Here is a 144179-nt window from a genome sequence, read left to right on the forward strand (position 1 = left end):
ACATATTTCGAGATATTTCTTCTTCTTGTTGTTCTTCCTCTGCACAGCTAAGCTGGAAGTGGCATTTACAGCTCGCAATAGTGCAGAGTTATCTCAAAGAAAGGGGCCACGGTGTTTCTGTACCTCTATTATGTTGGTGCAGCTTCGGAACTTTTAAATATCTTGATATATCTCGAGAACTACGCATCTGATCAAAAAATATCATCGAACATAAAAAGTAGGAAACTTAATTCTCTACAAAAAAGGTCTCTTAACATTTTGCCATAGCTCGCTTCGTTTCCGAGATATTTGCAGATTTATCTCAAGGGAAGTGGCCTGACGGACATATTTCGAGATATTTCTTCTTCTTGTTGTTCTTCTTCTGCACAGCTAAACTGGAAGTGGCATTTCCAGCTCGCAATAGTGCAGAGTTATCCCAAAGAAAGGGGCCACGATGTTTCTGTATCTCTATTATGTTGGTGCGGCTTCGGAACTTTTAAATATCTCGATATATCTCGAAAACTACGCTTCTGATCAAAAAATATCATAGAACATAAATTGTAGGAAACATAATTCTCTACAAAAAACGTCTCTTAACATTTTGCCATAGCTCGCTTCGTTTCCGAGATATTTGCAGATGTATCTCAAGGGAAGTGGCCTGACGGACATATTTCGAGATATTTCTTCTTCTTGTTGTTCTTCTTCTGCACAGCTAAGCTGGAAGTGGCATTTGCGGCTCGCACTAGTGCAGAGTTATCTCAACGAAAGGGGCCACGGTGTTTCTGTATCCCTATTATGTTGGTGCGGCTTCGGAACTTTTAAATATCTCGATATATCTCGAAAACTACGCTTCTGATCAAAAAATATCATAGAACATAAATTGTAGGAAACATAATTCTCTACAAAAAACGTCTCTTAACATTTTGCCATAGCTCGCTTCGTTTCCGAGATATTTGCAGATTCAGCTCAAAGGAACTGGCCTGACGGACATATTTCGAGATATTTCTTCTTCTTGTTGTTCTTCCTCTGCACAGCTAAGCTGGAAGTGGCATTTGCAGCTCGCAATAGTGCAGAGTTATCTCAAAGAAAGGGGCCACGGTGTTTCTGTATCTCTATTATGTTGGTGCGGCTTCGGAACTTTTAAATATCTTGATATATCTCGAGAACTACGCATCTGATCAAAAAATATCATAGAACATGAAAAGTAGAAAACTTAATTCTCTACAAAAAAGGTCTCTTAACATTTTGCCATAGCTCGCTTCGTTTTCGAGATATTTGTATATTTATCTCAAGGGAAGGGGCTTGATGGACATATTTCGAGATATTTCTTCTTCTTGTTGTTCTTCTTCTGCACAGCTAAGCTGGAAGTGGCATTTGCGGCTCGCACTAGTGCAGAGTTATCTCAAAGAAAGGGGCCACGGTGTTTCTGTATCTCTATTATGTTGGTGCGGCTTCGGAACTTTTAAATATCTTGATATATCTCGAGAACTACGCATCTGATCAAAAAATATCATAGAACATCAAAAGTAGGGAACTTAATTCTCTACAAAAAAGGTCTCTTAACATTTTGCCATAGCTCGCTTCGTTTCCGAGATATTTGCAGATTTATCTCAAGGGAAGGGGCCTGACGGACATATTTCGAGATATTTCTTCTTCTTGTTGTTCTTCTTCTGCACAGCTGAGCTGGAAGTGGCATTTGCAGCTCGCACTAGTGCAGAGTTATCTCAAAGAAAGGGGCCACGGTGTTTCTGTATCTCTATTATGTTGGTGCGGCTTCGGAACTTTTAAATATCTTGATATATCTCGAGAACTACGCTTCTGATCAAAAAATATCATCGAACATAAAAAGTAGGAAAGTTAATTCTCTACAAAAAAGGTCTCTTAACGTTTTGCAATAGCTCGCTTCGTTTCCGAGATATTTGCAGATATATCTCAAGGGAAGGGTCCTGACGGACATATTTCGTGATATTTCTTCTTCTTGTTGTTCTTCTTCTGCACAGCTAAACTGGAAGTGGCATTTCCAGCTCGCAATAGTGCAGAGTTATCCCAAAGAAAGGGGCCACGATGTTTCTGTATCTCTATTATGTTGGTGCGGCTTCGGAACTTTTAAATATCTCGATATATCTCGAAAACTACGCTTCTGATCAAAAAATATCATAGAACATAAATTGTAGGAAACATAATTCTCTACAAAAAAGGTCTCTTAACATTTTGCCATAGCTCGCTTCGTTTCCGAGATATTTGCAGATATATCTCAACGGAAGGGGCCTGACGGACATACTTCGAGATATTTCTTCTTCTTGTTGTTCTTCTTCTGCACAGCTAAGCTGGAAGTGGCATTTACAGCTCGCAATAGTGCAGAGTTATCTCAAAGAAAGGGGCCACGGTGTTTCTGTATCTCTATTATGTTGGTGCGGCTTCGGAACTTTTAAATATCTCGATATATCTCGAAAACTACGCTTCTGATCAAAAAATATCATAGAACGTAAATTGTAGGAAACTTAATTCTGTACAAAAAAGGTCTCTTAACATTTTGCCATAGTTCACTTCGTTTCCGAGATATTTGCAGATTCATCTCAAGGGAAGGGGTCTGACGGACATATTTCGAGATACTTCTTCTTCTTGTTGTTCTTCTTCTGCACAGCTAAGCTCGAAGTGGCATTTGCAGCTCGCAATAGTGCAGAGTTATCTCAAAGAAAGAGGCCACGGTGTTTCTGTACCTCTATTATGTTGGTGCAGCTTCGGAACTTTTAAATATCTTGATATATCTCGAGAACTACGCATCTGATCAAAAAATATCATCGAACATAAAAAGTAGGAAAGTTAATTCTCTACAAAAAAGGTCTCTTAACATTTTGCCATAGCTCGCTTCGTTTCCGAGATATTTGCAGATTTATCTCAAGGGAAGTGGCCTGACGGACATATTTCGAGATATTTCTTCTTCTTGTTGTTCTTCTTCTGCACAGCTAAGCTGGAAGTGGCATTTGCAGCTCGCAATAGTGCAGAGTTATCCCAAAGAAAGGGGCCACGGTGTTTCTGTATCTCTATTATGTTGGTGCGGCTTCGGAACTTTTAAATATCTCGATATATCTCGAAAACTACGCTTCTGATAAAAAATATCATAGAACATAAAAAGTAGGAAACTTAATTCTCTACAAAAAAGGTATCTTAACGTTTTGCAATAGCTCGCTTCGTTTCCGAGATATTTGCAGATATATCTCAAGGGAAGGGTCCTGACGGACATATTTCGAGATATTTCTTCTTCTTGTTGTTCTTCTTCTGCACAGCTAAACTGGAAGTGGCATTTCCAGCTCGCAATAGTGCAGAGTTATCCCAAAGAAAGGGGCCACGATGTTTCTGTATCTCTATTATGTTGGTGCGGCTTCGGAACTTTTAAATATCTTGATATATCTCGAAAACTACGCTTCTGATCAAAAAATATCATAGAACATAAATTGTAGGAAACATAATTCTCTACAAAAAAGGTCTCTTACCATTTTGCGATAGCTCGCTTCGTTTCCGAGATATTTGCAGATTTATCTCAAGGGAAGGGCCTGACGGACATATTTCGAGATATTTCTTCTTCTTGTTGTTCTTCTTCTGCACAGCTAAGCTGGAAGTGGCATTTGCATCTCGCAATAGTGCAGAGTTATCTCAAAGAAAGGGGCCACGGTGTTTCTGTATCTCTATTATGTTGGTGCGGCTTCGGAACTTTTAAATATCTTGATATATCTCGAGAACTACGCATCTGATCAAAAAATATCATAGAACATAAAAAGTAGGAAACTTAATTCTCTACAAGAAAGGTCTCTTAACATTTTGCCATAGCTCGCTTCGTTTCCGAGATATTTGCAGATTTATCTCAAGGGAAGGGGCCTGACGGACATATTTCGAGATATTTCTTCTTCTTGTTGTTCTTCTTCTGCACAGCTATGCTGGAAGTGGCATTTGCAGCTCGCACTAGTGCAGAGTTATCTCAAAGAAAGGGGCCACGGTGTTTCTGTATCTCTATTATGTTGGTGCGGCTTCGGAACTTTTAAATATGTTGATATATCTCGAGAACTACGCTTCTGATCAAAAAATATCATAGAACGTAAATTGTAGGAAACTTAATTCTGTACAAAAAAGGTCTCTTAACATTTTGCCATAGTTCACTTCGTTTCCGAGATATTTGCAGATTCATCTCAAGGGAAGGGGTCTGACGGACATATTTCGAGATATTTCTTCTTCTTGTTGTTCTTCTTCTGCACAGCTAAGCTCGAAGTGGCATTTGCAGCTCGCAATAGTGCAGAGTTATCTCAAAGAAAGAGGCCACGGTGTTTCTGTACCTCTATTATGTTGGTGCAGCTTCGGAACTTTTAAATATCTTGATATATCTCGAGAACTACGCATCTGATCAAAAAATATCATCGAACATAAAAAGTAGGAAACTTAATTCTCTACAAAAAAGGTCTCTTAACGTTTTGCAATAGCTCGCTTCGTTTCCGAGATATTTGCAGATATATCTCAAGGGAAGGGTCCTGACGGACATATTTCGAGATATTTCTTCTTCTTGTTGTTCTTCTTCTGCACAGCTAAACTGGAAGTGGCATTTCCAGCTCGCAATAGTGCAGAGTTATCCCAAAGAAAGGGGCCACGATGTTTCTGTATCTCTATTATGTTGGTGCGGCTTCGGAACTTTTAAATATCTCGATATATCTCGAAAACTACGCTTCTGATCAAAAAATATCATAGAACATAAATTGTAGGAAACATAATTCTCTACAAAAAAGGTCTCTTAACATTTTTCCATAGCTCGCTTCGTTTCCGAGATATTTGCAGATATATCTCAAGGGAAGGGGCCTGACGGACATACTTCGAGATATTTCTTCTTCTTGTTGTTCTTCTTCTGCACAGCTAAGCTGGAAGTGGCATTTACAGCTCGCAATAGTGCAGAGTTATCTCAAAGAAAGGGGCCACGGTGTTTCTGTATCTCTATTATATTGGTGCGGCTTCGGAACCTTTAAATATCTTGATATATCTCGAGAACTACGCCTCTGATCGAAAAATATCATAGAACATAAAAAGTAGGAAACTTAATTCTCTACAAAAAAGGTCTCTTAACATTTTGCCATAGCTCGCTCGGTTTCCGAGGTATTTGCAGATTTATCTCAAGGGAAGGGGCCTGACGGACATATTTCGAGATATTTCTTCTTCTTGTTGTTCTTCTTCTGCACAGCTAAGCTGGAAGTGGCATTCGCAGCTCGCAATAGTGCAGAGTTATCTCAAAGAAAGGGGCCACGGTGTTTCTGTACCTCTATTATGTTGGTGCAGCTTCGGAGCTTTTAAATATCTTGATATATCTCGAGAACTACGCATCTGATCAAAAAATATCATACAACATAAAAAGTAGGAAACTTAATTCTCTACAAAAAAGGTCTCTTAACATTTTGCCATAGCTCGCTTCGTTTCCGAGATATTTGCAGATTTATCTCAAGGGAAGGGTCCTGATGGACATATTTCGAGATATTTCTTCTTCTTGTTGTTCTTCTTCTGCACAGCTAAACTGGAAGTGGCATTTCCAGCTCGCAATCGTGCAGAGTAATCTCAAAGAAAGGGGCCACGGTGTTTCTGTATCTCTATTATGTTGGTGCGGCTTCGGAACTTTTAAATATCTTGATATATCTCGAGAACTACGCCTCTGATCGAAAAATATCATAGAACATAAAAAGTAGGAAACTTAATTCTCTACAAAAAAGGTCTCTTAACGTTTTGCAATAGCTCGCTTCGTTTCCGAGATATTTGCAGATTTATCTTAAGGGAAGGGACCTGACGGACATATTTCGAAATATTTCTTATTCTTGTTGTTCTTCTTCTGCACAGCTAAGCTGGAAGTGGCATTTGCAGCTCGCAATAGTGCAGAGATATCTCAAAGAAAGGGGCCACGGTGTTTCTGTACCTCTATTATGTTGGTGCAGCTTCGGAGCTTTTAAATATCTTGATATATCTCGAGAACTACGCTTCTGATCAAAAAATATCATAGAAGATAAATTGTAGGAAACATAATTCTCTACAAAAAAGGTCTCTTAACATTTTGCCATAGCTCGCTTCGTTTCCGAGATATTTGCAGATATATCTCAGGGGCAGGGGCCTGACGGACATATTTCGAGATATTTCTTCTTCTTGTTGTTCTTCTTCTGCACAGCTAAGCTGGAAGTGGCATTTGCAGCTCGCAATAGTGCAGAGTTATCTCAAAGAAAGGGGCCACGGTGTTTCTGTATCTCTATTATGTTGGTGCGGCTTCGGAACTTTTAAATATCTTGATATATCTCGAGAACTACGCTTCTGATCAAAAAATATCATAGAAGATAAATTGTAGGAAACATAATTCTCTACAAAAAAGGTCTCTTAACATTTTGCCATAGCTCGCTTCGTTTCCGAGATATTTGCAGATATATCTCAGGGGCAGGGGCCTGACGGACATATTTCGAGATATTTCTTCTTCTTGTTGTTCTTCTTCTGCACAGCTAAGCTGGAAGTGGCATTTGCAGCTCGCAATAGTGCAGAGTTATCTCAAAGAAAGGGGCCACGGTGTTTCTGTATCTCTATTATGTTGGTGCGGCTTCGGAACTTTTAAATATCTTGATATATCTCGAGAACTACGCATCTGATCAAAAAATATCATCGAACATAAAAAGTAGGAAACTTAATTCTCTACAAAAAAGGTCTCTTAACATATTGCCATAGCTCGCTTCGTTTCCGAGATATTTGCAGATTCATCTCAAGGGAAGGGGTCTGACGGACATATTTCGAGATATTTCTTCTTCTTGTTGTTCTTCTTCTGCACAGCTAAGCTCGAAGCGGCATTTGCAGCTCGCAATAGTGCAGAGTTATCTCAAAGAAAGAGGCCACGGTGTTTCTGTACCTCTATTATGTTGGTGCAGCTTCGGAACTTTTAAATATCTTGATATATCTCGAGAACTACGCATCTGATCAAAAAATATCATCGAACATAAAAAGTAGGAAACTTAATTCTCTACAAAAAAGGTCTCTTAACATTTTGCCATAGCTCGCTTCGTTTCCGAGATATTTGCAGATTTATCTCAAGGGAAGTGGCCTGACGGACATATTTCGAGATATTTCTTCTTCTTGTTGTTCTTCTTCTGCACAGCTAAGCTGGAAGTGGCATTTGCAGCTCGCAATAGTGCAGAGTTATCCCAAAGAAAGGGGCCACGGTGTTTCTGTATCTCTATTATGTTGGTGCGGCTTCGGAACTTTTAAATATCTCGATATATCTCGAAAACTACGCTTCTGATAAAAAATATCATACAACATAAAAAGTAGGAAACTTAATTCTCTACAAAAAAGGTCTCTTAACGTTTTGCAATAGCTCGCTTCGTTTCCGAGATATTTGCAGATTTATCTCAAGGGAAGGGTCCTGACGGACATATTTCGAGATATTTCTTCTTCTTGTTGTTCTTCTTCTGCACAGCTAAACTGGAAGTGGCATTTCCAGCTCGCAATAGTGCAGAGTTATCCCAAAGAAAGGGGCCACGATGTTTCTGTATCTCTATTATGTTGGTGCGGCTTCGGAACTTTTAAATATCTCGATATATCTCGAAAACTACGCTTCTGATAAAAAATATCATACAACATAAAAAGTAGGAAACTTAATTCTCTACAAAAAAGGTCTCTTAACGTTTTGCAATAGCTCGCTTCGTTTCCGAGATATTTGCAGATTTATCTCAAGGGAAGGGTCCTGACGGACATATTTCGAGATATTTCTTCTTCTTGTTGTTCTTCTTCTGCACAGCTAAACTGGAAGTGGCATTTCCAGCTCGCAATAGTGCAGAGTTATCCCAAAGAAAGGGGCCACGATGTTTCTGTATCTCTATTATGTTGGTGCGGCTTCGGAACTTTTAAATATCTCGATATATCTCGAAAACTACGCTTCTGATCAAAAAATATCATACAACATAAAAAGTAGGAAACTTAATTCTCTACAAAAAAGGTCTCTTAACATTTTGCCATAGCTCGCTTCGTTTCCGAGATATTTGCAGATTTATCTCAAGGGAAGGGTCCTGATGGACATATTTCGAGATATTTCTTCTTCTTGTTGTTCTTCTTCTGCACAGCTAAACTGGAAGTGGCATTTCCAGCTCGCAATCGTGCAGAGTAATCTCAAAGAAAGGGGCCACGGTGTTTCTGTATCTCTATTATGTTGGTGCGGCTTCGGAACTTTTAAATATCTTGATATATCTCGAGAACTACGCCTCTGATCGAAAAATATCATAGAACATAAAAAGTAGGAAACTTAATTCTCTACAAAAAAGGTCTCTTAACGTTTTGCAATAGCTCGCTTCGTTTCCGAGATATTTGCAGATTTATCTTAAGGGAAGGGACCTGACGGACATATTTCGAAATATTTCTTATTCTTGTTGTTCTTCTTCTGCACAGCTAAGCTGGAAGTGGCATTTGCAGCTCGCAATAGTGCAGAGATATCTCAAAGAAAGGGGCCACGGTGTTTCTGTACCTCTATTATGTTGGTGCAGCTTCGGAGCTTTTAAATATCTTGATATATCTCGAGAACTACGCTTCTGATCAAAAAATATCATAGAAGATAAATTGTAGGAAACATAATTCTCTACAAAAAAGGTCTCTTAACATTTTGCCATAGCTCGCTTCGTTTCCGAGATATTTGCAGATATATCTCAGGGGCAGGGGCCTGACGGACATATTTCGAGATATTTCTTCTTCTTGTTGTTCTTCTTCTGCACAGCTAAGCTGGAAGTGGCATTTGCAGCTCGCAATAGTGCAGAGTTATCTCAAAGAAAGGGGCCACGGTGTTTCTGTATCTCTATTATGTTGGTGCGGCTTCGGAACTTTTAAATATCTTGATATATCTCGAGAACTGCGCATCTGATCAAAAAATATCATAGAACATAAAAAGTAGGAAACTTAATTCTCTACAAAAAAAGGTCTCTTAACGTTTTGCCATAGCTCGCTTTGTTTCCGAGATATTTGCAGATTTATCTCAAGGGAAGGGGCCTGACGGACATATTTCGAGATATTTCTTCTTCTTGTTGTTCTTCTTCTGCACAGCTAAGCTGGAAGTGGCATTTGCGGCTCGCACTAGTGCAGAGTTATCTCAAAGAAAGGGGCCACGGTGTTTCTGTATCTCTATTATGTTGGTGCGGCTTCGGAACTTTTAAATATCTTGATATATCTCGAGAACTACGCATCTGATCAAAAAATATCATAGAACATAAAAAGTAGGAAACCTAATTCTCTACAAAAAAGGTCTCTTAACATTTTGCCATAGCTCGCTTCGTTTCCGAGATATTTGCAGATATATCTCAAGGGAAGGGGCCTGACGGACATATTTCGAGATATTTCTCCTTCTTGTTGTTCTTCTTCTGCACAGCTAAGCTGGAAGTGGCATTTACAGCTCGCAATAGTGCAGAGTTATCTCAAAGAAAGGGGCCACGGTGTTTCTGTATCTCTATTATGTTGGTGCGGCTTCGGAACTTTTAAATATCTTGATATATCTCGAGAACTACGCATCTGATCAAAAAATATCATCGAACATAAAAAGTAGGAAACTTAATTCTCTACAAAAAAGGTCTCTTAACATATTGCCATAGCTCGCTTCGTTTCCGAGATATTTGCAGATTCATCTCAAGGGAAGGGGTCTGACGGACATATTTCGAGATATTTCTTCTTCTTGTTGTTCTTCTTCTGCACAGCTAAGCTCGAAGCGGCATTTGCAGCTCGCAATAGTGCAGAGTTATCTCAAAGAAAGAGGCCACGGTGTTTCTGTACCTCTATTATGTTGGTGCAGCTTCGGAACTTTTAAATATCTTGATATATCTCGAGAACTACGCATCTGATCAAAAAATATCATCGAACATAAAAAGTAGGAAACTTAATTCTCTACAAAAAAGGTCTCTTAACATTTTGCCATAGCTCGCTTCGTTTCCGAGATATTTGCAGATTTATCTCAAGGGAAGTGGCCTGACGGACATATTTCGAGATATTTCTTCTTCTTGTTGTTCTTCTTCTGCACAGCTAAGCTGGAAGTGGCATTTGCAGCTCGCAATAGTGCAGAGTTATCCCAAAGAAAGGGGCCACGGTGTTTCTGTATCTCTATTATGTTGGTGCGGCTTCGGAACTTTTAAATATCTCGATATATCTCGAAAACTACGCTTCTGATAAAAAATATCATACAACATAAAAAGTAGGAAACTTAATTCTCTACAAAAAAGGTCTCTTAACGTTTTGCAATAGCTCGCTTCGTTTCCGAGATATTTGCAGATTTATCTCAAGGGAAGGGTCCTGACGGACATATTTCGAGATATTTCTTCTTCTTGTTGTTCTTCTTCTGCACAGCTAAACTGGAAGTGGCATTTCCAGCTCGCAATAGTGCAGAGTTATCCCAAAGAAAGGGGCCACGATGTTTCTGTATCTCTATTATGTTGGTGCGGCTTCGGAACTTTTAAATATCTCGATATATCTCGAAAACTACGCTTCTGATCAAAAAATATCATAGAACATAAATTGTAGGAAACATAATTCTCTACAAAAAACGTCTCTTAACATTTTGCCATAGCTCGCTTCGTTTCCGAGATATTTGCAGATGTATCTCAAGGGAAGTGGCCTGACGGACATATTTCGAGATATTTCTTCTTCTTGTTGTTCTTCTTCTGCACAGCTAAGCTGGAAGTGGCATTTGCGGCTCGCACTAGTGCAGAGTTATCTCAAAGAAAGGGGCCACGGTGTTTCTGTATCCCTATTATGTTGGTGCGGCTTCGGAACTTTTAAATATCTCGATATATCTCGAAAACTACGCTTCTGATCAAAAAATATCATAGAACATAAATTGTAGGAAACATAATTCTCTACAAAAAACGTCTCTTAACATTTTGCCATAGCTCGCTTCGTTTCCGAGATATTTGCAGATTCAGCTCAAAGGAACTGGCCTGACGGACATATTTCGAGATATTTCTTCTTCTTGTTGTTCTTCCTCTGCACAGCTAAGCTGGAAGTGGCATTTGCAGCTCGCAATAGTGCAGAGTTATCTCAAAGAAAGGGGCCACGGTGTTTCTGTATCTCTATTATGTTGGTGCGGCTTCGGAACTTTTAAATATCTTGATATATCTCGAGAACTACGCATCTGATCAAAAAATATCATCGAACATAAAAAGTAGGAAAGTTAATTCTCTACAAAAAAGGTCTCTTAACATTTTGCCATAGCTCGCTTCGTTTCCGAGATATTTGCAGATTTATCTCAAGGGAAGTGGCCTGACGGACATATTTCGAGATATTTCTTCTTCTTGTTGTTCTTCTTCTGCACAGCTAAGCTGGAAGTGGCATTTGCAGCTCGCAATAGTGCAGAGTTATCCCAAAGAAAGGGGCCACGGTGTTTCTGTATCTCTATTATGTTGGTGCGGCTTCGGAACTTTTAAATATCTCGATATATCTCGAAAACTACGCTTCTGATCAAAAAATTTCGTAGAACATAAATTGTAGGAAACATAATTCTCTACAAAAAAGGTCTCTTAACATTTTGCGATAGCTCGCTTCGTTTCCGAGATATTTGCAGATTTATCTCAAGGGAAGGGGCCTGACGGACATATTTCGAGATATTTCTTCTTCTTGTTGTTCTTCTTCTGCACAGCTGAGCTGGAAGTGGCATTTGCGGCTCGCACTAGTGCAGAGTTATCTCAAAGAAAGGGGCCACGGTGTTTCTGTATCTCTATTATGTTGGTGCGGCTTCGGAACTTTTAAATATCTCGATATATCTCGAAAACTACGCTTCTGATCAAAAAATATCATAGAACATAAATTGTAGGAAACATAATTCTCTACAAAAAAGGTCTCTTAACATTTTGCCGTAGCTCGCTTCGTTTCCGAGATATTTGCAGATATATCTCAAGGGAAGGGGCCTGACGGACATATTTCGAGATATTTCTTCTTCTTGTTGTTCTTCTTCTGCACAGCTAAGCTGGAAGTGGCATTTACAGCTCGCACTAGTGCAGAGTTATCTCAAAGAAAGGGGCCACGGTGTTTCTGTATCTCTATTAAGTTGGTGCGGCTTCGGAACTTTTAAATATCTTGATATATCTCGAGAACTACGCTTCTGATCAAAAAATATCATCGAACATAAAAAGTAGGAAAGTTAATTCTCTACAAAAAAGGTCTCTTAACGTTTTGCAATAGCTCGCTTCGTTTCCGAGATATTTGCAGATATATCTCAAGGGAAGGGTCCTGACGGACATATTTCGAGATATTTCTTCTTCTTGTTGTTCTTCTTCTGCACAGCTAAACTGGAAGTGGCATTTCCAGCTCGCAATAGTGCAGAGTTATCCCAAAGAAAGGGGCCACGATGTTTCTGTATCTCTATTATGTTGGTGCGGCTTCGGAACTTTTAAATATCTCGATATATCTCGAAAACTACGCTTCTGATCAAAAAATATCATAGAACGTAAATTGTAGGAAACTTAATTCTGTACAAAAAAGGTCTCTTAACATTTTGCCATAGTTCACTTCGTTTCCGAGATATTTGCAGATTCATCTCAAGGGAAGGGGTCTGACGGACATATTTCGAGATATTTCTTCTTCTTGTTGTTCTTCTTCTGCACAGCTAAGCTCGAAGTGGCATTTGCAGCTCGCAATAGTGCAGAGTTATCTCAAAGAAAGAGGCCACGGTGTTTCTGTACCTCTATTATGTTGGTGCGGCTTCGGAACTTTTAAATATCTCGATATATCTCGAAAACTACGCTTCTGATAAAAAATATCATACAACATAAAAAGTAGGAAACTTAATTCTCTACAAAAAAGGTATCTTAACGTTTTGCAATAGCTCGCTTCGTTTCCGAGATATTTGCAGATATATCTCAAGGGAAGGGTCCTGACGGACATATTTCGAGATATTTCTTCTTCTTGTTGTTCTTCTTCTGCACAGCTAAACTGGAAGTGGCATTTCCAGCTCGCAATAGTGCAGAGTTATCCCAAAGAAAGGGGCCACGATGTTTCTGTATCTCTATTATGTTGGTGCGGCTTCGGAACTTTTAAATATCTTGATATATCTCGAGAACTACGCTTCTGATCAAAAAATATCATCGAACATAAAAAGTAGGAAAGTTAATTCTCTACAAAAAAGGTCTCTTAACGTTTTGCAATAGCTCGCTTCGTTTCCGAGATATTTGCAGATATATCTCAAGGGAAGGGTCCTGACGGACATATTTCGAGATATTTCTTCTTCTTGTTGTTCTTCTTCTGCACAGCTAAACTGGAAGTGGCATTTCCAGCTCGCAATAGTGCAGAGTTATCCCAAAGAAAGGGGCCACGATGTTTCTGTATCTCTATTATGTTGGTGCGGCTTCGGAACTTTTAAATATCTCGATATATCTCGAAAACTACGCTTCTGATCAAAAAATATCATAGAACATAAATTGTAGGAAACATAATTCTCTACAAAAAAGGTCTCTTAACATTTTGCCATAGCTCGCTTCGTTTCCGAGATATTTGCAGATATATCTCAAGGGAAGGGGCCTGACGGACATACTTCGAGATATTTCTTCTTCTTGTTGTTCTTCTTCTGCACAGCTAAGCTGGAAGTGGCATTTACAGCTCGCAATAGTGCAGAGTTATCTCAAAGAAAGGGGCCACGGTGTTTCTGTATCTCTATTATGTTGGTGCGGCTTCGGAACTTTTAAATATCTCGATATATCTCGAAAACTACGCTTCTGATCAAAAAATATCGTAGAACATAAATTGTAGGAAACATAATTCTCTACAAAAAAGGTCTCTTACCATTTTGCGATAGCTCGCTTCGTTTCCGAGATATTTGCAGATTTATCTCAAGGGAAGGGCCTGACGGACATATTTCGAGATATTTCTTCTTCTTGTTGTTCTTCTTCTGCACAGCTAAGCTGGAAGAGGCACTTGCAGCTCGCAATAGTGCAGAGTTATCTCAAAGAAAGGGGCCACGGTGTTTCTGTATCTCTATTATGTTGGTGCGGCTTCGGAACTTTTAAATATCTTGATATATCTCGAGAACTACGCATCTGATCAAAAAATATCATAGAACATAAAAAGTAGGAAACTTAATTCTCTACAAGAAAGGTCTCTTAACATTTTGCCATAGCTCGCTTCGTTTCCGAGATATTTGCAGATTTATCTCAAGGGAAGTGGCCTGACGGACATATTTCGAGATATTTCTTCTTCTTGTTGTTCTTCTTCTGCACAGCTAAGCTGGAAGTGGCATTTGCAGCTCGCAATAGTGCAGAGTTATCCCAAAGAAAGGGGCCACGGTGTTTCTGTATCTCTATTATGTTGGTGCGGCTCCGGAACTTTTAAATATCTCGATATATCTCGAAAACTACGCTTCTGATAAAAAATATCATACAACATAAAAAGTAGGAAACTTAATTCTCTACAAAAAAGGTCTCTTAACGTTTTGCAATAGCTCGCTTCGTTTCCGAGATATTTGCAGATATATCTCAAGGGAAGGGTCCTGACGGACATATTTCGAGATATTTCTTCTTCTTGTTGTTCTTCTTCTGCACAGCTAAACTGGAAGTGGCATTTCCAGCTCGCAATAGTGCAGAGTTATCCCAAAGAAAGGGGCCACGATGTTTCTGTATCTCTATTATGTTGGTGCGGCTTCGGAACTTTTAAATATCTCGATATATCTCGAAAACTACGCTTCTGATCAAAAAATATCATAGAACATAAATTGTAGGAAACATAATTCTCTACAAAAAAGGTCTCTTAACATTTTTCCATAGCTCGCTTCGTTTCCGAGATATTTGCAGATATATCTCAAGGGAAGGGGCCTGACGGACATACTTCGAGATATTTCTTCTTCTTGTTGTTCTTCTTCTGCACAGCTAAGCTGGAAGTGGCATTTACAGCTCGCAATAGTGCAGAGTTATCTCAAAGAAAGGGGCCACGGTGTTTCTGTATCTCTATTATATTGGTGCGGCTTCGGAACTTTTAAATATCTTGATATATCTCGAGAACTACGCCTCTGATCGAAAAATATCATAGAACATAAAAAGTAGGAAACTTAATTCTCTACAAAAAAGGTCTCTTAACATTTTGCCATAGCTCGCTTGGTTTCCGAGGTATTTGCAGATTTATCTCAAGGGAAGGGGCCTGACGGACATATTTCGAGATATTTCTTCTTCTTGTTGTTCTTCTTCTGCACAGCTAAGCTGGAAGTGGCATTCGCAGCTCGCAATAGTGCAGAGTTATCTCAAAGAAAGGGGCCACGGTGTTTCTGTACCTCTATTATGTTGGTGCAGCTTCGGAGCTTTTAAATATCTTGATATATCTCGAGAACTACGCATCTGATCAAAAAATATCATACAACACAAAAAGTAGGAAACTTAATTCTCTACAAAAAAGGTCTCTTAACATTTTGCCATAGCTCGCTTCGTTTCCGAGATATTTGCAGATTTATCTCAAGGGAAGGGTCCTGATGGACATATTTCGAGATATTTCTTCTTCTTGTTGTTCTTCTTCTGCACAGCTAAACTGGAAGTGGCATTTCCAGCTCGCAATAGTGCAGAGTTATCTCAAAGAAAGGGGCCACGGTGTTTCTGTATCTCTATTATGTTGGTGCGGCTTCGGAACCTTTAAACATCTTGATATATCTCGAGAACTACGCATCTGATCAAAAAATATCATAGAAGATAAAAAGTAGGAAACTTAATTCTCTACAAAAAAGGTCTCTTAACATTTTGCCATAGCTCGCTTCGTTTCCGAGATATTTGCAGATTTATCTCAAGGGAAGGGGCCTAACGGGCATATTTCGAGATATTTCTTCTTCTTGTTGTTCTTCTTCTGCACAGCTAAGCTGGAAGTGGCATTTGCGGCTCGCACTAGTGCAGAGTTATCTCAAAGAAAGGGGCCACGGTGTTTCTGTATCTCTATTATGTTGGTGCGGCTTCGGAACTTTTAAATATCTTGATATATCTCGAGAACTACGCGTCTGATCAAAAAATATCATAGAACATAAAAAGTAGGAAACATAATTCTGTACAAAAAAGGTCTCTTAACATTTTGCCATAGCTCGCTTCGTTTCCGAGATATTTGCATATTTATCTCAAGGGAAGGGGCCTGACGGACATATTTCGAGATATTTCTTCTTCTTGTTGTTCTTCTTCTGCACAGCTAAGCTGGAAGTGGCATTTACAGCTCGCAATAGTGCAGAGTTATCTCAAAGAAAGGGGCCACGGTGTTTCTGTATCTCTATTATGTTGGTGCGGCTTCGGAACCTTTAAATATCTTGATATATCTCGAGAACTACGCATCTGATCAAAAAATATCATAGAACATAAAAAGTAGGAAACTTAATTCTCTACAAAAAAGGTCTCTTAACATTTTGCCATAGCTCGCTTCGTTTCCGAGATATTTGCAGATTTATCTCAAGGGAAGGGGCCTAACGGGCATATTTCGAGATATTTCTTCTTCTTGTTGTTCTTCTTCTGCACAGCTAAGCTGGAAGTGGCATTTGCGGCTCGCACTAGTGCAGAGTTATCTCAAAGAAAGGGGCCACGGTGTTTCTGTATCTCTATTATGTTGGTGCGGTTTCGGAACTTTTAAATATCTTGATATATCTCGAGAACTACGCATCTGATCAAAAAATATCATAGAACATAAAAAGTAGGAAACTTAATTCTCTACAAATAAGGTCTCTTAACATTTTGCCATAGCTCGCTTCGTTTCCGAGATATTTGCAGATTTATCTCAAGGGAAGGGGCCTCACGGACATATTTCGAGATATTTCTTCTTCTTGTTGTTCTTCTTCTGCACAGCTAAGCTGGAAGTGGCATTTGCAGCTCGCAATAGTGCAGAGATATCTCAAAGAAAGGGGCCACGGTGTTTCTGTATCTCTATTATGTTGGTGCGGCTTCGGAACTTTTAAATATCTTGATATATCTCGAGAACTACGCGTCTGATCAAAAAATATCATAGAACATAAAAAGTAGGAAACATAATTCTGTACAAAAAAGGTCTCTTAACATTTTGCCATAGCTCGCTTCGTTTCCGAGATATTTGCATATTTATCTCAAGGGAAGGGGCCTGACGGACATATTTCGAGATATTTCTTCTTCTTGTTGTTCTTCTTCTGCACAGCTAAGCTGGAAGTGGCATTTGCGGCTCGCACTAGTGCAGAGTTATCTCAAAGAAAGGGGCCACGGTGTTTCTGTATCTCTATTATGTTGGTGCGGCTTCGGAACCTTTAAATATCTCGATATATCTCGAAAACTACGCTTCTGATCAAAAAATATCATAGAAGATAAATTGTAGGAAACATAATTCTCTACAAAAAAGGTCTCTTAACATTTTGCCATAGTTCACTTCGTTTCCGAGATATTTGCAGATTCATCTCAAGGGAAGGGGTCTGACGGACATATTTCGAGATATTTCTTCTTCTTGTTGTTCTTCTTCTGCACAGCTAAGCTCGAAGTGGCATTTGCAGCTCGCAATAGTGCAGAGTTATCTCAAAGAAAGAGGCCACGGTGTTTCTGTACCTCTATTATGTTGGTGCAGCTTCGGAACTTTTAAATATCTTGATATATCTCGAGAACTACGCATCTGATCAAAAAATATCATCGAACATAAAAAGTAGGAAAGTTAATTCTCTACAAAAAAGGTCTCTTAACATTTTGCCATAGCTCGCTTCGTTTCCGAGATATTTGCAGATTTATCTCAAGGGAAGTGGCCTGACGGACATATTTCGAGATATTTCTTCTTCTTGTTGTTCTTCTTCTGCACAGCTAAGCTGGAAGTGGCATTTGCAGCTCGCAATAGTGCAGAGTTATCCCAAAGAAAGGGGCCACGGTGTTTCTGTATCTCTATTATGTTGGTGCGGCTCCGGAACTTTTAAATATCTCGATATATCTCGAAAACTACGCTTCTGATAAAAAATATCATACAACATAAAAAGTAGGAAACTTAATTCTCTACAAAAAAGGTCTCTTAACGTTTTGCAATAGCTCGCTTCGTTTCCGAGATATTTGCAGATATATCTCAAGGGAAGGGTCCTGACGGACATATTTCGAGATATTTCTTCTTCTTGTTGTTCTTCTTCTGCACAGCTAAACTGGAAGTGGCATTTCCAGCTCGCAATAGTGCAGAGTTATCCCAAAGAAAGGGGCCACGATGTTTCTGTATCTCTATTATGTTGGTGCGGCTTCGGAACTTTTAAATATCTCGATATATCTCGAAAACTACGCTTCTGATCAAAAAATATCATAGAACATAAATTGTAGGAAACATAATTCTCTACAAAAAAGGTCTCTTAAGATTTTTCCATAGCTCGCTTCGTTTCCGAGATATTTGCAGATATATCTCAAGGGAAGGGGCCTGACGGACATACTTCGAGATATTTCTTCTTCTTGTTGTTCTTCTTCTGCACAGCTAAGCTGGAAGTGGCATTTACAGCTCGCAATAGTGCAGAGTTATCTCAAAGAAAGGGGCCACGGTGTTTCTGTATCTCTATTATATTGGTGCGGCTTCGGAACTTTTAAATATCTTGATATATCTCGAGAACTACGCCTCTGATCGAAAAATATCATAGAACATAAAAAGTAGGAAACTTAATTCTCTACAAAAAAGGTCTCTTAACATTTTGCCATAGCTCGCTTGGTTTCCGAGGTATTTGCAGATTTATCTCAAGGGAAGGGGCCTGACGGACATATTTCGAGATATTTCTTCTTCTTGTTGTTCTTCTTCTGCACAGCTAAGCTGGAAGTGGCATTCGCAGCTCGCAATAGTGCAGAGTTATCTCAAAGAAAGGGGCCACGGTGTTTCTGTACCTCTATTATGTTGGTGCAGCTTCGGAGCTTTTAAATATCTTGATATATCTCGAGAACTACGCATCTGATCAAAAAATATCATACAACATAAAAAGTAGGAAACTTAATTCTCTACAAAAAAGGTCTCTTAACATTTTGCCATAGCTCGCTTCGTTTCCGAGATATTTGCAGATTTATCTCAAGGGAAGGGTCCTGATGGACATATTTCGAGATATTTCTTCTTCTTGTTGTTCTTCTTCTGCACAGCTAAACTGGAAGTGGCATTTCCAGCTCGCAATAGTGCAGAGTTATCTCAAAGAAAGGGGCCACGGTGTTTCTGTATCTCTATTATGTTGGTGCGGCTTCGGAACCTTTAAATATCTTGATATATCTCGAGAACTACGCATCTGATCAAAAAATATCATAGAAGATAAAAAGTAGGAAACTTAATTCTCTACAAAAAAGGTCTCTTAACATTTTGCCATAGCTCGCTTCGTTTCCGAGATATTTGCAGATTTATCTCAAGGGAAGGGGCCTAACGGGCATATTTCGAGATATTTCTTCTTCTTGTTGTTCTTCTTCTGCACAGCTAAGCTGGAAGTGGCATTTGCGGCTCGCACTAGTGCAGAGTTATCTCAAAGAAAGGGGCCACGGTGTTTCTGTATCTCTATTATGTTGGTGCGGCTTCGGAACTTTTAAATATCTTGATATATCTCGAGAACTACGCGTCTGATCAAAAAATATCATAGAACATAAAAAGTAGGAAACATAATTCTGTACAAAAAAGGTCTCTTAACATTTTGCCATAGCTCGCTTCGTTTCCGAGATATTTGCATATTTATCTCAAGGGAAGGGGCCTGACGGACATATTTCGAGATATTTCTTCTTCTTGTTGTTCTTCTTCTGCACAGCTAAGCTGGAAGTGGCATTTACAGCTCGCAATAGTGCAGAGTTATCTCAAAGAAAGGGGCCACGGTGTTTCTGTATCTCTATTATGTTGGTGCGGCTTCGGAACCTTTAAATATCTTGATATATCTCGAGAACTACGCATCTGATCAAAAAATATCATAGAACATAAAAAGTAGGAAACTTAATTCTCTACAAAAAAGGTCTCTTAACATTTTGCCATAGCTCGCTTCGTTTCCGAGATATTTGCAGATTTATCTCAAGGGAAGGGGCCTAACGGGCATATTTCAAGATATTTCTTCTTCTTGTTGTTCTTCTTCTGCACAGCTAAGCTGGAAGTGGCATTTGCGGCTCGCACTAGTGCAGAGTTATCTCAAAGAAAGGGGCCACGGTGTTTCTGTATCTCTATTATGTTGGTGCGGTTTCGGAACTTTTAAATATCTTGATATATCTCGAGAACTACGCATCTGATCAAAAAATATCATAGAACATAAAAAGTAGGAAACTTAATTCTCTACAAATAAGGTCTCTTAACATTTTGCCATAGCTCGCTTCGTTTCCGAGATATTTGCAGATTTATCTCAAGGGAAGGGGCCTCACGGACATATTTCGAGATATTTCTTCTTCTTGTTGTTCTTCTTCTGCACAGCTAAGCTGGAAGTGGCATTTGCAGCTCGCAATAGTGCAGAGATATCTCAAAGAAAGGGGCCACGGTGTTTCTGTATCTCTATTATGTTGGTGCGGCTTCGGAACTTTTAAATATCTTGATATATCTCGAGAACTACGCGTCTGATCAAAAAATATCATAGAACATAAAAAGTAGGAAACATAATTCTGTACAAAAAAGGTCTCTTAACATTTTGCCATAGCTCGCTTCGTTTCCGAGATATTTGCATATTTATCTCAAGGGAAGGGGCCTGACGGACATATTTCGAGATATTTCTTCTTCTTGTTGTTCTTCTTCTGCACAGCTAAGCTGGAAGTGGCATTTGCGGCTCGCACTAGTGCAGAGTTATCTCAAAGAAAGGGGCCACGGTGTTTCTGTATCTCTATTATGTTGGTGCGGCTTCGGAACCTTTAAATATCTCGATATATCTCGAAAACTACGCTTCTGATCAAAAAATATCATAGAAGATAAATTGTAGGAAACATAATTCTCTACAAAAAAGGTCTCTTAACATTTTGCCATAGCTCGCTTCGTTTCCGAGATATTTGCAGATATATCTCAAGGGCAGGGGCCTGACGGACATATTTCGAGATATTTCTTCTTCTTGTTGTTCTTCTTCTGCACAGCTAAGCTGGAAGTGGCATTTACAGCTCGCAACAGTGCAGAGTTATCTCAAAGAAAGGGGCCACGGTGTTTCTGTATCTCTATTATGTTGGTGCGGCTTCGGAACTTTTAAATATCTTGATATATCTCGAGAACTACGCATCTGATCAAAAAATATCATAGAACATAAAAAGTAGGAAACTTAATTCTCTACAAAAAAGGTCTCTTAACATTTTGCCATAGCTCGCTTCGTTTCCGAGATATTTGCAGATTTATCTCAAGGGAAGGGGCCTAACGGACATATTTCGAGATATTTCTTCTTCTTGTTGTTCTTCTTCTGCACAGCTAAGCTGGAAGTGGCACTTGCGGCTCGCACTAGTGCAGAGTTATCTCAAAGAAAGGGGCCACGGTGTTTCTGTATCTCTATTATGTTGGTGCGGTTTCGGAACTTTTAAATATCTTGATATATCTCGAGAACTACGCATCTGATCAAAAAATATCATAGAACATAAAAAGTAGGAAACTTAATTCTCTACAAATAAGGTCTCTTAACATTTTGCCATAGCTCGCTTCGTTTCCGAGATATTTGCAGAGTTATCTCAAGGGAAGGGGCCTCACGGACATATTTCGAGATATTTCTTCTTCTTGTTGTTCTTCTTCTGCACAGCTAAGCTGGAAGTGGCATTTGCGGCTCGCACTAGTGCAGAGTTATCTCAAAGAAAGGGGCCACGGTGTTTCTGTATCTCTATTATGTTGGTGCGGCTTCGGAACCTTTAAATATCTCGATATATCTCGAAAACTACGCTTCTGATCAAAAAATATCATAGAAGATAAATTGTAGGAAACATAATTCTCTACAAAAAAGGTCTCTCAACATTTTGCCATAGCTCGCTTAGTTTCCGAGATATTTGCAGATATATCTCAAGGGCAGGGGCCTGACGGACATATTTCGAGATATTTCTTCTTCTTGTTGTTCTTCTTCTGCACAGCTAAGCTGGAAGTGGCATTTACAGCTCGCAACAGTGCAGAGTTATCTCAAAGAAAGGGGCCACGGTGTTTCTGTATCTCTATTATGTTGGTGCGGCTTCGGAACTTTTAAATATCTTGATATATCTCGAGAACTACGCATCTGATCAAAAAATATCATAGAACATAAAAAGTAGGAAACTTAATTCTCTACAAAAAAGGTCTCTTAACATTTTGCCATAGCTCGCTTCGTTTCCGAGATATTTGCAGATTTATCTCAAGGGAAGGGGCCTAACGGACATATTTCGAGATATTTCTTCTTCTTGTTGTTCTTCTTCTGCACAGCTAAGCTGGAAGTGGCATTTGCCGCTCGCACTAGTGCAGAGTTATCTCAAAGAAAGGGGCCACGGTGTTTCTGTATCTCTATTATGTTGGTGCGGTTTCGGAACTTTTAAATATCTTGATATATCTCGAGAACTACGCGCCTGATCAAAAAATATCATAGAACATAAAAAGTAGGAAACATAATTCTGTACAAAAAAGGTCTCTTAAGATTTTGCCATAGCTCGCTTCGTTTCCGAGATATTTGCAGATTTATCTCAAGGGAAGGGGCCTAACGGACATATTTCGAGATATTTCTTCTTCTTGTTGTTCTTCTTCTGCACAGCTAAGCTGGAAGTGGCATTTGCGGCTCGCACTAGTGCAGAGTTATCTCAAAGAAAGGGGCCACGGTGTTTCTGTATCTCTATTATGTTGGTGCGGTTTCGGAACTTTTAAATATCTTGATATATCTCGAGAACTACGCATCTGATCAAAAAATATCATAGAACATAAAAAGTAGGAAACTTAATTCTCTACAAATAAGGTCTCTTAACATTTTGCCATAGCTCGCTTCGTTTCCGAGATATTTGCAGATTTATCTCAAGGGAAGGGGCCTCACGGACATATTTCGAGATATTTCTTCTTCTTGTTGTTCTTCTTCTGCACAGCTAAGCTGGAAGTGGCATTTGCAGCTCGCAATAGTGCAGAGATATCTCAAAGAAAGGGGCTACGGTGTTTCTGTATCTCTATTATGTTGGTGCGGCTTCGGAACTTTTAAATATCTTGATATATCTCGAGAACTACGCATCTGATCAAAAAATACCATAGAACATAAAAAGTAGGAAACTTAATTCTCTACAAAAAAGGTCGCTTAACATTTTGCCATAGCTCGCTTCGTTTCCGAGATATTTGCATATTTATCTCAAGGGAAGGGGCCTGACGGACATATTTCGAGATATTTCTTCTTCTTGTTGTTCTTCTTCTGCACAGCTAAACTGGAAGTGGCATTTGCAGCTCGCAATAGTGCAGAGATATCTCAAAGAAAGGGGCCACGGTGTTTCTGTATCTCTATTATGTTGGTGCGGCTTCGGAACTTTTAAATATCTTGATATATCTCGAGAACTACGCGTCTGATCAAAAAATATCATAGAACATAAAAAGTAGGAAACATAATTCTGTACAAAAAAGGTCTCTTAACATTTTGCCATAGCTCGCTTCGTTTCCGAGATATTTGCAGATTTATCTCAAGGGAAGGGGCCTAACGGACATATTTCGAGATATTTCTTCTTCTTGTTGTTCTTCTTCTGCACAGCTAAGCTGGAAGTGGCATTTGCGGCTCGCACTAGTGCAGAGTTATCTCAAAGAAAGGGGCCACGGTGTTTCTGTATCTCTATTATGTTGGTGCGGTTTCGGAACTTTTAAATATCTTGATATATCTCGAGAACTACGCATCTGATCAAAAAATATCATAGAACATAAAAAGTAGGAAACTTAATTCTCTACAAATAAGGTCTCTTAACATTTTGCCATAGCTCGCTTCGTTTCCGAGATATTTGCAGATTTATCTCAAGGGAAGGGGCCTCACGGACATATTTCGAGATATTTCTTCTTCTTGTTGTTCTTCTTCTGCACAGCTAAGCTGGAAGTGGCATTTGCAGCTCGCAATAGTGCAGAGATATCTCAAAGAAAGGGGCTACGGTGTTTCTGTATCTCTATTATGTTGGTGCGGCTTCGGAACTTTTAAATATCTTGATATATCTCGAGAACTACGCATCTGATCAAAAAATACCATAGAACATAAAAAGTAGGAAACTTAATTCTCTACAAAAAAGGTCGCTTAACATTTTGCCATAGCTCGCTTCGTTTCCGAGATATTTGCATATTTATCTCAAGGGAAGGGGCCTGACGGACATATTTCGAGATATTTCTTCTTCTTGTTGTTCTTCTTCTGCACAGCTAAACTGGAAGTGGCATTTCCAGCTCGCAATAGTGCAGAGTTATCTCAAAGAAAGGAGCCACGGTGTTTCTGTATCTCTATTATGTTGGTGCGGCTTCGGAACTTTTAAATATCTTGATATATCTCGAGAACTACGCATCTGATCAAAAAATATCATAGAACATAAAATGTAGGAAACTTAATTCTCTACAAAAAAGGTCTCTTAACATTTTGCCATAGCTCGCTTCGTTTCCGAGATATTTGCAGATTTATCTCAAGGGAAGGGGCCTGACGGACATATTTCGAGATATTTCTTCTTCTCGTTGTTCTTCTTCTGCACAGCTAAGCTGTAAGTGGCATTTGCGGCTCGCGCTAGTGCAGAGTTATCTCAAAGAAAGGGGCCACGGTGTTTCTGTATCTCTATTATGTTGGTGCGGCTTCGGAACTTTTAAATATCTTGATATATCTCGAGAACTACGCATCTGATCAAAAAATATCATAGAACATAAAAAGTAGGAAACTTAATTCTCTACAAAAAAGATCTCTTAACATTTTGCCATAGCTCGCTTCGTTTCCGAGATATTTGCAGATTTATCTCAAGGGAAGGGGCCTGACGGACATATTTCGAGATACTTCTTCTTCTTGTTGTTCTTCTTCTGCACAGCTAAGCTGGAAGTGGCATTTGCAGCTCGCAATAGTGCAGAGTTATCTCAAAGAAAGGGGCCACGGTGTTTCTGTATCTCTATTATGTTGGTGCGGCTTCGGAACTTTTAAATATCTTAATATATCTCGAGAACTACGCATCTGATCAAAAAATATCATAGAACATAAAAAGTAGGAAACTTAATTCTCTACAAAAAAGGTCTCTTAACATTTTGCCATAGCTCGCTTCGATTCCGAGATATTTGCAGATTTATCTCAAGGGAAGGGGCCTCACGGACATATTTCGAGATATTTCTTCTTCTTGTTGTTCTTCTTCTGCACAGCTAAGCTGGAAGTGGCATTTGCAGCTCGCAATAGTGCAGAGATATCTCAAAGAAAGGGGCCACGGTGTTTCTGTATCTCTATTATGTTGGTGCGGCTTCGGAACTTTTAAATATCTTGATATATCTCGAGAACTACGCGTCTGATCAAAAAATATCATAGAACATAAAAAGTAGGAAACATAATTCTGTACAAAAAAGGTCTCTTAACATTTTGCCATAGCTCGCTTCGTTTCCGAGATATTTGCAGATTTATCTCAAGGGAAGGGGCCTGACGGACATATTTCGAGATATTTCTTCTTCTTGTTGTTCTTCTTCTGCACAGCTAAGCTGTAAGTGGCATTTGCGGCTCGCGCTAGTGCAGAGTTATCTCAAAGAAAGGGGCCACGGTGTTTCTGTATCTCTATTATGTTGGTGCGGCTTCGGAACTTTTAAATATCTTGATATATCTCGAGAACTACGCATCTGATCAAAAAATATCATAGAACATAAAAAGTAGGAAACTTAATTCTCTACAAAAAAGGTCTCTTAACATTTTGCCATAGCTCGCTTTGTTTCCGAGATATTTGCAGATTTATCTCAAGGTAAGGGGCCTGACGGACATATTTCGAGATATTTCTTCTTCTTGTTGTTCTTCTTCTGCACAGCTAAGCTGGAAGTGGCATTTGCGGCTCGCACTAGTGCAGAGTTATCTCAAAGAAAGGGGCCACGGTGTTTCTGTATCTCTATTATGTTGGTGCGGCTTCGGAACTTTTAAATATCTTGATATATCTCGAGAACTACGCATCTGATCAAAAAATATCATAGAACATAAAAAGTAGGAAACTTAATTCTCTACAAAAAAGGTCTCTTAACATTTTGCCATAGCTCGCTTCGATTCCGAGATATTTGCAGATTTATCTCAAGGGAAGGGGCCTCACGGACATATTTCGAGATATTTCTTCTTCTTGTTGTTCTTCTTCTGCACAGCTAAGCTGGAAGTGGCATTTGCAGCTCGCAATAGTGCAGAGATATCTCAAAGAAAGGGGCCACGGTGTTTCTGTATCTCTATTATGTTGGTGCGGCTTCGGAACTTTTAAATATCTTGATATATCTCGAGAACTACGCGTCTGATCAAAAAATATCATAGAACATAAAAAGTAGGAAACATAATTCTGTACAAAAAAGGTCTCTTAACATTTTGCCATAGCTCGCTTCGTTTCCGAGATATTTGCAGATTTATCTCAAGGGAAGGGGCCTGACGGACATATTTCGAGATATTTCTTCTTCTTGTTGTTCTTCTTCTGCACAGCTAAGCTGTAAGTGGCATTTGCGGCTCGCGCTAGTGCAGAGTTATCTCAAAGAAAGGGGCCACGGTGTTTCTGTATCTCTATTATGTTGGTGCGGCTTCGGAACTTTTAAATATCTTGATATATCTCGAGAACTACGCATCTGATCAAAAAATATCATAGAACATAAAAAGTAGGAAACTTAATTCTCTACAAAAAAGGTCTCTTAACATTTTGCCATAGCTCGCTTTGTTTCCGAGATATTTGCAGATTTATCTCAAGGTAAGGGGCCTGACGGACATATTTCGAGATACTTCTTCTTCTTGTTGTTCTTCTTCTGCACAGCTAAGCTGGAAGTGGCATTTGCGGCTCGCACTAGTGCAGAGTTATCTCAAAGAAAGGGGCCACGGTGTTTCTGTATCTCTATTATGTTGGTGCGGCTTCGGAACTTTTAAATATCTCGATATATCTCGAGAACTACGCATCTGATCAAAAAATATCATAGAACATAAAAAGTAGGAAACCTAATTCTCTACAAAAAAGGTCTCTTAACATTTTGCCATAGCTCGCTTTGTTTCCGAGATATTTGCAGATTTATCTCAAGGGAAGGGGCCTGACGGACATATTTCGAGATATTTCTTCTTCTTGTTGTTCTTCTTCTGCACAGCTAAGCTGGAAGTGGCATTTGCGGCTCGCACTAGTGCAGAGTTATCTCAAAGAAAGGGGCCACGGTGTTTCTGTATCTCTATTATGTTGGTGCGGCTTCGGAACCTTTAAATATCTCGATATATCTCGAAAACTACGCTTCTGATAAAAAAATATCATAGAAGATAAATTGTAGGAAACATAATTCTCTACAAAAAAGGTCTCTTAACATTTTGCCATAGCTCGCTTCGTTTCCGAGATATTTGCAGATATATCTCAAGGGAAGGGGCCTGACGGACATATTTCGAGATACTTCTTCTTCTTGTTGTTCTTCTTCTGCACAGCTAAGCTGGAAGTGGCATTTGCAGCTCGCAATAGTGCAGAGTTATCTCAAAGAAAGGGGCCACGGTGTTTCTGTATCTCTATTATGTTGGTGCGGCTTCGGAACTTTTAAATATCTTAATATATCTCGAGAACTACGCATCTGATCAAAAAATATCATAGAACATAAAAAGTAGGAAACTTAATTCTCTACAAAAAAGGTCTCTTAACATTTTGCCATAGCTCGCTTCGTTTCCGAGATATTTGCAGATTTATCTCAAGGGAAGGGGCCTAACGGACATATTTCGAGATATTTCTTCTTCTTGTTGTTCTTCTTCTGCACAGCTAAGCTGGAAGTGGCATTTGCAGCTCGCAATAGTGCAGAGATATCTCAAAGAAAGGGGCCACGGTGTTTCTGTATCTCTATTATGTTGGTGCGGTTTCGGAACTTTTAAATATCTTGATATATCTCGAGAACTACGCGCCTGATCAAAAAATATCATAGAACATAAAAAGTAGGAAACATAATTCTGTACAAAAAAGGTCTCTTGACATTTTGCCATAGCTCGCTTCGTTTCCGAGATATTTGCAGATTTATCTCAAGGGAAGGGGCCTAACGGACATATTTCGAGATATTTCTTCTTCTTGTTGTTCTTCTTCTGCACAGCTAAGCTGGAAGTGGCATTTGCGGCTCGCACTAGTGCAGAGTTATCTCAAAGAAAGGGGCCACGGTGTTTCTGTATCTCTATTATGTTGGTGCGGTTTCGGAACTTTTAAATATCTTGATATATCTCGAGAACTACGCATCTGATCAAAAAATATCATAGAACATAAAAAGTAGGAAACTTAATTCTCTACAAATAAGGTCTCCTAACATTTTGCCATAACTCGCTTCGTTTCCGAGATATTTGCAGATCTATCTCAAGGGAAGGGGCCTTTACGGACATATTTCGAGATATTTCTTCTTCTTGTTGTTCTTCTTCTGCACAGCTAAGCTGGAAGTGGCATTTGCAGCTCGCAATAGTGCAGAGATATCTCAAAGAAAGGGGCCACGGTGTTTCTGTATCTCTATTATGTTGGTGCGGCTTCGGAGCTTTTAAATATCTTGATATATCTCGAGAACTACGCGTCTGATCAAAAAATATCATAGAACATAAAAAGTAGGAAACATAATTCTGTACAAAAAAGGTCTCTTAACATTTTGCCATAGCTCGCTTCGTTTCCGAGATATTTGCAGATTTATCTCAAGGGAAGGGGCCTGACGGACATATTTCGAGATATTTCTTCTTCTTGTTGTTCTTCTTCTGCACAGCTAAGCTGGAAGTGGCATTTGCGGCTCGCACTAGTGCACAGTTATCTCAAAGAAAGGGGCCACGGTGTTTCTGTATCTCTATTATGTTGGTGCGGCTTCGGAACTTTTAAGTATCTCGATATATCTCGAAAACTACGCTTCTGATCAAAAAATATCATAGAACATAAATTGTAGGAAACATAATTCTGTACAAAAAAGGTCTCTTAACATTTAGCCATAGCTCGCTTCGTTTCCGAGATATTTGCAGATTCAACTCAAAGGAACTGTCCTGACGGACATATTTCGAGATATTTCTTCTTCTTGTTGTTCTTCCTCTGCACAGCTAAGCTGGAAGTGGCATTTGCAGCTCGCAATAGTGCAGAGTTATCTCAAAGAAAGGGGCCACGGTGTTTCTGTATCTCTATTATGTTGGTGGGGCTTCGGAACTTTTAAATATCTTGATATATCTCGAGAACTACGCATCTGATCAAAAAATACCATAGAACATAAAAAGTAGGAAACTTAATTCTCTACAAAAAAGGTCGCTTAACATTTTGCCATAGCTCGCTTCGTTTCCGAGATATTTGCATATTTATCTCAAGGGAAGGGGCCTGACGGACATATTTCGAGATATTTCTTCTTCTTGTTGTTCTTCTTCTGCACAGCTAAACTGGAAGTGGCATTTCCAGCTCGCAATAGTGCAGAGTTATCTCAAAGAAAGGAGCCACGGTGTTTCTGTATCTCTATTATGTTGGTGCGGCTTCGGAACTTTTAAATATCTTGATATACCTCGAGAACTACGCATCTGATCAAAAAATATCATAGAACATAAAATGTAGGAAACATAATTCTGTACAAAAAAGGTCTCTTAACATTTTGCCATAGCTCGCTTCGTTTCCGAGATATTTGCAGATTTATCTCAAGGGAAGGGGCCTGACGGACATATTTCGAGATATTTCTTCTTCTTGTTGTTCTTCTTCTGCACAGCTAAGCTGGAAGTGGCATTTGCGGCTCGCACTAGTGCACAGTTATCTCAAAGAAAGGGGCCACGGTGTTTCTGTATCTCTATTATGTTGGTGCGGCTTCGGAACTTTTAAGTATCTCGATATATCTCGAAAACTACGCTTCTGATCAAAAAATATCATAGAACATAAATTGTAGGAAACATAATTCTGTACAAAAAAGGTCTCTTAACATTTAGCCATAGCTCGCTTCGTTTCCGAGATATTTGCAGATTCAACTCAAAGGAACTGTCCTGACGGACATATTTCGAGATATTTCTTCTTCTTGTTGTTCTTCCTCTGCACAGCTAAGCTGGAAGTGGCATTTGCAGCTCGCAATAGTGCAGAGTTATCTCAAAGAAAGGGGCCACGGTGTTTCTGTATCTCTATTATGTTGGTGGGGCTTCGGAACTTTTAAATATCTTGATATATCTCGAGAACTACGCATCTGATCAAAAAATACCATAGAACATAAAAAGTAGGAAACTTAATTCTCTACAAAAAAGGTCGCTTAACATTTTGCCATAGCTCGCTTCGTTTCCGAGATATTTGCATATTTATCTCAAGGGAAGGGGCCTGACGGACATATTTCGAGATATTTCTTCTTCTTGTTGTTCTTCTTCTGCACAGCTAAACTGGAAGTGGCATTTCCAGCTCGCAATAGTGCAGAGTTATCTCAAAGAAAGGAGCCACGGTGTTTCTGTATCTCTATTATGTTGGTGCGGCTTCGGAACTTTTAAATATCTTGATATACCTCGAGAACTACGCATCTGATCAAAAAATATCATAGAACATAAAATGTAGGAAACTTAATTCTCAACAAAAAAGGTCTCTTAACATTTTGCCATAGCTCGCTTCGTTTCCGAGATATTTGCAGATTTATCTCAAGGGAAGGGGCCTGACGGACATATTTCGAGATATTTCTTCTTCTCGTTGTTCTTCTTCTGCACAGCTAAGCTGTAAGTGGCATTTGCGGCTCGCGCTAGTGCAGAGTTATCTCAAAGAAAGGGGCCACGGTGTTTCTGTATCTCTATTATGTTGGTGCGGCTTCGGAACTTTTAAATATCTTGATATATCTCGAGAACTACGCATCTGATCAAAAAATATCATAGAACATAAAAAGTAGGAAACTTAATTTTCTACAAAAAAGATCTCTTAACATTTTGCCATAGCTCGCTTCGTTTCCGAGATATTTGCAGATTTATCTCAAGGGAAGGGGCCTGACGGACATATTTCGAGATACTTCTTCTTCTTGTTGTTCTTCTTCTGCACAGCTAAGCTGGAAGTGGCATTTGCAGCTCGCAATAGTGCAGAGTTATCTCAAAGAAAGGGGCCACGGTGTTTCTGTATCTCTATTATGTTGGTGCGGCTTCGGAACTTTTAAATATCTTAATATATCTCGAGAACTACGCATCTGATCAAAAAATATCATAGAACATAAAAAGTAGGAAACTTAATTCTCTACAAAAAAGGTCTCTTAACATTTTGCCATAGCTCGCTTCGTTTCCGAGATATTTGCAGATTTATCTCAAGGGAAGGGGCCTGACGGACATATTTCGAGATATTTCTTCTTCTTGTTGTTCTTCTTCTGCACAGCTAAGCTGGAAGTGGCATTTGCGGCTCGCACTAGTGCAGAGTTATCTCAACGAAAGGGGCCACGGTGTTTCTGTATCTCTATTATGTTGGTGCGGCTTCGGAACTTTTAAATATCTTGATATATCTCGAGAACTACGCGTCTGATCAAAAAATATCATAGAACATAAAAAGTAGGAAACATAATTCAGTATAAAAAAGGTCTCTTAACATTTTGCCATAGCTCGCTTCGTTTCCGAGATATTTGCAGATTTATCTCAAGGGAAGGGGCCTGACGGACATATTTCGAGATATTTCTTCTTCTTGTTGTTCTTCTTCTGCACAGCTAAGCTGGAAGTGGCATTTGCGGCTCGCACTAGTGCACCGTTATCTCAAAGAAAGGGGCCACGGTGTTTCTGTATCTCTATTATGTTGGTGCGGCTTCGGAACTTTTAAGTATCTCGATATATCTCGAAAACTACGCTTCTGATCAAAAAATATCATAGAACATAAATTGTAGGAAACATAATTCTCTACAAAAAACGTCTCTTAACATTTTGCCATAGCTCGCTTCGTTTCCGAGATATTTGCAGATGCAGCTCAAAGGAACTGGCCTGACGGACATATTTCGAGATATTTCTTCTTCTTGTTGTTCTTCCTCTGCACAGCTAAGCTGGAAGTGGCATTTGCAGCTCGCAATAGTGCAGAGTTATCTCAAAGAAAGGGGCCACGGTGTTGCTGTATCTCTATTATGTTGGTGGGGCTTCGGAACTTTTAAATATCTTGATATATCTCGAGAACTACGCATCTGATCAAAAAATATCATAGAACATAAAAAGTAGGAAACTTAATTCTCTACAAAAAAGGACGCTTAACATTTTGCCATAGCTCGCTTCGTTTCCGAGATATTTGCATATTTATCTCAAGGGAACGGGCCTGACGGACATATTTCGAGATATTTCTTCTTCTTGTTGTTCTTCTTCTGCACAGCTAAGCTGGAAGTGGCATTTGCGGCTCGCACTAGTGCAGAGTTATCTCAAAGAAAGGGGCCACGGTGTTTCTGTATCTCTATTATGTTGGTGCGGCTTCGGAACTTTTAAATATCTCGATATATCTCGAAAACTACGCTTCTGATCAAAAAATATCATAGAACATAAATTGTAGGAAACATAATTCTCTACAAAAAAGGTCTCTTAACATTTTGCCATAGCTCGCTTCGTTTCCGAGATATTTGCAGATATATCTCAAGGGCAGGGGCCTGACGGACATATTTCGAGATATTTCTTCTTCTTGTTGTTCTTCTTCTGCACAGCTAAGCTGGAAGTGGCATTTGCGACTCGCACTAGTGCAGAGTTATCTCAAAGAAAGGGGCCACGGTGTTTCTGTATCCCTATTATGTTGGTGCGGCTTCGGAACTTTTAAATATCTCGATATATCTCGAAAACTACGCTTCTGATCAAAAAATATCATAGAACATAAATTGTAGGAAACATAATTCTCTACAAAAAATGTCTCTTAACATTTTGCCATAGCTCGCTTCGTTTCCGAGATATTTGCAGATTTATCTCAAGGGAAGGGGCCTGACGGACATATTTCGAGATATTTCTTCTTCTTGTTGTTCTTCTTCTGCACAGCTAAACAGGAAGTGGCATTTCCAGCTCGCAATAGTGCAGAGTTATCTCAAAGAAAGGAGCCACGGTGTTTCTGTATCTCTATTATGTTGGTGCGGCTTCGGAACTTTTAAATATCTTGATATATCTCGAGAGCTACGCGTCTGATCAAAAAATATCATAGAACATAAAAAGTAGGAAACATAATTCTCTACAAAAAAGGTCTCTTAACATTTTGCCATAGCTCGCTGCGTTTCCGAGATATTTGCAGATTTATCTCAAGGGAAGGGGCCTGACGGACATATTTCGAGATATTTCTTCTTCTTGTTGTTCTTCTTCTGCACAGCTAAGCTGGAAGTGGCATTTGCGGCTCGCACTAGTGCAGAGTTATCTCAAAGAGAGGGGCCACGGTGTTTCTGTATCTCTATTATGTTGGTGCGGCTTCGGAACTTTTAAATATCTTGATATATCTCGAGAACTACGCATTTGATCAAAAAATATCATAGAAGATAAAAAGTAGGAAACTTAATTCTCTACAAAAAAGGTCTCTTAACATTTTGCCATAGCTCGCTTCGTTTCCGAGATATTTGCAGATTTATCTCAAGGGAAGGGGCCTGACGGACATATTTCGAGATATTTCTTCTTCTTGTTGTTCTTCTTCTGCACAGCTATGCTGGAAGTGGCATTTGCGGCTCGCACTAGTGCAGAGTTATCTCAAAGAAAGGGGCCACGGTGTTTCTGTATCTCTATTATGTTGGTGCGGCTTCGGAACTTTTAAATATCTCGATATATCTCGAGAACTACGCATCTGATCAAAAAATATCATAGAACATAAAAAGTAGGAAACTTAATTCTCTACAAAAAAGGTCTCTTAACAATTGGCCATAGCTCGCTTCGTTTCCGAGATATTTGCAGATTTATCTCAAGGGAAGGGGCCTGACGGACATATTTCGAGATATTTCTTCTTCTTGTTGTTCTTCTTCTGCACAGCTAAGCTGGAAGTGGCATTTGCGGCTCGCACTAGTGCAGAGTTATCTCAAAGAAAGGGGCCACGGTGTTTCTGTATCTCTATTATGTTGGTGCGGCTTCGGAACTTTTAAATATCTCGATATATCTCGAAAACTACGCTTCTGATCAAAAAATATCGTAGAACATAAATTGTAGGAAACATAATTCTCTACAAAAAACGTCTCTTAACATTTTGCCATAGCTCGCTTCGTTTCCGAGATATTTGCAGATTTATCTCAAGGGAAGGGGCCTGACGGACATATTTCGAGATATTTCTTCTTCTTGTTGTTCTTCTTCTGCACAGCTAAACTGGAAGTGGCATTTCCAGCTCGCAATAGTGCAGACTTATCTCAAAGAAAGGGGCCACGGTGTTTCTGTATCTCTATTATGTTGGTGCGGCTTCTTAACTTTTAAATATCTTGATATATCTCGAGAACTACGCATCTGATCAAAAAATATCATAGAACATAAAAAGTAGGAAACTCAATTCTCTACAAAAAAGGTCTCTTAACATTTTGCAATAGCTCGCTTCGTTTCCGAGATATTTGCAGATTTATCTCAAGGGAAGGGGCCTGACGGACATATATCGAGATATTTCTTCTTCTTGTTGTTCTTCTTCTGCACAGCTAAACTGGAAGTGGCATTTCCAGCTCGGAATAGTGCAGAGTTATCTCAAAGAGAGGGGCCACGGTGTTTCTGTATCTCTATTATGTTGGTGCTGCTTCGGAACTTTTAAATATCTCGATATATCTCGAAAACTACGCTTCTGATCAAAAAATATCACAGAACGTAAATTGTAGGAAACATAATTCTCTACAAAAAACGTCTCTTAACATTTTGCCATAGCTCGCTTCGTTTCCGAGATATTTGCAGATTTATCTCAAGGGAACGGGGCCTAACGGACATATTTCGAGATATTTCTTCTTCTTGTTGTTCTTCTTCTGCACAGCTAAACTGGAAGTGGCATTTCCAGCTCGCAATAGTACAGAGTTATCTCAAAGAAAGGGGCCACGGTGTTTCTGTATCTCTATTATGTTGGTGCGGCTTCGGAACTTTTAAATATCTTGATATATCTCGAGAACTACGCATCTGATCAAAAAATATCATAGAACATAAAAAGTAGGAAACTTAATTCTCTACAAATAGGGTCTCTTAACATTTTGCCATAGCTCGCTTCGTTTCCGAGATATTTGCAGATATATCTCAAGGGAAGGGGCCTGACGGACATGTTTCGAGATATTTCTTCTTCTTGTTGTTCTTCTTCTGCACAGCTAAGCTGGAAGTGGCATTTACAGCTCGCAACAGTGCAGAGTTATCTCAAAGAAAGGGGCCACGGTGTTTCTGTATCTCTATTATGTTGGTGCGGCTTCGGAACTTTTAAATATCTTGATATATCTCGAGAACTACGCATTTGATCAAAAAATATCATAGAAGATAAAAAGTAGGAAACTTAATTCTCTACAAAAAAGGTCTCTTAACATTTTGCCATAGCTCGCTTCGTTTCCGAGATATTTGCAGATTTATCTCAAGGGAAGGGGCCTGACGGACATATTTCGAGATATTTCTTCTTCTTGTTGTTCTTCTTCTGCACAGCTAAGCTGGAAGTGGCATTTGCGGCTCGCACTAGTGCAGAGTTATCTCAAAGAAAGGGGCCACGGTGTTTCTGTATCTCTATTATGTTGGTGCGGCTTCGGAACTTTTAAATATCTCGATATATCTCGAGAACTACGCATCTGATCAAAAAATATCATAGAACATAAAAAGTAGGAAACATAATTCTGTACAAAAAAGGTCTCTTGACATTTTGCCATAGCTCGCTTCGTTTCCGAGATATTTGCAGATTTATCTCAAGGGAAGGGGCCTAACGGACATATTTCGAGATATTTCTTCTTCTTGTTGTTCTTCTTCTGCACAGCTAAGCTGGAAGTGGCATTTGCGGCTCGCACTAGTGCAGAGTTATCTCAAAGAAAGGGGCCACGGTGTTTCTATATCTCTATTATGTTGGTGCGGTTTCGGAACTTTTAAATATCTTGATATATCTCGAGAACTACGCATCTGATCAAAAAATATCATAGAACATAAAAAGTAGGAAACTTAATTCGCTACAAATAAGGTCTCCTAACATTTTGCCATAGCTCGCTTCGTTTCCGAGATATTTGCAGATTTATCTCAAGGGAAGGGGCCTCACGGACATATTTCGAGATATTTCTTCTTCTTGTTGTTCTTCTTCTGCACAGCTAAGCTGGAAGTGGCATTTGCAGCTCGCAATAGTGCAGAGATATCTCAAAGAAAGGGGCCACGGTGTTTCTGTATCTCTATTATGTTGGTGCGGCTTCGGAACTTTTAAATATCTTGATATATCTCGAGAACTACGCGTCTGATCAAAAAATATCATAGAACATAAAAAGTAGGAAACATAATTCTGTACAAAAAAGGTCTCTTAACATTTTGCCATAGCTCGCTTCGTTTCCGAGATATTTGCAGATTTATCTCAAGGGAAGGGGCCTGACGGACATATTTCGAGATATTTCTTCTTCTTGTTGTTCTTCTTCTGCACAGCTAAGCTGGAAGTGGCATTTGCGGCTCGCACTAGTGCACAGTTATCTCAAAGAAAGGGGCCACGGTGTTTCTGTATCTCTATTATGTTGGTGCGGCTTCGGAACTTTTAAGTATCTCGATATATCTCGAAAACTACGCTTCTGATCAAAAAATATCATAGAACATAAATTGTAGGAAACATAATTCTCTACAAAAAACGTCTCTTAACATTTAGCCATAGCTCGCTTCGTTTCCGAGATATTTGCAGATTCAGCTCAAAGGAACTGGCCTGACGGACATATTTCGAGATATTTCTTCTTCTCGTTGTTCTTCTTCTGCACAGCTAAGCTGTAAGTGGCATTTGCGGCTCGCGCTAGTGCAGAGTTATCTCAAAGAAAGGGGCCACGGTGTTTCTGTATCTCTATTATGTTGGTGCGGCTTCGGAACTTTTAAATATCTTGATATATCTCGAGAACTACGCATCTGATCAAAAAATATCATAGAACATAAAAAGTAGGAAACTTAATTCTCTACAAAAAAAATCTCTTAACATTTTGCCATAGCTCGCTTCGTTTCCGAGATATTTGCAGATTTATCTCAAGGGAAGGGGCCTGACAGACATATTTCGAGATACTTCTTCTTCTTGTTGTTCTTCTTCTGCACAGCTAAGCTGGAAGTGGCATTTGCAGCTCGCAATAGTGCAGAGTTATCTCAAAGAAAGGGGCCACGGTGTTTCTGTATCTCTATTATGTTGGTGCGGCTTCGGAACTTTTAAATATCTTAATATATCTCGAGAACTACGCATCTGATCAAAAAATATCATAGAACATAAAAAGTAGGAAACTTAATTCTCTACAAAAAAGGTCTCTTAACATTTTGCCATAGCTCGCTTCGTTTCCGAGATATTTGCAGATTTATCTCAAGGGAAGGGGCCTGACGGACATATTTCGAGATATTTCTTCTTCTTGTTGTTCTTCTTCTGCACAGCTAAGCTGGAAGTGGCATTTGCGGCTCGCACTAGTGCAGAGTTATCTCAACCAAAGGGGCCACGGTGTTTCTGTATCTCTATTATGTTGGTGCGGCTTCGGAACTTTTAAATATCTTGATATATCTCGAGAACTACGCGTCTGATCAAAAAATATCATAGAACATAAAAAGTAGGAAACATAATTCAGTATAAAAAAGGTCTCTTAACATTTTGCCATAGCTCGCTTCGTTTCCGAGATATTTGCAGATTTATCTCAAGGGAAGGGGCCTGACGGACATATTTCGAGATATTTCTTCTTCTTGTTGTTCTTCTTCTGCACAGCTAAGCTGGAAGTGGCATTTGCGGCTCGCACTAGTGCAGAGTTATCTCAACGAAAGGGGCCACGGTGTTTCTGTATCTCTATTATGTTGGTGCGGCTTCGGAACTTTTAAATATCTTGATATATCTCGAGAACTACGCATCTGATCAAAAAATATCATACAACATAAAACGTAGGAAACTTAATTCTCTACAAAAAAGGTCTCTTAACATTTTGCCATAGCTCGCTTCGTTTCCGAGATATTTGCAGATTTATCTCAAGGGAAGGGGCCTAACGGACATATTTCGAGATATTTCTTCTTCTTGTTGTTCTTCTTCTGCACAGCTAAACTGGAAGTGGCATTTCCAGCTCGCAATAGTGCAGACTTATCTCAAAGAAAGGGGCCACGGTGTTTCTGTATCTCTATTATGTTGGTGCGGCTTCTTAACTTTTAAATATCTTGATATATCTCGAGAACTACGCATCTGATCAAAAAATATCATAGAACATAAAAAGTAGGAAACTCAATTCTCTACAAAAAAGGTCTCTTAACATTTTGCAATAGCTCGCTTCGTTTCCGAGATATTTGCAGATTTATCTCAAGGGAAGGGGCCTGACGGACATATTTCGAGATATTTCTTCTTCTTGTTGTTCTTCTTCTGCACAGCTAAACTGGAAGTGGCATTTCCAGCTCGGAATAGTGCAGAGTTATCTCAAAGAGAGGGGCCACGGTGTTTCTGTATCTCTATTATGTTGGTGCTGCTTCGGAACTTTTAAATATCTCGATATATCTCGAAAACTACGCTTCTGATCAAAAAATATCACAGAACATAAATTGTAGGAAACATAATTCTCTACAAAAAACGTCTCTTAACATTTTGCCATAGCTCGCTTCGTTTCCGAGATATTTGCAGATTTATCTCAAGGGAACGGGGCCTAACGGACATGTTTCGAGATATTTCTTCTTCTTGTTGTTCTTCTTCTGCACAGCTAAACTGGAAGTGGCATTTCCAGCTCGCAATAGTACAGAGTTATCTCAAAGAAAGGGGCCACGGTGTTTCTGTATCTCTATTATGTTGGTGCGGCTTCGGAACTTTTAAATATCTTGATATATCTCGAGAACTACGCATCTGATCAAAAAATATCATAGAACATAAAAAGTAGGAAACTTAATTCTCTACAAATAGGGTCTCTTAACATTTTGCCATAGCTCGCTTCGTTTCCGAGATATTTGCAGATATATCTCAAGGGAAGGGGCCTGACGGACATGTTTCGAGATATTTCTTCTTCTTGTTGTTCTTCTTCTGCACAGCTAAGCTGGAAGTGGCATTTACAGCTCGCAACAGTGCAGAGTTATCTCAAAGAAAGGGGCCACGGTGTTTCTGTATCTCTATTATGTTGGTGCGGCTTCGGAACTTTTAAATATCTTGATATATCTCGAGAACTACGCATTTGATCAAAAAATATCATAGAAGATAAAAAGTAGGAAACTTAATTCTCTACAAAAAAGGTCTCTTAACATTTTGCCATAGCTCGCTTCGTTTCCGAGATATTTGCAGATTTATCTCAAGGGAAGGGGCCTGACGGACATATTTCGAGATATTTCTTCTTCTTGTTGTTCTTCTTCTGCACAGCTAAGCTGGAAGTGGCATTTGCGGCTCGCACTAGTGCAGAGTTATCTCAAAGAAAGGGGCCACGGTGTTTCTGTATCTCTATTATGTTGGTGCGGCTTCGGAACTTTTAAATATCTCGATATATCTCGAGAACTACGCATCTGATCAAAAAATATCATAGAACATAAAAAGTAGGAAACATAATTCTGTACAAAAAAGGTCTCTTGACATTTTGCCATAGCTCGCTTCGTTTCCGAGATATTTGCAGATTTATCTCAAGGGAAGGGGCCTAACGGACATATTTCGAGATATTTCTTCTTCTTGTTGTTCTTCTTCTGCACAGCTAAGCTGGAAGTGGCATTTGCGGCTCGCACTAGTGCAGAGTTATCTCAAAGAAAGGGGCCACGGTGTTTCTGTATCTCTATTATGTTGGTGCGGTTTCGGAACTTTTAAATATCTTGATATATCTCGAGAACTACGCATCTGATCAAAAAATATCATAGAACATAAAAAGTAGGAAACTTAATTCGCTACAAATAAGGTCTCCTAACATTTTGCCATAGCTCGCTTCGTTTCCGAGATATTTGCAGATTTATCTCAAGGGAAGGGGCCTCACGGACATATTTCGAGATATTTCTTCTTCTTGTTGTTCTTCTTCTGCACAGCTAAGCTGGAAGTGGCATTTGCAGCTCGCAATAGTGCAGAGATATCTCAAAGAAAGGGGCCACGGTGTTTCTGTATCTCTATTATGTTGGTGCGGCTTCGGAACTTTTAAATATCTTGATATATCTCGAGAACTACGCGTCTGATCAAAAAATATCATAGAACATAAAAAGTAGGAAACATAATTCTGTACAAAAAAGGTCTCTTAACATTTTGCCATAGCTCGCTTCGTTTCCGAGATATTTGCAGATTTATCTCAAGGGAAGGGGCCTGACGGACATATTTCGAGATATTTCTTCTTCTTGTTGTTCTTCTTCTGCACAGCTAAGCTGGAAGTGGCATTTGCGGCTCGCACTAGTGCACAGTTATCTCAAAGAAAGGGGCCACGGTGTTTCTGTATCTCTATTATGTTGGTGCGGCTTCGGAACTTTTAAGTATCTCGATATATCTCGAAAACTACGCTTCTGATCAAAAAATATCATAGAACATAAATTGTAGGAAACATAATTCTCTACAAAAAACGTCTCTTAACATTTAGCCATAGCTCTCTTCGTTTCCGAGATATTTGCAGATTCAGCTCAAAGGAACTGGCCTGACGGACATATTTCGAGATATTTCTTCTTCTCGTTGTTCTTCTTCTGCACAGCTAAGCTGTAAGTGGCATTTGCGGCTCGCACTAGTGCAGAGTTATCTCAAAGAAAGGGGCCACGGTGTTTCTGTATCTCTATTATGTTGGTGCGGCTTCGGAACTTTTAAATATCTTGATATATCTCGAGAACTACGCATCTGATCAAAAAATATCATAGAACATAAAAAGTAGGAAACTTAATTCTCTACAAAAAAAATCTCTTAACATTTTGCCATAGCTCGCTTCGTTTCCGAGATATTTGCAGATTTATCTCAAGGGAAGGGGCCTGACAGACATATTTCGAGATACTTCTTCTTCTTGTTGTTCTTCTTCTGCACAGCTAAGCTGGAAGTGGCATTTGCAGCTCGCAATAGTGCAGAGTTATCTCAAAGAAAGGGGCCACGGTGTTTCTGTATCTCTATTATGTTGGTGCGGCTTCGGAACTTTTAAATATCTTAATATATCTCGAGAACTACGCATCTGATCAAAAAATATCATAGAACATAAAAAGTAGGAAACTTAATTCTCTACAAAAAAGGTCTCTTAACATTTTGCCATAGCTCGCTTCGTTTCCGAGATATTTGCAGATTTATCTCAAGGGAAGGGGCCTGACGGACATATTTCGAGATATTTCTTCTTCTTGTTGTTCTTCTTCTGCACAGCTAAGCTGGAAGTGGCATTTGCGGCTCGCACTAGTGCAGAGTTATCTCAACGAAAGGGGCCACGGTGTTTCTGTATCTCTATTATGTTGGTGCGGCTTCGGAACTTTTAAATATCTTGATATATCTCGAGAACTACGCGTCTGATCAAAAAATATCATAGAACATAAAAAGTAGGAAACATAATTCAGTATAAAAAAGGTCTCTTAACATTTTGCCATAGCTCGCTTCGTTTCCGAGATATTTGCAGATTTATCTCAAGGGAAGGGGCCTGACGGACATATTTCGAGATATTTCTTCTTCTTGTTGTTCTTCTTCTGCACAGCTAAGCTGGAAGTGGCATTTGCGGCTCGCACTAGTGCACCGTTATCTCAAAGAAAGGGGCCACGGTGTTTCTGTATCTCTATTATGTTGGTGCGGCTTCGGAACTTTTAAGTATCTCGATATATCTCGAAAACTACGCTTCTGATCAAAAAATATCATAGAACATAAATTGTAGGAAACATAATTCTCTACAAAAAACGTCTCTTAACATTTTGCCATAGCTCGCTTCGTTTCCGAGATATTTGCAGATGCAGCTCAAAGGAACTGGCCTGACGGACATATTTCGAGATATTTCTTCTTCTTGTTGTTCTTCCTCTGCACAGCTAAGCTGGAAGTGGCATTTGCAGCTCGCAATAGTGCAGAGTTATCTCAAAGAAAGGGGCCACGGTGTTGCTGTATCTCTATTATGTTGGTGGGGCTTCGGAACTTTTAAATATCTTGATATATCTCGAGAACTACGCATCTGATCAAAAAATATCATAGAACATAAAAAGTAGGAAACTTAATTCTCTACAAAAAAGGTCGCTTAACATTTTGCCATAGCTCGCTTCGTTTCCGAGATATTTGCATATTTATCTCAAGGGAACGGGCCTGACGGACGTATTTCGAGATATTTCTTCTTCTTGTTGTTCTTCTTCTGCACAGCTAAGCTGGAAGTGGCATTTGCGGCTCGCACTAGTGCAGAGTTATCTCAAAGAAAGGGGCCACGGTGTTTCTGTATCTCTATTATGTTGGTGCGGCTTCGGAACTTTTAAATATCTCGATATATCTCGAAAACTACGCTTCTGATCAAAAAATATCATAGAACATAAATTGTAGGAAACATAATTCTCTACAAAAAAGGTCTCTTAACATTTTGCCATAGCTCGCTTCGTTTCCGAGATATTTGCAGATATATCTCAAGGGCAGGGGCCTGACGGACATATTTCGAGATATTTCTCCTTCTTGTTGTTCTTCTTCTGCACAGCTAAACTGGAAGTGGCATTTCCAGCTCGCAATAGTGCAGAGTTATCTCAAAGAAAGGAGCCACGGTGTTTCTGTATCTCTATTATGTTGGTGCGGCTTCGGAACTTTTAAATATCTTGATATATCTCGAGAGCTACGCGTCTGATCAAAAAATATCATAGAACATAAAAAGTAGGAAACATAATTCTCTACAAAAAAGGTCTCTTAACATTTTGCCATAGCTCGCTGCGTTTCCGAGATATTTGCAGATTTATCTCAAGGGAAGGGGCCTGACGGACATATTTCGAGATATTTCTTCTTCTTGTTGTTCTTCTTCTGCACAGCTAAGCTGGAAGTGGCATTTGCGGCTCGCACTAGTGCAGAGTTATCTCAAAGAGAGGGGCCACGGTGTTTCTGTATCTCTATTATGTTGGTGCGGCTTCGGAACTTTTAAATATCTTGATATATCTCGAGAACTACGCGTCTGATCAAAAAATATCATAGAACATAAAAAGTAGGAAACATAATTCAGTATAAAAAAGGTCTCTTAACATTTTGCCATAGCTCGCTTCGTTTCCGAGATATTTGCAGATTTATCTCAAGGGAAGGGGCCTGACGGACATATTTCGAGATATTTCTTCTTCTTGTTGTTCTTCTTCTGCACAGCTAAGCTGGAAGTGGCATTTGCGGCTCGCACTAGTGCAGAGTTATCTCAAAGAAAGGGGCCACGGTGTTTCTGTATCTCTATTATGTTGGTGCGGCTTCGGAACTTTTAAATATCTCGATATATCTCGAAAACTACGCTTCTGATCAAAAAATATCATAGAACATAAATTGTAGGAAACATAATTCTCTACAAAAAAGGTCTCTTAACATTTTGCCATAGCTAGCTTCGTTTCCGAGATATTTGCAGATATATCTCAAGGGAAGGGGCCTGACGGACATATTTCGAGATATTTCTTCTTCTTGTTGTTCTTCTTCTGCACAGCTAAGCTGGAAGTGGCATTTACAGCTCGCAATAGTGCAGAGTTATCTCAAAGAAAGGGGCCACGGTGTTTCTGTATCTCTATTATGTTGGTGCGGCTTCGGAACTTTTAAATATCTTGATATATCTCGAGAACTACGCATCTGATCAAAAAATATCATAGAACATAAAAAGTAGGAAACTTAATTCTCTACAAAAAAGGTCTGTTAACAATTGGCCATAGCTCGCTTCGTTTCCGAGATATTTGCAGATTTATCTCAAGGGAAGGGGCCTGACGGACATATTTCGAGATATTTCTTCTTCTTGTTGTTCTTCTTCTGCACAGCTAAGCTGGAAGTGGCATTTGCGGCTCGCACTAGTGCAGAGTTATCTCAAAGAAAGGGGCCACGGTGTTTCTGTATCTCTATTATGTTGGTGCGGCTTCGGAACTTTTAAATATCTCGATATATCTCGAAAACTACGCTTCTGATCAAAAAATATCATAGAACATAAATTGTAGGAAACATAATTCTCTACAAAAAAGGTCTCTTAACATTTTGCCATAGCTCGCTTCGTTTCCGAGATATTTGCAGATATATCTCAAGGGCAGGGGCCTGACGGACATATTTCGAGATATTTCTCCTTCTTGTTGTTCTTCTTCTGCACAGCTAAACTGGAAGTGGCATTTCCAGCTCGCAATAGTGCAGAGTTATCTCAAAGAAAGGAGCCACGGTGTTTCTGTATCTCTATTATGTTGGTGCGGCTTCGGAACTTTTAAATATCTTGATATATCTCGAGAGCTACGCGTCTGATCAAAAAATATCATAGAACATAAAAAGTAGGAAACATAATTCTCTACAAAAAAGGTCTCTTAACATTTTGCCATAGCTCGCTGCGTTTCCGAGATATTTGCAGATTTATCTCAAGGGAAGGGGCCTGACGGACATATTTCGAGATATTTCTTCTTCTTGTTGTTCTTCTTCTGCACAGCTAAGCTGGAAGTGGCATTTGCGGCTCGCACTAGTGCAGAGTTATCTCAAAGAGAGGGGCCACGGTGTTTCTGTATCTCTATTATGTTGGTGCGGCTTCGGAACTTTTAAATATCTTGATATATCTCGAGAACTACGCATTTGATCAAAAAATATCATAGAAGATAAAAAGTAGGAAACTTAATTCTCTACAAAAAAGGTCTCTTAACATTTTGCCATAGCTCGCTTCGTTTCCGAGATATTTGCAGATTTATCTCAAGGGAAGGGGCCTGACGGACATATTTCGAGATATTTCTTCTTCTTGTTGTTCTTCTTCTGCACAGCTAAGCTGGAAGTGGCATTTGCGGCTCGCACTAGTGCAGAGTTATCTCAAAGAAAGGGGCCACGGTGTTTCTGTATCTCTATTATGTTGGTGCGGCTTCGGAACTTTTAAATATCTCGATATATCTCGAAAACTACGCTTCTGATCAAAAAATATCATAGAACATAAATTGTAGGAAACATAATTCTCTACAAAAAAGGTCTCTTAACATTTTGCCATAGCTAGCTTCGTTTCCGAGATATTTGCAGATATATCTCAAGGGAAGGGGCCTGACGGACATATTTCGAGATATTTCTTCTTCTTGTTGTTCTTCTTCTGCACAGCTAAGCTGGAAGTGGCATTTACAGCTCGCAATAGTGCAGAGTTATCTCAAAGAAAGGGGCCACGGTGTTTCTGTATCTCTATTATCTTGGTGCGGCTTCGGAACTTTTAAATATCTTGATATATCTCGAGAACTACGCATCTGATCAAAAAATATCATAGAACATAAAAAGTAGGAAACTTAATTCTCTACAAAAAAGGTCTGTTAACAATTGGCCATAGCTCGCTTCGTTTCCGAGATATTTGCAGATTTATCTCAAGGGAAGGGGCCTGACGGACATATTTCGAGATATTTCTTCTTCTTGTTGTTCTTCTTCTGCACAGCTAAGCTGGAAGTGGCATTTGCGGCTCGCACTAGTGCAGAGTTATCTCAAAGAAAGGGGCCACGGTGTTTCTGTATCTCTATTATGTTGGTGCGGCTTCGGAACTTTTAAATATCTCGATATATCTCGAAAACTACGCTTCTGATCAAAAAATATCATAGAACATAAATTGTAGGAAACATAATTCTCTACAAAAAAGGTCTCTTAACATTTTGCCATAGCTCGCTTCGTTTCCGAGATATTTGCAGATATATCTCAAGGGCAGGGGCCTGACGGACATATTTCGAGATATTTCTCCTTCTTGTTGTTCTTCTTCTGCACAGCTAAACTGGAAGTGGCATTTCCAGCTCGCAATAGTGCAGAGTTATCTCAAAGAAAGGAGCCACGGTGTTTCTGTATCTCTATTATGTTGGTGCGGCTTCGGAACTTTTAAATATCTTGATATATCTCGAGAGCTACGCGTCTGATCAAAAAATATCATAGAACATAAAAAGTAGGAAACATAATTCTCTACAAAAAAGGTCTCTTAACATTTTGCCATAGCTCGCTGCGTTTCCGAGATATTTGCAGATTTATCTCAAGGGAAGGGGCCTGACGGACATATTTCGAGATATTTCTTCTTCTTGTTGTTCTTCTTCTGCACAGCTAAGCTGGAAGTGGCATTTGCGGCTCGCACTAGTGCAGAGTTATCTCAAAGAGAGGGGCCACGGTGTTTCTGTATCTCTATTATGTTGGTGCGGCTTCGGAACTTTTAAATATCTTGATATATCTCGAGAACTACGCATTTGATCAAAAAATATCATAGAAGATAAAAAGTAGGAAACTTAATTCTCTACAAAAAAGGTCTCTTAACATTTTGCCATAGCTCGCTTCGTTTCCGAGATATTTGCAGATTTATCTCAAGGGAAGGGGCCTGACGGACATATTTCGAGATATTTCTTCTTCTTGTTGTTCTTCTTCTGCACAGCTAAGCTGGAAGTGGCATTTGCGGCTCGCACTAGTGCAGAGTTATCTCAAAGAAAGGGGCCACGGTGTTTCTGTATCTCTATTATGTTGGTGCGGCTTCGGAACTTTTAAATATCTCGATATATCTCGAAAACTACGCTTCTGATCAAAAAATATCATAGAACATAAATTGTAGGAAACATAATTCTCTACAAAAAAGGTCTCTTAACATTTTGCCATAGCTAGCTTCGTTTCCGAGATATTTGCAGATATATCTCAAGGGAAGGGGCCTGACGGACATATTTCGAGATATTTCTTCTTCTTGTTGTTCTTCTTCTGCACAGCTAAGCTGGAAGTGGCATTTACAGCTCGCAATAGTGCAGAGTTATCTCAAAGAAAGGGGCCACGGTGTTTCTGTATCTCTATTATCTTGGTGCGGCTTCGGAACTTTTAAATATCTTGATATATCTCGAGAACTACGCATCTGATCAAAAAATATCATAGAACATAAAAAGTAGGAAACTTAATTCTCTACAAAAAAGGTCTGTTAACAATTGGCCATAGCTCGCTTCGTTTCCGAGATATTTGCAGATTTATCTCAAGGGAAGGGGCCTGACGGACATATTTCGAGATATTTCTTCTTCTTGTTGTTCTTCTTCTGCACAGCTAAGCTGGAAGTGGCATTTGCGGCTCGCACTAGTGCAGAGTTATCTCAAAGAAAGGGGCCACGGTGTTTCTGTATCTCTATTATGTTGGTGCGGCTTCGGAACTTTTAAATATCTCGATATATCTCGAAAACTACGCTTCTGATCAAAAAATATCATAGAACATAAAAAGTAGGAAACTTAATTCTCTACAAAAAAGGTCTGTTAACAATTGGCCATAGCTCGCTTCGTTTCCGAGATATTTGCAGATTCATCTCAAGGGAAGGGGCCTGACGGACATATTTCGAGATATTTCTTCTTCTTGTTGTTCTTCTTCTGCACAGCTAAGCTGGAAGTGGCATTTGCGGCTCGCACTAGTGCAGAGTTATCTCAAAGAAAGGGGCCACGGTGTTTCTGTATCCCTATTATGTTGGTGCGGCTTCGGAACTTTTAAATATCTCGATATATCTCGAAAACTACGCTTCTGATCAAAAAATATCATAGAACATAAAACGTAGGAAACTTAATTCTCTACAAAAAAGGTCTCTCAACATTTTGCCATAGCTCGCTTCGTTTCCGAGATATTTGCAGATTTATCTCAAGGGAAGGGGCCTGACGGACATATTTCGAGATATTTCTTCTTCTTGTTGTTCTTCTTCTGCACAGCTAAGCTGGAAGTGGCATTTGCGGCTCGCACTAGTGCAGAGTTATCTCAAAGAAAGGGGCCACGGTGTTTCTGTATCTCTATTATGTTGGTGCGGCTTCGGAACTTTTAAATATCTCGATATATCTCGAGAACTACGCATCTGATCAAAAAATATCATAGAACATAAAAAGTAGGAAACTTAATTCTCTACAAAAAAGGTCTCTTAACAATTGGCCATAGCTCGCTTCGTTTCCGAGATATTTGCAGATTTATCTCAAGGGAAGGGGCCTGACGGACATATTTCGAGATATTTCTTCTTCTTGTTGTTCTTCTTCTGCACAGCTAAGCTGGAAGTGGCATTTGCGGCTCGCACTAGTGCAGAGTTATCTCGAAGAAAGGGGCCACGGTGTTTCTGTATCTCTATTATGTTGGTGCGGCTTCGGAACTTTTAAATATCTCGATATATCTCGAAAACTACGCTTCTGATCAAAAAATATCGTAGAACATAAATTGTAGGAAACATAATTCTCTACAAAAAACGTCTCTTAACATTTTGCCATAGCTCGCTTCGTTTCCGAGATATTTGCAGATTTATCTCAAGGGAAGGGGCCTGACGGACATATTTCGAGATATTTCTTCTTCTTGTTGTTCTTCTTCTGCACAGCTAAGCTGGAAGTGGCATTTGCGGCTCGCACTAGTGCAGAGTTATCTCAACGAAAGGGGCCACGGTGTTTCTGTATCTCTATTATGTTGGTGCGGCTTCGGAACTTTTAAATATCTTGATATATCTCGAGAACTACGCATCTGATCAAAAAATATCATACAACATAAAACGTAGGAAACTTAATTCTCTACAAAAAAGGTCTCTTAACATTTTGCCATAGCTCGCTTCGTTTCCGAGATATTTGCAGATTTATCTCAAGGGAAGGGGCCTAACGGACATATTTCGAGATATTTCTTCTTCTTGTTGTTCTTCTTCTGCACAGCTAAACTGGAAGTGGCATTTCCAGCTCGCAATAGTGCAGACTTATCTCAAAGAAAGGGGCCACGGTGTTTCTGTATCTCTATTATGTTGGTGCGGCTTCTTAACTTTTAAATATCTTGATATATCTCGAGAACTACGCATCTGATCAAAAAATATCATAGAACATAAAAAGTAGGAAACTCAATTCTCTACAAAAAAGGTCTCTTAACATTTTGCAATAGCTCGCTTTGTTTCCGAGATATTTGCAGATTTATCTCAAGGGAAGGGGCCTGACGGACATATTTCGAGATATTTCTTCTTCTTGTTGTTCTTCTTCTGCACAGCTAAACTGGAAGTGGCATTTCCAGCTCGGAATAGTGCAGAGTTATCTCAAAGAGAGGGGCCACGGTGTTTCTGTATCTCTATTATGTTGGTGCTGCTTCGGAACTTTTAAATATCTCGATATATCTCGAAAACTACGCTTCTGATCAAAAAATATCACAGAACATAAATTGTAGGAAACATAATTCTCTACAAAAAATGTCTCTTAACATTTTGCCATAGCTCGCTTCGTTTCCGAGATATTTGCAGATTTATCTCAAGGGAAGGGGCCTAACGGACATATTTCGAGATATTTCTTCTTCTTGTTGTTCTTCTTCTGCACAGCTAAACTGGAAGTGGCATTTCCAGCTCGCAATAGCACAGAGTTATCTCAAAGAAAGGGGCCACGGTGTTTCTGTATCTCTATTATGTTGGTGCGGCTTCGGAACTTTTAAATATCTTGATATATCTCGAGAACTACGCATCTGATCAAAAAATATCATAGAACATAAAAAGTAGGAAACTTAATTCTCTACAAATAGGGTCTCTTAACATTTTGCCATAGCTCGCTTCGTTTCCGAGATATTTGCAGATATATCTCAAGGGAAGGGGCCTGACGGACATGTTTCGAGATATTTCTTCTTCTTGTTGTTCTTCTTCTGCACAGCTAAGCTGGAAGTGGCATTTACAGCTCGCAACAGTGCAGAGTTATCTCAAAGAAAGGGGCCACGGTGTTTCTGTATCTCTATTATGTTGGTGCGGCTTCGGAACTTTTAAATATCTTGATATATCTCGAGAACTACGCATCTGATCAAAAAATATCATAGAACATAAAAAGTAGGAAACTTAATTCTCTACAAAAAAGGTCTCTTAACAATTGGCCATAGCTCGCTTCGTTTCCGAGATATTTGCAGATTTATCTCAAGGGAAGGGGCCTGACGGACATATTTCGAGATATTTCTTCTTCTTGTTGTTCTTCTTCTGCACAGCTAAGCTGGAAGTGGCATTTGCGGCTCGCACTAGTGCAGAGTTATCTCAAAGAAAGGGGCCACGGTGTTTCTGTATCCCTATTATGTTGGTGCGGCTTCGGAACTTTTAAATATCTCGATATATCTCGAAAATTACGCTTCTGATCAAAAAATATCGTAGAACATAAATTGTAGGAAACATAATTCTCTACAAAAAACGTCTCTTAACATTTTGCGATAGCTCGCTTCGTTTCCGAGATATTTGCAGATTTATCTCAAGGGAAGGGGCCTGACGGACATATTTCGAGATATTTCTTCTTCTTGTTGTTCTTCTTCTGCACAGCTAAGCTGGAAGTGGCATTTGCAGCTCGCACTAGTGCAGAGTTATCTCAACGAAAGGGGCCACGGTGTTTCTGTATCTCTATTATGTTGGTGCGGCTTCGGAACTTTTAAATATCTTGATATATCTCGAGAACTACGCATCAGATCAAAAAATATCATAGAACATAAAAAGTAGGAAACATAATTCTCTACAAAAAAGGTCTCTTAACATTTTGCCATATCTCGCTTCGTTTCCGAGATATTTGCAGATTTATCTCAAGGGAAGTGGCCTGACGGACATATTTCGAGATATTTCTTCTTCTTGTTGTTCTTCTTCTGCACAGCTAAGCTGGAAGTGGCATTTGCGGCTCGCACTAGTGCAGAGTTATCTCAAAGAAAGGGGCCACGGTGTTTCTGTATCTCTATTATGTTGGTGCGGCTTCGGAACTTTTAAATATCTTGATATATCTCGAGAACTACGCATCTGATCAGAAAATATCATAGAAGCTAAAAAGTAGGAAACTTAATTCTCTACAAAAAACGTCTCTTAACATTTTGCCATAGCTCGCTTCGTTTCCGAGATATTTGCAGATTTATCTCAAGGTAAGGGGCCTGACGGACATATTTCGAGGTATTTCTTCTTCTTGTTGTTCTTCTTCTGCACAGCTAAGCTGGAAGTGGCATTTACAGCTCGCAATAGTGCATAGTTATCTGAAAGAAAGGGGCCACGGTGTTTCTGTATCTCTATTATGTTGGTGCGGCTTCGGAACTTTTAAATATCTTGATATATCTCGAGAACTACGCATCTGATCAAAAAATATCATAGAACATAAAAAGTAGGAAACTCAATTCTCTACAAAAAAGGTCTCTTAACATTTTGCAATAGCTCGCTTCGTTTCCGAGATATTTGCAGATTTATCTCAAGGGAAGGGGCCTGACGGACATATTTCGAGATATTTCTTCTTCTTGTTGTTCTTCTTCTGCACAGCTAAGCTGGAAGTGGCATTTGCGGCTCGCACTAGTGCAGAGTTATCTCAAAGAAAGGGGCCACGGTGTTTCTGTATCTCTATTATGTTGGTGCTGCTTCGGAACTTTTAAATATCTCGATATATCTCGAAAACTACGCTTCTGATCAAAAAATATCATAGAACATAAATTCTAGGAAACATAATTCGCTACAAAAAACGTCTCTTAACATTTTGCCATAGCTCGCTTCGTTTCCGAGATATTTGCAGATTTATCTCAAGGGAAGGGGCCTAACGGACATATTTCGAGATATTTCTTCTTCTTGTTGTTCTTCTTCTGCACAGCTAAACTGGAAGTGGCATTTCCAGCTCGCAATAGTACAGAGTTATCTCAAAGAAAGGGGCACGGTGTTTCTGTATCTCTATTATGTTGGTGCGGCTTCGGAACTTTTAAATATCTTGATATATCTCGAGAACTACGCATCTGATCAAAAAATAGCATAGAACATAAAAAGTAGGAAACTTAATTCTCTACAAAAAAGGTCTCTTAACATTTTGCCATAGCTCTCTTCGTTTCCGAGATATTTGCAGATTTATCTCAAGGGAAGGGGCCTGACGGACACATTTCGAGATATTTCTTCTTCTTGTTGTTCTTCTTCTGCACAGCTAAGCTGGAAGTGGCATTTGCAGCTCGCAATAGTGCAGAGTTATCTCAAAGAAAGGGGCCACGGTGTTTCTGTATCTCTATTATGTTGGTGCGGCTTCGGAACTTTTAAATATCTTGATATATCTCGAGAACTACGCATCTGATCAAAAAATATCATAGAACATAAAAAGTAGGAAACTTAATTCTCTACAAAAAAGTCTGTTAAGATTTTGCCATAGCTCGCTTCGTTTCCGAGATATTTGCAGATTTATCTCAAGGGAAGGGGCCTAACGGACATATTGCGAGATATTTCTTCTTCTTGTTGTTCTTCTTCTGCACAGCTAAACTGGAAGTGGCATTTCCAGCTCGCAATAGTGCAGAGTTATCTCAAAGAGAGGGGCCACGGTGTTTCTGTATCTCTATTATGTTGGTGCGGCTTCGGAACTTTTAAATATCTTGATATATCTCGAGAACTACGCATCTGATCAAAAAATATCATACAACATAAAACGTAGGAAACTTAATTCTCTACAAAAAAGGTCCCTTAACATTTTGCCATAGCTCGCTTCGTTTCCGAGATATTTGCAGATTTATCTCAAGGGAAGGGGCCTAACGGACATATTTCGAGATATTTCTTCTTCTTGTTGTTCTTCTTCTGCACAGCTAAACTGGAAGTGGCATTTCCAGCTCGCAATAGTGCAGAGTTATCTCAAAGAAAGGGGCCACGGTGTTTCTGTATCTCTATTATGTTGGTGCGGCTTCTTAACTTTTAAATATCTTGATATATCTCGAGAACTACGCATCTGATCAAAAAATATCATAGAACATAAAAAGTAGCAAACTCAATTCTCTACAAAAAAGGTCTCTTAACATTTTGCAATAGCTCGCTTCGTTTCCGAGATATTTGCATATTTATCTCAAGGGAAGGGGCCTAACGGACATATTTCGTGATATTTCTTCTTCTTGTTGTTCTTCTTCTGCACAGCTAAGCTGGAAGTGGCATTTGCGGCTCGCACTAGTACAGAGTTATCTCAAAGAAAGGGGCCACGGTGTTTCTGTATCTCTATTATGTTGGTGCGGCTTCGGAACTTTTAAATATCTTGATATATCTCGAGAACTACGCATCTGATCAAAAAATATCATACAACATAAAACGTAGGAAACTTAATTCTCTACAAAAAAGGTATCTTAACATTTTGCCATAGCTCGCTTCGTTTCCGAGATATTTGCAGATTTATCTCAAGGGAAGGGGCCTAACGGACTTATTTCGAGATATTTCTTCTTCTTGTTGTTCTTCTTCTGCACAGCTAAAGTGGAAGTGGCATTTCCAGGTCGCAATAGTGCAGAGTTATCTCAAAGAAAGGGGCCACGGTGTTTCTGTATCTCTATTATGTTGGTGCGGCTTCGGAACTTTTAAATATCTTGATATATCTCGAGATCTACGCATCTGATCAAAAAATATCATAGAACATAAAAAGTAGGAAACTTAATTCTCTACAAAAAAGGTCTCTCAACATTTTGCCATAGCTCGCTTCGTTTCCGAGATACTTGCCGATTTATCTCAAGGGAAGGGGCCTAACGGACATATTTCGAGATATTTCTTCTTCTTGTTGTTCTTCTTCTGTACAGCTAAACCGGAAGTGGCATTTGCAGCTCGCAATAGTGCAGAGTTATCTCAAAGAGAGGGGCCACGGTGTTTCTGTATCTCTATTATGTTGGTGCGGCTTCGGAACTTTTAAATATCTTGATATATCTCGAGAACTACGCGTCTGATCAAAAAATATCATACAACATAAAAAGTAGGAAACATAATTCCATACAAAGAAGGTCTCTTAACATTTTGCCATAGCTCGCTTCGTTTCCGAGATATTTGCAGATATATCTCAAGGGAAGGGGCCTGACGGACATATTTCGAGATATTTCTTCTTCTTGTTGTTCTTCTTCTGCACAGCTAAGCTGGAAGTGGCATTTGCGGCTCGCACTAGTGCAGAGTTATCTCAACGAAAGGGGCCACGGTGTTTCTGTATCTCTATTATGTTGGTGCGGCTTCGGAACTTTTAAATATCTTGATATATCTCGAGATCTACGCATCTGATCAAAAAATATCATAGAACATAAAAAGTAGGAAACTTAATTCTCTACAAAAAAGGTCTCTCAACATTTTGCCATAGCTCGCTTCGTTTCCGAGATACTTGCCGATTTATCTCAAGGGAAGGGGCCTAACGGACATATTTCGAGATATTTCTTCTTCTTGTTGTTCTTCTTCTGCACAGCTAAACCGGAAGTGGCATTTGCAGCTCGCAATAGTGCAGAGTTATCTCAAAGAGAGGGGCCACGGTGTTTCTGTATCTCTATTATGTTGGTGCGGCTTCGGAACTTTTAAATATCTTGATATATCTCGAGAACTACGCGTCTGATCAAAAAATATCATACAACATAAAAAGTAGGAAACATAATTCCATACAAAAAAGGTCTCTTAACATTTTGCCATAGCTCGCTTCGTTTCCGAGATATTTGCAGATATATCTCAAGGGAAGGGGCCTGACGGACATATTTCGAGATATTTCTTCTTCTTGTTGTTCTTCTTCTGCACAGCTAAGCTGGAAGTGGCATTTACAGCTCGCAACAGTGCAGAGTTATCTCAAAGAAAGGGGCCACGGTGTTTCTGTATCTCTATTATGTTGGTGCGGCTTCGGAACTTTTAAATATCTTGATATATCTCGAGAACTACGCATCTGATCAAAAAATATCATAGAACATAAAAAGTAGGAAACTTAATTCTCTACAAAAAAGGTCTCTTAACAATTGGCCATAGCTCGCTTCGTTTCCGAGATATTTGCAGATTTATCTCAAGGGAAGGGGCCTGACGGACATATTTCGAGATATTTCTTCTTCTTGTTGTTCTTCTTCTGCACAGCTAAGCTGGAAGTGGCATTTGCGGCTCGCACTAGTGCAGAGTTATCTCAAAGAAAGGGGCCACGGTGTTTCTGTATCCCTATTATGTTGGTGCGGCTTCGGAACTTTTAAATATCTCGATATATCTCGAAAACTACGCTTCTGATCAAAAAATATCGTAGAACATAAATTGTAGGAAACATAATTCTCTACAAAAAACGTCTCTTAACATTTTGCGATAGCTCGCTTCGTTTCCGAGATATTTGCAGATTTATCTCAAGGGAAGGGGCCTGACGGACATATTTCGAGATATTTCTTCTTCTTGTTGTTCTTCTTCTGCACAGCTAAGCTGGAAGTGGCATTTGCGGCTCGCACTAGTGCAGAGTTATCTCAACGAAAGGGGCCACGGTGTTTCTGTATCTCTATTATGTTGGTGCGGCTTCGGAACTTTTAAATATCTTGATATATCTCGAGAACTACGCATCAGATCGAAAAATATCATAGAACATAAAAAGTAGGAAACATAATTCTCTACAAAAAAGGTCTCTTAACATTTTGCCATATCTCGCTTCGTTTCCGAGATATTTGCAGATTTATCTCAAGGGAAGTGGCCTGACGGACATATTTCGAGATATTTCTTCTTCTTGTTGTTCTTCTTCTGCACAGCTAAGCTGGAAGTGGCATTTGCAGCTCGCAATAGTGCAGAGTTATCTCAAAGAAAGGGGCCACGGTGTTTCTGTATCTCTATTATGTTGGTGCGGCTTCGGAACTTTTAAATATCTTGATATATCTCGAGAACTACGCATCTGATCAAAAAATATCATAGAACATAAAAAGTAGGAAACTTAATTCTCTACAAAAAAGTCTGTTAAGATTTTGCCATAGCTCGCTTCGTTTCCGAGATATTTGCAGATTTATCTCAAGGGAAGGGGCCTAACGGACATATTGCGAGATATTTCTTCTTCTTGTTGTTCTTCTTCTGCACAGCTAAACTGGAAGTGGCATTTCCAGCTCGCAATAGTGCAGAGTTATCTCAAAGAGAGGGGCCACGGTGTTTCTGTATCTCTATTATGTTGGTGCGGCTTCGGAACTTTTAAATATCTTGATATATCTCGAGAACTACGCATCTGATCAAAAAATATCATACAACATAAAACGTAGGAAACTTAATTCTCTACAAAAAAGGTCCCTTAACATTTTGCCATAGCTCGCTTCGTTTCCGAGATATTTGCAGATTTATCTCAAGGGAAGGGGCCTAACGGACATATTTCGAGATATTTCTTCTTCTTGTTGTTCTTCTTCTGCACAGCTAAACTGGAAGTGGCATTTCCAGCTCGCAATAGTGCAGAGTTATCTCAAAGAAAGGGGCCACGGTGTTTCTGTATCTCTATTATGTTGGTGCGGCTTCTTAACTTTTAAATATCTTGATATATCTCGAGAACTACGCATCTGATCAAAAAATATCATAGAACATAAAAAGTAGCAAACTCAATTCTCTACAAAAAAGGTCTCTTAACATTTTGCAATACCTCGCTTCGTTTCCGAGATATTTGCATATTTATCTCAAGGGAAGGGGCCTAACGGACATATTTCGTGATATTTCTTCTTCTTGTTGTTCTTCTTCTGCACAGCTAAGCTGGAAGTGGCATTTGCGGCTCGCACTAGTACAGAGTTATCTCAAAGAAAGGGGCCACGGTGTTTCTGTATCTCTATTATGTTGGTGCGGCTTCGGAACTTTTAAATATCTTGATATATCTCGAGAACTACGCATCTGATCAAAAAATATCATACAACATAAAACGTAGGAAACTTAATTCTCTACAAAAAAGGTATCTTAACATTTTGCCATAGCTCGCTTCGTTTCCGAGATATTTGCAGATTTATCTCTAGGGAAGGGGCCTAACGGACATATTTCGAGATATTTCTTCTTCTTGTTGTTCTTCTTCTGTACAGCTAAACCGGAAGTGGCATTTGCAGCTCGCAATAGTGCAGAGTTATCTCAAAGAGAGGGGCCACGGTGTTTCTGTATCTCTATTATGTTGGTGCGGCTTCGGAACTTTTAAATATCTTGATATATCTCGAGAACTACGCGTCTGATCAAAAAATATCATACAACATAAAAAGTAGGAAACATAATTCCATACAAAAAAGGTCTCTTAACATTTTGCCATAGCTCGCTTCGTTTCCGAGATATTTGCAGATATATCTCAAGGGAAGGGGCCTGACGGACATATTTCGAGATATTTCTTCTTCTTGTTGTTCTTCTTCTGCACAGCTAAGCTGGAAGTGGCATTTGCGGCTCGCACTAGTGCAGAGTTATCTCAACGAAAGGGGCCACGGTGTTTCTGTATCTCTATTATGTTGGTGCGGCTTCGGAACTTTTAAATATCTTGATGTGTCTCGAGATCTACGCATCTGATCAAAAAATATCATAGAACATAAAAAGTAGGAAACTTAATTCTCTACAAAAAAGGTCTCTCAACATTTTGCCATAGCTCGCTTCGTTTCCGAGATACTTGCCGATTTATCTCAAGGGAAGGGGCCTAACGGACATATTTCGAGATATTTCTTCTTCTTGTTGTTCTTCTTCTGCACAGCTAAACCGGAAGTGGCATTTGCATCTCGCAATAGTGCAGAGTTATCTCAAAGAGAGGGGCCACGGTGTTTCTGTATCTCTATTATGTTGGTGCGGCTTCGGAACTTTTAAATATCTTGATATATCTCGAGAACTACGCGTCTGATCAAAAAATATCATACAACATAAAAAGTAGGAAACATAATTCCATACAAAAAAGGTCTCTTAACATTTTGCCATAGCTCGCTTCGTTTCCGAGATATTTGCAGATATATCTCAAGGGAAGGGGCCTGACGGACATATTTCGAGATATTTCTTCTTCTTGTTGTTCTTCTTCTGCACAGCTAAGCTGGAAGTGGCATTTACAGCTCGCAACAGTGCAGAGTTATCTCAAAGAAAGGGGCCACGGTGTTTCTGTATCTCTATTATGTTGGTGCGGCTTCGGAACTTTTAAATATCTTGATATATCTCGAGAACTACGCATCTGATCAAAAAATATCATAGAACATAAAAAGTAGGAAACTTAATTCTCTACAAAAAAGGTCTCTTAACAATTGGCCATAGCTCGCTTCGTTTCCGAGATATTTGCAGATTTATCTCAAGGGAAGGGGCCTGACGGACATATTTCGAGATATTTCTTCTTCTTGTTGTTCTTCTTCTGCACAGCTAAGCTGGAAGTGGCATTTGCGGCTCGCACTAGTGCAGAGTTATCTCAAAGAAAGGGGCCACGGTGTTTCTGTATCCCTATTATGTTGGTGCGGCTTCGGAACTTTTAAATATCTCGATATATCTCGAAAACTACGCTTCTGATCAAAAAATATCGTAGAACATAAATTGTAGGAAACATAATTCTCTACAAAAAACGTCTCTTAACATTTTGCGATAGCTCGCTTCGTTTCCGAGATATTTGCAGATTTATCTCAAGGGAAGGGGCCTGACGGACATATTTCGAGATATTTCTTCTTCTTGTTGTTCTTCTTCTGCACAGCTAAGCTGGAAGTGGCATTTGCGGCTCGCACTAGTGCAGAGTTATCTCAACGAAAGGGGCCACGGTGTTTCTGTATCTCTATTATGTTGGTGCGGCTTCGGAACTTTTAAATATCTTGATATATCTCGAGAACTACGCATCAGATCGAAAAATATCATAGAACATAAAAAGTAGGAAACATAATTCTCTACAAAAAAGGTCTCTTAACATTTTGCCATATCTCGCTTCGTTTCCGAGATATTTGCAGATTTATCTCAAGGGAAGTGGCCTGACGGACATATTTCGAGATATTTCTTCTTCTTGTTGTTCTTCTTCTGCACAGCTAAGCTGGAAGTGGCATTTGCGGCTCGCACTAGTGCAGAGTTATCTCAAAGAAAGGGGCCACGGTGTTTCTGTATCTCTATTATGTTGGTGCGGCTTCGGAACTTTTAAATATCTTGATATATCTCGAGAACTACGCATCTGATCAAAAAATATCATAGAACATAAAAAGTAGGAAACTTAATTCTCTACAAAAAAGCTCTCTTAACAATTGGCCATAGCTCGCTTCGTTTCCGAGATATTTGCAGATTTATCTCAAGGGAAGGGGCCTGACGGACATATTTCGAGATATTTCTTCTTCTTGTTGTTCTTCTTCTGCACAGCTAAGCTGGAAGTGGCATTTGCGGCTCGCACTAGTGCAGAGTTATCTCAAAGAAAGGGGCCACGGTGTTTCTGTATCCCTATTATGTTGGTGCGGCTTCGGAACTTTTAAATATCTCGATATATCTCGAAAACTACGCTTCTGATCAAAAAATATCGTAGAACATAAATTGTAGGAAACATAATTCTCTACAAAAAACGTCTCTTAACATTTTGCGATAGCTCGCTTCGTTTCCGAGATATTTGCAGATTTATCTCAAGGGAAGGGGCCTGACGGACATATTTCGAGATATTTCTTCTTCTTGTTGTTCTTCTTCTGCACAGCTAAGCTGGAAGTGGCATTTGCGGCTCGCACTAGTGCAGAGTTATCTCAACGAAAGGGGCCACGGTGTTTCTGTATCTCTATTATGTTGGTGCGGCTTCGGAACTTTTAAATATCTTGATATATCTCGAGAACTACGCATCAGATCAAAAAATATCATAGAACATAAAAAGTAGGAAACATAATTCTCTACAAAAAAGGTCTCTTAACATTTTGCCATATCTCGCTTCGTTTCCGAGATATTTGCAGATTTATCTCAAGGGAAGTGGCCTGACGGACATATTTCGAGATATTTCTTCTTCTTGTTGTTCTTCTTCTGCACAGCTAAGCTGGAAGTGGCATTTGCGGCTCGCACTAGTGCAGAGTTATCTCAAAGAAAGGGGCCACGGTGTTTCTGTATCTCTATTATGTTGGTGCGGCTTCGGAACTTTTAAATATCTTGATATATCTCGAGAACTACGCATCTGATCAGAAAATATCATAGAAGCTAAAAAGTAGGAAACTTAATTCTCTACAAAAAACGTCTCTTAACATTTTGCCATAGCTCGCTTCGTTTCCGAGATATTTGCAGATTTATCTCAAGGTAAGGGGCCTGACGGACATATTTCGAGGTATTTCTTCTTCTTGTTGTTCTTCTTCTGCACAGCTAAGCTGGAAGTGGCATTTACAGCTCGCACTAAACGCAGAGTTATCTCAAAGAAAGGGGCCACGGTGTTTCTGTATCTCTATTATGTTGGTGCGGCTTCGGAACTTTTAAATATCTTGATATATCTCGAGAACTACGCATCTGATCAAAAAATATCATGGAACATAAAAAGTAGGAAACTCAATTCTCTACAAAAAAGGTCTCTTAACATTTTGCAATAGCTCGCTTCGTTTCCGAGATATTTGCAGATTTATCTCAAGGGAAGGGGCCTGACGGACACATTTCGAGATATTTCTTCTTCTTGTTGTTCTTCTTCTGCACAGCTAAGCTGGAAGTGGCATTTGCAGCTCGCAATAGTGCAGAGTTATCTCAAAGAAAGGGGCCACGGTGTTTCTGTATCTCTATTATGTTGGTGCGGCTTCGGAACTTTTAAATATCTTGATATATCTCGAGAACTACGCATCTGATCAAAAAATATCATAGAACATAAAAAGTAGGAAACTTAATTCTCTACAAAAAAGTCTGTTAAGATTTTGCCATAGCTCGCTTCGTTTCCGAGATATTTGCAGATTTATCTCAAGGGAAGGGGCCTAACGGACATATTGCGAGATATTTCTTCTTCTTGTTGTTCTTCTTCTGCACAGCTAAACTGGAAGTGGCATTTCCAGCTCGCACTAGTACAGAGTTATCTCAAAGAAAGGGGCCACGGTGTTTCTGTATCTCTATTATGTTGGTGCGGCTTCGGAACTTTTAAATATCTTGATATATCTCGAGAACTACGCATCTGATCAAAAAATATCATACAACATAAAACGTAGGAAACTTAATTCTCTACAAAAAAGGTCTCTTAACATTTTGCCATAGCTCGCTTCGTTTCCGAGATATTTGCAGATTTATCTCAAGGGAAGGGGCCTAACGGACTTATTTCGAGATATTTCTTCTTCTTGTTGTTCTTCTTCTGCACAGCTAAACTGGAAGTGGCATTTCCAGGTCGCAATAGTGCAGAGTTATCTAAAAGAAAGGAGCCACGGTGTTTCTGTATCTCTATTATGTTGGTGCGGCTTCGGAACTTTTAAATATCTTGATATATCTCGAGAACTACGCGTCTGATCAAAAAATATCATAGAACATAAAAAGTAGGAAACATAATTCCATACAAAAAAGGTCTCTTAACATTTTGCCATAGCTCGCTTCGTTTCCGAGATATTTGCAGATTTATCTCAAGGGAAGGGGCCTGACGGACATATTTCGAGATATTTCTTCTTCTTGTTGTTCTTCTTCTGCACAGCTAAGCTGGAAGTGGCATTTGCAGCTCGCAATAGTGCAGAGTTATCTCAAAGAAAGGGGCCACGGTGTTTCTGTATCTCTATTATGTTGGTGCGGCTTCGGAACGTTTAAATATCTTGATATATCTCGAGATCTACGCATCTGATCAAAAAATATCATAGAACATAAAAAGTAGGAAACTTAATTCTCTACAAAAAAGGTCTCTCAACATTTTGCCATAGCTCGCTTCGTTTCCGAGATACTTGCCGATTTATCTCAAGGGAAGGGGCCTAACGGACATATTTCGAGATATTTCTTCTTCTTGTTGTTCTTCTTCTGCACAGCTAAACCGGAAGTGGCATTTGCAGCTCGCAATAGTGCAGAGTTATCTCAAAGAGAGGGGCCACGGTGTTTCTGTATCTCTATTATGTTGGTGCGGCTTCGGAACTTTTAAATATCTTGATATATCTCGAGAACTACGCGTCTGATCAAAAAATATCATACAACATAAAAAGTAGGAAACATAATTCCATACAAAAAAGGTCTCTTAACATTTTGCCATAGCTCGCATCGTTTCCGAGATATTTGCAGATATATCTCAAGGGAAGGGGCCTGACGGACATATTTCGAGATATTTCTTCTTCTTGTTGTTCTTCTTCTGCACAGCTAAGCTGGAAGTGGCATTTACAGCTCGCAACAGTGCAGAGTTATCTCAAAGAAAGGGGCCACGGTGTTTCTGTATCTCTATTATGTTGGTGCGGCTTCGGAACTTTTAAATATCTTGATATATCTCGAGAACTACGCATCTGATCAAAAAATATCATAGAACATAAAAAGTAGGAAACTTAATTCTCTACAAAAAAGGTCTCTTAACAATTGGCCATAGCTCGCTTCGTTTCCGAGATATTTGCAGATTTATCTCAAGGGAAGGGGCCTGACGGACATATTTCGAGATATTTCTTCTTCTTGTTGTTCTTCTTCTGCACAGCTAAGCTGGAAGTGGCATTTGCGGCTCGCACTAGTGCAGAGTTATCTCAAAGAAAGGGGCCACGGTGTTTCTGTATCCCTATTATGTTGGTGCGGCTTCGGAACTTTTAAATATCTCGATATATCTCGAAAACTACGCTTCTGATCAAAAAATATCGTAGAACATAAATTGTAGGAAACATAAATCTCTACAAAAAACGTCTCTTAACATTTTGCGATAGCTCGCTTCGTTTCCGATATATTTGCAGATTTATCTCAAGGGAAGGGGCCTAACGGACATATTTCGAGATATTTCTTCTTCTTGTTGTTCTTCTTCTGCACAGCTAAACTGGAAGTGGCATTTCCAGCTCGCAATAGTGCAGAGTTATCTCAAAGAAAGGGGCCACGGTGTTTCTGTATCTCTATTATGTTGGTGCGGCTTCTTAACTTTTAAATATCTTGATATATCTCGAGAACTACGCATCTGATCAAAAAATATCATAGAACATAAAAAGTAGGAAACTCAATTCTCTACAAAAAAGGTCTCTTAACATTTTGCAATAGCTCGCTTCGTTTCCGAGATATTTGCATATTTATCTCAAGGGAAGTGGCCTGACGGACATATTTCGAGATATTTCTTCTTCTTGTTGTTCTTCTTCCGCACAGCTAAGCTGGAAGTGGCATTTGCGGCTCGCACTAGTGCAGAGTTATCTCAAAGAAAGGGGCCACGGTGTTTCTGTATCTCTATTATGTTGGTGCGGCTTCGGAACTTTTAAATATCTTGATATATCTCGAGAACTACGCATCTGATCAAAAAATATCATGGAACATAAAAAGTAGGAAACTCAATTCTCTACAAAAAAGGTCTCTTAACATTTTGCAATAGCTCGCTTCGTTTCCGAGATATTTGCAGATTTATCTCAAGGGAAGGGGCCTGACGGACATATTTCGAGATATTTCTTCTTCTTGTTGTTCTTCTTCTGCACAGCTAAGCTGGAAGTGGCATTTGCAGCTCGCAATAGTGCAGAGTTATCTCAAAGAAAGGGGCCACGGTGTTTCTGTATCTCTATTATGTTGGTGCGGCTTCGGAACTTTTAAATATCTTGATATATCTCGAGAACTACGCATCTGATCAAAAAATATCATAGAACATAAAAAGTAGGAAACTTAATTCTCTACAAAAAAGTCTGTTAAGATTTTGCCATAGCTCGCTTCGTTTCCGAGATATTTGCAGATTTATCTCAAGGGAAGGGGCCTAACGGACTTATTTCGAGATATTTCTTCTTCTTGTTGTTCTTCTTCTGCACAGCTAAACTGGAAGTGGCATTTCCAGGTCGCAATAGTGCAGAGTTATCTAAAAGAAAGGAGCCACGGTGTTTCTGTATCTCTATTATGTTGGTGCGGCTTCGGAACTTTTAAATATCTTGATATATCTCGAGAACTACGCGTCTGATCAAAAAATATCATAGAACATAAAAAGTAGGAAACATAATTCCATACAAAAAAGGTCTCTTAACATTTTGCCATAGCTCGCTTCGTTTCCGAGATATTTGCAGATTTATCTCAAGGGAAGGGGCCTGACGGACATATTTCGAGATATTTCTTCTTCTTGTTGTTCTTCTTCTGCACAGCTAAGCTGGAAGTGGCATTTGCAGCTCGCAATAGTGCAGAGTTATCTCAAAGAAAGGGGCCACGGTGTTTCTGTATCTCTATTATGTTGGTGCGGCTTCGGAACTTTTAAATATCTTGATATATCTCGACATCTACGCATCTGATCAAAAAATATCATAGAACATAAAAAGTAGGAAACTTAATTCTCTACAAAAAAGGTCTCTCAACATTTTGCCATAGCTCGCTTCGTTTCCGAGATACTTGCCGATTTATCTCAAGGGAAGGGGCCTAACGGACATATTTCGAGATATTTCTTCTTCTTGTTGTTCTTCTTCTGCACAGCTAAACCGGAAGTGGCATTTGCAGCTCGCAATAGTGCAGAGTTATCTCGAAGAGAGGGGCCACGGTGTTTCTGTATCTCTATTATGTTGGTGCGGCTTCGGAACTTTTAAATATCTTGATATATCTCGAGAACTACGCGTCTGATCAAAAAATATCATACAACATAAAAAGTAGGAAACATAATTCCATACAAAAAAGGTCTCTTAACATTTTGCCATAGCTCGCTTCGTTTCCGAGATATTTGCAGATATATTTCAAGGGAAGGGGCCTGACGGACATATTTCGAGATATTTCTTCTTCTTGTTGTTCTTCTTCTGCACAGCTAAGCTGGAAGTGGCATTTACAGCTCGCAACAGTGCAGAATTATCTCAAAGAAAGGGGCCACGGTGTTTCTGTATCTCTATTATGTTGGTGCGGCTTCGGAACTTTTAAATATCTTGATATATCTCGAGAACTACGCATCTGATCAAAAAATATCATAGAACATAAAAAGTAGGAAACTTAATTCTCTACAAAAAAGCTCTCTTAACAATTGGCCATAGCTCGCTTCGTTTCCGAGATATTTGCAGATTTATCTCAAGGGAAGGGGCCTGACGGACATATTTCGAGATATTTCTTCTTCTTGTTGTTCTTCTTCTGCACAGCTAAACTGGAAGTGGCATTTCCAGCTCGCAATAGTGCAGAGTTATCTAAAAGAAAGGAGCCACGGTGTTTCTGTATCTCTATTATGTTGGTGCGGCTTCGGAACTTTTAAATATCTTGATATATCTCGAGAACTACGCGTCTGATCAAAAAATATCATAGAACATAAAAAGTAGGAAACTTAATTCTCTACAAAAAAGGTCTCTCAACATTTTGCCATAGCTCGCTTCGTTTCCGAGATATTTGCAGATTTATCTCAAGGGAAGGGGCCTGACGGACATATTTCGAGATATTTCTTCTTCTTGTTGTTCTTCTTCTGCACAGCTAAGCTGGAAGTGGCATTTACAGCTCGCAATAGTGCAGAGTTATCTCAAAGAAAGGGGCCACGGTGTTTCTGTATCTCTATTATGTTGGTGCGGCTTCGGAACTTTTAAATATCTCGATATATCTCGAGAACTACGCATCTGATCAAAAAATATCATAGAACATAAAAAGTAGGAAACTTAATTCTCTACAAATAAGGTCTCTTAAGATTTTGCCATAGCTCGCTTCGTTTCCGAGATATTTGCAGATTTATCTCAAGGGAAGGGGCCTGACGGACATATTTCGAGATATTTCTTCTTCTTGTTGTTCTTCTTCTGCACAGCTAAGCTGGAAGTGGCATTTGCAGCTCGCAATAGTGCAGAGTTATCTCAAAGAGAGGGGCCACGGTGTTTCTGTATCTCTATTATGTTGGTGCGGCTTCGGAACTTTTAAATATCTTGATATATCTCGAGAACTACGCATCTGATCAAAAAATATCATACAACCTAAAACGTAGGAAACTTAATTCTCTACAAAAAAGGTCTCTTAACATTTTGCCATAGCTCGCTTCGTTTCCAAGATACTTGCAGATTTATCTCAAGGGAAGGGGCCTGACGGACATATTTCGAGATATTTCTTCTTCTTGTTGTTCTTCTTCTGCACAGCTAAGCTGGAAGTGGCATTTGCAGCTCGCAATAGTGCAGAGTTATCGCAAAGAAAGGGGCCACGGTGTTTCTGTATCTCTATTATGTTGGTGCGGCTTCGGAACTTTTAAATATCTTGATATATCTCGAAAACTACGCTTCTGATCAAAAAATATCATAGAACATAACTTGTAGGAAACATAATTCCCTACAAAAAAGGTCTCTTACCATTTTGCCATAGCTCGCTTCGTTTCCGAGATAGTTGCAGATTTATCTCAAGGGAAGGGGCCTGACGGACATATTTCGAGATATTTCTTCTTCTTGTTGTTCTTCTTCTGCACAGCTAAGCTGGAAGTGGCATTTGCAGCTCGCAATAGTGCAGAGTTATCTCAAAGAAAGGGGCCACGGTGTTTCTGTATCTCTATTATGGTGGTGCGGCTTCGGAACTTTTAAATATCTTGATATATCTCGAAAACTACGCTTCTGATCGAAAAATATCATAGAACATAAATTGTAGGAAACATAATTCTCTACAAAAAACGTCTCTTAACATTTTGCCATAGCTCGCTTCGTTTCCGAGATATTTGCAGATTCAGCTCAAAGGAACGGGCCTGACGGACATATTTCGAGATACTTCTTCTTCTTGTTGTTCTTCCTCTGCACAGCTAAGCTGGAAGTGGCATTTGCAGGTCGCAATAGTGCAGAGTTATCTCAAAGAAAGGGGCCACGGTGTTTCTGTATCTCTATTATGTTGGTGCGGCTTCGGAACTTTTATATATCTCGATATATCTCGAAAACTACGCTTCTGATCAAAAAATATCATAGAACGTAAATTGTAGGAAACATTATTCTCTACAAAAAAGGTCTCTTAACATTTTGCCATAGCTCGCTTCGTTTCCGAGATATTTGCAGATTTATCTCAAGGGAAGGGTCCTGATGGACATATTTCGAGATATTTCTTCTTCTTGTTGTTCTTCTTCTGCACAGCTAAACTGGAAGTGGCATTTCCAGCTCGCAATCGTGCAGAGTTATCTCAAAGAAAGGGGCCACGGTGTTTCTGTATCTCTATTATGTTGGTGCGGCTTCGGAGCTTTTAAATATCTTGATATATCTCGAGAACTACGCCTCTGATCGAAAAATATCATAGAACATAAAAAGTAGGAAACTTAATTCTCTACAAAAAAGGTCTCTTAACATTTTGCCATAGCTCGCTTCGTTTCCGAGATATTTGCAGATTTATCTCAAGGGAAGGGGCCTGTCGGACATATTTCGAGATATTTCTTCTTCTTGTTGTTCTTCTTCTGCACAGCTAAGCTGGAAGTGGCATTTGCGGCTCGCACTAGTGCAGAGTTATCTCAAAGAAAGGGGCCACGGTGTTTCTGTATCTCTATTATGTTGGTGCGGCTTCGGAACTTTTAAATATCTCGATATATCTCGAAAACTACGCTTCTGATCAAAAAATATCATAGAACATAAATTGTAGGAAACATAATTCTCTACAAAAAACGTCTGTTAACATTTTGCCATAGCTCGCTTCGTTTCCGAGATATTTGCAGATTCAGCTCAAAGGAACGGGCCTGACGGACATATTTCGAGATACTTCTTCTTCATCTTGTTCTTCCTCTGCACAGCTAAGCTGGAAGTGGCATTTGCAGCTCGCAATAGTGCAGAGTTATCTCAAAGAAAGGGGCCACGGTGTTTCTGTATCTCTATTATGTTGGTGCGGCTTCGGAACTTTTAAATATCTTGATATATCTCGAAAACTACGCATCTGATCAAAAAATATCATAGAACATAAAAAGTAGGAAACTTAATTCTCTACAAAAAAGGTCTCTTAACATTTTGCCATAGCTCGCTTCGTTTCCGAGATATTTGCAGATTTATCTCAAGGGAAGGAGCCTGACGGACATATTTCGAGATATTTCTTCTTCTTGTTGTTCTTCTTCTGCACAGCTGAGCTGGAAGTGGCATTTGCAGGTCGCAATAGTGCAGAGTTATCTCAAAGAAAGGGGCCACGGTGTTTCTGTATCTCTATTATGTTGGTGCGGCTTCGGAAGTTTTAAATATCTCGATATATCTCGAAAACTACGCTTCTGATCAAAAAATATCATAGAACATAAATTGTAGGAAACATAATTCTCTACAAAAAACGTCTCTTAACATTTTGCCATAGCTCGCTTCGTTTCCGAGATATTTGCAGATTCATCTCAAAGGAACTGGCCTGACGGACATATTTCGAGATATTTCTTCTTCTTGTTGTTCTTCCTCTGCACAGCTAAGCTGGAAGTGGCATTTGCAGCTCGCAATAGTGCAGAGTTATCTCAAAGAAAGGGGCCACGGTGTTTCTGTATCTCTATTATGTTGGTGCGGCTTCGGAACTTTTAAATATCTTGATATATCTCGAGAACTACGCATCTGATCAAAAAATATCATAGAACATAAAAAGTAGGAAACTTAATTCTCTACAAAAAAGGTCTCTTAACATTTTGCCATAGCTCGCTTCGTTTCCAAGATATTTGCAGATATATCTCAAGGGAAGGGGCCTGCCGGACATATTTCGAGATATTTCTTCTTCTTGTTGTTCTTCTTCTGCACAGCTAAGCTGGAAGTGGCATTTGCAGCTCGCAATAGTGCAGAGTTATCTCAAAGAAAGGGGCCACGGTGTTTCTGTATCTCTATTATGTTGGTGCGGCTTCGGAACTTTTAAATATTTCGATATATCTCGAAAACTACGCTTCTGATCAAAAAATATCATAGAACGTAAATTGTAGGAAACATTATTCTCTACAAAAAAGGTCTCTTAACATTTTGCCATAGCTCGCTTCGCTTCCGAGATATTTGCAGATTTATCTCAAGGGAAGGGTCCTGATGGACATATTTCGAGATATTTCTTCTTCTTGTTGTTCTTCTTCTGCACAGCTGAGCTGGAAGTGGCATTTGCAGGTCGCAATAGTGCAGAGTTATCTCAAAGAAAGGGGCCACGGTGTTTCTGTATCTCTATTATGTTGGTGCGGCTTCGGAACTTTTAAATATCTCGATATATCTCGAAAACTACGCTTCTGATCAAAAAATATCATAGAACGTAAATTGTAGGAAACATTATTCTCTACAAAAAAGGTCTCTAAACATTTCGCCATAGCTCGCTTCGTTTCCGAGATATTTGCAGATATATCTCAAGGGAAGGGGCCTGACGGACATATTTCGAGATATTGCTTCTTCTTGTTGTTCTTCTGCACAGCTAAGCTGGAAGTGGCATTTGCAGCTCGCAATAGTGCATAGTTATCTGAAAGAAAGGGGCCACGGTGTTTCTGTATCTCTATTATGTTGGTGCGGCTTCGGAACTTTTAAATATCTTGATATATCTCGAGAACTACGCATCTAATCAAAAAATATCATAGAACATAAAAAGTAGGAAACTTAATTCTCTACAAAAAAGGTCTCTTAACATTTTGCCATAGCTCTCTTCGTTTCCGAGATATTTGCAGATTTATCTCAAGGGAAGGGGCCTGACGGACATATTTCGAGATATTTCTTCTTCTTGTTGTTCTTCTTCTGCACAGCTAAGCTGGAAGTGGCATTTGCAGCTCGCAATAGTGCAGAGTTATCTCAAAGAAAGGGGCCACGGTGTTTCTGTATCTCTATTATGTTGGTGCGGCTTCGGAACTTTTAGATATCTTGATATATCTCGAGAACTACGCATCTGATCAAAAAATATCATAGAACATAAAAAGTAGGAAACTTAATTCTCTACAAAAAAGGTCTCTTAACATTTTGCCATAGCTCGCTTCGTTTCCGAGATATTTGCAGATTTATCTCAAGGGAAGGGGCCTGACGGACATATTTCGAGATATTTCTTCTTCTTGTTGTTCTTCTTCTGCACAGCTGAGCTGGAACTGGCATTTGCAGGTCGCAATAGTGCAGAGTTATCTCAAAGAAAGGGGCCACGGTGTTTCTGTATCTCTATTATGTTGGTGCGGCTTCGGAACTTTTAAATATCTCGATATATCTCGAAAACTACGCTTCTGATCAAAAAATATCATAGAACGTAAATTGTAGGAAACATTATTCTCTACAAAAAAGGTCTCTTAAAATTTTGCCATAGCTCGCTTCGTTTCCGAGATATTTGCAGATTTATCTCAAGGGAAGGGGCCTGACGGACATATTTCGAGATATTTCTTCTTCTTGTTGTTCTTCTTCTGCACAGCTGAGCTGGAAGTGGCATTTGCAGGTCGCAATAGTGCAGAGTTATCTCAAAGAAAGGGGCCACGGTGTTTCTGTATCTCTATTATGTTGGTGCGGCTTCGGAACTTTTAAATATCTCGATATATCTCGAAAACTACGCTTCTGATCAAAAAATATCATAGAACGTAAATTGTAGGAAACATTATTCTCTACAAAAAAGGTCTCTTAACATTTTGCCATAGCTCGCTTCGTTTCCGAGATATTTGCAGATATATCTCAAGGGAAGGGGCCTGACGGACATATTTCGAGATATTTCTTCTTCTTGTTGTTCTTCTTCTGCACAGCTAAGCTGGAAGTGGCATTTGCAGCTCGCAATAGTGCAGAGTTATCTCAAAGAAAGGGGCCACGGTGTTTCTGTATCTCTATTATGTTGGTGCGGCTTCGGAACTTTTAAATATTTCGATATATCTCGAAAACTACGCTTCTGATCAAAAAATATCATAGAACGTAAATTGTAGGAAACATTATTCTCTACAAAAAAGGTCTCTTAACATTTTGCCATAGCTCGCTTCGTTTCCGAGATATTTGCAGATTTATCTCAAGGGAAGGGTCCTGATGGACATATTTCGAGATATTTCTTCTTCTTGTTGTTCTTCTTCTGCACAGCTAAGCTGGAAGTGGCATTTGCGGCTCGCACTAGTGCAGAGTTATCTCAAAGAAAGGGGCCACGGTGTTTCTGTATCTCTATTATGTTGGTGCGGCTTCGGAACTATTAAATATCTTGATATATCTCGAGAACTACGCATCTGATCACAAAATATCATAGAACATAAAAAGTAGGAAACTTAATTCTCTACAAAAACGGTCTCTTAACATTTTGCCATAGCTCGCTTCGTTTCCGAGATATTTGCAGATTTATCTCAAGGGAAGGGGCCTGACGGACATATTTCGAGATATTTCTTCTTCTTGTTGTTCTTCTTCTGCACAGCTGAGCTGGAAGTGGCATTTGCAGGTCGCAATAGTGCAGAGTTATCTCAAAGAAAGGGGCCACGGTGTTTCTGTATCTCTATTATGTTGGTGCGGCTTCGGAACTTTTAAATATCTTGATATATCTCGAGAACTACGCATCTGATCAAAAAATATCATAGAACATAAAAAGTAGGAAACATAATTCCATACAAAAAAGGTCTCTTAACATTTTGCCATAGCTCTCTTCGTTTCCGAGATATTTGCAGATTTATCTCAAGGGAAGGGGCCTGACGGACACATTTCGAGATATTTCTTCTTCTTGTTGTTCTTCTTCTGCACGCTAAGCTGGAAGTGGCATTTGCAGCTCGCAATAGTGCAGAGTTATCTCAAAGAAAGGGGCCACGGTGTTTCTGTATCTCTATTATGTTGGTGCGGCTTCGGAACTTTTAAATATCTTGATATATCTCGAGAACTACGCATCTGATCAAAAAATATCATAGAACATAAAAAGTAGGAAACATAATTCCATACAAAAAAGGTCTCTTAACATTTTGCCATAGCTCGCTTCGTTTCCGAGATATTTGCAGATTTATCTCAAGGGAAGTGGCCTGACGGACATATTTCGAGATATTTCTTCTTCTTGTTGTTCTTCTTCTGCACAGCTAAGCTGGAAGTGGCATTTGCGGCTCGCACTAGTGCAGAGTTATCTCAAAGAAAGGGGCCACGGTGTTTCTGTATCTCTATTATGTTGGTGCGGCTTCGGAACTTTTAAATATCTTGATATATCTCGAGAACTACGCATCTGATCCAAAAATATCATAGAACATAAATAGTAGGAAACTTAATTCTCTACAAAAAAGGTCTCTCAACATTTTGCCATAGCTCGCTTCGTTTCCGAGATATTTGCAGATTTATCTCAAGGGAAGGGGCCTAACGGACATATTTCCAGATATTTCTTCTTCTTGTTGTTCTTCTTCTGCACAGCTAAGCTGGAAGTGGCATTTGCGGCTCGCACTAGTGCAGAGTTATCTCAAAGAAAGGGGCCACGGTGTTTCTGTATCTCTATTATGTTGGTGCAGCTTCAGAACTTTTAAATATCTTGATATATCTCGAGAACTACGCCTCTGATCGAAAAATATCATAGAACATAAAAAGTAGGAAACTTAGTTCTCTACAAAAAAGGTCTCTTAACATTTTGCCATAGCTCTCTTCGTTTCCGAGATATTTGCAGATTTATCTCAAGGGAAGGGGCCTGACGGACATATTTCGAGATATTTCTTCTTCTTGTTGTTCTTCTTCTGCACAGCTAAGCTGGAAGTGGCATTTGCAGCTCGCAATAGTGCAGAGTTATCTCAAAGAAAGGGGCCACGGTGTTTCTGTATCTCTATTATGTTGGTGCGGCTTCGGAACTTTTAAATATCTTGATATATCTCGAGATCTACGCATCTGATCAAAAAATATCATAGAACATAAAAAGTAGGAAACTTAATTCTCTACAAAAAAGTCTCGTAAGATTTTGCCATAGCTCGCTTCGTTTCCGAGATATTTGCAGATTTATCTCAAGGGAAGGGGCCTAACGGACATATTTCGAGATATTTCTTCTTCTTGTTGTTCTTCTTCTGCACAGCTGAACTGGAAGTGGCATTTCCAGCTCGCAATAGTGCAGAGTTATCTCAAAGAGAGGGGCCACGGTGTTTCTGTATCTCTATTATGTTGGTGCGGCTTCGGAACTTTTAAATATCTTGATATATCTCGAGAACTACGCATCTGATCAGAAAATATCATACAACATAAGACGTAGGAAACTTAATTCTCTACAAAAAAGGTCTCTTAACATTTTGCCATAGCTCGCTTCGTTTCCGAGATATTTGCAGATTTATCTCAAGGGAAGTGGCCTGACGGACATATTTCGAGATATTTCTTCTTCTTGTTGTTCTTCTTCCGCACAGCTAAGCTGGAAGTGGCATTTGCGGCTCGCACTAGTGCAGAGTTATCTGAAAGAAAGGGGCCACGGTGTTTCTGTATCTCTATTATGTTGGTGCGGCTTCGGAACTTTTAAATATCTTGATATATCTCGAGAACTACGCATCTGATCCAAAAATATCATAGAACATAAATAGTAGGAAACTTAATTCTCTACAAAAAAGGTCTCTCAACATTTTGCCATAGCTCGCTTCGTTTCCGAGATATTTGCAGATTTATCTCAAGGGAAGGGGCCTGACGGACATATTTCGAGATATTTCTTCTTCTTGTTGTTCTTCTTCTGCACAGCTAAGCTGGAAGTGGCATTTGCAGCTCGCAATAGTGCAGAGTTATCTCAAAGAAAGTGGCCACGGTGTTTCTGTATCTCTATTATGTTGGTGCGGCTTCGGAACTTTTAAATATCTTGATATATCTCGAGATCTACGCATCTGATCAAAAAATATCATAGAACATAAAAAGTAGGAAACTTAATTCTCTACAAAAAAGGTCTCTCAACATTTTGCCATAGCTCGCTTCGTTTCCGAGATACTTGCCGATTTATCTCAAGGGAAGGGGCCTGACGGACATATTTCGAGATATTTCTTCTTCTTGTTGTTCTTCTTCTGCACAGCTAAGCTGGAAGTGGCATTTGCAGCTCGCAATTGTGCAGAGTTATCTCAAAGAGAGGGGCCACGGTGTTTCTGTATCTCTATTATGTTGGTGCGGCTTCGGAACTTTTAAATATCTTGATATATCTCGAGAACTACGAATCTGATCAGAAAATATCATAGAAGATAAAAAGTAGGAAACTTAATTCTCTACAAAAAAGATCTCAACATTTTGCCATAGCTCGCTTCGTTTCCGAGATATTTGCAGATTTATCTCAAGGGAAGGGGCCTGACGGACATATTTCGAGATATTTCTTCTTCTTGTTCTTCTTCTTCTGCACAGCTAAGCTGGAAGTGGCATTTGCGGCTCGCACTAGTGCAGAGTTATCTCAAAGAAAGGGGCCACGGTGTTTCTGTATCTCTATTATGTTGGTGCGGCTTCGGAACTTTTGAATATCTTGATATATCTCGAGAACTACGCATCTGATCAAAAAATATCATAGAACATAAAAAGTAGGAAACTTAATTCGCTACAAAAAGGTCTCTTAACATTTTGCCATAGCTCGCTTCGTTTCCGAGATATTTGCAGATTTATCTCAAGGGAAGGGGCCTAACGGACATATTTCGTGATATTTCTTCTTCTTGTTGTTCTTCTTCTGCACAGCTAAGCTGGAAGTGGCATTTGCAGCTCGCATTAGTGCAGAGTTATCTCAAAGAAAGGGGCCACGGTGTTTCTGTATCTCTATTATGTTGGTGCGGCTTCTTAACTTTTAAATATCTTGATATATCTCGAGAACTACGCATCTGCTCAAAAAATATCATAGAACATAAAAAGTAGGAAACTCAATCCTCTACAAAAAAGGTCTCTTAACATTTTGCAATAGCTCGCTTCGTTTCCGAGATATTTGCAGATTTATCTCAAGGGAAGGGGCCTGACGGACACATTTCGAGATATTTCTTCTTCTTGTTGTTCTTCTTCTGCACGCTAAGCTGGAAGTGGCATTTGCAGCTCGCAATAGTGCAGAGTTATCTAAAAGAAAGGGGCCACGGTGTTTCTGTATCTCTATTATGTTGGTGCGGCTTCGGAACTTTTAAATATCTTGATATATCTCGAGAACTACGCATCTGATCAAAAAATATCATAGAACATAAAAAGTAGGAAACATAATTCCATACAAAAAAGGTCTCTTCACATTTTGCCATAGCTCGCTTCGTTTCCGAGATATTTGCAGATTTATCTCAAGGGAAGTGGCCTGACGGACATATTTCGAGATATTTCTTCTTCTTGTTGTTCTTCTTCTGCACAGCTAAGCTGGAAGTGGCATTTGCGGCTCGCACTAGTGCAGAGTTATCTCAAAGAAAGGGGCCACGGTGTTTCTGTATCTCTATTATGTTGGTGCGGCTTCGGAACTTTTAAATATCTTGATATATCTCGAGAACTACGCATCTGATCCAAAAATATCATAGAACATAAAAAGTAGGAAACTTAATTCTCTACAAAAAAGGTCTCTCAACATTTTGCCATAGCTCCCTTCGTTTCCGAGATACTTGCCGATTTATCTCAAGGGAAGGGGCCTGACGGACATATTTCGAGATATTTCTTCTTCTTGTTGTTCTTCTTCTGCACAGCTAAGCTGGCAGTGGCATTTGCAGCTCGCAATTGTGCAGAGTTATCTCAAAGAGAGGGGCCACGGTGTTTCTGTATCTCTATTATGTTGGTGCGGCTTCGGAACTTTTAAATATCTTGATATATCTCGAGAACTATGAATCTGATCAGAAAATATCATAGAAGATAAAAAGTAGGAAACTTAATTCTCTACAAAAAAGGTCTCTTAACATTTTGCCATAGCTCTCTTCGTTTCCGAGATATTTGCAGATTTATCTCAAGGGAAGGGGCCTGACGGACATATTTCGAGATATTTCTTCTTCTTGTTGTTCTTCTTCTGCACAGCTAAGCTGGAAGTAGCATTTGCGGCTCGCACTAGTGCAGAGTTATCTCAAAGAAAGGGGCCACGGTGTTTCTGTATCTCTATTATGTTGGTGCGGCTTCGGAACTTTTGAATATCTTGATATATCTCGAGAACTACGCATCTGATCAAAAAATATCATAGAACATAAAAAGTAGGAAACTTAATTCGCTACAAAAAGGTCTGTTAACATTTTGCCATAGCTCGCTTCGTTTCCGAGATATTTGCAGATTTATCTCAAGGGAAGGGGCCTAACGGACATATTTCGTGATATTTCTTCTTCTTGTTGTTCTTCTTCTGCACAGCTAAGCTGGAAGTGGCATTTGCAGCTCGCAATTGTGCAGAGTTATCTCAAAGAGAGGGGCCACGGTGTTTCTGTATCTCTATTATGTTGGTGCGGCTTCGGAACTTTTAAATATCTTGATATATCTCGAGAACTACGCATCTGATCAAAAAATATCATACAACATAAAAAGTAGGAAACTTAATTCGCTACAAAAAAGGTCTCTTAACATTTTGCCATAGCTCGCTTCGTTTCCGAGATATTTGCAGATATATCTCAAGGGAAGGGGCCTAACGGACTTATTTCGAGATATTTCTTCTTCTTGTTGTTCTTCTTCTGCACAGCTAAACTGGAAGTGGCATTTCCAGGACGCAATAGTGCAGAGTTATCTAAAAGAAAGGAGCCACGGTGTTTCTGTATCTCTATTATGTTGGTGCGGCTTCGGAACTTTTAAATATCTTGATATATCTCGAGAACTACGCGTCTGATCAAAAAATATCATAGAACATAAAAAGTAGGAAACATAATTCCATACAAAAAAGGTCTCTCAATATTTTGCCATAGCTCGCTTCGTTTCCGAGATACTTGCCGATTTATCTCAAGGGAAGGGGCCTGACGGACATATTTCGAGATATTTCTTTTTCTTGTTGTTCTTCTTCTGCACAGCTAAGCTGGAAGTGGCATTTGCGGCTCGCACTAGTGCAGAGTTATCTCAAAGAAAGGGGCCACGGTGTTTCTGTATCTCTATTATGTTGGTGCGGCTTCGGAACTTTTAAATATCTTGATATATCTCGAGAACTACGCATCTGATCCAAAAATATCATAGAACATAAAAAGTAGGAAACTTAATTCTCTACAAAAAAGGTCTCTCAACATTTTGCCATAGCTCCCTTCGTTTCCGAGATACTTGCCGATTTATCTCAAGGGAAGGGGCCTGACGGACATATTTCGAGATATTTCTTCTTCTTGTTGTTCTTCTTCTGCACAGCTAAGCTGGCAGTGGCATTTGCAGCTCGCAATTGTGCAGAGTTATCTCAAAGAGAGGGGCCACGGTGTTTCTGTATCTCTATTATGTTGGTGCGGCTTCGGAACTTTTAAATATCTTGATATATCTCGAGAACTATGAATCTGATCAGAAAATATCATAGAAGATAAAAAGTAGGAAACTTAATTCTCTACAAAAAAGGTCTCTTAACATTTTGCCATAGCTCTCTTCGTTTCCGAGATATTTGCAGATTTATCTCAAGGGAAGGGGCCTGACGGACATATTTCGAGATATTTCTTCTTCTTGTTGTTCTTCTTCTGCACAGCTAAGCTGGAAGTAGCATTTGCGGCTCGCACTAGTGCAGAGTTATCTCAAAGAAAGGGGCCACGGTGTTTCTGTATCTCTATTATGTTGGTGCGGCTTCGGAACTTTTGAATATCTTGATATATCTCGAGAACTACGCATCTGATCAAAAAATATCATAGAACATAAAAAGTAGGAAACTTAATTCGCTACAAAAAGGTCTGTTAACATTTTGCCATAGCTCGCTTCGTTTCCGAGAAATTTGCAGATTTATCTCAAGGGAAGGGGCCTAACGGACATATTTCGTGATATTTCTTCTTCTTGTTGTTCTTCTTCTGCACAGCTAAGCTGGAAGTGGCATTTGCAGCTCGCAATTGTGCAGAGTTATCTCAAAGAGAGGGGCCACGGTGTTTCTGTATCTCTATTATGTTGGTGCGGCTTCGGAACTTTTAAATATCTTGATATATCTCGAGAACTACGCATCTGATCAAAAAATATCATACAACATAAAAAGTAGGAAACTTAATTCGCTACAAAAAAGGTCTCTTAACATTTTGCCATAGCTCGCTTCGTTTCCGAGATATTTGCAGATTTATCTCAAGGGAAGGGGCCTAACGGACATATTTCGAGATATTTCTTCTTCTTGTTGTTCCTCTTCTGCACAGCTAAACTGGAAGTGGCATTTGCAGCTCGCAATAGTGCAGAGTTATCTCAAAGAGAGGGGCCACGGTGTTTCTGTATCTCTATTATGTTGGTGCGGCTTCGGAACTTTTAAATATCTTGATATATCTCGAGAACTACGCATCTGATCAAAAGATATCATACAACATAAAACGTAGGAAACTTAATTCTCTACAAAAAAGGTCTCTTAACATTTTGCCATAGCTCGCTTCGTTTCCGAGATATTTGCAGATATATCTCAAGGGAAGGGGCCTAACGGACTTATTTCGAGATATTTCTTCTTCTTGTTGTTCTTCTTCTGCACAGCTAAACTGGAAGTGGCATTTCCAGTACGCAATAGTGCAGAGTTATCTAAAAGAAAGGAGCCACGGTGTTTCTGTATCTCTATTATGTTGGTGCGGCTTCGGAACTTTTAAATATCTTGATATATCTCGAGAACTACGCGTCTGATCAAAAAATATCATAGAACATAAAAAGTAGGAAACATAATTCCATACAAAAAAGGTCTCTCAATATTTTGCCATAGCTCGCTTCGTTTCCGAGATACTTGCCGATTTATCTCAAGGGAAGGGGCCTGACGGACATATTTCGAGATATTTCTTTTTCTTGTTGTTCTTCTTCTGCACAGCTAAGCTGGAAGTGGCATTTGCAGCTCGCAATTGTGCAGAGTTATCTCAAAAAGAGGGGCCACGGTGTTTCTGTATCTCTATTATGTTGGTGCGGCTTCGGAACTTTTAAATATCTTGATATATCTCGAGAACTACGAATCTGATCAGAAAATATCATAGAAGATAAAAAGTAGGAAACTTAATTCTCTACAAAAAAGGTCTCTTAACATTTTGCCATAGCTCGCTTCGTTTCCGAGATACTTGCAGATTTATCTCAAGGGAAGGGGCCTGACGGACATATTTCGAGATATTTCTTCTTCTTGTTGTTCTTCTTCTGCACAGCTAAGCTGGAAGTGGCATTTGCAGCTCGCAATAGTGCAGAGTTATCGCAAAGAAAGGGGCCACGGTGTTTCTGTATCTCTATTATGTTGGTGCGGCTTCGGAACTTTTAAATATCTTGATATATCTCGAGAACTACGAATCTGATCAGAAAATATCATAGAAGATAAAAAGTAGGAAACTTAATTCTCTACAAAAAAGGTCTCTTAACATTTTGCCATAGCTCGCTTCGTTTCCGAGATATTTGCAGATTTATCTCAAGGGAAGGGGCCTGACGGACATATTTCGAGATATTTCTTCTTCTTGTTGTTCTTCTTCTGCACAGCTAAGCTGGAAGTGGCATTTGCAGCTCGCAATAGTGCAGAGTTATCGCAAAGAAAGGGGCCACGGTGTTTCTGTATCTCTATTATGTTGGTGCGGCTTCGGAACTTTTAAATATCTTGATATATCTCGAGAACTACGCATCTGATCAAAAAATATCATAGAACATAAAAAGTAGGAAACCTAATTTTCTACAAAAAAGGTCTCTTAACATTTTGCCGTAGCTCGCTTCGTTTCCGAGATATTTGCAGATTTATCTCAAGGGAAGGGGCCTGACGGACATATTTCGAAATATTTCTTATTCTTGTTGTTCTTCTTCTCCACAGCTAAGCTGGAAGTGGCATTTGCAGCTCGCAATAGTGCAGAGTTATCTCAAAGAAAGGGGCCACGGTGTTTCTGTACCTCTATTATGTTGGTGCAGCTTCGGAGCTTTTAAATATCTTGATATATCTCGAGAACTACGCATCTGATCAAAAAATATCATAGAACATAAAAAGTAGGAAACTTAATTCTCTACAAAAAAGGTCTCTTAACGTTTTGCAATAGCTCGCTTCGTTTCCGAGATATTTGCAGATATATCTCAAGGGAAGGGTCCTGATGGACATATTTCGAGATATTTCTTCTTCTTGTTGTTCTTCTTCTGCACAGCTAAACTGGAAGTGGCATTTCCAGCTCGCAATCGTGCAGAGTTATCTCAAAGAAAGGGGCCACGGTGTTTCTGTATCTCTATTATGTTGGTGCGGCTTCGGAACTTTTAAATATCTCGATATATCTCGAGAACTACGCATCTGATCAAAAAATATCATAGAACATAAAAAGCAGGAAACTTAATTCTCTACAAATAAGGTCTCTTAACATTTTGCCATAGCTCGCTTCGTTTCCGAGATATTTACAGATTTATCTCAAGGGAAGGGGCCTGACGGACATATTTCGAGATATTTCTTCTTCTCGTTGTTCTTCTTCTGCACAGCTAAGCTGGAAGTGGCATTCGCAGCTCGCAATAGTGCAGAGTTATCTCAAAGAAAGGGGCCACGGTGTTTCTGTATCTCTATTATGTTGGTGCGGCTTCGGAACTTTTAAATATCTTGATATATCTCGAGAACTACGCATCTGATCAAAAAATATCATAGAACATAAAAAGTAGGAAACTTAATTCTCTACAAAAAAGGTCTCTTAACATTTTGCCATAGCTCGCTTCGTTTCCAAGATACTTGCAGATTTATCTCAAGGGAAGGGGCCTGACGGACATATTTCGGGATATTTCTTCTTCTTGTTGTTCTTCTTCTGCACAGCTAAGCTGGAAGTGGCATTTGCAGCTCGCAATAGTGCAGAGTTATCTCGAAGAAAGGGGCCACGGTGTTTCTGTATCTCTATTATGTTGGTGCGGCTTCGGAACTTTAAAATATCTTTATATATCTCGAGAACTACGCATCTGATTAAAAAATATCATAGAACGTAAAAAGTAGGAAACTTAATTCTCTACAAATAAAGTCGCTTAACATTTTGCCATAGCTCGCTTCGTTTCCGAGATATTTGCAGATTTATCTCAAGGGAAGGGGCCTGACGGACATATTTCGAGATATTTCTTCTTCTTGTTGTTCTTCTTCTGCACAGCTAAGCTGAAAGTGGCATTTGCAGCTCGCAATAGTGCAGAGTTATCTCAAAGAAAGGGGCCACGGTGTTTCTGTATCTCTATTATGTTGGTGCGGCTTCGGAACTTTTAAATATCTTGATATATCTCGAGAACTACGCATCTGATCAAAAAATATCATAGAACATAAAAAGTAGGAAACTTAATTCTCTACAAAAAAGGTCTCTTAACATTTTGCCATAGCTCGCTTCGTTTCCAAGATACTTGCAGATTTATCTCAAGGGAAGGGGCCTGACGGACATATTTCGAGATATTTCTTCTTCTTGTTGTTCTTCTTCTGCACAGCTAAACTGGAAGTGGCATTTCCAGCTCGCAGTAGTGCCGAGTTATCTCAAAGAAAGGGGCCACGGTGTTTCTGTATCTCTATTATGTTGGTGCGGCTTCGGAACTTTTAAATATCTTGATATATCTCGAGAACTACGCATCTGATCAAAAAATATCATAGAACGTAAAAAGTAGAAAACTTAATTCTCTACAAAAAAGGTCTCTCAACATTTTGCCATAGCTCGCTTCGTTTCCGAGATATATGCAGATTTATCTCAAGGGAAGGGGCCTGACGGACATATTTCGAGATATTTCTTCTTCTTGTTGGTCTTCTTCTGCACAGCTAAGCTGGAAGTGGCATTTGCAGCTCGCAATAGTGCAGAGTTATCTCAAAGAAAGGGGCCACGGTGTTTCTGTATCTCTATTATGTTGGTGCGGCTTCGGAACTTTTAAATATCTTGATATATCTCGAGAGCTACGCATCCGATCAAAAAATATCATAGAACATAAAAAGTAGGAAACTTAATTCTCTACAAAAAAGGTCTCTTAACATTTTGCCATAGCTCGCTTCGTTTCCGAGATATTTGCAGATTTATCTCGAGGGAAGGGGCCTGACGGACATATTTCGAGATATTTCTTCTTCTTGTTGTTCTTCTTCCGCACAGCTAAGCTGGACGTGGCATTTACAGCTCGCAATAGTGCAGAGTTATCTCAAAGAAAGGGGCCACGGTGTTTCTGTATTTCTATTATGTTGGTGCGGCTTCGGAACTTTTAAATATCTTGATATATCTCGAGAACTACGCATCTGATCAAAAAATATCATAGAACATAAAAAGTAGGAAACGTAATTCTCTACAAATAAGGTCTCTTAACATTTTGCCATAGCTCGCTTCGTTTCCGAGATATTTGCAGATTTATCTCAAGGGAAGGGGCCTGACGGACATTTTTCGAGATATTTCTTCTTCTTGTTGTTCTTCTTCTGCACAGCTAAGCTGGAAGTGGCATTTGCAGCTCGCAATAGTGCAGAGTTATCTCGAAGAAAGGGGCCACGGTGTTTCTGTATCTCTATTATGTTGGTGCGGCTTCGGAACTTTAAAATATCTTTATATATCTCGAGAACTACGCATCTGATTAAAAAATATCATAGAACGTAAAAAGTAGGAAACTTAATTCTCTACAAATAAAGTCGCTTAACATTTTGCCATAGCTCGCTTCGTTTCCGAGATATTTGCAGATTTTTCTCAAGGGAAGGGGCCTGACGGACATATTTCGAGATATTTCTTCTTCTTGTTGTTCTTCTTCTGCACAGCTAAGCTGGAAGTGGCATTTGCAGCTCGCAATAGTGCAGAGTTATCTCAAAGAAAGGGGCCACGGTGTTTCTGTATCTCTATTATGTTGGTGCGGCTTCGGAACTTTTAAATATCTTGATATATCTCGAGAACTACGCATCTGATCAAAAAATATCATAGAACATAAAAAGTAGGAAACTTAATTCTCTACAAAAAAGGTCTCTTAACATTTTGCCATAGCTCGCTTCGCTTCCGAGATATATGCAGATTTATCTCAAGGGAAGGGGCCTGACGGACATATTTCGAGATATTTCTGCTTCTTGTTGTTCTTCTTCTGCACAGCTAAGCTGGAAGTGGCATTTGCAGCTCGCAATAGTGCAGAGTTATCTCAAAGAAAGGGGCCACGGTGTTTCTGTATCTCTATTACGTTGGTGCGGCTTCGGAACTTTTAAATATCTTGATATATCTCGAGAACTACGCATCTGATCAAATAATATCATAGAACATAAAAAGTAGGAAACTTAATTCTCCACAAATAAGGTCTCTTAACATTTTGCCATAGCTCGCTTCGTTTCCGAGATATTTGCAGATTTATCTCAAGGGAAGGGGCCTGACGGACATATTTCGAGATATTTCTTCTTCTTGTTGGTCTTCTTCTGCGCAGCTAAGCTGGAAGTGGCATTTGCAGCTCGCAATAGTGCAGAGTTATCTCAAAGAAAGGGGCCACGGTGTTTCTGTATCTCTATTATGTTGGTGCGGCTTCGGAACTTTTAAATATCTTGATATATCTCGAGAGCTACGCATCCGATCAAAAAATATCATAGAACATAAAAAGTAGGAAACTTAATTCTCTACAAAAAAGGTCTCTTAACATTTTGCCATAGCTCGCTTCGTTTCCGAGATATTTGCAGATTTATCTCGAGGGAAGGGGCCTGACGGACATATTTCGAGATATTTCTTCTTCTTGTTGTTCTTCTTCTGCACAGCTAAGCTGGACGTGGCATTTACAGCTCGCAATAGTGCAGAGTTATCTCAAAGAAAGGGGCCACGGTGTTTCTGTATCTCTATTATGTTGGTGCGGCTTCGGAACTTTTAAATATCTTGATATATCTCGAGAACTACGCATCTGATCAAAAAATATCATAGAACATAAAAAGTAGGAAACGTAATTCTCTACAAATAAGGTCTCTTAACATTTTGCCATAGCTCGCTTCGTTTCCGAGATATTTGCAGATTTATCTCAAGGGAAGGGGCCTGACGGACATATTTCGAGATATTTCTTCTTCTTGTTGTTCTTCTTCTGCACAGCTAAACTGGAAGTGGCATTTCCAGCTCGCAGTAGTGCCGAGTTATCTCAAAGAAAGGGGCCACGGTGTTTCTGTATCTCTATTATGTTGGTGCGGCTTCGGAACTTTTCAATATCTTGATATATCTCGAGAACTACGCATCTGATCAAAAAATATCATAGAACATAAAAAGTAGAAAACTTAATTCTCTACAAAAAAGGTCTCTCAACATTTTGCCATAGCTCGCTTCGTTTCCGAGATATATGCAGATTTATCTCAAGGGAAGGGGCCTGACGGACATATTTCGAGATATTTCTTCTTCTTGTTGTTCTTCTTCTGCACAGCTAAACTGGAAGTGGCATTTCCAGCTCGCAATAGTGCAGAGTTATCTGAAAGAAACGGGCCACGGTGTTTCTGTATCTCTATTATGTTGGTGCGGCTTCGGAACTTTTAAATATCTTGATATATCTCGAAAACTACGCTTCTGATCAAAAAATATCATAGAACATAAATTGTAGGAAACATAATTCTCTACAAAAAAGGTCTCTTAACATTTTGCCATAGCTCGCTTCGCTTCCGAGATATATGCAGATTTATCTCAAGGGAAGGGGCCTGACGGACATATTTCGAGATATTTCTTCTTCTTGTTGTTCTTCTTCTGCACAGCTAAGCTGGAAGTGGCATTTGCAGCTCGCAATAGTGCAGAGTTATCTCAAAGAAAGGGGCCACGGTGTTTCTGTATCTCTATTACGTTGGTGCGGCTTCGGAACTTTTAAATATCTTGATATATCTCGAGAACTACGCATCTGATCAAATAATATCATAGAACATAAAAAGTAGGAAACTTAATTCTCTACAAAAAAGGTCTCTTAACATTTTGCCATAGCTCGCTTCGTTTCCAAGATACTTGCAGATTTATCTCAAGGGAAGGGGCCTGACGGACATATTTCGAGATATTTCTTCTTCTTGTTGTTCTTCTTCTGCACAGCTAAACTGGAAGTGGCATTTCCAGCTCGCAGTAGTGCCGAGTTATCTCAAAGAAAGGGGCCACGGTGTTTCTGTATCTCTATTATGTTGGTGCGGCTTCGGAACTTTTAAATATCTTGATATATCTCGAGAACTACGCATCTGATCAAAAAATATCATAGAACATAAAAAGTAGAAAACTTAATTCTCTACAAAAAAGGTCTCTCAACATTTTGCCATAGCTCGCTTCGTTTCCGAGATATATGCAGATTTATCTCAAGGGAAGGGGCCTGACGGACATATTTCGAGATATTTCTTCTTCTTGTTGTTCTTCTTCTGCACAGCTGAGCTGGAAGTGGCATTTACAGCTCGCAATAGTGCAGAGTTATCTCAAAGAAAGGGGCCACGGTGTTTCTGTATCTCTATTACGTTGGTGCGGCTTCGGAACTTTTAAATATCTTGATATATCTCGAGAACTACGTATCTGATCAAATAATATCATAGAACATAAAAAGTAGGAAACTTAATTCTCCACAAATAAGGTCTCTTAACATTTAGCCATAGCTCGCTTGGTTTCCGAGATATTTGCAGATTTATCTCAAGGGAAGGGGCCTGACGGACATATTTCGAGATTTTTCTTCTTCTTGTTGGTCTTCTTCTGCACAGCTAAGCTGGAAGTGGCATTTGCAGCTCGCAATAGTGCAGAGTTATCTCAAAGAAAGGGGCCACGGTGTTTCTGTATCTCTATTATGTTGGGGCGGCTTCGGAACTTTTAAATATCTTGATATATCTCGAGAGCTACGCATCCGATCAAAAAATATCATAGAACATAAAAAGTAGGAAACTTAATTCTCTACAAAAAAGGTCTCTTAACATTTTGCCATAGCTCGCTTCGTTTCCGAGATATTTGCAGATTTATCTCGAGGGAAGGGGCCTGACGGACATATTTCGAGATATTTCTTCTTCTTGTTGTTCTTCGTCTGCACAGCTAAGCTGGAAGTGGCATTTGCGGCTCGCACTAGTGCACAGTTATCTCAAAGAAAGGGGCCACGGTGTTTCTGTATCTCTATTATGTTGGTGCGGCTTCGGAACTTTTAAATATCTCGATATATCTCGAAAACTACGCTTCTGATCAAAAAACATCATAGAACATAAATTGTAGGAAACATAATTCTCTACAAAAAACGTCTCTTAACATTTTGCCATAGCTCGCTTCGTTTCCGAGATATTTGCAGATTCAGCTCAAAGGAACTGGCCTGGCGGACATATTTCGAGATATTTCTTCGTCTTGTTGTTCTTCCTCTGCACAGCTAAGCTGGAAGTGGCATTTGCAGCTCGCAATAGTGCAGAGTTATCTCAAAGAAAGGGGCCACGGTGTTTCTGTATCTCTATTATGTTGGTGCGGCTTCGGAACTTTTAAATATCTTGATATATCTCGAGAACTACGCATCTGATCAAAAAATATCATAGAAGGTAAAAAGTAGGAAACTTAATTCTCTACAATAAAGGTCTCTTAACATTTTGCCATAGCTCGCTTCGTTTCCGAGATATTTGCAGATTTATCTCAAGGGAAGGGGCCTAACGGACATATTTCGAGATATTTCTTCTTCTTGTTGTTCTTCTTCTGCACAGCTAAACTGGAAGTGGCATTTCCAGCTCGCAATAGTGCAGAGTTATCTCAAAGAAAGGGGCCACGGTGTTTCTGTATCTCTATTATGTTGGTGCGGCTTCGGAACTTTTAAATATCTTGATATATCTCGAGAACTACGCATCTGATCAAAAAATATCATAGAACGTAAAAAGTAGGAAACTTAATTCTCTACAAAAAAGGTCTCTTAACATTTTGCCATAGCTCGCTTCGTTTCCGAGATATTTGCAGATTTATCTCAAGGGAAGGGGCCTGACGGACATATTTCGAGATATTTCTTCTTCTTGTTGTTCTTCTTCTGCACAGCTGAGCTGGAAGTGGCATTTGCAGGTCGCAATAGTGCAGAATTATCTCAAAGAAAGGGGCCACGGTGTTTCTGTATCTCTATTATGTTGGTGCGGCTTCGGAACTTTTAAATATCTCGATATATCTCGAAAACTACGCTTCTGATCAAAAAATATCATAGAACGTAAATTGTAGGAAACATTATTCTCTACAAAAAAGGTCCCTTAACATTTTGCCATAGCTCGCTTCGTTTCCGAGATATTTGCAGATTTATCTCAAGGGAAGGGTCCTGATGGACATATTTCGAGATATTTCTTCTTCTTGTTGTTCTTCTTCTGCACAGCTAAACTGGAAGTGGCATTTCCAGCTCGCAATCGTGCAGAGTTATCTCAAAGAAAGGGGCCACGGTGTTTCTGTATCTCTATTATGTTGGTGCGGCTTCGGAACTTTTAAATATCTTGATATATCTCGAGAACTACGCCTCTGATCAAAAAATATCATAGAACATAAATTGTAGGAAACATAATTCTCTACAAAAAACGTCTCTTAACATTTTGCCATAGCTCGCTTCGTTTCCGAGATATTTGCAGATTTATCTCAAGGGAAGGGGCCTGACGGACATATTTCGAGATATTTCTTCTTCTTGTTGTTCTTCTTCTGCACAGCTAAGCTGGAAGTGGCATTTGCGGCTCGCACTAGTGCACAGTTATCTCAAAGAAAGGGGCCACGGTGTTTCTGTATCTCTATTATGTTGGTGCGTCTTCGGAACTTTTAAATATCTCGATATATCTCGAAAACTACGCTTCTGATCAAAAAATATCATAGAACATAAATTGTAGGAAACATAATTCTCTACAAAAAACGTCTCTTAACATTTTGCCATAGCTCGCTTCGTTTCCGAGATATTTGCAGATTCAGCTCACAGGAACTGGCCTGACGGACATATTTCGAGATATTTCTTCTTCTTGTTGTTCTTCCTCTGCACAGCTAAGCTGGAAGTGGCATTTGCAGCTCGCAATAGTGCAGAGTTATCTCAAAGAAAGGGGCCACGGTGTTTCTGTATCTCTATTATGTTGGTGCGGCTTCGGAACTTTTAAATATCTTGATATATCTCGAGAACTACGCATCTGATCAAAAAATATCATAGAACATAAAAAGTAGGAAACTTAATTCTCTACAAAAAAGGTCTCTTAACATTTTGCCATAGCTCGCTTCGTTTCCGAGATATTTGCAGATTTATCTCAAGGGAAGGGGCCTGACGGACATATTTCGAGATATTTCTTCTTCTTCTTGTTCTTCTTCTGCACAGCTAAGCTGGAAGTGGCATTTGCGGCTCGCACTAGTGCAGAGTTATCTCAAAGAAAGGGGCCACGGTGTTTCTGTATCTCTATTATGTTGGTGCGGCTTCGGAACTTTTAAATATCTCGATATATCTCGAGAACTACGCCTCTGATCGAAAAATATCATAGAACATAAACAGCAGGAAACTGAATTCTCTACAAAAAAGGTCTCTTAACATTTTGCCATAGCTCGCTTCGTTTCCGAGATATTTGCAGATTTATCTCAAGGGAAGGGGCCTGACGGACATATTTCGAGATATTTCTTCTTCTTGTTGGTCTTCTTCTGCACAGCTAAGCTGGAAGTGGCATTTGCAGCGCGCAATAGTGCAGAGTTATCTCAAAGAAAGGGGCCACGGTGTTTCTGTATCTCTATTATGTTGGTGCGGCTTCGGAACTTTTAAATATCTTGATATATCTCGAGAACTACGCATCTGATCAGAAAATATCATACTACATAAAAAGAAGGAAACTTAATTCTCTACAAGAAAGGTCTCTAAGCATTTTGCCATAGCTCGCTTCGTTTCCGAGATATTTGCAGATTTATCTCAAGGGAAGGGGCCTGACGGACATATTTCGAGATATTTCTTCTTCTTGTTGGTCTTCTTCTGCACAGCTAAGCTGGAAGTGGCATTTGCAGCTCGCAATAGTGCAGAGTTATCTCAAAGAAAGTGGCCACGGTGTTTCTGTATCTCTATTATGTTGGTGCGGCTTCGGAACTTTAAAATATTTCGATATATCTCGAAAACTACGCTTCTGATCAAAAAATATCATACAACGTAAATTGTAGGAAACATTATTCTCTACAAAAAAGGTCCCTTAACATTTTGCCATAGCTCGCTTCGTTTCCGAGATATTTGCAGATTTATCTCAAGGGAAGGGTCCTGATGGACATATTTCGAGGTATTTCTTCTTCTGCACAGCTAAACTGGAAGTGGCATTTCCAGCTCGCAATAGTGCAGAGATATCTCAAAGAAAGGGGCCACGGTGTTTCTGTATCTCTATTATGTTGGTGCGGCTTCGGAACTTTTAAATATCTTGATATATCTCGAGAACTACGCGTCTGATCAAAAAATATCATAGAAGATAAAAAGTAGGAAACTTAATTCTCTACAAAAACGGTCTCTTAACATTTTGCCATAGCTCGCTTCGTTTCCGAGATATTTGCAGATATATCTCAAGGGAAGGGGCCTGACGGACATATTTCGAGATATTTCTTCTTCTTGTTGTTCTTCTTCTGCACAGCTAAGCTGGAAGTGGCATTTGCGGCTCGCACTAGTGCACAGTTATCTCAAAGAAAGGGGCCACGGTGTTTCTGTATCTCTATTATGTTGGTGCGTCTTCGGAACTTTTAAATATCTCGATATATCTCGAAAACTACGCTTCTGATCAAAAAATATCATAGAACATAAATTGTAGGAAACATAATTCTCTACAAAAAATGTCTCTTAACATTTTGCCATAGCTCGCTTCGTTTCCGAGATATTTGCAGATTCAGCTCAAAGGAACTGGCCTGACGGACATATTTCGAGATATTTCTTCTTCTTGTTGTTCTTCCTCTGCACAGCTAAGCTGGAAGTGGCATTTGCAGCTCGCAATAGTGCAGAGTTATCTCAAAGAAAGGGGCCACGGTGTTTCTGTATCTCTATTATGTTGGTGCGGCTTCGGAACTTTTAAATATCTTGATATATCTCGAGAACTACGCATCTGATCAAAAAATATCATAGAACATAAAAAGTAGGAAACTTAATTCTCTACAAAAAAGGTCTCTTAACATTTTGCCATAGCTCGCTTCGTTTCCGAGATATTTGCAGATGTATCTCAAGGGAAGGGGCCTGACGGACATATTTCGAGATATTTCTTCTTCTTGTTGTTCTTCTTCTGCACAGCTGAGCTGGAAGTGGCATTTGCAGGTCGCAATAGTGCAGAGTTATCTCAAAGAAAGGGGCCACGGTGTTTCTGTATCTCTATTATGTTGGTGCGGCTTCGGAACTTTTAAATATCTTGATATATCTCGAGAACTACGCATCTGATCAAAAAATATCATAGAAGATAAAAAGTAGGAAACTTAATTCTCTACAAAAAAGGTCTCTTAACGTTTCGCCATAGCTCGCTTCGTTTCCGAGATATTTGCAGATTTATCTCAAGGGAAGGGGCCTGTCGGACATATTTCGAGATATTTCTTCTTCTTGTTGTTCTTCTTCTGCACTGCTAAGCTGGAAGTGGCATTTGCAGCGCGCAATAGTGCAGAGTTATCTCAAAGAAAGGGGCCACGGTGTTTCTGTATCTCTATTATGTTGGTGCGGCTTCGGAACTTTTAAATATCTTGATATATCTCGAGAACTACGCATCTGATCAGAAAATATCATACTACATAAAAAGAAGGAAACTTAATTCTCTACAAGAAAGGTCTCTAAGCATTTTGCCATAGCTCGCTTCGTTTCCGAGATATTTGCAGATTTATCTCAAGGGAAGGGGCCTGACGGACATTTTTCGAGATATTTCTTCTTCTTGTTGTTCTTCTTCTGCACAGCTAAGCTGGAAGTGGCATTTGCAGCTCGCAATAGTGCAGAGTTATCTCGAAGAAAGGGGCCACGGTGTTTCTGTATCTCTATTATGTTGGTGCGGCTTCGGAACTTTAAAATATCTTTATATATCTCGAGAACTACGCATCTGATTAAAAAATATCATAGAACGTAAAAAGTAGGAAACTTAATTCTCTACAAATAAAGTCGCTTAACATTTTGCCATAGCTCGCTTCGTTTCCGAGATATTTGCAGATTTTTCTCAAGGGAAGGGGCCTGACGGACATATTTCGAGATATTTCTTCTTCTTGTTGTTCTTCTTCTGCACAGCTAAGCTGGAAGTGGCATTTGCAGCTCGCAATAGTGCAGAGTTATCTCAAAGAAAGGGGCCACGGTGTTTCTGTATCTCTATTATGTTGGTGCGGCTTCGGAACTTTTAAATATCTTGATATATCTCGAGAACTACGCATCTGATCAAAAAATATCATAGAACATAAAAAGTAGGAAACTTAATTCTCTACAAAAAAGGTCTCTTAACATTTTGCCATAGCTCGCTTCGCTTCCGAGATATATGCAGATTTATCTCAAGGGAAGGGGCCTGACGGACATATTTCGAGATATTTCTGCTTCTTGTTGTTCTTCTTCTGCACAGCTAAGCTGGAAGTGGCATTTGCAGCTCGCAATAGTGCAGAGTTATCTCAAAGAAAGGGGCCACGGTGTTTCTGTATCTCTATTACGTTGGTGCGGCTTCGGAACTTTTAAATATCTTGATATATCTCGAGAACTACGCATCTGATCAAATAATATCATAGAACATAAAAAGTAGGAAACTTAATTCTCCACAAATAAGGTCTCTTAACATTTTGCCATAGCTCGCTTCGTTTCCGAGATATTTGCTGATTTATCTCAAGGGAAGGGGCCTGACGGACATATTTCGAGATATTTCTTCTTCTTGTTGGTCTTCTTCTGCGCAGCTAAGCTGGAAGTGGCATTTGCAGCTCGCAATAGTGCAGAGTTATCTCAAAGAAAGGGGCCACGGTGTTTCTGTATCTCTATTATGTTGGTGCGGCTTCGGAACTTTTAAATATCTTGATATATCTCGAGAGCTACGCATCCGATCAAAAAATATCATAGAACATAAAAAGTAGGAAACTTAATTCTCTACAAAAAAGGTCTCTTAACATTTTGCCATAGCTCGCTTCGTTTCCGAGATATTTGCAGATTTATCTCGAGGGAAGGGGCCTGACGGACATATTTCGAGATATTTCTTCTTCCTGTTGTTCTTCTTCTGCACAGCTAAGCTGGACGTGGCATTTACAGCTCGCAATAGTGCAGAGTTATCTCAAAGAAAGGGGCCACGGTGTTTCTGTATCTCTATTATGTTGGTGCGGCTTCGGAACTTTTAAATATCTTGATATATCTCGAGAACTACGCATCTGATCAAAAAATATCATAGAACATAAAAAGTAGGAAACGTAATTCTCTACAAATAAGGTCTCTTAACATTTTGCCATAGCTCGCTTCGTTTCCGAGATATTTGCAGATTTATCTCAAGGGAAGGGGCCTGACGGACATATTTCGAGATATTTCTTCTTCTTGTTGTTCTTCTTCTGCACAGCTAAACTGGAAGTGGCATTTCCAGCTCGCAGTAGTGCCGAGTTATCTCAAAGAAAGGGGCCACGGTGTTTCTGTATCTCTATTATGTTGGTGCGGCTTCGGAACTTTTCAATATCTTGATATATCTCGAGAACTACGCATCTGATCAAAAAATATCATAGAACATAAATTGTAGGAAACATAATTCTCTACAAAAAAGGTCTCTTAACATTTTGCCATAGCTCGCTTCGCTTCCGAGATATATGCAGATTTATCTCAAGGGAAGGGGCCTGACGGACATATTTCGAGATATTTCTTCTTCTTGTTGTTCTTCTTCTGCACAGCTAAGCTGGAAGTGGCATTTGCAGCTCGCAATAGTGCAGAGTTATCTCAAAGAAAGGGGCCACGGTGTTTCTGTATCTCTATTACGTTGGTGCGGCTTCGGAACTTTTAAATATCTTGATATATCTCGAGAACTACGCATCTGATCAAATAATATCATAGAACATAAAAAGTAGGAAACTTAATTCTCTACAAAAAAGGTCTCTTAACATTTTGCCATAGCTCGCTTCGTTTCCAAGATACTTGCAGATTTATCTCAAGGGAAGGGGCCTGACGGACATATTTCGAGATATTTCTTCTTCTTGTTGTTCTTCTTCTGCACAGCTAAACTGGAAGTGGCATTTCCAGCTCGCAGTAGTGCCGAGTTATCTCAAAGAAAGGGGCCACGGTGTTTCTGTATCTCTATTATGTTGGTGCGGCTTCGGAACTTTTAAATATCTTGATATATCTCGAAAACTACGCTTCTGATCAAAAAATATCATAGAACATAAATTGTAGGAAACATAATTCTCTACAAAAAAGGTCTCTTAACATTGTGCCATTGCTCGCTTCGCTTCCGAGATATATGCAGATTTATCTCAAGGGAAGGGGCCTGACGGACATATTTCGAGATATTTCTTCTTCTTGTTGTTCTTCTTCTGCACAGCTAAGCTGGAAGTGGCATTTGCTGCTCGCAATAGTGCAGAGTTATCTCAAAGAAAGGGGCCACGGTGTTTCTGTATCTCTATTACGTTGGTGCGGCTTCGGAACTTTTAAATATCTTGATATATCTCGAGAACTACGCATCTGATCAAATAATATCATAGAACATAAAAAGTAGGAAACTTAATTCTCCACAAATAAGGTCTCTTAACATTTAGCCATAGCTCGCTTGGTTTCCGAGATATTTGCAGATTTATCTCAAGGGAAGGGGCCTGACGGACATATTTCGAGATATTTCTTCTTCTTGTTGGTCTTCTTCTGCACAGCTAAGCTGGAAGTGGCATTTGCAGCTCGCAATAGTGCAGAGTTATCTCAAAGAAAGGGGCCACGGTGTTTCTGTATCTCTATTATGTTGGGGCGGCTTCGGAACTTTTAAATATCTTGATATATCTCGAGAGCTACGCATCCGATCAAAAAATATCATAGAACATAAAAAGTAGGAAACTTAATTCTCTACAAAAAAGGTCTCTTAACATTTTGCCATAGCTCGCTTCGTTTCCGAGATATTTGCAGATTTATCTCGAGGGAAGGGGCCTGACGGACATATTTCGAGATATTTCTTCTTCTTGTTGTTCTTCGTCTGCACAGCTAAGCTGGAAGTGGCATTTGCGGCTCGCACTAGTGCACAGTTATCTCAAAGAAAGGGGCCACGGTGTTTCTGTATCTCTATTATGTTGGTGCGGCTTCGGAACTTTTAAATATCTCGATATATCTCGAAAACTACGCTTCTGATCAAAAAACATCATAGAACATAAATTGTAGGAAACATAATTCTCTACAAAAAACGTCTCTTAACATTTTGCCATAGCTCGCTTCGTTTCCGAGATATTTGCAGATTCAGCTCAAAGGAACTGGCCTGGCGGACATATTTCGAGATATTTCTTCTTCTTGTTGTTCTTCCTCTGCACAGCTAAGCTGGAAGTGGCATTTGCAGCTCGCAATAGTGCAGAGTTATCTCAAAGAAAGGGGCCACGGTGTTTCTGTATCTCTATTATGTTGGTGCGGCTTCGGAACTTTTAAATATCTTGATATATCTCGAGAACTACGCATCTGATCAAAAAATATCATAGAAGGTAAAAAGTAGGAAACTTAATTCTCTACAAAAAAGGTCTCTTAACATTTTGCCATAGCTCGCTTCGTTTCCGAGATATTTGCAGATTTATCTCAAGGGAAGGGGCCTAACGGACATATTTCGAGATATTTCTTCTTCTTGTTGTTCTTCTTCTGCACAGCTAAACTGGAAGTGGCATTTCCAGCTCGCAATAGTGCAGAGTTATCTCAAAGAAAGGGGCCACGGTGTTTCTGTATCTCTATTATGTTGGTGCGGCTTCGGAACTTTTAAATATCTTGATATATCTCGAGAACTACGCATCTGATCAAAAAATATCATAGAACGTAAAAAGTAGGAAACTTAATTCTCTACAAAAAAGGTCTCTTAACATTTTGCCATAGCTCGCTTCGTTTCCGAGATATTTGCAGATTTATCTCAAGGGAAGGGGCCTGACGGACATATTTCGAGATATTTCTTCTTCTTGTTGTTCTTCTTCTGCACAGCTGAGCTGGAAGTGGCATTTGCAGGTCGCAATAGTGCAGAATTATCTCAAAGAAAGGGGCCACGGTGTTTCTGTATCTCTATTATGTTGGTGCGGCTTCGGAACTTTTAAATATCTTGATATATCTCGAGAACTACGCCTCTGATCAAAAAATATCATAGAACATAAATTGTAGGAAACATAATTCTCTACAAAAAACGTCTCTTAACATTTTGCCATAGCTCGCTTCGTTTCCGAGATATTTGCAGATTTATCTCAAGGGAAGGGGCCTGACGGACATATTTCGAGATATTTCTTCTTCTTGTTGTTCTTCTTCTGCACAGCTAAGCTGGAAGTGGCATTTGCGGCTCGCACTAGTGCACAGTTATCTCAAAGAAAGGGGCCACGGTGTTTCTGTATCTCTATTATGTTGGTGCGTCTTCGGAACTTTTAAATATCTCGATATATCTCGAAAACTACGCTTCTGATCAAAAAATATCATAGAACATAAATTGTAGGAAACATAATTCTCTACAAAAAACGTCTCTTAACATTTTGCCATAGCTCGCTTCGTTTCCGAGATATTTGCAGATTCAGCTCAAAGGAACTGGCCTGACGGACATATTTCGAGATATTTCTTCTTCTTGTTGTTCTTCTTCTGCACTGCTAAGCTGGAAGTGGCATTTGCAGCGCGCAATAGTGCAGAGTTATCTCAAAGAAAGGGGCCACGGTGTTTCTGTATCTCTATTATATTGGTGCGGCTTCGGAACTTTTAAATATCTTGATATATCTCGAGAACTACGCATCTGATCAAAAAATATCATACTACATAAAAAGTAGGAAACTTAATTCTCTACATGAAAGGTCTCTAAACATTTTGCCATAGCTCGCTTCGTTTCCGAGATATTTGCAGATTTATCTCAAGGGAAGGGGCCTGACGGACATATTTCGAGATATTTCTTCTTCTTGTTGTTCTTCTTCTGCACAGCTAAGCTGGAAGTGGCATTTGCAGCTCGCAATAGTGCAGAGTTATCTCAAAGAAAGGGGCCACGGTGTTTCTGTATCTCTATTATGTTGGTGCGGCTTCGGAACTTTTAAATATCTTGATATATCTCGGGAACTACGCATCTGATCAAAAAATATCACAGAACATAAAAAGTAGGAAACTTAATTCTCTACAAAAAAGGTCTCTTAACATTTTGCCATAGCTCGCTTCGTTTCCGAGATATTTGCAGATTTATCTCAAGGGAAGGGGCCTGACGGACATATTTCGAGATATTTCTTCTTCTTGTTGTTCTTCTTCTGCACAGCTGAGCTGGAAGTGGCATTTGCAGGTCGCAATAGTGCAGAGTTATCTCAAAGAAAGGGGCCACGGTGTTTCTGTATCTCTATTATGTTGGTGCGGCTTCGGAACTTTTAAATATCTTGATATATCTCGAGAACTACGCATCTGATCAAAAAATATCATAGAAGATAAAAAGTAGGAAACTTAATTATCTACAAAAAAGGTCTCTTAACGTTTCGCCATAGCTCGCTTCGTTTCCGAGATATTTGCAGATTTATCTCAAGGGAAGGGGCCTGTCGGACATATTTCGAGATATTTCTTCTTCTTGTTGTTCTTCTTCTGCACAGCTAAGCTGGAAGTGGCATTTGCAGCGCGCAATAGTGCAGAGTTATCTCAAAGAAAGGGGCCACGGTGTTTCTGTATCTCTATTATATTGGTGCGGCTTCGGAACTTTTAAATATCTTGATATATCTCGAGAACTACGCATCTGATCAAAAAATATCATACTACATAAAAAGTAGGAAACTTAATTCTCTACAAGAAAGGTCTCTAAACATTTTGCCATAGCTCGCTTCGTTTCCGAGATATTTGCAGATTTATCTCAAGGGAAGGGGCCTGACGGACATATTTCGAGATATTTCTTCTTCTTGTTGTTCTTCTTCTGCACAGCTAAGCTGGAAGTGGCATTTGCAGCTCGCAATAGTGCAGAGTTATCTCAAAGAAAGGGGCCACGGTGTTTCTGTATCTCTATTATGTTGGTGCGGCTTCGGAACTTTTAAATATCTTGATATATCTCGAGAACTACGCATCTGATCAAAAAATATCATAGAACATAAAAAGTAGGAAACTTAATTCTCTACAAAAAAGGTCTCTTAACATTTTGCCATAGCTCGCTTCGTTTCCGAGATATTTGCAGATTCAGCTCAAAGGAACTGGCCTGACGGACATATTTCGAGATATTTCTTCTTCTTGTTGTTCTTCCTCTGCACAGCTAAGCTGGAAGTGGCATTTGCAGCTCGCAATAGTGCAGAGTTATCTCAAAGAAAGGGGCCACGGTGTTTCTGTATCTCTATTATGTTGGTGCGGCTTCGGAACTTTTAAATATCTTGATATATCTCGAGAACTACGCATCTGATCAAAAAATATCATACTACATAAAAAGTAGGAAACTTAATTCTCTACAAGAAAGGTCTCTAAAGATTTTGCCATAGCTCGCTTCGTTTCCGAGATATTTGCAGATTTATCTCAAGGGAAGGGGCCTGACGGACATATTTCGAGATATTTCTTCTTCTTGTTGTTCTTCTTCTGCACAGCTAAGCTGGAAGTGGCATTTGCAGCTCGCAATAGTGCAGAGTTATCTCAAAGAGAGGGGCCACGGTGTTTCTGTATCTCTATTATGTTGGTGCGGCTTCGGAACTTTTAAATATCTTGATATATCTCGAGAACTACGCATCTGATCAAAAAATATCATAGAAGATAAAAAGTAGGAAACTTAATTCTCTACAAGAAAGGTCTCTAAAGATTTTGCCATAGCTCGCTTCGTTTCCGAGATATTTGCAGATTTATCTCAAGGGAAGGGGCCTGACGGACATATTTCGAGATATTTCTTCTTCTTGTTGTGCTTCTTCTGCACAGCTAAGCTGGAAGTGGCATTTGCGGCTCGCACTAGTGCAGAGTTATCTCAAAGAAAGGGGCCACGGTGTTTCTGTATCTCTATTATGTTGGTGCGGCTTCGGAACTTTGAAATATCTTGATATATTTCGAGAACTACGCATCTGATCAAAAAATATCATAGAACATAAAAAGTAGGAAACTTAATTCTCTACAAAAAAGGTCTCTTAACATTTTGCCATAGCTCGCTTCGTTTCCGAGATATTTGCAGATTCAGCTCAAAGGAACTGGCCTGACGGACATATTTCGAGATATTTCTTCTTCTTGTTGTTCTTCCTCTGCACAGCTAAGCTGGAAGTGGCATTTGCAGCTCGCAATAGTGCAGAGTTATCTCAAAGAAAGGGGCCACGGTGTTTCTGTATCTCTATTATGTTGGTGCGGCTTCGGAACTTTTAAATATCTTGATATATCTCGAGAACTACGCATCTGATCAAAAAATATCATAGAACATAAAAAGTAGGAAACTTAATTCTCTACAAAAAAGGTCTCTTAACATTTTGCCATAGCTCGCTTCGTTTCCGAGATATTTGCAGATTTATCTCAAGGGAAGGGGCCTGTCGGACATATTTCGAGATATTTCTTCTTCTTGTTGTTCTTCTTCTGCACAGCTAAGCTGGAAGTGGCATTTGCGGCTCGCACTAGTGCAGAGTTATCTCAAAGAAAGGGGCCACGGTGTTTCTGTATCTCTATTATGTTGTTGCGGCTTCGGAACTTTTAAATATCTCGATATATCTCGAAAACTACGCTTCTGATCAAAAAATATCATAGAACATAAATTGTAGGAAACATAATTCTCTACAAAAAAGGTCTCTTAACATTTTGCCATAGCTCGCTTCGTTTCCGAGATATTTGCAGATATATCTCAAGGGAAGGGGCCTGACGGACATATTTCGAGATATTTCTTCTTCTTGTTGTTCTTCTTCTGCACAGCTAAGCTGGAAGTGGCATTTGCGGCTCGCACTAGTGCAGAGTTATCTCAAAGAAAGGGGCCACGGTGTTTCTGTATCCCTATTATGTTGGTGCGGCTTCGGAACTTTTAAATATCTCGATATATCTCGAAAACTACGCTTCTGATCAAAAAATATCATAGAACATAAATTGTAGGAAACTAATTCTCTACAAAAAAGGTCTCTTAACATTTTGCCATAGCTCTCTTCGTTTCCGAGATATTTGCAGATTTATCTCAAGGGAAGGGGCCTGACGGACATATTTCGAGATATTTCTTCTTCTTGTTGTTCTTCTTCTGCACAGCTAAGCTGGAAGTGGCATTTGCAGCTCGCAATAGTGCAGAGTTATCTCTAAGAAAGGGGCCACTGTGTTTCTGTATCTCTATTATGTTGGTGCGGCTTCAGAACTTTTAAATATCTCGATATATCTCGAAAACTACGCTTCTGATCAAAAAATATTATAGAACATAAATTGTAGGAAACATAATTCTCTACAAAAAAGGTCTCTTAACATTTTGCCATAGCTCGCTTCGTTTCCGAGATATTTGCAGATATATCTCAAGGGAAGGGGCCTGACGGACATATTTCGAGATATTTCTTCTTCTTGTTGTTCTTCTTCTGCACAGCTAAGCTGGAAGTGGCATTTGCGGCTCGCACTAGTGCAGAGTTATCTCAAAGAAAGGGGCCACGGTGTTTCTGTATCCCTATTATGTTGGTGCGGCTTCGGAACTTTTAAATATCTCGATATATCTCGAAAACTACGCTTCTGATCAAAAAATATCATAGAACATAAATTGTAGGAAACTTAATTCTCTACAAAAAAGGTCTCTTAACATTTTGCCATAGCTCTCTTCGTTTCCGAGATATTTGCAGATTTATCTCAAGGGAAGGGGCCTGACGGACATATTTCGAGATATTTCTTCTTCTTGTTGTTCTTCTTCTGCACAGCTAAGCTGGAAGTGGCATTTGCAGCTCGCAATAGTGCAGAGTTATCTCAAAGAAAGGGGCCACTGTTTTTCTGTATCTCTATTATGTTGGTGCGGCTTCGGAACTTTTAAATATCTTGATATATCTCGAGAACTACGCATCTGATCAAAAAATATCATACAACATAAAAAGTAGGAAACTTAATTCTCTACAAAAAAGGTCTCTTAACATTTTGCCATAGCTCGCTTCGTTTCCGAGATATTTGCAGATTTATCTCAAGGGAAGGGGCCTGACGGACATATTTCGAGATATTTCTTCTTCTTGTTGTTCTTCTTCTGCACAGCTAAGCTGGAAGTGGCATTTACGGCTCGCACTAGTGCAGAGTTATCTCAAAGAAAGGGGCCACGGTGTTTCTGTATCTCTATTATGTTGGTGCGGGTTCGGAACTTTTAAATATCTTGATATATCTCGAGAACTACGCATCTGATCAAAAAATATCATAGAACATAAAAAGTAGGAAACTTAATTCTCTACAAAAAAGGTCTCTTAACATTTTGCCATAACTCGCTTCGTTTCCGAGATATTTGCAGATTTATCTCAAGGGAAGGGGCCTGACGGACATATTTCGAGATATTTCTTCTTCTTGTTGTTCTTCTTCTGCACAGCTAAGCTGGAAGTGGCATTTGCGGCTCGCACTAGTGCAGAGTTATCTCAAAGAAAGGGGCCACGGTGTTTCTGTATCTCTATTATGTTGGTGCGGCTTCGGAACTTTTAAATATCTCGATATATCTCGAAAACTACGCTTCTGATCAAAAAATATCATAGAACATAAATTGTAGGAAACATAATTCTCTATAAAAAACGTCTCTTAACATTTTGCCATAGCTCGCTTCCTTTCCGAGATATTTGCAGATATATCTCAAGGGAAGGGGCCTGACGGACATATTTCGAGATATTTCTTCTTCTTGTTGTTCTTCTTCTGCACAGCTAAACTGGAAGTGGCATTTCCAGCTCGCAATCGTGCAGAGTTATCTCAAAGAAAGGGGCAACGGTGTTTCTGTATCTCTATTATGTTGGTGCGGCTTCGGAACTTTTAAATATCTCGATATATCTCGAAAACTACGCTTCTGATCAAAAAATATCATAGAACATAAATTGTAGGAAACATAATTCTCTACAAAAAAGGTCTCTTAACGTTTTGCCATAGCTCGCTTCGTTTCCGAGATATTTGCAGATATATCTCAAGGGAAGGGGCCTGACGGACATATTTCGAGATATTTCTTCTTCTTGTTGTTCTTCTTCTGCACAGCTAAGCTGGAAGTGGCATTTACAGCTCGCAACAGTGCAGAGTTATCTCAAAGAAAGGGGCCACGGTGTTTCTGTATCTCTATTATGTTGGTGCGGCTTCGGAACTTTTAAATATCTTGATATATCTCGAGAACTACGCATCTGATCAAAAAATATCATAGAACATAAAAAGTAGGAAACTTAATTCTCTACAAAAAAGGTCTCCTAACATTTTGCCATAGCTCGCTTCGTTTCCGAGATATTTGCAGATTTATCTCAAGGGAAGGGGCCTAACGGACATATTTCGAGATATTTCTTCTTCTTGTTGTTCTTCTTCTGCACAGCTAAACTGGAAGTGGCATTTCCAGCTCGCAATAGTGCAGAGTTATCTCAAAGAGAGGGGCCACGGTGTTTCTGTATCTCTATTATGTTGGTGCGGCTTCGGAACTTTTAAATATCTTGATATATCTCGAGAACTACGCATCTGATCAAAAAATATCATAGAAGATAAAAAGTAGGAAACTTAATTCTCTACAAGAAAGGTCTCTTAAGATTTTGCCATAGCTCGCTTCGTTTCCGAGATATTTGCAGATTTATCTCAAGGGAAGGGGCCTGACGGACATATTTCGAGATATTTCTTCTTCTTGTTGTTCTTCTTCTGCACAGCTAAACTGGAAGTGGCATTTGCGGCTCGCACTAGTGCAGAGTTATCTCAAAGAAAGGGGCCACGGTGTTTCTGTATCCCTATTATGTTGGTGCGGCTTCGGAACTTTTAAATATCTCGATATATCTCGAAAACTACGCTTCTGATCAAAAAATATCATAGAACATAAATTGTAGGAAACATAATTCTCTATAAACAACGTCTCTTAACATTTTGCCATAGCTCGCTTCGTTTCCGAGATATTTGCAGATTCAGCTCAAAGGAACTGGCCTGACGGACATATTTCGAGATATTTCTTCTTCTTGTTGTTCTTCCTCTGCACAGCTAAGCTGGAAGTGGCATTTGCAGCTCGCAATAGTGCAGAGTTATCTCAAAGAAAGGGGCCACGGTGTTTCTGTATCTCTATTATGTTGGTGCGGGTTCGGAACTTTTAAATATCTTGATATATCTCGAGAACTACGCATCTGATCAAAAAATATCATAGAACATAAAAAGTAGGAAACTTAATTCTCTACAAAAAAGGTCTCTTAACATTTTGCCATAGCTCGCTTCGTTTCCGAGATATTTGCAGATTTATCTCAAGGGAAGGGGCCTGACGGACATATTTCGAGATATTTCTTCTTCTTGTTGTTCTTCTTTGCACAGCTAAGCTGGAAGTGGCATTTGCGGCTCGCACTAGTGCAGAGTTATCTCAAAGAAAGGGGCCACGGTGTTTCTGTATCCCTATTATGTTGGTGCGGCTTCGGAACTTTTAAATATCTCGATATATCTCGAAAACTACGCTTCTGATCAAAAAATATCATAGAACATAAATTGTAGGAAACAGAATTCTCTACAAAAAAGGTCTCTTAACATTTTGCCATAGCTCGCTTCGTTTCCGAGATATATGCAGATATATCTCAAGGGAAGGGGCCTGACGGACATATTTCGAGATATTTCTTCTTCTTGTTGTTCTTCTTCTGCACAGCTAAGCTGGAAGTGGCATTTGCGGCTCGCACTAGTGCAGAGTTATCTCAAAGAAAGGGGCCACGGTGTTTCTGTATCTCTATTATGTTGGTGCGGCTTCGGAACTTTTAAATATCTCGATACATCTCGAGAACTACGCTTCTGATCAAAAAATATCATCGAACCTAAATTGTAGGAAACATAATTCTCTACAAAAAAGGTCTCTTAACATTTTGCCATAGCTCGCTTCGTTTCCGAGATATTTGCAGATATATCTCAAGGGAAGGGGCCTGACGGACATATTTCGAGATATTTCTTCTTCTTGTTGTTCTTCTTCTGCACAGCTAAGCTGGAAGTGGCATTTGCAGCTCGCAATAGTGCAGAGTTATCTCAAAGAAAGGGGCCACTGTTTTTCTGTATCTCTATTATGTTGGTGCGGCTTCGGAACTTTTAAATATCTTGATATATCTCGAGAACTACGCATCTGATCAAAAAATATCATACAACATAAAAAGTAGGAAACTTAATTCTCTACAAAAAAGGTCTCTTAACATTTTGCCATAGCTCGCTTCGTTTCCGAGATATTTGCAGATTTATCTCAAGGGAAGGGGCCTGACGGACATATTTCGAGATATTTCTTCTTCTTGTTGTTCTTCTTCTGCACAGCTTAGCTGGAAGTGGCATTTGCGGCTCGCACTAGTGCAGAGTTATCTCAAAGAAAGGGGCCACGGTGTTTCTGTATCTCTATTATGTTGGTGCGGCTTCGGAACTTTGAAATATCTTGATATATTTCGAGAACTACGCATCTGATCAAAAAATATCATAGAACATAAAAAGTAGGAAACTTAATTCTCTACAAAAAAGGTCTCTTAACATTTTGCCATAGCTCGCTTCGTTTCCGAGATATTTGCAGATTCAGCTCAAAGGAACTGGCCTGACGGACATATTTCGAGATATTTCTTCTTCTTGTTGTTCTTCCTCTGCACAGCTAAGCTGGAAGTGGCATTTGCAGCTCGCAATAGTGCAGAGTTATCTCAAAGAAAGGGGCCACGGTGTTTCTGTATCTCTATTATGTTGGTGCGGCTTCGGAACTTTTAAATATCTTGATATATCTCGAGAACTACGCATCTGATCAAAAAATATCATAGAACATAAAAAGTAGGAAACTTAATTCTCTACAAAAAAGGTCTCTTAACATTTTGCCATAGCTCGCTTCGTTTCCGAGATATTTGCAGATTTATCTCAAGGGAAGGGGCCTGTCGGACATATTTCGAGATATTTCTTCTTCTTGTTGTTCTTCTTCTGCACAGCTAAGCTGGAAGTGGCATTTGCGGCTCGCACTAGTGCAGAGTTATCTCAAAGAAAGGGGCCACGGTGTTTCTGTATCTCTATTATGTTGTTGCGGCTTCGGAACTTTTAAATATCTCGATATATCTCGAAAACTACGCTTCTGATCAAAAAATATCATAGAACATAAATTGTAGGAAACATAATTCTCTACAAAAAAGGTCTCTTAACATTTTGCCATAGCTCGCTTCGTTTCCGAGATATTTGCAGATATATCTCAAGGGAAGGGGCCTGACGGACATATTTCGAGATATTTCTTCTTCTTGTTGTTCTTCTTCTGCACAGCTAAGCTGGAAGTGGCATTTGCGGCTCGCACTAGTGCAGAGTTATCTCAAAGAAAGGGGCCACGGTGTTTCTGTATCCCTATTATGTTGGTGCGGCTTCGGAACTTTTAAATATCTCGATATATCTCGAAAACTACGCTTCTGATCAAAAAATATCATAGAACATAAATTGTAGGAAACTAATTCTCTACAAAAAAGGTCTCTTAACATTTTGCCATAGCTCTCTTCGTTTCCGAGATATTTGCAGATTTATCTCAAGGGAAGGGGCCTGACGGACATATTTCGAGATATTTCTTCTTCTTGTTGTTCTTCTTCTGCACAGCTAAGCTGGAAGTGGCATTTGCAGCTCGCAATAGTGCAGAGTTATCTCTAAGAAAGGGGCCACTGTGTTTCTGTATCTCTATTATGTTGGTGCGGCTTCAGAACTTTTAAATATCTCGATATATCTCGAAAACTACGCTTCTGATCAAAAAATATTATAGAACATAAATTGTAGGAAACATAATTCTCTACAAAAAAGGTCTCTTAACATTTTGCCATAGCTCGCTTCGTTTCCGAGATATTTGCAGATATATCTCAAGGGAAGGGGCCTGACGGACATATTTCGAGATATTTCTTCTTCTTGTTGTTCTTCTTCTGCACAGCTAAGCTGGAAGTGGCATTTGCGGCTCGCACTAGTGCAGAGTTATCTCAAAGAAAGGGGCCACGGTGTTTCTGTATCCCTATTATGTTGGTGCGGCTTCGGAACTTTTAAATATCTCGATATATCTCGAAAACTACGCTTCTGATCAAAAAATATCATAGAACATAAATTGTAGGAAACTTAATTCTCTACAAAAAAGGTCTCTTAACATTTTGCCATAGCTCTCTTCGTTTCCGAGATATTTGCAGATTTATCTCAAGGGAAGGGGCCTGACGGACATATTTCGAGATATTTCTTCTTCTTGTTGTTCTTCTTCTGCACAGCTAAGCTGGAAGTGGCATTTGCAGCTCGCAATAGTGCAGAGTTATCTCAAAGAAAGGGGCCACTGTTTTTCTGTATCTCTATTATGTTGGTGCGGCTTCGGAACTTTTAAATATCTTGATATATCTCGAGAACTACGCATCTGATCAAAAAATATCATACAACATAAAAAGTAGGAAACTTAATTCTCTACAAAAAAGGTCTCTTAACATTTTGCCATAGCTCGCTTCGTTTCCGAGATATTTGCAGATTTATCTCAAGGGAAGGGGCCTGACGGACATATTTCGAGATATTTCTTCTTCTTGTTGTTCTTCTTCTGCACAGCTAAGCTGGAAGTGGCATTTACGGCTCGCACTAGTGCAGAGTTATCTCAAAGAAAGGGGCCACGGTGTTTCTGTATCTCTATTATGTTGGTGCGGGTTCGGAACTTTTAAATATCTTGATATATCTCGAGAACTACGCATCTGATCAAAAAATATCATAGAACATAAAAAGTAGGAAACTTAATTCTCTACAAAAAAGGTCTCTTAACATTTTGCCATAACTCGCTTCGTTTCCGAGATATTTGCAGATTTATCTCAAGGGAAGGGGCCTGACGGACATATTTCGAGATATTTCTTCTTCTTGTTGTTCTTCTTCTGCACAGCTAAGCTGGAAGTGGCATTTGCGGCTCGCACTAGTGCAGAGTTATCTCAAAGAAAGGGGCCACGGTGTTTCTGTATCTCTATTATGTTGGTGCGGCTTCGGAACTTTTAAATATCTCGATATATCTCGAAAACTACGCTTCTGATCAAAAAATATCATAGAACATAAATTGTAGGAAACATAATTCTCTATAAAAAACGTCTCTTAACATTTTGCCATAGCTCGCTTCCTTTCCGAGATATTTGCAGATATATCTCAAGGGAAGGGGCCTGACGGACATATTTCGAGATATTTCTTCTTCTTGTTGTTCTTCTTCTGCACAGCTAAACTGGAAGTGGCATTTCCAGCTCGCAATCGTGCAGAGTTATCTCAAAGAAAGGGGCAACGGTGTTTCTGTATCTCTATTATGTTGGTGCGGGTTCGGAACTTTTAAATATCTCGATATATCTCGAAAACTACGCTTCTGATCAAAAAATATCATAGAACATAAATTGTAGGAAACATAATTCTCTACAAAAAAGGTCTCTTAACGTTTTGCCATAGCTCGCTTCGTTTCCGAGATATTTGCAGATATATCTCAAGGGAAGGGGCCTGACGGACATATTTCGAGATATTTCTTCTTCTTGTTGTTCTTCTTCTGCACAGCTAAGCTGGAAGTGGCATTTACAGCTCGCAACAGTGCAGAGTTATCTCAAAGAAAGGGGCCACGGTGTTTCTGTATCTCTATTATGTTGGTGCGGCTTCGGAACTTTTAAATATCTTGATATATCTCGAGAACTACGCATCTGATCAAAAAATATCATAGAACATAAAAAGTAGGAAACTTAATTCTCTACAAAAAAGGTCTCCTAACATTTTGCCATAGCTCGCTTCGTTTCCGAGATATTTGCAGATTTATCTCAAGGGAAGGGGCCTAACGGACATATTTCGAGATATTTCTTCTTCTTGTTGTTCTTCTTCTGCACAGCTAAACTGGAAGTGGCATTTCCAGCTCGCAATAGTGCAGAGTTATCTCAAAGAGAGGGGCCACGGTGTTTCTGTATCTCTATTATGTTGGTGCGGCTTCGGAACTTTTAAATATCTTGATATATCTCGAGAACTACGCATCTGATCAAAAAATATCATAGAAGATAAAAAGTAGGAAACTTAATTCTCTACAAGAAAGGTCTCTTAAGATTTTGCCATAGCTCGCTTCGTTTCCGAGATATTTGCAGATTTATCTCAAGGGAAGGGGCCTGACGGACATATTTCGAGATATTTCTTCTTCTTGTTGTTCTTCTTCTGCACAGCTAAACTGGAAGTGGCATTTGCGGCTCGCACTAGTGCAGAGTTATCTCAAAGAAAGGGGCCACGGTGTTTCTGTATCCCTATTATGTTGGTGCGGCTTCGGAACTTTTAAATATCTCGATATATCTCGAAAACTACGCTTCTGATCAAAAAATATCATACAACATAAAAAGTAGGAAACTTAATTCTCTACAAAAAAGGTCTCTTAACATTTTGCCATAGCTCGCTTCGTTTCCGAGATATTTGCAGATTTATCTCAAGGGAAGGGGCCTGACGGACATATTTCGAGATATTTCTTCTTCTTGTTGTTCTTCTTCTGCACAGCTTAGCTGGAAGTGGCATTTGCGGCTCGCACTAGTGCAGAGTTATCTCAAAGAAAGGGGCCACGGTGTTTCTGTATCTCTATTATGTTGGTGCGGCTTCGGAACTTTGAAATATCTTGATATATTTCGAGAACTACGCATCTGATCAAAAAATATCATAGAACATAAAAAGTAGGAAACTTAATTCTCTACAAAAAAGGTCTCTTAACATTTTGCCATAGCTCGCTTCGTTTCCGAGATATTTGCAGATTCAGCTCAAAGGAACTGGCCTGACGGACATATTTCGAGATATTTCTTCTTCTTGTTGTTCTTCCTCTGCACAGCTAAGCTGGAAGTGGCATTTGCAGCTCGCAATAGTGCAGAGTTATCTCAAAGAAAGGGGCCACGGTGTTTCTGTATCTCTATTATGTTGGTGCGGCTTCGGAACTTTTAAATATCTTGATATATCTCGAGAACTACGCATCTGATCAAAAAATATCATAGAACATAAAAAGTAGGAAACTTAATTCTCTACAAAAAAGGTCTCTTAACATTTTGCCATAGCTCGCTTCGTTTCCGAGATATTTGCAGATTTATCTCAAGGGAAGGGGCCTGTCGGACATATTTCGAGATATTTCTTCTTCTTGTTGTTCTTCTTCTGCACAGCTAAGCTGGAAGTGGCATTTGCGGCTCGCACTAGTGCAGAGTTATCTCAAAGAAAGGGGCCACGGTGTTTCTGTATCTCTATTATGTTGTTGCGGCTTCGGAACTTTTAAATATCTCGATATATCTCGAAAACTACGCTTCTGATCAAAAAATATCATAGAACATAAATTGTAGGAAACATAATTCTCTACAAAAAAGGTCTCTTAACATTTTGCCATAGCTCGCTTCGTTTCCGAGATATTTGCAGATATATCTCAAGGGAAGGGGCCTGACGGACATATTTCGAGATATTTCTTCTTCTTGTTGTTCTTCTTCTGCACAGCTAAGCTGGAAGTGGCATTTGCGGCTCGCACTAGTGCAGAGTTATCTCAAAGAAAGGGGCCACGGTGTTTCTGTATCCCTATTATGTTGGTGCGGCTTCGGAACTTTTAAATATCTCGATATATCTCGAAAACTACGCTTCTGATCAAAAAATATCATAGAACATAAATTGTAGGAAACTAATTCTCTACAAAAAAGGTCTCTTAACATTTTGCCATAGCTCTCTTCGTTTCCGAGATATTTGCAGATTTATCTCAAGGGAAGGGGCCTGACGGACATATTTCGAGATATTTCTTCTTCTTGTTGTTCTTCTTCTGCACAGCTAAGCTGGAAGTGGCATTTGCAGCTCGCAATAGTGCAGAGTTATCTCTAAGAAAGGGGCCACTGTGTTTCTGTATCTCTATTATGTTGGTGCGGCTTCAGAACTTTTAAATATCTCGATATATCTCGAAAACTACGCTTCTGATCAAAAAATATTATAGAACATAAATTGTAGGAAACATAATTCTCTACAAAAAAGGTCTCTTAACATTTTGCCATAGCTCGCTTCGTTTCCGAGATATTTGCAGATATATCTCAAGGGAAGGGGCCTGACGGACATATTTCGAGATATTTCTTCTTCTTGTTGTTCTTCTTCTGCACAGCTAAGCTGGAAGTGGCATTTGCGGCTCGCACTAGTGCAGAGTTATCTCAAAGAAAGGGGCCACGGTGTTTCTGTATCCCTATTATGTTGGTGCGGCTTCGGAACTTTTAAATATCTCGATATATCTCGAAAACTACGCTTCTGATCAAAAAATATCATAGAACATAAATTGTAGGAAACTTAATTCTCTACAAAAAAGGTCTCTTAACATTTTGCCATAGCTCTCTTCGTTTCCGAGATATTTGCAGATTTATCTCAAGGGAAGGGGCCTGACGGACATATTTCGAGATATTTCTTCTTCTTGTTGTTCTTCTTCTGCACAGCTAAGCTGGAAGTGGCATTTGCAGCTCGCAATAGTGCAGAGTTATCTCAAAGAAAGGGGCCACTGTTTTTCTGTATCTCTATTATGTTGGTGCGGCTTCGGAACTTTTAAATATCTTGATATATCTCGAGAACTACGCATCTGATCAAAAAATATCATACAACATAAAAAGTAGGAAACTTAATTCTCTACAAAAAAGGTCTCTTAACATTTTGCCATAGCTCGCTTCGTTTCCGAGATATTTGCAGATTTATCTCAAGGGAAGGGGCCTGACGGACATATTTCGAGATATTTCTTCTTCTTGTTGTTCTTCTTCTGCACAGCTAAGCTGGAAGTGGCATTTACGGCTCGCACTAGTGCAGAGTTATCTCAAAGAAAGGGGCCACGGTGTTTCTGTATCTCTATTATGTTGGTGCGGGTTCGGAACTTTTAAATATCTCGATACATCTCGAGAACTACGCTTCTGATCAAAAAATATCATCGAACCTAAATTGTAGGAAACATAATTCTCTACAAAAAAGGTCTCTTAACATTTTGCCATAGCTCGCTTCGTTTCCGAGATATTTGCAGATATATCTCAAGGGAAGGGGCCTGACGGACATATTTCGAGATATTTCTTCTTCTTGTTGTTCTTCTTCTGCACAGCTAAGCTGGAAGTGGCATTTGCAGCTCGCAATAGTGCAGAGTTATCTCAAAGAAAGGGGCCACTGTTTTTCTGTATCTCTATTATGTTGGTGCGGCTTCGGAACTTTTAAATATCTTGATATATCTCGAGAACTACGCATCTGATCAAAAAATATCATACAACATAAAAAGTAGGAAACTTAATTCTCTACAAAAAAGGTCTCTTAACATTTTGCCATAGCTCGCTTCGTTTCCGAGATATTTGCAGATTTATCTCAAGGGAAGGGGCCTGACGGACATATTTCGAGATATTTCTTCTTCTTGTTGTTCTTCTTCTGCACAGCTTAGCTGGAAGTGGCATTTGCGGCTCGCACTAGTGCAGAGTTATCTCAAAGAAAGGGGCCACGGTGTTTCTGTATCTCTATTATGTTGGTGCGGGTTCGGAACTTTTAAATATCTTGATATATCTCGAGAACTACGCATCTGATCAAAAAATATCATAGAACATAAAAAGTAGGAAACTTAATTCTCTACAAAAAAGGTCTCTTAACATTTTGCCATAACTCGCTTCGTTTCCGAGATATTTGCAGATTTATCTCAAGGGAAGGGGCCTGACGGACATATTTCGAGATATTTCTTCTTCTTGTTGTTCTTCTTCTGCACAGCTAAGCTGGAAGTGGCATTTGCGGCTCGCACTAGTGCAGAGTTATCTCAAAGAAAGGGGCCACGGTGTTTCTGTATCTCTATTATGTTGGTGCGGCTTCGGAACTTTTAAATATCTCGATATATCTCGAAAACTACGCTTCTGATCAAAAAATATCATAGAACATAAATTGTAGGAAACATAATTCTCTATAAAAAACGTCTCTTAACATTTTGCCATAGCTCGCTTCCTTTCCGAGATATTTGCAGATATATCTCAAGGGAAGGGGCCTGACGGACATATTTCGAGATATTTCTTCTTCTTGTTGTTCTTCTTCTGCACAGCTAAGCTGGAAGTGGCATTTGCGGCTCGCACTAGTGCAGAGTTATCTCAAAGAAAGGGGCCACGGTGTTTCTGTATCCCTATTATGTTGGTGCGGCTTCGGAACTTTTAAATATCTCGATATATCTCGAAAACTACGCTTCTGATCAAAAAATATCATAGAACATAAATTGTAGGAAACATAATTCTCTATAAACAACGTCTCTTAACATTTTGCCATAGCTCGCTTCGTTTCCGAGATATTTGCAGATTCAGCTCAAAGGAACTGGCCTGACGGACATATTTCGAGATATTTCTTCTTCTTGTTGTTCTTCCTCTGCACAGCTAAGCTGGAAGTGGCATTTGCAGCTCGCAATAGTGCAGAGTTATCTCAAAGAAAGGGGCCACGGTGTTTCTGTATCTCTATTATGTTGGTGCGGGTTCGGAACTTTTAAATATCTTGATATATCTCGAGAACTACGCATCTGATCAAAAAATATCATAGAACATAAAAAGTAGGAAACTTAATTCTCTACAAAAAAGGTCTCTTAACATTTTGCCATAGCTCGCTTCGTTTCCGAGATATTTGCAGATTTATCTCAAGGGAAGGGGCCTGACGGACATATTTCGAGATATTTCTTCTTCTTGTTGTTCTTCTTCTGCACAGCTAAGCTGGAAGTGGCATTTGCGGCTCGCACTAGTGCAGAGTTATCTCAAAGAAAGGGGCCACGGTGTTTCTGTATCCCTATTATGTTGGTGCGGCTTCGGAACTTTTAAATATCTCGATATATCTCGAAAACTACGCTTCTGATCAAAAAATATCATAGAACATAAATTGTAGGAAACAGAATTCTCTACAAAAAAGGTCTCTTAACATTTTGCCATAGCTCGCTTCGTTTCCGAGATATATGCAGATATATCTCAAGGGAAGGGGCCTGACGGACATATTTCGAGATATTTCTTCTTCTTGTTGTTCTTCTTCTGCACAGCTAAGCTGGAAGTGGCATTTGCGGCTCGCACTAGTGCAGAGTTATCTCAAAGAAAGGGGCCACGGTGTTTCTGTATCTCTATTATGTTGGTGCGGCTTCGGAACTTTTAAATATCTCGATACATCTCGAGAACTACGCTTCTGATCAAAAAATATCATCGAACCTAAATTGTAGGAAACATAATTCTCTACAAAAAAGGTCTCTTAACATTTTGCCCTAGCTCGCTTCGTTTCCGAGATATTTGCAGATATATCTCAAGGGAAGGGGCCTGACGGACATATTTCGAGATATTTCTTCTTCTTGTTGTTCTTCTTCTGCACAGCTAAGCTGGAAGTGGCATTTGCGGCTCGCACTAGTGCAGAGTTATCTCAAAGAAAGGGGCCACGGTGTTTCTGTATCTCTATTATGTTGGTGCGGCTTCGGAACTTTTAAATATCTCGATATATCTCGAAAACTACGCTTCTGATCAAAAAATATCATAGAACATAAATTGTAGGAAACATAATTCTCTATAAAAAACGTCTCTTAACATTTTGCCATAGCTCGCTTCCTTTCCGAGATATTTGCAGATATATCTCAAGGGAAGGGGCCTGACGGACATATTTCGAGATATTTCTTCTTCTTGTTGTTCTTCTTCTGCACAGCTAAGCTGGAAGTGGCATTTGCGGCTCGCACTAGTGCAGAGTTATCTCAAAGAAAGGGGCCACGGTGTTTCTGTATCCCTATTATGTTGGTGCGGCTTCGGAACTTTTAAATATCTCGATATATCTCGAAAACTACGCTTCTGATCAAAAAATATCATAGAACATAAATTGTAGGAAACATAATTCTCTATAAAAAACGTCTCTTAACATTTTGCCATAGCTCGCTTCGTTTCCGAGATATTTGCAGATTTATCTCAAGGGAAGGGGCCTGACGGACATATTTCGAGATATTTCTTCTTCTTGTTGTTCTTCTTCTGCACAGCTAAGCTGGAAGTGGCATTTGCGGCTCGCACTAGTGCAGAGTTATCTCAAAGAAAGGGGCCACGGTGTTTCTGTATCCCTATTATGTTGGTGCGGCTTCGGAACTTTTAAATATCTCGATATATCTCGAAAACTACGCTTCTGATCAAAAAATATCATAGAACATAAATTGTAGGAAACATAATTCTCTATAAAAAATGTCTCTTAACATTTTGCCATAGCTCGCTTCGTTTCCGAGATATTTGCAGATTCAGCTCAAAGGAACTGGCCTGACGGACATATTTCGAGATATTTCTTCTTCTTGTTGTTCTTCCTCTGCACAGCTAAGCTGGAAGTGGCATTTGCAGCTCGCAATAGTGCAGAGTTATCTCAAAGAAAGGGGCCACGGTGTTTCTGTATCTCTATTATGTTGGTGCGGCTTCGGAACTTTTAAATATCTTGATATATCTCGAGAACTACGCATCTGATCAAAAAATATCATAGAACATAAAAAGTAGGAAACTTAATTCTCTACAAAAAAGGTCTCTTAACATTTTGCCATAGCTCGCTTCGTTTCCGAGATATTTGCAGATATATCTCAAGGGAAGGGGCCTGACGGACATATTTCGAGATATTTCTTCTTCTTGTTGTTCTTCTTCTGCACAGCTGAGCTGGAAGTGGCATTTGCAGGTCGCAATAGTGCAGAGTTATCTCAAAGAAAGGGGTCACGGTGTTTCTGTATCTCTATTATGTTGGTGCGGCTTCGGAACTTTTAAATATCTTGATATATCTCGAAAACTACGCTTCTGATCAAAAAATATCATAGAACGTAAATTGTAGGAAACATTATTCTCTACAAAAAAGGTCTCTTAACATTTTGCCATAGCTCGGTTCGTTTCCGAGATATTTGCAGATTCATCTCAAGGGAAGGGGTCTGACGGACATATTTCGAGATATTTCTTCTTCATGTTGTTCTTCTTCTGCACAGCTAAGCTGGAAGTGGCATTTACAGCTCGCAATAGTGCAGAGTTATCTCAAAGAAAGGGGCCACGGTGTTTCTGTATCTCTATTATGTTGGTGCGGCTCCGGAACTTTTAAATATCTTGATATATCTCGAGAACTACGCATCTGATCAAAAAATATCATAGAACATAAAAAGTAGGAAACTTAATTCTCTACAAAAAAGGTCTCTTAACATTTTGCCATAGCTCGCTTCGTTTCCGAGATATTTGCAGATTTATCTCAAGGGAAGGGGCCTGACGGACATATTTCGAGATATTTCTTCTTCTTGTTGTTCTTCTTCTGCACAGCTAAGCTGGAAGTGGCATTTGCAGCTCGCACTAGTGCAGAGTTATCTCAAAGAAAGGGGCCACGGTGTTTCTGTATCTCTATTATGTTGGTGCGGCTTCGGAACTTTTAAATATCTCGATATATCTCGAAAACTACGCTTCTGATCAAAAAATATCTTAGAACATAAAAAGTAGGAAACTTAATTCTCTACAAAAAAGGTCTCCTAACATTTTGCCATAGCTCGCTTCGTTTCCGAGATATTTGCAGATTTATCTCAAGGGAAGGGGCCTGACGGACATATTTCGAGATATTTCTTCTTCTTGTTGTTCTTCTTCTGCACAGCTAAGCTGGAAGTGGCATTTACAGCTCGCAATAGTGCAGAGTTATCTCAAAGAAAGGGGCCACGGTGTTTCTGTATCTCTATTATGTTGGTGTGGCTTCGGAACTTTTAAATATCTTGATATATCTCGAGAACTACGCATCTGATCAAAAAATATCATAGGACATAAATTGTAGGAAACATAATTCTCTACAAAAAAGGTCTCTTAACATTTTGCCATAGCTCGCTTCGTTTCCGAGATATTTGCAGATTTATCTCAAGGGAAGGGGCCTGACGGACATATTTCGAGATATTTCTTCTTCTTGTTGTTCTTCTTCTGCACAGCTAAGCTGGAAGTGGCATTTGCGGCTCGCACTAGTGCAGAGTTATCTCAAAGAAAGGGGCCACGGTGTTTCTGTATCCCTATTATGTTGGTGCGGCTTCGGAACTTTTAAATATCTTGATATATCTCGAGAACTACGCATCTGATCAAAAAATATCATAGAACCTAAATTGTAGGAAACATAATTCTCTACAAAAAAGGTCTCTTAACATTTTGCCATAGCTCGCTTCGTTTCCGAGATATTTGCAGATATATCTCAAGGGAAGGGGCCTGACGGACATATTTCGAGATATTTCTTCTTCTTGTTGTTCTTCTTCTGCACAGCTAAGCTGGAAGTTGCATTTGCGGCTCGCACTAGTGCACAGTTATCTCAAAGAAAGGGCCCACGGTGTTTCTGGATCTCTATTATGTTGGAGCGGCTTCGGAACTTTTAAATATCTTGATATATCTCGAGAGCTACGCATCTGATCAAAAAATATCATAGAACATGAAAAGTAGGAAACTTAATTCTCTACAAAAAAGGTCTCTTAACATTTTGCCATAGCTCGGTTCGTTTCCGAGATATTTGCAGATTCAGCTCAAAGGAACTGGCCTGACGGACATATTTCGAGATATTTCTTCTTCTTGTTGTTCTTCCTCTGCACAGCTAAGCTGGAACTGGCATTTGCAGCTCGCAATAGTGCAGAGTTATCTTAAAGAAAGGGGCCACGGTGTTTCTGTATCTCTATTATGTTGGTGCGGCTTCGGAACTTTTAAATATCTTGATATATCTCGAGAACTACGCATCTGATCAAAAAATGTCATAGAACATAAAAAGTAGGAAACTTAATTCTCTACAAAAAAGGTCTCTTAACATTTTGCCATAGCTCGCTTCGTTTCCGATATATTTGCAGATTTATCTCAAGGGAAGGGGCCTAACGGACATATTTCGAGATATTTCTTCTTCTTGTTGTTCTTCTTCTGCACAGCTAAACTGGAAGTGGCATTTCCAGCTCGCAATAGTGCAGAGTTATCTCAAAGAAAGGGGCCACGGTGTTTCTGTATCTCTATTATGTTGGTGCGGTTTCGGAACTTTTAAATATCTTGATATATCTCGAGAACTACGTATCTGATCAAAAAATATCATAGAACATAAAAAGTAGGAAACTTAATTCTCTACAAAAAAGGTCTCTTAACATTTTGCCATAGCTCGCTTCGTTTCCGAGATATTTGCAGATTTATCTCATGGGAAGGGGCCTGACGGACATATTTCAAGATATTTCTTCTTCTTGTTGTTCTTCTTCTGCACAGCTGAGCTGGAAGTGGCATTTGCAGGTCGCAATAGTGCAGAGTTGTCTCAAAGAAAGGGGCCACGGTGTTTCTGTATCTCTATTATGTTGGTGCGGCTTCGGAACTTTTAAATATCTCGATATATCTCGAAAACTACGCTTCTGATCAAAAAATATCATAGAACATAAAAAGTAGGAAACTTAATTCTCTACAAAAAAGGTCTCTTAACATTTTGCCATAGCTCGCTTCGTTTCCCAGATATTTGCAGATTTATCTCAAGGGAAGGGGCCTGACGGACATATTTCGAGATATTTCTTCTTCTTGTTGTTCTTCTTCTGCACAGCTAAGCTGGAAGTGGCATTTACAGCTCGCAATAGTGCAGAGTTATCTCAAAGAAAGGGGCCACGGTGTTTCTGTATCTCTATTATGTTGGTGTGGCTTCGGAACTTTTAAATATCTTGATATATCTCGAGAACTACGCATCTGATCAAAAAATATCATAGGACATAAATTGTAGGAAACATAATTCTCTACAAAAAAGGTCTCTTAACATTTTGCCATAGCTCGCTTCGTTTCCGAGATATTTGCAGATTTATCTCAAGGGAAGGGGCCTGACGGACATATTTCGAGATATTTCTTCTTCTTGTTGTTCTTCTTCTGCACAGCTAAGCTGGAAGTGGCATTTGCGGCTCGCACTAGTGCAGAGTTATCTCAAAGAAAGGGGCCACGGTGTTTCTGTATCCCTATTATGTTGGTGCGGCTTCGGAACTTTTAAATATCTTGATATATCTCGAGAACTACGCATCTGATCAAAAAATATCATAGAACCTAAATTGTAGGAAACATAATTCTCTACAAAAAAGGTCTCTTAACATTTTGCCATAGCTCGCTTCGTTTCCGAGATATTTGCAGATATATCTCAAGGGAAGGGGCCTGACGGACATATTTCGAGATATTTCTTCTTCTTGTTGTTCTTCTTCTGCACAGCTAAGCTGGAAGTTGCATTTGCGGCTCGCACTAGTGCACAGTTATCTCAAAGAAAGGGCCCACGGTGTTTCTGGATCTCTATTATGTTGGAGCGGCTTCGGAACTTTTAAATATCTTGATATATCTCGAGAGCTACGCATCTGATCAAAAAATATCATAGAACATGAAAAGTAGGAAACTTAATTCTCTACAAAAAAGGTCTCTTAACATTTTGCCATAGCTCGGTTCGTTTCCGAGATATTTGCAGATTCAGCTCAAAGGAACTGGCCTGACGGACATATTTCGAGATATTTCTTCTTCTTGTTGTTCTTCCTCTGCACAGCTAAGCTGGAAGTGGCATTTGCAGCTCGCAATAGTGCAGAGTTATCTTAAAGAAAGGGGCCACGGTGTTTCTGTATCTCTATTATGTTGGTGCGGCTTCGGAACTTTTAAATATCTTGATATATCTCGAGAACTACGCATCTGATCAAAAAATGTCATAGAACATAAAAAGTAGGAAACTTAATTCTCTACAAAAAAGGTCTCTTAACATTTTGCCATAGCTCGCTTCGTTTCCGATATATTTGCAGATTTATCTCAAGGGAAGGGGCCTAACGGACATATTTCGAGATATTTCTTCTTCTTGTTGTTCTTGTTCTGCACAGCTAAGCTGGAAGTGGCATTTGCAGCTCGCAATAGTGCAGAGTTATCCCAAAGAAAGGGGCCACGGTGTTTCTGTATCTCTATTATGTTGGTGCGGCTTCGGAACTTTTAAATATCTCGATATATCTCGAAAACTACGCTTCTGATCAAAAAATATCATAGAACATAAAAAGTAGGAAACTTAATTCTCTACAAAAAAGGTCTCTCAACATTTTGCCATAGCTCGCTTCGTTTCCGAGATATTTGCAGATTTATCTCAAGGGAAGGGGCCTAACGGACATATTTCGAGATATTTCTTCTTCTTGTTGTTCTTCTTCTGCACAGCTAAACTGGAAGTGGCATTTCCAGCTCGCAATAGTGCAGAGTTATCTCAAAGAAAGGTGCCACGGTGTTTCTGTATCTCTATTATGTTGGTGCGGCTTCGGAACTTTTAAATATCTTGATATATCTCGAGAACTACGCATCTGATCAAAAAATATCATAGAACATAAAAAGTAGGAAACTTAATTCTCTACAAAAAAGGTCTCTTAACATTTTGCCATAGCTCGCTTCGTTTCCGAGATATTTGCAGATTTATCTCAAGGGAAGGGGCCTGACGGACATATTTCGAGATATTTCTTCTTCTTGTTGTTCTTCTTCTGCACAGCTGAGCTGGAAGTGGCATTTGCAGGTCGCAATAGTGCAGAGTTATCTCAAAGAAAGGGGCCACGGTGTTTCTGTATCTCTATTATGTTGGTGCGGCTTCGGAACTTTTAAATATCTCGATATATCTCGAAAACTACGCTTCTGATCAAAAAATATCATAGAACGTAAATTGTAGGAAACATTATTCTCTACAAAAAAGGTCTCTTAACATTTTGCCATAGCTCGCTTCGTTTCCGAGATATTTGCAGATTCATCTCAAGGGAAGGGGTCTGACGGACATATTTCGAGATATTTCTTCTTCTTGTTGTTCTTCTTCTGCACAGCTAAGCTCGAAGCGGCATTTGCAGCTCGCAATAGTGCAGAGTTATCTCAAAGAAAGAGGCCACGGTGTTTCTGTACCTCTATTATGTTGGTGCAGCTTCGGAACTTTTAAATATCTTGATATATCTCGAGAACTACGCATCTGATCAAAAAATATCGTCGAACATAAAAAGTAGGAAACTTAATTCTCTACAAAAAAGGTCTCTCAACATTTTGCCATAGCTCGCTTCGTTTCCGAGATATTTGCAGATTTATCTCAAGGGAAGTGGCCTGACGGACATATTTCGAGATATTTCTTCTTCTTGTTGTCCTTGTTCTGCACAGCTAAGCTGGAAGTGGCATTTGCAGGTCGCAATAGTGCAGAGTTATCTCAAAGAAAGGGGCCACGGTGTTTCTGTATCTCTATTATGTTGGTGCGGCTTCGGAACTTTTAAATATCTCGATATATCTCGAAAACTACGCTTCTGATCAAAAAATATCATAGAACGTAAATTGTAGGAAACATTATTCTCTACAAAAAAGGTCTCTTAACATCTTGCCATAGCTCGCTTCGTTTCCGAGATATTTGCAGATTCATCTCAAGGGAAGGGGTCTGACGGACATATTTCGAGATATTTCTTCTTCTTGTTGTTCTTCTTCTGCACAGCTAAGCTCGAAGCGGCATTTGCAGCTCGCAATAGTGCAGAGTTATCTCAAAGAAAGAGGCCACGGTGTTTCTGTACCTCTATTATGTTGGTGCAGCTTCGGAACTTTTAAATATCTTGATATATCTCGAAAACTACGCTTCTGATCAAAAAATATCATACAACGTAAATTGTAGGAAACATTATTCTCTACAAAAAAGGTCTCTTAACATTTTGCGATAGCTCGCTTCGTTTCCGAGATATTTGCAGATTTATCTCAAGGGAAGGGGCCTGACGGACATATTTCGAGATATTTCTTCTTCTTGTTGTTCGTCTTCTGCACAGCTAAGCTGGAAGTGGCATTTGCGGCTCTCACTAGTGCAGAGTTATCTCAAAGAAAGGGGCCACGGTGTTTCTGTATCTCTATTATGTTGGTGCGGCTTCGGAACTTTTAAATATCTCGATATATCTCGAAAACTACGCTTCTGATCAAAAAATATCATTGAACATAAATTGTAGGAAACATAATTCTCTACAAAAAAGGTCTCTTAACATTTTGCCATAGCTCGCTTCGTTTCCGAGATATTTGCAGATATATCTCAAGGGAAGGGGCCTGACGGACATATTTCGAGATATTTCTTCTTCTTGTTGTTCTTCTTCTGCACAGCTAAGCTGGAAGTGGCATTTACAGCTCGCAATAGTGCAGAGTTATCTCAAAGAAAGGGGCCACGGTGTTTCTGTATCTCTATTATGTTGGTGCGGCTTCGGAACTTTTAAATATCTTGATATATCTCGAGAACTACGCATCTGATCAAAAAATATCATAGAACATAAAAAGTAGGAAACTTAATTCTCGACAAAAAAGGTCTCTTAACATTTTGCCATAGCTCGCTTCGTTTCCGAGATATTTGCAGATTTATCTCAAGGGAAGGGGCCTGACGGACATATTTCGAGATATTTCTTTTTCTTGTTGTTCTTCTTCTGCACAGCTAAGCTGGAAGTGGCATTTGCAGCTCGCACTAGTGCAGAGTTATCTCAAAGAAAGGGGCCACGGTGTTTCTGTATCTCTATTATGTTGGTGCGGCTTCGGAACTTTTAAATATCTCGATATATCTCGAAAACTACGCTTCTGATCAAAAAATATCATAGAACATAAAAAGTAGGAAACTTAATTCTCTACAAAAAAGGTCTTTTAACGTTTTGCCATAGCTCGTTTCGTTTCCGAGATATTTGCAGATTTATCTCAAGGGAAGGGGCCTGACGGACATATTTCGAGATATTTCTTCTTCTTGTTGTTCTTCTTCTGCACAGCTAAGCTGGAAGTTGCATTTGCGGCTCGCACTAGTGCACAGTTATCTCAAAGAAAGGGGCCACGGTGTTTCTGTATCTCTATTATGTTGGTGCGTCTTCGGAACTTTTAAATATCTCGATATATCTCGAAAACTACGCTTCTGATCAAAAAATATCATAGAACATAAATTGTAGGAAACATTATTCTCTACAAAAAAGGTCTCTTAACATTTTGCAATAGCTCGCTTCGTTTCCGACATATTTGCAGATTTATCTCAAGGGAAGGGGCCTGACGGACATATTTCGAGATATTTCTTCTTCTTGTTGTTCTTCTTCTGCACAGCTAAGCTGGAAGTGGCATTTGCGGCTCGCACTAGTGCAGAGTTATCTCAAAGAAAGGAGCCACGGTGTTTCTGTATCTCTATTATGTTGGCGCGGCTTCGGAACTTTTAAATATCTTGATATATCTCGAGAACTACGCAACTGATCAAAAAATATCATAGAACATAAAAAGTAGGAAACTTAATTCTCTACAAAAAAGGTCTCTGAACATTTTGCCATAGGTCGCTTCGTTTCCGAGATATTTGCAGATTTATCTCAAGGGAAGGAGCCTAACGGAAATATTTCGAGATATTTCTTCTTCTTGTTGTTCTTCTTCTGCACAGCTAAGCTCGAAGTGGCATTTGCAGCTCGCAATAGTGCAGAGTTATCTCAAAGAAAGAGGCCACGGTGTTTCTGTACCTCTATTATGTTGGTGCAGCTTCGGAACTTTTAAATATCTTGATATATCTCGAGAACTACGCATCTGATCAAAAAATATCATCGAACATAAAAAGCAGGAAACTTAATTCTCTACAAAAAAGGTCTCTTAACATTTTGTCATAGCTCGCTTCGTTTCCGAGATATTTGCAGATTTATCTCAAGGGAAGTGGCCTGACGGACATATTTCGAGATATTTCTTCTTCTTGTTGTTCTTCTTCTGCACAGCTAAGCTGGAAGTGGCATTTGCAGCTCGCAAGAGTGCAGAGTTATCCCAAAGAAAGGGGCCACGATGTTTCTGTATCTCTATTATGTTGGTGCGGCTTCGGAACTTTTACATATCTCGATATATCTCGAAAACTACGCTTCTGATCAAAAAATATCATAGAACATAAATTGTAGGAAACATAACTCTCTACAAAAAAGGTCTCTTAACATTTTACCATAGCTCGTTTCGTTTCCGAGATATTTGCAGATTCAGCTCAAAGGAACTGGCCTGACGGACATATTTCGAGATATTTCTTCTTCTTGTTGTTCTTCCTCTGCACAGCTAAGCTGGAAGTGGCATTTGCAGCTCGCAATAGTGCAGAGTTATCTCAAAGAAAGGGGCCACGGTGTTTCAGTATCTCTATTATGTTGGTGCGGCTTCGGAACTTTTAAATATCTTGATATATCTCGAGAACTACGCATCTGATCAAAAAATATCATAGAACATAAAAAGTAGGAAACTTAATTCTCTACAAAAAAGGTCTCTCAACATTTTGCCATAGCTCGCTTCGTTTCCGAGATATTTGCAGATATATCTCAAGGGAAGGGGCCTGACGGACATATTTCGAGTTATTTCTTCTTCTTGTTGTTCTTCTTCTGCACAGCGAAGCTGGAAGTGGCATTCACAGCTCGCAATAGTGCAGAGTTATGTCAAAGAAAGGGGCCACGGTGTTTCTGTATCTCTATTATGTTGGTGCGGCTTCGGAACTTTTAAATATCTTGATATATCTCGAGAACTACGCATCTGATCAAAAAATATCATAGAACATAAAAAGTAGGAAACCTAATTTTCTACAAAAAAGGTCTCTTAACATTTTGCCATAGCTCGCTTCGTTTCCGAGATATTTGGAGATTTATCTCAAGGGAAGGCGCCTGACGGACATATTTCGAGATATTTCTTCTTCGTGTTGTTCTTCTTCTGCACAGCTAAGCTGGAAGTGGCATTTGCGGCTCGCACTAGTGCAGAGTTATCTCAAAGAAAGGGGCCACGGTGTTTCTGTATCCCTATTATGTTGGTGCGGCTTCGGAACTTTTAAATATCTCGATATATCTCGAAAACTACGCTTCTGATCAAAAAATATCATAGAACATAAATTGTAGGAAACATAATTCTCTACCAAAAACGTCTCTTAACATTTTGCCATAGCTCGCTTCGTTTCCGAGATATTTGCAGATTCAGCTCAAAGGAACTGGCCTGACGGACATATTTCGAGATATTTCTTCTTCTTGTTGTTCTTCCTCTGCACAGCTAAGCTGGAAGTGGCATTTGCAGCTCGCAATAGTGCAGAGTTATCTCAAAGAAAGGGGCCACGGTGTTTCTGTATCTCTATTATGTTGGTGCGGCTTCGGAACTTTTAAATATCTTGATATATCTCGAGAACTACGCATCTGATCAAAAAATATCATAGAACATAAAAAGTAGGAAACTTAATTCTCTACAAAAAAGGTCTCTTAACATTTTGCAATAGCTCGCTTCGTTTCCGAGATATTTGCAGATTTATCTCAAGGGAAGGGGCCTGACGGACATATTTCGAGATATTTCTTCTTCTTGTTGTTCTTCTTCTGCACAGCTAAGCTGGAAGTGGCATTTGCGGCTCGCACTAGTGCAGAGTTATCTCAAAGAAAGGAGCCACGGTGTTTCTGTATCTCTATTATGTTGGCGCGGCTTCGGAACTTTTAAATATCTCGATATATCTCGAAAACTACGCTTCTGATCAAAAAATATCATAGAACATAAATTGTTGGAAGCATAATTCTCTACAAAAAAGGTCTCTTAACATTTTGCCATAGCTCGCTTCGTTTCCGAGATATTTGCAGATATATCTCAAGGGAAGGGGCCTGACGGACATATTTCGAGATATTTCTTCTTCTTGTTGTTCTTCTTCTGCACAGCTCAGCTGGAAGTGGCATTTGCGGCTCGCACTAGTGCAGAGTTATCTCAAAGAAAGGGGCCACGGTGTTTCTGTATCCCTATTATGTTGGTGCGGCTTCGGAACTTTTAAATATCTCGATATATCTCGAAAACTACGCTTCTGATCAAAAAATATCATAGAACATAAATTGTAGGAAACATAATTCTCTACAAAAAACGTCTCTTAACATTTTGCCATAGCTCGCTTCGTTTCCGAGATATTTGCCGATTCAGCTCAAAGGAACTGGCCTGACGGACATATTTCGAGATATTTCTTCTTCTTGTTGTTCTTCCTCTGCACAGCTAAGCTGGAAGTGGCATTTGCGGCTCGCACTAGTGCAGAGTTATCTCAAAGAAAGGGGCCACGGTGTTTCTGTATCTCTATTATGTTGGTGCGGCTTCGGAACTTTTAAATATCTCGATATATCTCGAAAACTACGCTTCTGATCAAAAAATATCATAGAACATAAATTGTGGGAAACATACTTCTCTACAAAAAAGGTCTCTTAACATTTTGCCATAGCTCGCTTCGTTTCCGAGATATTTGCAGAATTATCTCAAGGGAAGGGGCCTGACGGACATATTTCGAGATATTTCTTCTTCTTGTTGTTCTTCTTCTGCACAGCTAAGCTGGAAGTGGCATTTACAGCTCGCAATAGTGCAGAGTTATCTCAAAGAAAGGGGCCACGGTGTTTCTGTATCTCTATTATGTTGGTGCGGCTTCGGAACTTTTAAATATCTTGATATATCTCGAGAACTACGCATCTGATCAAAAAATATCATAGAACATAAAAAGTAGGAAACTTAATTCTCTACAAAAAAGGTCTCTGAACATTTTGCCATAGGTCGCTTCGTTTCCGAGATATTTGCAGATTTATCTCAAGGGAAGGAGCCTAACGGAAATATTTCGAGATATTTCTTCTTCTTGTTGTTCTTCTTCTGCACAGCTAAGCTGGAAGTGGCATTTGCGGCTCGCACTAGTGCAGAGTTATCTCAAAGAAAGGGGCCACGGTGTTTCTGTATCCCTATTATGTTGGTGCGGCTTCGGAACTTTTAAATATCTCGATATATCTCGAAAACTACGCATCTGATCAAAAAATATCATAGAACATAAAAAGTAGGAAACTTAATTCTCTACAAAAAAGGTCTCTTAACATTTTGCCATAGCTCGCTTCGTTTCCGAGATATTTGCAGATTTATCTCAAGGGAAGGGGCCTGACGGACATATTTCGAGATATTTCTTCTTCTTGTTGTTCTTCTTCTGCACAGCTAAGCTGGAAGTGGCATTTGCGGCTCGCAGTAGTGCAGAGTTATCTCAAAGAAAGGGGCCACGGTGTTTCTGTATCTCTATTATGTTGGTGCGGCTTCGGAACTTTTAAATATCTCGATATATCTCGAAAACTACGCTTCTGATCAAAAAATATCATAGAACATAAATTGTAGGAAAGATAATTCTCTACAAAAAAGGTCTGTTAACATTTTGCCATAGCTCGCTTCGTTTCCGAGATATTTGCAGATATATCTCAAGGGAAGGGGCCTGACGGACATATTTCGAGATATTTGTTCTTCTTGTTGTTCTTCTTCTGCACAGCTAAGCTGGAAGTGGCATTTGCGGCTCGCAGTAGTGCAGAGTTATCTCAAAGAAAGGGGCCACGGTGTTTCTGTATCTCTATTATGTTGGTGCGGCTTCGGAACTTTTAAATATCTCGATATATCTCGAAAACTACGCTTCTGATCAAAAAATATCATAGAACATAAATTGTAGGAAAGATAATTCTCTACAAAAAAGGTCTGTTAACATTTTGCCATAGCTCGCTTCGTTTCCGAGATATTTGCAGATATATCTCAAGGGAAGGGGCCTGACGGACATATTTCGAGATATTTGTTCTTCTTGTTGTTCTTCTTCTGCACAGCTAAGCTGGAAGTGGCATTTACAGCTCGCAATAGTGCAGAGTTATCTCAAAGAAAGGGGCCACGGTGTTTCTGTATCTCTATTATGTTGGTGCGGCTTCGGAACTTTTAAATATCTTGATATATCTCGAGAACTACGCATCTGATCAAAAAATATCATAGAACATACAAAGTAGGAAACTTAATTCTCTACAAAAAAGGTCTCTTAACATTTTGCCATAGCTCGCTTGGTTTCCGAGATATTTGCAGATTTATCTCAAGGGAAGGGGCCTGACGGACATATTTCGAGATATTTCTTCTTCTTGTTGTTCTTCTTCTGCACAGCTAAGCTGGAAGTGGCATTTGCGGCTCGCAGTAGTGCAGAGTTATCTCAAAGAAAGGGGCCACGGTGTTTCTGTATCTCTATTATGTTGGTGCGGCTTCGGAACTTTTAAATATCTCGATATATCTCGAAAACTACGCTTCTGATCAAAAAATATCATAGAACATAAATTGTAGGAAAGATAATTCTCTACAAAAAACGTCTCTTAACATTTTGCCATAGCTCGCTTCGTTTCCGAGATATTTGCAGATTCAGCTCAAAGGAACGGGCCTAACGGACATATTTCGAGATATTTCTTCTTCTTGTTGTCCTTCTTCTGCACAGCTAAACTGGAAGTGGCATTTCCAGCTCGCAATAGTGCAGAGTTATCTCAAAGAGAGGGGCCACGGTGTTTCTGTATCTCTATTATGTTGGTGCGGCTTCGGAACTTTTAAATATCTTGATATATCTCGAGAACTACGCATCTGATCAAAAAATATCATAGAAGATAAAAAGTAGGAAACTTAATTCTCTACAAAAAAGGTCTCTGAACATTTTGCCATAGCTCGCTTCGTTTCCGAGATATTTGCAGATATATCTCAAGGGAAGGGGCCTGACGGACATATTTCGAGATATTTCTTCTTCTTGTTGTTCTTCTTCTGCACAGCTAAGCTGGAAGTGGCATTTACAGCTCGCAATAGTGCAGAGTTATCTCAAAGAAAGGGGCCACGGTGTTTCTGTATCTCTATTATGTTGGTGCGGCTTCGGAACTTTTAAATATCTTGATGTATCTCGAGAACTACGCATCTGATCAAAAAATATCATAGAACATAAAAAGTAGGAAACTTAATTCTCTACAAAAAAGGTCTCTTAACATTTTGCCATAGCTCGCTTGGTTTCCGAGATATTTGCAGATTTATCTCAAGGGAAGGGGCCTGACGGACATATTTCGAGATATTTCTTCTTCTTGTTGTTCTTCTTCTGCACAGCTAAGCTGGAAGTGGCATTTGCGGCTCGCACTAGTGCAGAGTTATCTCAAAGAAAGGGGCCACGGTGTTTCTGTATCTCTATTATGTTGGTGCGGCTTCGGAACTTTTAAATATCTCGATATATCTCGAAAACTACGCTTCTGATCAAAAAATATCATAGAACATAAATTGTAGGAAAGATAATTCTCTACAAACAACGTCTCTTAACATTTTGCCATAGCTCGCTTCGTTTCCGAGATATTTGCAGATTCAGCTCAAAGGAACGGGCCTGACGGACATATTTCGAGATACTTCTTCTTCTTGTTGTTCTTCCTCTGCACAGCTAAGCTGGAAGTGGCATTTCCAGCTCGCAATAGTGCAGAGTTATCTCAAAGAGAGGGGCCACGGTGTTTCTGTATCTCTATTATGTTGGTGCGGCTTCGGAACTTTTAAATATCTTGATATATCTCGAGAACTACGCATCTGATCAAAAAATATCATAGAAGATAAAAAGTAGGAAACTTAATTCTCTACAAAAAAGGTCTCTTAACATTTTGTCATAGCTCGCTTCGTTTCCGAGATATTTGCAGATATATCTCAAGGGAAGGGGCCCGACGGACATATTTCGAGATATTTCTTCTTCTTGTTGTTCTTCTTCTGCACAGCTAAACTGGAAGTGGCATTTCCAGCCCGCAATAGTGCAGAGTTATCTCAAAGAGAGGGGCCACGGTGTTTCTGGATCTCTATTATGTTGGTGCGGCTTCGGAACTTTTAAATATCTTGATATATCTCGAGAACTACGCATCTGATCAAAAAATATCATAGAAGATAAAAAGTAGGAAACTTAATTCTCTACAAAAAAGGTCTCTTAACATTTTGCCCTAGCTCGCTTCCTTTCCGAGATATTTGCAGATTCAACTCAAAGGAACTGGCCTGACGGACATATTTCGAGATATTTCTTCTTCTTGTTGTTCTTCCTCTGCACAGCTAAGCTGGAAGTGGCATTTGCGGCTCGCACTAGTGCAGAGTTATCTCAAAGAAAGGGGCCACGGTGTTTCTGTATCCCTATTATGTTGGTGCGGCTTCGGAACTTTTAAATATCTCGATATATCTCGAAAACTACGCTTCTGATCAAAAAATATCATAGAACATAAATTGTAGGAAACGTAATTCTCTACACAAAAGGTCTCTTAACATTTTGCCATAGCTAGCTTCGTTTCCGAGATATTTGCAGATATATCTCAAGGGAAGGGGCCTGACGGACATATTTCGAGATATTTCTTCTTCTTGTTGTTCTTCTTCTGCACAGCTAAGCTGGAAGTGGCATTTACAGCTCGCAATAGTGCAGAGTTATCTCAAAGAAAGGGGCCACGGTGTTTCTGTATCTCTATTATGTTGGTGCGGCTTCGGAACTTTTAAATATCTTGATATATCTCGAGAACTACGCATCAGATAAAAAAATATCATAGAACATAAAAAGTAGGAAACTTAATTCTCTACAAAAAAGGTCTCTTAACATTTTGCCAGAGCCCTCTTCGTTTCCGAGATATTTGCAGATATATCTCAAGGGAAGGGGCCTGACGGACATATTTCGAGATATTTCTTCTTCTTGTTGTTCTTCTTCTGCACAGCTAAGCTGGAAGTGGCATTTGCGGCTAGCACTAGTGCAGAGTTATCTCAAAGAAAGGGGCCACGGTGTTTCTGTATCTCTAATATGTTGGTGCGGTTTCGGAACTTTTAAATATCTTGATATATCTCGAGAACTACGCATCTGATCAAAAAATATCATAGAACATACAAAGTAGGAAACTTAATTCTCTACAAATAAGGTCTCTTAACATTTTGCCATAGCTCGCTTCGTTTCCGAGATATTTGCAGATTTATCTCAAGGGAAGGGGCCTGACGGACATATTTCGAGATATTTCTTCTTCTTGTTGTTCTTCTTCTGCGCAGCTAAGCTGGAAGTGGCATTTGCAGCTCGCAATAGTGCAGAGATATCTCAAAGAAAGGGGCCACGGTGTTTCTGTATTTCTATTATGTTGGTGCGGCTTCGGAACTTTTAAATATCTCGATATATATCGAGAGCTACGCGTCTGATCAAAAAATATCATAGAACATAAATTGTAGGAAACTTAATTCTCTACAAAAAAGGTCTCTTAACATTTTGCCATAGCTCGCTTCGTTTCCGAGATATTTGCAGATTTATCTCAAGGGAAGGGGCCTGACGGACATATTTCGAGATATTTCTTCTTCTTGTTGTTCTTCTTCTGCGCAGCTAAGCTGGAAGTGGCATTTGCAGCTCGCAATAGTGCAGAGTTATCTCAAAGAAAGGGGCCACGGTGTTTCTGTATCTCTATTATGTTGGTGCGGCTTCGGAACTTTTAAATATCTTGATATATCTCGAGAACTACGCATCTGATCAAAAAATATCATAGAACATAAAAAGTAGGAAACTTAATTCTCTACAAAAAAGGTCTCTTAACATTTTGCCATAGCTCGCTTCGTTTCCGAGATATTTGCAGATTTATCTCAAGGGAAGGGGCCTGACGGACATATTTCGAGATATTTCTTCTTCTTGTTGTTCTTCTTCTGCACCCGCTAAGCTGGAAGTGGCATTTGCGGCTCGCACTAGTGCAGAGTTATCTCAAAGAAAGGGGCCACGGTGTTTCTGTATCTCTATTATGTTGGTGCGGCTTCGGAACTTTTAAATATCTCGATATATCTCGAAAACTACGCTTCTGATCAAAAAATATCATAGAACATACAAAGTAGGAAACTTAATTCTCTACAAATAAGGTCTCTTAACATTTTGCCATAGCTCGCTTCGTTTCCGAGATATTTGCAGATTTATCTCAAGGGAAGGGGCCTGACGGACATATTTCGAGATATTTCTTCTTCTTGTTGTTCTTCTTCTGCGCAGCTAAGCTGGAAGTGGCATTTGCAGCTCGCAATAGTGCAGAGATATCTCAAAGAAAGGGGCCACGCTGTTTCTGTATTTCTATTATGTTGGTGCGGCTTCGGAACTTTTAAATATCTCGATATATATCGAGAGCTACGCGTCTGATCAAAAAATATCATAGAACATAAATTGTAGGAAACTTAATTCTCTACAAAAAAGGTCTCTTAACATTTTGCCATAGCTCGCTTCGTTTCCGAGATATTTGCAGATTTATCTCAAGGGAAGGGGCCTGACGGACATATTTCGAGATATTTCTTCTTCTTGTTGTTCTTCTTCTGCACAGCTAAGCTGGAAGTGGCATTTGCAGCTCGCAATAGTGCAGAGTTATCTCAAAGAAAGGGGCCACGGTGTTTCTGTATCTCTATTATGTTGGTGCGGCTTCGGAACTTTTAAATATCTTGATATATCTCGAGAACTACGCATCTGATCAAAAAATATCATAGAACATAAAAAGTAGGAAACTTAATTCTCTACAAAAAAGGTCTCTTAACATTTTGCCATAGCTCGCTTCGTTTCCGAGATATTTGCAGATTTATCTCAAGGGAAGGGGCCTGACGGACATATTTCGAGATGTTTCTTCTTCTTGTTGTTCTTCTTCTGCACCCGCTAAGCTGGAAGTGGCATTTGCGGCTCGCACTAGTGCAGAGTTATCTCAAAGAAAGGGGCCACGGTGTTTCTGTATCTCTATTATGTTGGTGCGGCTTCGGAACTTTTAAATATCTCGATATATCTCGAAAACTACGCTTCTGATCAAAAAATATCATAGAACATAAATTGTAGGAAACATAATTCTCTACAAAAAAGGTCTCTTAACATTTTGTCATAGCTCGCTTCGTTTCCGAGATATTTGCAGATATATCTCAAGGGAAGGGGCCTGACGGACATATTTCGAGATATTTCTTCTTCTTGTTGTTCTTCTTCTGCACAGCTAAGCTGGAAGTGGCATTTGCGGCTCGCACTAGTGCAGAGTTATCTCAAAGAAAGGGGCCACGGTGTTTCTGTATCTCTATTATGTTGGTGCGGCTTCGGAACTTTTAAATATCTCGATATATCTCGAAAACTACGCTTCTGATCAAAAAATATCATAGAACATAAATTGTAGGAAACATAATTCTCTACAAAAAAGGTCTCTTAACATTTTGTCATAGCTCGCTTCGTTTCCGAGATATTTGCAGATATATCTCAAGGGAAGGGGCCTGACGGACATATTTCGAGATATTTCTTCTTCTTGTTGTTCTTCTTCTGCACAGCTAAGCTGGAAGTGGCATTTGCGGCTCGCACTAGTGCAGAGTTATCTCAAAGAAAGGGGCCACGGTGTTTCTGTATCCCTATTATGTTGGTGCGGCTTCGGAACTTTTAAATATCTCGATATATCTCGAGAACTACGCATCTGATCAAAAAATATCATAGAACATAAAAAGTAGGAAACTTAATTCTCTCCAAAAAAGGTCTCTTAACATTTTGCCATAGCTCGCTTCGTTTCCGAGATATTTGCAGATTTATCACAAGGGAAGGGGCCTGACGCACATATTTCGAGATATTTCTTCTTCTTGTTGTTCTTCTTCTGCACAGCTAAGCTGGAAGTGGCATTTGCGGCTCGCACTATTGCAGAGTTATCTCAAAGAAAGGGGCCACGGTGTTTCTGTATCTCTATTATGTTGGTGCGGCTTCGGAACTTTTAAATATCTCGATATATCTCGAAAACTACGCTTCTGATCAAAAAATATCATAGAACATAAATTGTAGGAAACATAATTCGCTACAAAAAAGGTCTCTTAACATTTTGCCATAGCTCGCTTCGTTTCCGAGATATTTGCAGATTTATCTCAAGGGAAGGGGCCTAACGGACATATTTCGAGTTATTTCTTCTTCTTGTTGTTCTTCCTCTGCACAGCTAAACTGGAAGTGGCATTTCCAGCTCGCAATAGTGCAGAGTTATCTCAAAGAAAGGGGCCACGGTGTTTCTGTATCTCTATTATGTTGGTGCGGCTTCGGAACTTTTAAATATCTTGATATATCTCGAGAACTACGCATCTGATCAAAAAATATCATAGAACATAAAAAGGAGGAAACTTAATTCTCTACAGAAAAGGTCTCTTAACATTTTGCCATAGCTCGCTTCGTTTCCGAGATATTTGCAGATGTATCTCAAGGGAAGGGGCCTGACGGACATATTTCGAGATATTTCTTCTTCTTGTTGTTCTTCTTCTGCACAGCTAAGCTGGAAGTGGCATTTGCAGCTCGCAATAGTGCAGAGTTATCTCAAAGAGAGGGGCCACGGTTTTACTGTATCTCTATTATGTTGGTGCGGCTTCGGAACTTTTAAATATCTTGATATATCTCGAGAACTACGCATCTGATCAAAAAATATCATAGAACATAAAAAGTAGGAAACTTAATTCTCTACAAAAAAGGTCTCTTAACATTTTGCCATAGCTCGCTTCGTTTCCGAGATATTTGCAGATATATCTCAAGGGAAGGGGCCTGACGGACATATTTCGAGATATTTCTTCTTCTTGTTGTTCTTCTTCTGCACAGCTAAGCTGGAAGTGGCATTTACAGCTCGCAATAGTGCAGAGTTATCCCAAAGAAAGGGGCCACGGTGTTTCTGTATCTCTATTATGTTGGTGCGTCTTCGGAACTTTTAAATATCTCGATATATCTCGAAAACTACGCTTCTGATCAAAAAATATCATAGAACGTAAATTGTAGGAAACATAATTCTCTACAAAAAACGTCTCTTAACATTTTGCCATAGCTCGCTTCGTTTCCGAGATATTTGCAGATTCAGCTCAAAGGAACTGGCCTGACGGACATATTTCGAGATATTTCTTCTTCTTGTTGTTCTTCTTCTGCACAGCTAAGCTGGAAGTGGCATTTGCGGCCCGCACTAGTGCACAGTTATCTCAAAGAAAGGGGCCACGGTGTTTCTGTATCTCTATTATGTTGGTGCGTCTTCGGAACTTTTAAATATCTCGATATATCTCGAAAACTACGCTTCTGATCAAAAAATATCATAGAACATAAAAAGTAGGAAACTTAATTCTCTACAAAAAAGGTCTCTTAACATTTTGCCATAGCTCGCTTCGTTTCCGAGATATTTGCAGATTCAGCTCAAAGGAACTGGCCTGACGGACATATTTCGAGATATTTCTTCTTCTTGTTGTTCTTCTTCTGCACAGCTAAGCTGGAAGTGGCATTTGCAGCTCGCAATAGTGCAGAGTTATCTCAAAGAGAGGGGCCACGGTGTTTCTGTATCTCTATTATGTTGGTGCGGCTTCGGAACTTTTAAATATCTTGATATATCTCGAGAACTACGCATCTGATCAAAAAATATCATAGAACATAAAAAGTAGGAAACTTAATTCTCTACAAAAAAGGTCTCTGAACATTTTGCCATAGGTCGCTTCGTTTCCGAGATATTTGCAGATTTATCTCAAGGGAAGGAGCCTAACGGAAATATTTCGAGATATTTCTTCTTCTTGTTGTTCTTCTTCTGCACAGCTAAGCTGGAAGTGGCATTTGCGGCTCGCACTAGTGCAGAGTTATCTCAAAGAAAGGGGCCACGGTGTTTCTGTATCCCTATTATGTTGGTGCGGCTTCGGAACTTTTAAATATCTCGATATATCTCGAAAACTACGCATCTGATCAAAAAATATCATAGAACATAAAAAGTAGGAAACTCAATTCTCTACAAAAAAGGTCTCTTAACATTTTGCCATAGCTCGCTTGGTTTCCGAGATATTTGCAGATTTATCTCAAGGGAAAGGGCCTGACGGACATATTTCGAGATATTTCTTCTTCTTGTTGTTCTTCTTCTGCACAGCTAAGCTGGAAGTGGCATTTGCGGCTCGCACTAGTGCAGAGTTATCTCAAAGAAAGGGGCCACCGTGTTTCTGTATCTCTATTATGTTGGTGCGGCTTCGGAACTTTTAAATATCTCGATATATCTCGAAAACTACGCTTCTGATCAAAAAATATCATAGAACATAAATTGTAGGAAAGATAATTCTCTACAAAAAACGTCTCTTAACATTTTGCCATAGCTCGCTTCGTTTCCGAGATATTTGCAGATTCAGCTCAAAGGAACTGGCCTGACGGACATGTTTCGAGATATTTCTTCTTCTTGTTGTTCTTCCTCTGCACAGCTAAGCTGGAAGTGGCATTTGCGGCTCGCACTAGTGCAGAGTTATCTCAAAGAAAGGGGCCACGGTGTTTCTGTATCCCTATTATGTTGGTGCGGCTTCGGAACTTTTAAATATCTCGATATATCTCGAAAACTACGCTTCTGATCAAAAAATATCATAGAACATAAATTGTAGGAAACATAATTCTCTACAAAAAACGTCTCTTAACATTTTGCCATAGCTCGCTTCGTTTCCGAGATATTTGCCGATTCAGCTCAAAGGAACTGGCCTGACGGACATATTTCGAGATATTTCTTCTTCTTGTTGTTCTTCCTCTGCACAGCTAAGCTGGAAGTGGTATTTGCGGCTCGCACTAGTGCAGAGTTATCTCAAGGAAAGGGGCCACGGTGTTTCTGTATCTCTATTATGTTGGTGCGGCTTCGGAACTTTTAAATATCTCGATATATCTCGAAAACTACGCTTCTGATCAAAAAATATCATAGAACATAAATTGTGGGAAACATACTTCTCTACAAAAAAGGTCTCTTAACATTTTGCCATAGCTCGCTTCGTTTCCGAGATATTTGCAGAATTATCTCAAGGGAAGGGGCCTGACGGACATATTTCGAGATATTTCTTCTTCTTGTTGTTCTTCTTCTGCACAGCTAAGCTGGAAGTGGCATTTACAGCTCGCAATAGTGCAGAGTTATCTCAAAGAAAGGGGCCACGGTGTTTCTGTATCTCTATTATGTTGGTGCGGCTTCGGAACTTTTAAATATCTTGATATATCTCGAGAACTACGCATCTGATCAAAAAATATCATAGAACATAAAAAGTAGGAAACTTAATTCTCTACAAAAAAGGTCTCTGAACATTTTGCCATAGGTCGCTTCGTTTCCGAGATAATTGCAGATTTATCTCAAGGGAAGGAGCCTAACGGAAATATTTCGAGATATTTCTTCTTCTTGTTGTTCTTCTTCTGCACAGCTAAGCTGGAAGTGGCATTTGCGGCTCGCACTAGTGCAGAGTTATCTCAAAGAAAGGGGCCACGGTGTTTCTGTATCCCTATTATGTTGGTGCGGCTTCGGAACTTTTAAATATCTCGATATATCTCGAAAACTACGCATCTGATCAAAAAATATCATAGAACATAAAAAGTAGGAAACTTAATTCTCTACAAAAAAGGTCTCTTAACATTTTGCCATAGCTCGCTTCGTTTCCGAGATATTTGCAGATTTATCTCAAGGGAAGGGGCCTGACGGACATATTTCGAGATATTTCTTCTTCTTGTTGTTCTTCTTCTGCACAGCTAAGCTGGAAGTGGCATTTGCGGCTCGCAGTAGTGCAGAGTTATCTCAAAGAAAGGGGCCACGGTGTTTCTGTATCTCTATTATGTTGGTGCGGCTTCGGAACTTTTAAATATCTCGATATATCTCGAAAACTACGCTTCTGATCAAAAAATATCATAGAACATAAATTGTAGGAAAGATAATTCTCTACAAAAAAGGTCTGTTAACATTTTGCCATAGCTCGCTTCGTTTCCGAGATATTTGCAGATATATCTCAAGGGAAGGGGCCAGACGGACATATTTCGAGATATTTGTTCTTCTTGTTGTTCTTCTTCTGCACAGCTAAGCTGGAAGTGGCATGTACAGCTCGCAATAGTGCAGAGTTATCTCAAAGAAAGGGGCCACGGTGTTTCTGTATCTCTATTATGTTGGTGCGGCTTCGGAACTTTTAAATATCTTGATATATCTCGAGAACTACGCATCTGATCAAAAAATATCATAGAACATAAAAAGTAGGAAACTTAATTCTCTACAAAAAAGGTCTCTTAACATTTTGCCATAGCTCGCTTGGTTTCCGAGATATTTGCAGATTTATCTCAAGGGAAGGGGCCTGACGGACATATTTCGAGATATTTCTTCTTCTTGTTGTTCTTCTTCTGCACAGCTAAGCTGGAAGTGGCATTTGCGGCTCGCAGTAGTGCAGAGTTATCTCAAAGAAAGGGGCCACGGTGTTTCTGTATCTCTATTATGTTGGTGCGGCTTCGGAACTTTTAAATATCTCGATATATCTCGAAAACTACGCTTCTGATCAAAAAATATCATAGAACATAAATTGTAGGAAAGATAATTCTCTACAAAAAACGTCTCTTAACATTTTGCCATAGCTCGCTTCGTTTCCGAGATATTTGCAGATTCAGCTCAAAGGAACGGGCCTAACGGACATATTTCGAGATATTTCTTCTTCTTGTTGTCCTTCTTCTGCACAGCTAAACTGGAAGTGGCATTTCCAGCTCGCAATAGTGCAGAGTTATCTCAAAGAGAGGGGCCACGGTGTTTCTGTATCTCTATTATGTTGGTGCGGCTTCGGAACTTTTAAATATCTTGATATATCTCGAGAACTACGCATCTGATCAAAAAATATCATAGAAGATAAAAAGTAGGAAACTTAATTCTCTACAAAAAAGGTCTCTTAACATTTTGTCATAGCTCGCTTGGTTTCCGAGATATTTGCAGATTTATCTCAAGGGAAGGGGCCTGACGGACATATTTCGAGATATTTCTTCTTCTTGTTGTTCTTCTTCTGCACAGCTAAGCTGGAAGTGGCATTTGCGGCTCGCACTAGTGCAGAGTTATCTCAAAGAAAGGGGCCACGGTGTTTCTGTATCTCTATTATGTTGGTGCGGCTTCGGAACTTTTAAATATCTCGATATATCTCGAAAACTACGCTTCTGATCAAAAAATATCATAGAACATAAATTGTAGGAAAGATAATTCTCTACAAAAAACGTCTCTTAACATTTTGCCATAGCTCGCTTCGTTTCCGAGATATTTGCAGATTCAGCTCAAAGGAACGGGCCTGACGGACATATTTCGAGATACTTCTTCTTCTTGTTGTTCTTCCTCTGCACAGCTAAGCTGGAAGTGGCATTTCCAGCTCGCAATAGTGCAGAGTTATCTCAAAGAGAGGGGCCAGGGTGTTTCTGTATCTCTATTATGTTGGTGCGGCTTCGGAACTTTTAAATATCTTGATATATCTCGAGAACTACGCATCTGATCAAAAAATATCATAGAAGATAAAAAGTAGGAAACTTAATTCTCTACAAAAAAGGTCTCTTAACATTTTGTCATAGCTCGCTTCGTTTCCGAGATATTTGCAGATATATCTCAAGGGAAGGGGCCCGACGGACATATTTCGAGATATTTCTTCTTCTTGTTGTTCTTCTTCTGCACAGCTAAACTGGAAGTGGCATTTCCAGCCCGCAATAGTGCAGAGTTATCTCAAAGAGAGGGGCCACGGTGTTTCTGGATCTCTATTATGTTGGTGCGGCTTCGGAACTTTTAAATATCTTGATATATCTCGAGAACTACGCATCTGATCAAAAAATATCATAGAAGATAAAAAGTAGGAAACTTAATTCTCTACAAAAAAGGTCTCTTAACATTTTGCCATAGCTCGCTTCGTTTCCGAGATATTTGCCGATTCAGCTCAAAGGAACTGGCCTGACGGACATATTTCGAGATATTTCTTCTTCTTGTTGTTCTTCCTCTGCACAGCTAAGCTGGAAGTGGCATTTGCAGCTCGCAATAGTGCAGAGTTATCTCAAAGAAAGGGGTCACGGTGTTTCTGTATCCCTATTATGTTGGTGCGGCTTCTGAACTTTTAAATATCTCGATATATCTCGAAAACTACGCTTCTGATCAAAAAATATCATAGAACATAAATTGTAGGAAACATAATTCTCTACAAAAAACGTCTCTTAACATTTTGCCATAGCTCGCTTCGTTTCCGAGATATTTGCCGATTCAGCTCAAAGGAACTGGCCTGACGGACATATTTCGAGATATTTCTTCTTCTTGTTGTTCTTCCTCTGCACAGCTAAGCTGGAAGTGGCATTTGCGGCTCGCACTAGTGCAGAGTTATCTCAAAGAAAGGGGCCACGGTGTTTCTGTATCTCTATTATGTTGGTGCGGCTTCGGAACTTTTAAATATCTCGATATATCTCGAAAACTACGCTTCTGATCAAAAAATATCATAGAACATAAATTGTGGGAAACATACTTCTCTACAAAAAAGGTCTCTTAACATTTTGCCATAGCTCGCTTGGTTTCCGAGATATTTGCAGATATATCTCAAGGGAAGGGGCCTGACGGACATATTTCGAGATATTTCTTCTTCTTGTTGTTCTTCTTCTGCACAGCTAAGCTGGAAGTGGCATTTACAGCTCGCAATAGTGCAGAGTTATCTCAAAGAAAGGGGCCACGGTGTTTCTGTATCTCTATTATGTTGGTGCGGCTTCGGAACTTTTAAATATCTTGATATATCTCGAGAACTACGCATCTGATCAAAGAATATCATAGAACATAAATTGTAGGAAACATAATTCTCTACAAAAAAGGTCTCTTAACATTTTGCCATAGCTCGCTTCGTTTCCGAGATATTTGCAGATATATCTCAAGGGAAGGGGCCTGACGGACATATTTCGAGATATTTCTTCTTCTTGTTGTTCTTCTTCTGCGCAGCTAAGCTGGAAGTGGCATTTGCAGCTCGCAATAGTGCAGAGATATCTCAAAGAAAGGGGCCACGCTGTTTCTGTATTTCTATTATGTTGGTGCGGCTTCGGAACTTTTAAATATCTTGATATATATCGAGAGCTACGCGTCTGATCAAAAAATATCATAGAACATAAATTGTAGGAAACATAATTCTCTACAAAAAAGGTCTCTTAACATTTTGCCATAGCTCGCTTCGTCTCCGAGATATTTGCAGATATATCTCAAGGGAAGGGGCCTGACGGACATATTTCGAGATATTTCTTCTTCTTGTTGTTCTTCTTCTGCACAGCTAAGCTGGAAGTGGCATTTGCAGCTCGCAATAGTGCAGAGTTATCTCAAAGAAAGGGGCCACGGTGTTTCTGTATCTCTATTATGTTGGTGCGGCTTCGGAACTTTTAAATATCTTGATATATCTCGAGAACTACGCATCTGATCAAAAAATATCATAGAACATAAAAAGTAGGAAACTTAATTCTCTACAAAAAAGGTTTCTTAACATTTTGCCATAGCTCGCTTCGTTTCCGAGATATTTGCAGATTTATCTCAAGGGAAGGGGCCTGACGGACATATTTCGAGATATTTCTTCTTCTTGTTGTTCTTCTTCTGTACAGCTAAGCTGGAAGTGGCATTTGCAGCTCGCAATAGTGCAGAGTTATCTCAAAGAAAGGGGCCACGGTGTTTCTGTATCTCTATTATGTTGGTGCGGCTTCGGAACTTTTAAATATCTTGATATATCTCGAGAACTACGCATCTGATCAAAAAATATCATAGAACATAAAAAGCAGGAAACTTAATTCTCTACAAAAAAGGTCTCTTAACATTTTGCCATAGCTCGCTTCGTTTCCGAGATATTTGCAGATTTATCTCAAGGGAAGGGGCCTGACGGACATATTTCGAGATATTTCTTCTTCTTGTTGTTCTTCTTCTGCACAGCTAAGCTGGAAGTGGCATTTGCGGCTCGCACTAGTGCAGAGTTATCTCAAAGAAAGGGGCCACGGTGTTTCTGTATCTCTATTATGTTGGTGCGGCTTCGGAACTTTTAAATATCTCGATATATCTCGAAAACTACGCTTCTGATCAAAAAATATCATAGAACATAAATTGTAGGAAACATAATTCTCTACAAAAAAGGTCTCTTAACATTTTGTCATAGCTCGCTTCGTTTCCGAGATATTTGCAGATATATCTCAAGGGAAGGGGCCTGACGGACATATTTCGAGATATTTCTTCTTCTTGTTGTTCTTCTTCTGCACAGCTAAGCTGGAAGTGGCATTTGCGGCTCGCACTAGTGCAGAGTTATCTCAAAGAAAGGGGCCACGGTGTTTCTGTAACTCTATTATGTTGGTGCGGCTTCGGAACTTTTAAATATCTCGATATATCTCGAAAACTACGCTTCTGATCAAAAAATATCATAGAACATAAATTGTAGGAAACATAATTCTCTACAAAAAACGTCTCTTAACATTTTGCCATAGCTCGCTTCGTTTCCGAGATATTTGCAGATTCAGCTCAAAGGAACGGGCCTGACGGACATATTTCGAGATACTTCTTTTTCTTGTTGTTCTTCCTCTGCACAGCTAAGCTGGAAGTGGCATTTGCAGCTCGCAATAGTGCAGAGTTATCTCAAAGAAAGGGGCCACGGTGTTTCTGTATCTCTATTATGTTGGTGCGGCTTCGGAACTTTTAAATATCTCGATATATCTCGAAAACTACGCTTCTGATCAAAAAATATCATAGAACATAAATTGTAGAAAACATAATTCTCTACAAAAAAGGTCTCTCAACATTTTGCCATAGCTCGCTTCGTTTCCGAGATATTTGCAGATATATCTCAAGGGCAGGGGCCTGACGGACATATTTCGAGATATTTCTTCTTCTTGTTGTTCTTCTTCTGCACAGCTAAGCTGGAAGTGGCATTTACAGCTCGCAATAGTGCAGAGTTATCTCAAAGAAAGGGGCCACGGTGTTTCTGTATCTCTATTATGTTGGTGCGGCTTCGGAACTTTTAAATATCTTGATATATCTCGAGAACTGCGCATCTGATCAAAAAATATCATAGAACATAAAAAGTAGGAAACTTAATTCTCTACAAAAAAGGTCTCTTAACATTTTGCCATAGCTCGCTTCGTTTCCGAGATATTTGCAGATTTATCTCAAGGGAAGGGGCCTGACGGACATATTTCGAGATATTTCTTCTTCTTGTTGTTCTTCTTCTGCACAGCTAAGCTGGAAGTGGCATTTGCGGCTCGCACTAGTGCAGAGTTATCTCAAAGAAAGGGGCCACGGTGTTTCTGTATCTGTATTATGTTGGTGCGGCTTCGGAACTTTTAAATATCTTTATATATCTCGAGAACTACGCGTCTGATCAAAAAATATCATACTACATAAAAAGTAGGAAACTTAATTCTCTGCAAGAAAGGTCTCTAAACATTTTGCCATAGCTCGCTTCGTTTCCGAGATATTTGCAGATTTATCTCAAGGGAAGGGGCCTGACGGACATATTTCGAGATATTTCTTCTTCTTGTTGTTCTTCTTCTGCACAGCTAAGCTGGAAGTGGCATTTTCGGCTCGCACTAGTGCAGAGTTATCTCAAAGAAAGGGGCCACGGTGTTTCTGTATCTGTATTATGTTGGTGCGGCTTCGGAACTTTTAAATATCTTGATATATCTCGAGAACTACGCATCTGATCAAAAAATATCATAGAACATAAAAAGTAGGAAACTTAATTCTCTACAAAAAAGGTCTCTTAACATTTTGCCATAGCTCGCTTCGTTTCCGAGATATTTGCAGATTTATCTCAAGGGAAGGGGCCTGACGGACATATTTCGAGATATTTCTTCTTCTTGTTGTTCTTCTTCTGCACAGCTAAGCTGGAAGTGGCATTTGCGGCTCGCACTAGTGCAGAGTTATCTCAAAGAAAGGGGCCACGGTGTTTCTGTATCTGTATTATGTTGGTGCGGCTTCGTAACTTTTAAATATCTCGATATATCTCGAAAACTACGCTTCTGATCAAAAAATATCATAGAACATAAATTGTAGGAAACATAATTCTCTACAAAAAAGGTCTCTCAACATTTTGCCATAGCTCGCTTCGTTTCCGAGATATTTGCACATTTATCTCAAGGGAAGGGGCCTAACGGACATATTTCGAGATATTTCTACTTCTTGTTGTTCTTCTTCTGCACAGCTAAGCTGGAAGTGGCATTTGCGGCTCGCACTAGTGCAGAGTTATCTCAAAGAAAGGGGCCACGGTGTTTCTGTATCTCTATTATGTTGGTGCAGCTCCGGAACTTTTAAATATCTTGATATATCTCGAGAACTACGCATCTGATCAAAAAATATCGTGGAACATAAAAAGTAGGAAACTTAATTCTCTACAAAAAAGGTCTCTTAAGATTTTGCCATAGCTCGCTTCGTTTCCGAGATATTTGCAAATTTATCTCAAGGGAAGGGGCCTGACGGACATATTTCGAGATATTTCTTCTTCTTGTTGTTCTTCTTCTGCACAGCTAAACTGGAAGTGGCATTTCCAGCTCGCAATAGTGCAGAGTTATCTCAAAGAAAGAGGCCACGGTGTTTCTGTACCTCTATTATGTTGGTGCAGCTTCGGAACTTTTAAATATCTTGATATATCTCGAGAACTACGCATCTGATCAAAAAATATCATCGAACATAAAAAGTAGGAAACTTAATTCTCTACAAAAAAGGTCTCTTAACATTTTGCCATAGCTCGCTTCGTTTCCGAGATATTTGCAGATTTATCTCAAGGGAAGGGGCCTAACGGACATATTTCGAGATATTTCTTCTTCTTGTTGTTCTTCTTCTGCACAGCTAAACTGGAAGTGGCATTTCCAGCTCGCAATAGTGCAGAGTTATCTCAAAGAAAGGGGCCACGGTGTTTCTGTATCTCTATTATGTTGGTGCGGCTTCGGAACTTTTAAATATCTTGATATATCTCGAGAACTACGCATCTGATCAAAAAATATCATAGAACATAAAAAGTAGGAAACTTAATTCTCTACAAAAAAGGTCTCTCAACATTTTGCCATAGCTCGCTTCGTTTCCGAGATATTTGCAGATTTATCTCAAGGGAAGGGGCCTAACGGACATATTTCGAGATATTTCTTCTTCTTGTTGTTCTTCTTCTGCACAGCTAAGCTGGAAGTGGCATTTGCGGCTCGCACTATTGCAGAGTTATCTCAAAGAAAGGGGCCACGGTGTTTCTGTATCTCTATTATGTTGGTGCGGCTTCGGAACTTTTAAATATCTTGATATATCTCGAGAACTACGCGTCTGATCAAAAAATATCATAGAACATAAAAAGTAGGAAACATAATTCTCTACAAAAAAGGTCTCTTAACATTTTGCCATAGCTCGCTTCGTTTCCGAGATATTTGCAGATTTATCTCAAGGGAAGGGGCCTGACGGACATATTTCGAGATATTTCTTCTTCTTGTTGTTCTTCTTCTGCACAGCTAAGCTGGAAGTGGCATTTGCGGCTCGCACTAGTGCACAGTTATCTCAAAGAAAGGGGCCACGGTGTTTCTGTATCTCTATTATGTTGGTGCGGCTTCGGAACTTTTAAATATCTTGATATATCTCGAAAACTACGATTCTGATCGAAAAATATCATAGACCATAAATTGTAGGAAACATAATTCTCTACAAAAAACGTCTCTTAGCATTTTGCCATAGCTCGCTTCGTTTCCGAGATATTTGCAGATTCAGCTCAAAGGAACGGGCCTGACGGACATATTTCGAGATATTTCTTCTTCTTGTTGTTCTTCCTCTGCACAGCTAAGCTGGAAGTGGCATTTGCAGCTCGCAATAGTGCAGAGTTATCCCAAAGAAAGGGGCCACGGTGTTTCTGTATCTCTATTATGTTGGTGCGGCTTCGGAACTTTTAAATATCTTGATATATCTCGAGAACTACGCATCTGATCAAAAAATATCATAGAACATAAAAAGTAGGAAACTTAATTCTCTACAAAAAAGGTCTCTTAACATTTTGCCATAGCTCGCTTCGTTTCCGAGATATTTGCAGATTTATCTCAAGGGAAGGGGCCTGACGGACATATTTCGAGATATTTCTTCTTCTTGTTGTTCTTCTTCTGCACAGCTAAGCTGGAAGTGGCATTTGCGGCTCGCACTATTGCAGAGTTATCTCAAAGAAAGGGGCCACGGTGTTTCTGTATCTCTATTATGTTGGTGCGGCTTCGGAACTTTTAAATATCTTGATATATCTCGAGAACTACGCATCTGATCAAAAAATATCATAGAACATAAAAAGTAGGAAACATAATTCTCTACAAAAAACGTCTCTTAACATTTTTCCATAGCTCGCTTCGTTTCCGAGATATTTGCAGATTCAGCTCAAAGGAACTGGCCTGACGGACATATTTCGAGATATTTCTTCTTCTTGTTGTTCTTCCTCTGCACAGCTAAGCTGGAAGTGGCATTTGCAGCTCGCAATAGTGCAGAGTTATCTCAAAGAAAGGGGCCACGGTGTTTCTGTATCTCTATTATGTTGGTGCGGCTTCGGAACTTTTAAATATCTTGATATATCTCGAGAACTACGCATCTGATCAAAAAATATCATAGAACATAAAAAGTAGGAAACTTAATTCTCTACAAAATAGGTCTCTTAACATTTTGCCATAGCTCGCTTCGTTTCCGAGATATTTGCAGATTCAGCTCAAAGGAACTGGCCTGACGGACATATTTCGAGATATTTCTTCTTCTTGTTGTTCTTCCTCTGCACAGCTAAGCTGGAAGTGGCATTTGCGGCTCGCACTAGTGCAGAGTTATCTCAAAGAAAGGGGCCACGGTGTTTCTGTATCTCTATTATGTTGGTGCGGCTTCGGAACTTTTAAATATCTCGATACATCTCGAAAACTACGCTTCTGATCAAAAAATATCATAGAGCGTAAATTGTAGGAAACATTATTCTCTACAAAAAAGGTCTCTTAACATTTTGCCATAGCTCGCTTCGTTTCCGAGATATTTGCAGATTCATCTCAAGGGAAGTGGCCTGACGGACATATTTCGAGATATTTCTTCTTCTTGTTGTTCTTCTTCTGCACAGCTAAGCTGGAAGTGGCATTTGCAGCTCGCAATAGTGCAGAGTTATCCCAAAGAAAGGGGCCACGGTGTTTCTGTATCTCTATTATGTTGGTGCGGCTTCGGAACTTTTAAATATCTTGATATATCTCGAGAACTACGCATCTGATCAAAAAATATCATACTACATAAAAAGTAGGAAACTTAATTCTCTACAAGAAAGGTCTCTAAACATTTTGCCATAGCTCGCTTCGTTTCCG

Source organism: Osmia lignaria, unplaced genomic scaffold, assembly GCF_051020975.1.
Source record: "Osmia lignaria lignaria isolate PbOS001 unplaced genomic scaffold, iyOsmLign1 scaffold0002, whole genome shotgun sequence".
Lineage (NCBI taxonomy): Eukaryota > Metazoa > Arthropoda > Insecta > Hymenoptera > Megachilidae > Osmia > Osmia lignaria.